General features: G+C 38.4%; 6 protein-coding genes and 1 long non-coding RNA gene across 16 annotated transcripts in view; 2 read left to right on the forward strand and 5 right to left on the reverse strand.

Annotated features, from left to right (window-relative positions):
• LOC146460945 (1-phosphatidylinositol 4,5-bisphosphate phosphodiesterase gamma-1-like) overlaps positions 1-18,159 on the reverse strand; it is a 50,331-nt gene extending 32,172 nt beyond the window's left edge. The window contains exons 1-17 of one of the 2 annotated variants that reach the window (XM_085087763.1): positions 17,814-18,159; positions 17,545-17,694; positions 17,367-17,460; positions 16,980-17,036; positions 12,646-12,714; positions 10,952-11,054; positions 9,419-9,496; positions 7,940-7,974; positions 7,356-7,407; positions 6,994-7,095; positions 6,218-6,333; positions 5,724-5,809; positions 3,377-3,497; positions 2,559-2,644; positions 1,434-1,516; positions 983-1,040; positions 259-326 (exon numbers count right to left, since the gene is read on the reverse strand). In XM_085087763.1, coding sequence (XP_084943889.1) covers positions 259-326; positions 983-1,040; positions 1,434-1,516; positions 2,559-2,644; positions 3,377-3,497; positions 5,724-5,809; positions 6,218-6,333; positions 6,994-7,095; positions 7,356-7,407; positions 7,940-7,974; positions 9,419-9,496; positions 10,952-11,054; positions 12,646-12,714; positions 16,980-17,036; positions 17,367-17,460; positions 17,545-17,694; positions 17,814-18,042 — 1,587 coding nt within the window. In that variant the 5' untranslated portion in view covers positions 18,043-18,159. The remainder of the gene's footprint in view (positions 1-258; positions 327-982; positions 1,041-1,433; positions 1,517-2,558; positions 2,645-3,376; positions 3,498-5,723; positions 5,810-6,217; positions 6,334-6,993; positions 7,096-7,355; positions 7,408-7,939; positions 7,975-9,418; positions 9,497-10,951; positions 11,055-12,645; positions 12,715-16,979; positions 17,037-17,366; positions 17,461-17,544; positions 17,695-17,813) is intronic. The other variant, XM_085087765.1, reaches the window with a different exon arrangement.
• A 2,171-nt stretch (positions 18,160-20,330) lies between these two features.
• Positions 20,331-60,219, reverse strand: LOC146460946 (puratrophin-1-like). 3 transcript variants are annotated; one of them, XR_014857530.1, is made up of 27 exons: positions 60,065-60,219; positions 57,908-58,084; positions 52,625-53,000; positions 51,646-51,771; positions 46,664-46,787; positions 42,430-42,535; positions 40,100-40,204; positions 35,142-35,258; positions 32,672-33,058; positions 31,020-31,142; positions 29,767-29,958; positions 28,651-28,938; positions 28,043-28,267; positions 27,447-27,499; positions 27,142-27,217; positions 26,953-27,056; positions 26,642-26,711; positions 26,223-26,312; positions 25,805-25,897; positions 25,678-25,728; positions 25,175-25,252; positions 24,484-24,654; positions 24,194-24,292; positions 23,935-24,013; positions 22,671-23,515; positions 21,095-21,711; positions 20,331-21,057 (listed from the first exon to the last, which is right to left on the reverse strand). XR_014857530.1 is itself a non-coding variant. In XM_085087587.1 (26 exons), the coding sequence occupies exons 1-26, from the start codon at positions 60,074-60,076 to the stop codon at positions 21,706-21,708; spliced, it is 4,173 nt and encodes a 1,390-aa protein (XP_084943713.1). In that variant the 5' UTR covers positions 60,077-60,219; the 3' UTR covers positions 20,331-21,705. The 3 variants fall into 3 exon arrangements, 2 of the variants coding, with proteins under 2 accessions (XP_084943713.1, XP_084943714.1); XM_085087587.1 differs by having other exon boundaries at positions 20,331-21,711; XM_085087588.1 differs by lacking the exons at positions 51,646-51,771; positions 52,625-53,000; positions 57,908-58,084; positions 60,065-60,219 and adding an exon at positions 48,053-48,671 and having other exon boundaries at positions 20,331-21,711.
• A 13,623-nt stretch (positions 60,220-73,842) lies between these two features.
• LOC146460947 (uncharacterized) lies at positions 73,843-81,270 on the reverse strand. 2 transcript variants are annotated; one of them, XM_085087600.1, is made up of 7 exons: positions 81,086-81,270; positions 80,899-80,925; positions 80,663-80,778; positions 78,562-78,634; positions 77,683-77,783; positions 76,747-76,851; positions 73,843-76,256 (listed from the first exon to the last, which is right to left on the reverse strand). In XM_085087600.1, the coding sequence occupies exons 1-7, from the start codon at positions 81,108-81,110 to the stop codon at positions 75,336-75,338; spliced, it is 1,368 nt and encodes a 455-aa protein (XP_084943726.1). In that variant the 5' UTR covers positions 81,111-81,270; the 3' UTR covers positions 73,843-75,335. The 2 variants fall into 2 exon arrangements, with proteins under 2 accessions (XP_084943726.1, XP_084943727.1); XM_085087601.1 differs by lacking the exons at positions 80,663-80,778; positions 80,899-80,925; positions 81,086-81,270 and adding an exon at positions 78,862-80,629.
• Positions 81,271-87,963: 6,693 nt separating this feature from the next.
• On the reverse strand, positions 87,964-95,496 carry LOC146460948 (uncharacterized). The gene is made up of 3 exons (XR_014857534.1): positions 95,391-95,496; positions 95,065-95,105; positions 87,964-88,103 (listed from the first exon to the last, which is right to left on the reverse strand). It is a non-coding gene; the product is annotated as an uncharacterized LOC146460948 (long non-coding RNA).
• Positions 95,497-97,570: 2,074 nt separating this feature from the next.
• Positions 97,571-116,425, forward strand: LOC146460949 (D-2-hydroxyglutarate dehydrogenase, mitochondrial-like). Its single transcript, XM_085087755.1, has 17 exons — positions 97,571-97,869; positions 99,147-99,253; positions 100,834-100,911; positions 101,084-101,124; positions 102,068-102,148; positions 102,472-102,571; positions 105,343-105,436; positions 106,258-106,315; positions 106,689-106,777; positions 108,285-108,378; positions 109,270-109,400; positions 109,760-109,837; positions 110,526-110,594; positions 111,346-111,454; positions 111,971-112,054; positions 112,677-112,804; positions 115,189-116,425. The coding sequence occupies exons 1-17, from the start codon at positions 97,738-97,740 to the stop codon at positions 115,222-115,224; spliced, it is 1,509 nt and encodes a 502-aa protein (XP_084943881.1). The 5' UTR covers positions 97,571-97,737; the 3' UTR covers positions 115,225-116,425.
• Positions 115,729-134,103, reverse strand: LOC146460950 (uncharacterized). Of its 6 annotated transcripts, none has more exons than XM_085087757.1 (7): positions 134,002-134,084; positions 131,831-131,917; positions 129,794-129,981; positions 128,915-129,004; positions 126,845-126,997; positions 118,784-118,846; positions 115,729-117,934 (listed from the first exon to the last, which is right to left on the reverse strand). In XM_085087757.1, the coding sequence occupies exons 2-7, from the start codon at positions 131,838-131,840 to the stop codon at positions 117,350-117,352; spliced, it is 1,089 nt and encodes a 362-aa protein (XP_084943883.1). In that variant the 5' UTR covers positions 131,841-131,917; positions 134,002-134,084; the 3' UTR covers positions 115,729-117,349. The 6 variants fall into 6 exon arrangements, with proteins under 6 accessions (XP_084943883.1, XP_084943884.1, XP_084943885.1 ...); XM_085087758.1 differs by having other exon boundaries at positions 131,715-131,917; XM_085087759.1 differs by lacking the exon at positions 134,002-134,084 and adding an exon at positions 133,398-133,420 and having other exon boundaries at positions 131,715-131,917.
• A 38-nt stretch (positions 134,104-134,141) lies between these two features.
• Positions 134,142-144,179, forward strand: part of LOC146460951 (uncharacterized) — a 16,667-nt gene continuing 6,629 nt past the window's right edge. The window contains exons 1-10 of the mRNA XM_085087753.1: positions 134,142-134,310; positions 134,492-134,588; positions 137,140-137,204; positions 137,650-137,685; positions 138,171-138,269; positions 139,514-139,657; positions 141,648-141,802; positions 141,889-141,943; positions 142,522-142,714; positions 143,136-143,303. Coding sequence (XP_084943879.1) covers positions 134,173-134,310; positions 134,492-134,588; positions 137,140-137,204; positions 137,650-137,685; positions 138,171-138,269; positions 139,514-139,657; positions 141,648-141,802; positions 141,889-141,943; positions 142,522-142,714; positions 143,136-143,303 — 1,150 coding nt within the window. The 5' untranslated portion in view covers positions 134,142-134,172. The remainder of the gene's footprint in view (positions 134,311-134,491; positions 134,589-137,139; positions 137,205-137,649; positions 137,686-138,170; positions 138,270-139,513; positions 139,658-141,647; positions 141,803-141,888; positions 141,944-142,521; positions 142,715-143,135; positions 143,304-144,179) is intronic.

Genomic DNA, 144,179 nt, shown 5'->3' on the forward strand with positions numbered 1-144,179 from the left:
TTTCCAACATATCATGTTGACATACTGTGGTTGTTCCTGTAAAATTTATGCCAAGTTAATATACTTTCCAACTAACAACATATTTGCAACCATAGTTTACCAATGATCTTAAGATCCTACATAAAGGATTTTGTCAGTCTTAGGCTCCTGGAAGCATCAAACAAATGAACAAATGTTCAATCTTTGGATAAAATGTTTCTTAAAAATGATTTCAATCTTCAACATGAATCAAATTTTCTCCTTTTTAAAAGCTCTTACATGATCAATTTCATCTTCTAGAAGCAGATATCCATTCCTGACTGACTGACTGAGGTCATCCTCCACTACTACATTGATCAAGTTAAAAAATTCAGAACACTTCAGGTTAGTTTTCATATTAAATGAAAATAAATACATCCTACTAAATATTCTAAATTTTTAAGTCTAAGGTCTCAGTTTTCAGAGGTCTTAGGTTTTGCAACAACCCTTGTATTATACCATACATAGAGTAGAAGATTTCCCCCATTTCCGCTCACATTACAAGTTTAATATTATTTATACATGGCTTTTTCTTACAAGTGTGTCTGTCTATACTGTTTGATCTTTGTTTTAGTACTATCTACGATCTAGGACACTTCTTTTGAGTAAGTGAAATATGTGTGTATTTCAATCTGTTAACTTTTGTTTACAACTAGTTGTCATTAGTTTTAGTGACTGACAGACATCTTAATCTTTTGTAAGGTTGTATTACTAATTGTTTGTGATAAGTAAAATTACTGTGAATAATAAAAAGAAAAGATTGGTTCTTTCCTCTAGAGGCAGAAATTGTCTCACAGTCTGCTTCAAAAATGTCTCAGGTCATAGCTGGTTGGTGTATTTAGAAAACTGCAGATGAAAACTGTCTTTAATTACATACATGTACCACAACATTTCACATTAACTTATTACTATGTATTATTAGATCATATATTTACTGATAATGCAATGATACAAAAGAACTTACATGGATCACCAACAGTGGTGTCTGCCACCTGAGTGGGGTCTTTGGGCAGTTTTTTATGCTACAAAGATAAAACACAATCAGACACATTTATTTATTGTTTATGTGATGGCTGTCAGTCAAAAGAGGCACAATTAAATGTTGAATAATTTACATTCATTTTTTTCCTAAATGATGAGTTTCTAAAGATTTCTTCATGGTAAAAGCCAGAATAAAAACACTGGCAATTCCTAATCACAGAATCCCTTGCAATTATTAAGGCAACAGCAACAAAAAATGGATCAAATTGTAGTTCACAAATTTGCAGTGCATGTAGAAACTGTGCCCTATCCCCCCACTCCCCTACTCCCACCCCCTCAGATATGTCATCCACCTAATTACCAAGATAGGCAAATAACAACTTACAACAATGATAATACAGTATAAAAATAATACAAAATTAAAGACTGAAGACCTTGAGGATGATCTTGTTCTTGAGAGCAGTGGGTGATGGCATTTCTTTTGCACTAAGCTCAATTGGTTGCACAAGAAGACAATCTGAAAACAATGCAACAATTTAATCAATCTATCTATCCATCAGTCAGTCTAATATTGTTTGATCAACTTATCACGGTGTTTAGATTTGCATCATTCCATAGATGATAAATTTAAGTGCATAAGCAGTGTGCTCTTGGAGACTAAATATATACCTACAAAGGCTGTGTACTCTGAAGGAGCTAAAAAATGAGCTTCCTGGTACTAAATCTAAACCAACATAATTTTATTAGATAAAATCCACTAAGGGAACTAAGACCATCCCTGTGAATGTGTGGGCACCTCTGTCAAAAGAAGGACAACCAGTGGGTAAAGGATGTAGGCAGCGAGGGCATGCAAGGACAGCTGCAGATCTAAGAGCTGCCATAGTTCCTAGTTGGATGCTCAGTGATTAGTGAGCTATGGGAGAGCTGAGTTAACCTCAAAGGGAACTTTTTCCCTCCGGGTTGCTATTTATTTACCAGTACTTAATTATTCAATGGACCATTTCACATTTACATTCATGTACATTGCTCATTTTGTGTGGGGCTGTTTACATCATTTATGCCTTGCAACATTGCTGAACATTTCCACTACAAATAGACCTACAGCTGAAGTTATAAGACCTTAACCACAAGTGTTCCAGTAGCTCAGTAACTGACAAGTTCACAGGCTTGACTCTCACTGGGAACTGAGTTTTTAAGATATACGTCCTTCACTGATAATACACATCCAAGTTACCACTTAAGTCACCATTAGTTAACATGTTTTGTAAACTGTTCTTCATTTACAATTAAGTAATAATAATTATTATTATTGTAAGGAAACCCAATTGCTCTTTCACTAATTTGTTAAAAAAAAAAATAAAAATAATTAGTTGATAAATTCACCAAATAAAAGTGATTGAAATTTTACGTCAAAGTTAATACCAGTTACATTTGATAATAATTTAGAAATCTTACCAGGGAAATCCCTGTGTTAGATATCCTAATCTCAAGACATTACGCCAACCTACATAACTTGGTACACAGAGATATTTTAAGAAGCTATTTAATGTATTACAAACCTCCAAAGACATCCCTGAATGTCTGTGCCATGACCTTCTGCTGAGGTATGCTACAGTGATTCTCCAGTGACAAAATCAAAGGGTAGCTGAAAATTGAACAGCTTTGCTTTAGGACAAGCTTTAGCTCAACTAAAAAATAGCTGACATTAATAAACTTTACAGATACCAGTATCATAATGAAAGGAGCTGGTCATGAACCAAAGAAAGTCTCCCATGCCTACTGTCTTTTAGTTATTAGTAGCAGGCAATCTTCAATTTGCATGTACAGCTGCTGTCAGTAGTTACTGGCTGTAATGACTAGCTACTGGTTACTAGTGGCAGTCCTCTTTATACAGCTGTACAAACACATATATAAGCCTTCAATGGTGCAAGGATCAGTGAAAACAATGGAAAGCAACAATGATGAAGATCATAAGTAGGTGCACTCCATTAAAAAAGATGAAAGTGGTACAGTAATAAACAATGACTATGACTGAGATTTTAGCAAATCCTTGAAAAGAAGCGGGAAGAGTATAACAAAGTCAAAGGCTTGAAATGAAATCAACTTTCACATAATGAATAATTATGTGTGAATTGGAAGCACCGAGCTGCAGCATTATAAATAGGTCAATTTTTTATACACCCAACAGACTGAAACAAAAACATATCGGCTAATATAATCAAACCACAGGCAATTCAACCCAAATAGGAAAACAGAAATACACAAAGCCTGAAGGATCACAAAAAGGTCAGTGCCAGCCTTGGGGTTGGTCATTAAGTGCATACTAACCAAACAAAATAAAATAAATGAATACAAATATCCCTGAGTCATGACTTACTCTGATGCAACAAATGCATTGTCCTTGATTGCACGTACCACTTCCACAAATTTGATTCTGGACACAAGGGTGTGGCCATGTGTAATAATAGGTTGGCCATCTGGGCCATCCCAGCAATCCACTACAAATTTAACAACAAACAAGTAAATCACGTCAAACAGCTGTCTATAAGGAGGCATGTACATTGCTGTTATTTCTTAAATGAAATTAAAACTGAAAAACTACAGTAGTTGCCCTCAGATTGCAAATCAAATTGAAATTTAGAAGTCTTTTTTATATGAATAAGATTGACTTTTGTTATTAAATTTAGCAGAAAAACTAACGCAGAGAGATTTCGACGTTTCGATGACATCCTGTCATCATTATCAAGAAAATGAAGAAAATTTACATAAGTAAGTAGACAAAACTAAACTGAAAACAATAGTCTATTGTTCTAAGCCAGTGAATCGTCAAGTGACCTCATACAAAGGAAAACCAAAGTCAAGTGAATAATTTGGCACGTATTGAGTCTGATTGGATGTTAAGACTTGGTCTGTACTTCTTAATCAGGAGCATCGTATATCAGACAGTCCATCTTTCCTTGGCATTTCCTCAGAACTGCAAAATTCTTGGCTAAGTCAAGAGATCTAGGGCTGGTATCATGATCCTGTTGAAGATGTCTGCAAATGGATGAAGAACTGCGACAGTGTTCTTCAATTCTCTGAAAAAGGTGTCGAGTTGTGAGGCCTATGTATTCTGCATCGCACAGAGGACATGAAAATTTGTAGACCACACTGTGTTGATTGATCAGAGAGGGCTTTTGTTCTTTTACGCCAAGTGCATCACCCAGTTTACGACTAGTATAGATGGGCTGTAGAGGTGTTCCGATTCTGTTGCTAAGGTTGTTGAGTTGTTTTCTTAAGACGTTAGCAGACTTTTGATCCTTGAATGGCAGCAGTATCCGCACAGGTTGTTCAACTGGCACCACAGGGGGTGGACTCGAAACATTCGATAGCTTGGATTTAATGAATTGTTATCTCCATGCCAAGAAACGGTAATTTGTTGTCACTCGCTACCTCCATCGTGAAGCTGATCGAGGGATGACATTCATTAAGCGTAGAGAGAAAAGACAAAGAATGGCTGCCAACTGAGTACCAGTGTTTACAGAAAACCGACAAATACTGGCTTACTTCTACATTTTCACAGTCACGTTGATCGTAGGTACAAAACCTTGCTTTTGAGAACAATGGTAGACCGTGCATACCGTCTGTCATCAACGAAAGAACTTTTTGAGCTTGAATGTAAAGAACTTAGATCAATTTTTTCCAAGCTGAAGTATCCGAACAAGCTAGTGGATTCTACAATCTCATCTTTCATTAAATCCAAGCTATCGAATGTTTCGATTCCACCCCCTGTGGTGCCAGTTGAACAACCTGTGCGGATACTGCTGCCATTCAAGGATCAAAAGTCTGCTAACGTCTTAAGAAAACAACTCAACAACCTTAGCAACAGAATCGGAACACCTCTACAGCCCATCTATACTAGTCGTAAACTGGGTGATGCACTTGGCGTAAAAGAACAAAAGCCCTCTCTGATCAATCAACACAGTGTGGTCTACAAATTTTCATGTCCTCTGTGCGATGCAGAATACATAGGCCTCACAACTCGACACCTTTTTCAGAGAATTGAAGAACACTGTCGCAGTTCTACATCCATTTGCAGACATCTTCAACAAGATCATGATACCAGCCCTAGATCTCTTGACTTAGCCAAGAATTTTGCAGTTCTGAGGAAATGCCAAGGAAAGATGGACTGTCTGATATACGATGCTCCTGATTAAGAAGTACAGACCAAGTCTTAACATCCAATCAGACTCAATACGTGCCAAATTATTCACTTGACTTTGGTTTTCCTTTGTGTGAGGTCACTTGACGATTCACTGGCTTAGAACAATAGACTATTGTTTTCAGTTTAGTTTTGTCTACTTACTTATGTAAATTTTCTTCATTTTCTTGATAATGATGACAGGATGTCATCGAAACGTCGAAATCTCTCCGCGTTAGTTTTTCTGCTAAATTTTTTATATGAAGGGAAGAAAATCACGATTATAGCAAGAGATTTAAAAAAAATTATACAGATCAAGAACAGGAACTAACAACAACCCCAACATCTTTAATAATGTTATGACAAAATTTATCACCAATAAGAGAAAAGACACAAAAAAAACTGTTATCAACTTGTTAAATAATTATTATTATTATATTCCAAGGTGAGTGCTCTCATCATGTCACCATCATCCCTGTTTTCCCAGACAGGTACATTCATCTATGTAAAGTAAATATCTACCAGATGTATAGCCAGTACTAACATTCTAAACAGCGACAGCCCATCCTGAGGGCACGAATGTATGCTTCCACAGAGGCTTCACCCTGGAACTGATCACCTGTCAGATACCTGTCATAGCAAATAACAATTACTTGCCACTGCAGTGAACAACACTGTTGAACTAGCTACAAGGTTATCATTAATGACACACTGTGAAGTAAACACTTCCTGAATATTTGTATCGTCAATATTTTTAGAGTTCTGTGTAACAAATATATTGCACTTACTTGATGATATGTGTAACATTAGATTAATTTTCTTAGTGATAATAAACAACAATCAAAAGCAGTAAATCTATTTTTGAGAGTACACTTTGATGAAAATTTCACAGTTTGAGAGTACAAAGTCACATAGACAATCCTTCAATGTCATTTTGTGTAAAAAAATTAATTAAAAGCCAATTCAAATGCCAGTATTAACACTTGAATAAATCACTGATTATGAAAAGATTATTAAGTTAAAATACAAGTTGCATACGTGTTGTGTGATGAAGCAATCCAGTAGCAGGTGAGAGGTTTTGTCATGTCTTGGTACACCTCACAATGTGACGAATTAAATGCACTGTTACCTTTTGACATCAGGTAATCTAAAAACTACAAAAGATAATTAAAACGACCATCAGACAACTTAAGTTACAGTTACACGTATGGTACACTTAAATTAAAATGTTAATTAGTTTGCAACCCTGGAGCCCCCAAGTATAATTTGCTGCTCTACTTCATGTTTGCACAACACAAAGTAACTATTAATGGTACTTAACGCAGGCAATTACAGGTTTCTCCAGCATTTTGTTAAAGGTCCTCTGAGTGGAGGAAGGCAACAAGTAGGAGAAAAACAGATTTTCCAAGGGCTGCACCATGGACTCAAACCAACAACGTCAAATCCAAAGAAGACCACTGTACCACCGCACCTCTGTGCCCTACGGCTGTACATGAACTGTAATGTTCCTTTGACAGCCATTTAAAAATGTCTCGTGGCAGCCAGCAATTTTGCTGCTTACAGTGTACCTGTAGTTTATCTTGGGATTCACTGAAACCCAACTAAAAGATTTAAAGAGGAACCAAGCCTTCAGATATTGCTTACTATAGTGTACTACAAATTAGTTTGAGAGGAAGTAGACTTCACACCCTACAGATACATGCATACTATTATCAGAACCCCTTCCTTGCCTGGCTGAAAATAAAAGTGCACCTTGACACAATTTAAATGTAAATCTACAATATTATAATAACAATGCCTGCAGGATTAATTACCTCTGAAACAGTGAAATAAGGCTCTGAATAACTTCTGCTGCCGTCTGACAGATATTCCAACATATAGCTTCGTACAGTTTCTAAGTCTTTAGCTCCAGGCTCCTATGAGATAATCACAGCATATGGGGGAAACGTAAACAAGCAAAAAGATTCAAGTGTATGCACATATGACAAAGCATATTTAATTATATAATTATTATGCCAGATGTTAACACGTTTGCAGTTTTGAGGATTTAAATGGCTCAGCTGTCACAAGTTTACCTATAGCTCCACACCAGGGAATCCCACAGATACGTGATGGCTCAACTGTAAAGTTAATGTAGCTCAATACTATGTATGACACAACTTTTTTCCATCCCTACCTCTTGCTCTTCTAAAAGGAACCTCTGAAAGTTGGCTAGAGGAACATAGGTACTACAGAAAACAAAAACAAATAATGAAAAAGTTAAATAAATGCTGGTCAAAATGTCCATGGTACAATACTGCTCCTTATCTATTTCATTCCTTCCAAGAAAAAAAAAACAGAAATGATGACAACACTTTCTAGTAACTAAAGGTTTCAAACAGAACAATAATGAAGACATCAGAGAAAGAGAAAAACTGTGTCAACTGAGTGGGATTAAACTGTGCTCTTGTTAGTACTTAGTGTAGATTGCCACACATTTCACAGCCACCTTGTGTTTGAGCAATAAAACTAGAAGTTTTCTATTAATCTTTTGGGTTAATCTGATTTAAAAAAGCAAGAAGCTTAAGCTTAAGGAAAAAGAGTTGTCAGATTGCTAACACAAGCCACCTGAGTTTGAATACAATATTTATTTACTAAACACTGTTTTTCTTTCATTAATTTATTAGCAACAAACTTCCAAGCTTTGGGAGTTTTGAGACAGTGTTGGTAAGACTAAAGTTCTGTAAGTTCGAGATTAAATCACAAGAGAGTGGTACTCACCCATTTTCTATGTAGTCAACAAATCTCAATGTTAACTGCAGAGGGAACGAAAGACAATCAACAAGAGTTTACTTAGTGCTCGGCTTTCAGGTTTACCCCTTTATGGTCCATCATCAACATAATAATTATATCCCCCTTGTTGTTCTGGTACACATCTTTGGTGATCATTTTATTCATTCTCATTACCTAAATGTTTGATCAAGTGGTGATATCGTATAGAGAAATTAGATGCTGGTCACATTTGGTGCTTACAGGTTTAATATTGAAATATATTTCTGTATGAGTAGCACACTTCAAATAATTTGATTGTAGCCTCTTTCATTCAACTGAGAGCAACATGTAGTGCACAGCTTTTTCTTTCCTTCTTTTTTGTAAATAGTTTTAATTTGTTTTTAGATACAAAATATAAACTTGAGTGTATACTGGCCAGATTTGGAGCCAGCCCCTCACTTACTAATGACGGTTATACATAGTAAGACACTGTATTACCCAGTTGTGATTTATTTGTTCTGTTCTCACTTATACTCTGCACAACTATAAAGAATAGTCATTAAATAAATAAAAAAAATATTTGTTACAGTAAAAAAGAATACTCAATGCAGACTGCCTTTTATTTGAGAATAACTTCCATTAATCCTGAATGGATTGCATTTAATACTCTTTTCAAGCTCCTGATGTAAAATTAACTGTTGATGATATAACCTGAGCCTTGCTGAAATATCAACTGTTGATTGTAAAGAAAATAGATCTAACGAGATGAATTCATTGGAATCCTAATCTTACTAGAACTATGCATTTTGAGACTATTTTGCAAATTCTAGAAGTGTCTAGCAATAACGCTTCACTGACTTCATTGTTCAGCGAAACAAAAGGTTTCTTTTGTTTCTCGAATGTTCAACAAAGGATCTTCAAAAGATGCCACAAGGAAAACTGACTTTTTTTGCATACATTATTTCTCGAAAACGAAGAGCAAAACAGCAAAAAAAATACAGGGCAATGTTTGTTCACTAAAACGAAGCCCACATACAAAAATTGAGACATATCCGGGAAGAATAGAAAAACGGCCCAACATTCGACATAAGGCAGTTATGCATTCACCCCTTCAATTGAAGTTTCCAGAACTAACTTAAAGTAACGTTCAAGAAAGACTACTGGTAAAACCATTTTAATTAGTAGAATCCTTGTCCAGAAAGTTCTCTGACATTTTGTACTAAGCAATTGCCTTTCTGTATGTTGGGATGAGTATTAACAAAACGTTTCAACACACATGACTTTGTATAATTATTAATCATAAAATGTGACAGACAGTTGTGAATGAGAGAAATTAATAACACAGTTTGTCTGTAAAGGGAGAAAAGTGAGAATACTTTCAGAATCCAGTAGTTTGAGAGGGTTAACACTCATTCAAAGCATTCACATCTTGCAGTTGAGCATAGCCAATAATTATGCTTCTTTTTCTGTTTCTTTTCTCTCACTCACCTCTTTAACAGTCATTATCTCATCATAAATTTTGCGGAATCCTTCAAAATCAATGTGGCCTTCTCCTCTTCCTGCAATCTGAGATGAAACCAAACAAACAAAGCTTAATGACAACTGAATTTAACTACAGCATTACTGTCAGTAATTAAAAATATGAAGTTTAACCCACAATATTCACGTAACATTCTTACTATTAAAGGACGTTAAGAAAAAGGTGATAAAATAAGGAATTGCTGATTAGACAGTACCATCAACAGAGGTCCTACAACAACTTAATGCAAGAATGCTGCTATACCTGCCAACCCTTAGGCATTAAATGTGAGTCTCTGAAGCTTGTAGATCAAAAACATCAAACTCACAGATACAACTGCTTCCTTACCCAAACAACTGGTAATTTTGATTCAATTTCAGCAAAACTAGTGCAGCTATAAAATGCTAGCTATCATGTTTCAGTCTTCTAACTGGTGTTTGAACCATAGCTAATACAGAAGCATCGTCATCACATTTTTATCCACATGTTGCATTGACCTTCAAACCTGTAACAATCTTGTGGCTTTGTGGGTAAAATTAACCTACAAACATTTTTCACCAATATCACCGATAACATCATTTTTTTCCCCAATGGTATTCAGCATGTGCCAGGTGTTAAGTGTTATGGCCCTAAATTGCAGTTCTGGGCCCAGTTATTCAAAGCCTGATTAAGCTAATCTTGGGTTAATGTGAACTTTGATTCAAGTTTAAATGACTATAATCAATTATCAAATAAGGTTTTTCCAAAAGATTTTTGTCGTTCAGTTTTGACTTTATTTACACTGTAATAGACTTTTCTTGGCCATTAGCTTTAGAACTATTAACTTTTAAAGACATTTTTAAACAGCAAGATAAAAACCTTCAATTGGTTATTTTCAACCAGGGATTAACATTAATTGACTTTCAAACAACTAGGCCCTGGTTTAAGTTTTCTTTACTAGACACTTTCATCTGTCTTTCACAATCTTCAGAAATCTCTTAACATCATCAGAATTTACTGTTCAACATCTTCAATGTTCACTGTTTGCAAACCATCAGTCAAGAACATCTTCAGAAATCTGGGTATTATGAGCATGAAAAACGCTCCGGAATAATTGGAGAGTAAAGAATGAATTTATTACATGGTGGTGATAGTGATAGCAATGGAGGCTGTGGGAGGCTGCTGCTGCTGTTAGTGGTGATGATGATAATGATGACAAACTTACTATTGCTAACAGTCTAGGGCACATAGTTATGAGATGTTAACAAGATCAATGATAATAACTAGACAAATAGTAATAATCAAAGATTAGGGAGTGCATTCGATGATCTCAATCCCAGGCTCCCTATCCTTTGCCAAGTTGGTGATGATGTCATCTGCCTATACAAAATCTGCAGAGGACGCCAGATACACGTCCCAAGATCCATTCATTCAATCAACAATCTCAACTCCAATCTGTATTAGGAGACTTCTTTCTACGTCAAACGCAATTATTCATTTATTCAATTAAAAGCACATCTGACCTGAAACAGCTCCTTTAATCTTGCATTGCTCAGCTTTACATTTGCTCGCTGAAAAAATGCTCTTAGCTCCTTCATACCGATAAAAATGGGCTGCTCAACAGTGCTGAAAACAGGTACAATACATAAATGAGATCAGTAAAGATTAAAAGTTAAAGTGTACACGTTTACAGACATGCCAGATTCTTATTTCACTGATCAACAGATTCATGACAAACATGACATTTTGAGACTAAATTGAAACTTTAGAACATCAAGGCTCCATGACACACATTCAACTATAACAGGTGTTTTGGGTTACGATCTGTAATGACAGTCTGGTACAGTCTTCATGCATGACAGTTACTGTTCAGTAGCTCTTAGTTTATGAAATCTCAATTATAAAATTGTTAAGCACAGGCTCAAGTAAACTCACTAAAATGATGTCTGTATCAACAAAACACTGTACATCATGGCAGGTTTCATTAGTTAAGAACACACTTTTGCCATACACAGGTAATTTAACCTTCCTTCTAATAAAAATACATGAATCTACAGCTACATGCAGGGCTGTCAACCTAACGCGTCTTCAAATATAGAGAACATGACTTCCCCGGCAAATCGCCGGACAGAGGCGTCGCATCAAGGCCAAATTCACAGGTTCAGTGGGGGAAGGAGGGCAAGATACATTAACCCGTACAAAAAACACTGCTTAACATTTCAGATTTTCTTGTAAGAGAGTCGAGCCTATGACAAATGGCAAACTTTGTCAATTATCCAGGAGATTACAGACATAAATCTGGAGAATTCTGGAGACCAGAAGCTACGCCTCAAAATCTGGAGATCACAGACATAAATCTGGAGACCGGGAGATACGGTTCAAAATCTGGAGACTCCCGGATTATCCGGGAGAGTTGACAGCCCTGTACATGGATTAAGTTCCCACTGGATCAGTTTTAATAACAACATTTAATTATTGGCCCAGGAGTTTCTGATAAAAACAGTTTTATCATTGGGAAAATTCTGCCACTATAAATTCATTAGTTTCCTTAGACAAACTGTTTTAACCCATATCTTGGTACATGTATATATGAAAAAAGGCTGGCATAAATTTTTATGTTGTCCACCTTAAAATTTTCTTTTAAAAACTTGTCACTCAGGGCTTTTTTCCATGCCCTCTTCATTTAATATTGTCAGTGTTAATCTATTAATTTTTACACAATCCCATAAGGTGTAAGATAGGTTCAGGGTTCTTGTTAAGATTTGTATAAAGGAGGTAATAAATTTCCAACAGCGCTAGCAGGTGGTTACCATCTTGTTAATAGCTCCCAGTGAATGATGGGAGCATGATGGCTGCAGGAAGAATGGAAACCAAACATGGTGGAACTTAAAGTCAATGTTGTTTTAGACAGAAGAAAATGCTGATGTTTCAACATTACATGTATATATGGGAAGGAAATTCCCAAAACAAGGAAGAGCTTTTCGAAATATGATGAATTTTGAAAGCAGTAAACTTCAATAATTTTGGAAACATTTTTTCATGATAGCCAGTAACATTTACATGAACATCCAGATGGTAAAAATAACCAGTTACCGGCTCCTAACAAGAACCCTGTTAACTGGGGTGAATGGTTGACTTAGGTAACAACAGTTTATTATACTGTCACTTGCTGGTAAAAAAAATTATAATAAGAAAAATGAACAAAGTAAGACATTACAGCAGACTGCATTCGCTGCAGATACTTTGAGTATCGTAACGAGAAGAAGTAGTATCTTCAGTTAGGCTCCTGTAAAGCAACAAAATCAGACAAATGGGGAACAAAAAGGACCTTACAATATCTGCACCCCAACCTCTTCACTTGCAAAAGCAAATAAATTCAAAAGTTACAAAAAAGTCCCACTTTTTAAAAATAATACTGAAGAACAAAGAGCATCAGTGGACAGCACTGCTCCATTGCTTTCCTTTGCATCAACATCCCCAATACAGTAACTGACTTAAGTTAAGGTTCTGTTTTTGGAAGACTGTTATCAATATGGACCACAGTCTAAGCTAAATGATCTTGGGCATATATATTTGACTAAGCAGGGTGGGCAAATGGCACTCACTAGCTTGCCAACACGAGTATGGATCACCATTTAAAACACTGGTAAAATATGTGACATGCTGCAGAACTATTACCACACAATGCAGCAATCATATCAGAAAGTGAAAGCAATCTCAGTTTCATACTAAATATCTTTTTTCATAATGTTTAAAATTGGCGATAAATTTCTGCTACCACCCAAGAATTCATGAATATATTTCTGGAACAACACAATAATTTATTGACGTATCATGAAGACATGTTTCCTGGAGTAAAGAAATTCATACAATCACACATGACTTTTCTCCTTAACATTGAATTTTTTTCTACAAAGTAGTTGTTGTTCAAAATGGCACAAAAAACGCTGAAAGTTTCTCCCATTGTTCAGTGCATTCTCCATAAACCACTTGCTTTGTCTTGCATACTGAGAAATACAGAGGTCCAGAAAACAAAGTTTTTCATTGCACATTGAGGGGAATAAAAATTTTCCCTTTAATTCTCAATAATTGAAAACCAATCCACTAGACTTGCATTTTGTAACTAAGTCTTATGGCAAAAACTTTCAAACTTAAGTTTCCAGCCCTGCCAAGTCAAAGGTGTTCAAAAGTGGTGAATTAATGTTCATTTGAAACAAAAAAGTGTCCACTCAGGAAGTTTATGAAAGTATGAATCTTTAATAAAGCATGTCTGCGGCTATTTACAACAGGTGGCCGTAAAAAGAGGTTGCGAATCAAGGCATTTGCTAAAGAAATGATGAAAACAACTAAGCATTATCTTAGTTAAACCTTACAAATATTTAGGTTTATCAACTGAGTTGCTAGACAAATTTGCCACCATTAAGGGATTAAAAGCTGATGTTTGACATTTCAAGTGCTGGTCCGTTCTCTAAGTGCACCTGACAAAGGAAAAGCACTCTAAACATCACTTTTTTAATCTCTTTGTGGTGACCAATTTACCTGTGTTATCAATACAGCTGATAAAACTAATTATTCATTTTTACTCCCCCACAAATGCAGCACCACAGTTTGTTTAGAAACTAAATCCCTTCATCCATTTTGTTAGTTTTCTATAAAGGTGTCTTCTTATCTGTTAGCAGACTTATGTTCATACTAAACAGATATCTACAAAATTGGTCAGACTTCTGCCAACTCTCTGCTGACTACACTAACTTCAGACTGAAACCGTTGCCATAGGTGACATGCTAAAGAACAATCTACAATTCACTGTATAAATAAGGGTGATTTCAAATCACAGAGTCAATACACAATTATTCAAGTCAAGAATACTTTCACGGAAAAGTAAAAGGATGTCACTTTTTAATATTTTATAATAAATAATAAAGAAACAAATTTGATCTGTATAACATCAAGGCAAAAGCTACAGCAGGTCCTTTCAATGAACAGATCCAATATCTGAGTACATCTATTTTTAATTAATAAGTTGGACATTGCTGTCATTTAGTTGGACAATGTTCAGCTCTGTAGATGGCATTTGGATAAAACAAATCCTTGCAAACAAAATGTGCCTAAATGCAGAAAGTGAAGTCAAATAATTTCACTTCACCAACTTATTGTGAACCATTTAATAAAGAGGAAACTAATGAATGTAACTACTAAGGGAGAGTGCAGCAGTTTGTTCTCCTTCCAGTTGTTGGATCTTTAAACATATAAGACACCAGCTCAATTGTTGACATGGGAAACCAGAATTTATCTTACGGCTGTTTTACTGATGGGAAAGTAATATTAATAATATTACAAAATCATATATTGAAAAATGGTAAAAACACTGGAGTTCTTGGAATAACATATTCATAGGTGGAACTGAACTGAGATCCAAAAACATGATTATCTGCTTTTTATTTCTAGAAGTATTCTCCATTTTCTACCCTTCCTAAGTGGCAAGTGTGAATTTACTACCAAATTCACTGCTACCCAACCTTGGAAATCAAAACTCACTTGGTTAAGGTCTTCCATCAATCGCACAGCACCAGCACGTTATATGGAATATGATTTTCGGAACTGTTTTAAGCATCAAAAGCCACTGATTGATGGTAACAAAAATGTCCATTGTCATTAGGTTACTTGGGGATTTTGAATTTGAAAATGGTAATGGATATATTTTCTGTGACAGCAAAGATTCTTCAACACTTTTACTACTGATAGTCAAAACTTCCAACTTGATATTGGTGTCAGGAGATCATTTCAACATCTGCACTTTGACCATGAGTAATATTTTTTTTATTGAGCACCAGAAAATCAGTTTCCAGGCTAACAGTCCACAATGTAATCTAAGTTAAAGTGAACATTATGTACCTAGCTCTATTTAGCTGATTATTTGAGGTGTTTTGCTTCAAGAATCCAGAAGGAGAAGGCTTCAGTGAAACTGTCATGGCTTAAACACATGCTTCAACAAAAACTGCTTTAATTTTCAGTGGAATTGGTCTCAGATTACGGCGTCACCATCACTTGACATTGGATTTTATCCTTTTTAGTAGCTAACTGTTCAAAGACTTCATTCAACTTGGGTTTACATCTCGAAAGTTTTAACCGGACCCACAGTTCTGTCCTGTGGTTTACTTCCTCTTTCTAGAAAATGAAAAGTTCCATTGACAAAGACTTCTGCCAAGCAGGTTTTGATTTCAAAGGTCATACAGCAGTGAATTACAAGGTCACAATTTTTGTGCTCACATTATTTTTATTTTGGATGCTTATTTTTCATTTTCCTAGGCAATACTTGCCTATATGTTGCAAACAAAATATCTGTACTTAAAGAAAAATGTCTTATGGGGGAGTTCTAGCCTATCTTACTACCCCTAACCTCACTTTTAGATTTCAACTCCCTAGCAAGTTTTTGAAATCACTGCAGATGTTTTTCATCAAATTGTCATTTTTGAATTTAAATTTTATTTTTTGCCTGACAGTGTTATTGGTGAACAAATAAATATCTCCCTTAAGCAGTGTAAACAGTCGGTGAAGAATGACAAGCAACAGACTTGTCGATATAAAAAAGAAACTTACACAGTGGCTTGAAGATATGAATTTTATTTTCTTGTGTTAAAAAACAATATTTTACTCACCCATTGCATTTGTTTGTAAAATATTGTTTTTACCATCTGAAAATAAAATTCATATCTTTGCGCCGCCATGTAATATCCTCTGCAGCTGTATATACATTCTGCTAAAAGGGAATAAAAGTTGAAAAAGCAAGAACTAATAAACAGTTGTTGAGATTTTATTGCTGGCATTGTTCTATCCTCTGCTGGCTTCACTATCAGTCACCAGTGAAATTACAGGAACAAAATGTCAAAAATGGAGATGGCTTGAGACAATTCTTAAATCTGTTTGACATGATAGAGATGCTGACTTTAACATTTATGACAAGCACAGGAAACAAGTCATCCAAAATGAGGAGGTAAATGTTTCTTCACCAAAATGTTCCACACCTGCCCAAGCCCCCACCCCTCTCCCCCAACAAACCCACACACCCCAAGTCTTTTCATGTTACCACCGATAGGAGAAAATTCTTATTCTGAGTGACATATTGCTAAAAGCTAATAGCATATATCTCCAGGTGATTTGACATAAGCCTCACGCGTAATTTTTGATGTGACTTTTTTTCTGACTGTGTACTACTAATTATGCAAATTTACAAATTGTGTAATGATTGTCTGCAAAATGGAAAAGTGACAATTAATTTTACTTGGGCTAAATGTAAATGAAGTTTAAATTAAAGAGAACAACACAGGTTGTCAATTCCAATCCTTTACCCCACTTCATTTAGAAATTTGAAAATATGAAAGGTTGCCCCCAAAAAAATGAAACTCATGTGAGGTAAATAGATTCCATGAAATCAGCAGATGATTAACATATTAACATATAGATGTCAAAAAGTCAGCAGCAGGACTCTAAATGTTATTTGTTCTCTTGTGGAGATTAATTAAACTTAGGATAATGCTCAAGCTTACTTACTTTTTCCTTGGTGCAGATGCAAGAGCAGCTATACCATTCCATTCTCTTAACAGCCACCTTAGATAAGGCACACAGAAAAATCATGTTACAACCATACTATACACTGAGGTGTTTTAAAATTAATTAAAATTAAAGCAGCAAAACGTCTCAAAAATGCTAGTTATCCCTTCCGACATTACACCGTCATCTATCGTTGTCATTTTGGGAGACGTTAAGCTTAAAAAAAAGTGAAAAATATAATTTTTCACCTTGTTGATTTTAAAAGGAAACGAATTTACATCATGTCAACAGATGACAGACCGAAAATAGTACTAAGATTAAAAATATATTATTCTTTCATTGCGGAAAGTTGTTAGGTGTCTACACAGACTACACTGCTGCATGTACCTGTGAATCAGTACGGCTTGTGTGGCTATTAGACTCTCGTACATCAAATACACCAATCCTTTAACCCAGAACTCGCGCTCTTGGTGGCTGTGTGCTATGCAAAGACAATAACAACAGCAAGTAGGTTTACTGCCAAAAAAAATTGTAAACGTTGCGTGTTATTAACACTTGAGCTTACCAACAAGGCTTAAAGTTTTAAGCTTGAATTCAGTGCCATAAAAAATCGCGAGGCAGCAGTTCGGATCAAGTCTTCGTGCGATTTCAGCATTTCTGTCGAAGTCTTTGGAGCCTAACCCACGCCGGACTTCCTTGATCTCTCGGATAAAAACTACAAACAAGAACAGAATCAATGGACATTTGCTTACCGCTGGTGCTCAAGATAAATTTAAGAATAGCGCAAACCAAAACAACTTTGTCGATCGCGCACAATTTTGTCAATAACAATACCTGAACCATCCTCTCTGCCTCCTTCTTTCCTACACCAGACCAGCTGAAACTCCTCCATTTTCAACTTGAAAATCCTCAGATCCGTCGTTTGCCTTTTCCTGGTAGCGTAGTATCTTGTCATAGCACTGCCCTCCTTTAATGCCGTGATGATCGGCCCCATCTCTTCCCCGATTGCAATCCCCGACGCTGTGCCGGGCGGCGGGCCGTAAACATTTTCCACCGTGCTCATTTTCACACAGAATAGATACTTCCCATAAACTGCTGGAAATGATGTGACTTTTAGTGAAGTTTAGTGCTAATAACAGTGCAAATTATGGCCATATTCCTACTTCTTGTTATCATTCCGATCACGTGATAAAAACGGTCAGCGGTTGACTCAGGGAACAAATTTCCTGGATGGTCTATGCTTCAAATATGACAAAGACAGTATAAGTGGGAGGAACTAGGAAGAGTAACCGAATATGGTAACATCGGAGAGATACATAAGATTTTTTTTATAGAGCGAAACAATACATCATTCCTGCAGTTATTATATAAAACCCTTAAATAAAACCCAGTTAAAAAACATCTTTCACGGTATCAAGAGCATCATAGGAGTCCAGTCCCGGACTCCCGGCTGGCCCCTCCACTTTCTGTCAGGTAACCGGCAAGGCGCGTTCGTCCTTGGAATCGCTTTGAATCACTCAAAGAAGTTCAGGTGGGAACATTTAATTAAAAAATTATTCGCAATTAATTAGGTAACGTCTTTCTCCCATAGTATCAAACCTTATAATTTTATTTCACAAAATTACGTGATTTTAGTCATCCCCGGAGACCACAAGTGCACTTTAATAAAATGAATAAAACTGACTCACCTCTGGTGTACTATGCGTTTGGGATCATTTCATCGTTTGAGGCATTCTTTGAAATCTTTTGAGAAGGGAATAACAGTGATTTCAAAGAATGCCCAAAACGGTTAGCCTACGTAGCAGGCGTAATTGGGGAGGGGAGGGTGAGAGAGAAAAAGTAAGAGGAAAAAAAGGGGGAGGTCTCGCTCCCCGAGTACGGCCGGTGAAATGGCCCTCAAACGCAGAAGAATACACCAGAGGTGAGTCAGTTTTATCCATTTTATTGAAGGAAAGTTAAAATTTAGCATTATTTAAAGTTTGCAATCGACAAGTTTAATTCTCCATGCAAAGTCTTATAAAGATTTCAAATTATCAGCGGCCAGCTGTAACCCAATACCGCTTGCACTCAAAGGTCATGAAGTAATTGACACGAGCTTGGGTTGCCTGTGTTCGCAAGGGAACCCCCTACACCAATGAAAGGTTCTTCTGGTAACTGTCTCATTGTGCTACTATGCCAGTTAGGATCGACTTCCTGTAGATCTCACCACAAGATGTAAAAAATATGTCTCCGAAGTAGAACATTGTACGGCATTTCCGTTTATGCATTCAACGGCGCGGATTTCAGACTGCAAAATGATTGCTGCCAGTATGATAACTAATCCTCCTTTGACTTAAGGGTGGACTTAACCTAAATTTGAATGAAATTTTGAAGAGATTTTAAGAAGGGATGGAAGAAAGAAAATGATTTTTGGAACACTAACAGACAGTTGATAACCACGCAAGAGCACCCCAGGTTGCTAGTGGACTAACTTGGTGTCCGTCTATTAATTATTAACTACAAATTCTAATTTTAAAACTTCACTAACTCTTCAATATTTCTTAATTCTTTTAAATTTACCAATCCTTCAAGAAAAACTATCTCCTCCCAAATATACCCAAAAATCACCCAAAAATTCACAAAACACCCCACAACATAGATTCACGTTATGAGCACAGAGTTTTTGGATTGCTTGAAACGTGAACGAGATATTTCGATTGAAGCCATGTCAAGTGGCGGAAAAATGGCGTTTAGGTTAAGTCCCCAATTAAACAACAGCAACAACAACAACCAGGACTGATTCGAATAATCAAATTTGTTGTTGTCGAAAGGGAAGTGCAAAAACAGCGACATTTTCTCTATCCATAACGTTTAATCAGCAGGAGAGTACTTCAAACAAAAACCCACTTATTCCTATTCTTTTCATGATCTCTCTCTGTCAATACACTGAGCTTGCATTTTCATTGGTATTTCGCTGACTTTCTAACAAACAACCGGTCTCGAAACTTTTTCTTTTCAAAGGACCTTTATTCACAAAATTCAGCGAGGCAGTAGAGAGAATTGTTAAGGATCTTTCTGGGCTCGTCTTGACTTTGCTAGTTCTGATCCCTTTGATTTTCCTTTCTACCATATAAGGTGAATAGGCGAATAGCCTTGTACGTCCCTACAATATTTAGATCTTGTCTAGCGACGTTCGTTACATGTGCAAACCTTATAGCCACATTGGTTTCCTAAGGTCTTCCGTCTGGGGTTGAGAATGGGCCACAACAATGCACTATTGCCGTCTTATGGATTTTTTCATTCCGTCACAAATATGAATACTGCTAACCGCTATTCCTTCCCAATAACTTCAAATACATAATAACCAGCGAGAATTTTTGATGTTACATGTTTTATTATTGCATTTGAGGTTGATTATTTCGGCCGATACAGCTCTAAGGGGCAATTATTATGTAGAATATATATTATATTTTTAGCCTATTAATCAAGTAATTTCCATTTGTTATAATACAGTAGCGTAACTCTGGCTCTCAGGGGATCAGACCGCTCTATGGCAAAATCTCCAGACATGACAGTAGTACATGTAGTAAACGGCTTTTATAATGAACTTATATGATAGGCTATGTTTTAAAATGTACAAAATTACTGCTAACCCGTCCCCAGTCATATCTTATTCTTGAATCTGAACACGCGGAGGTTGATGGGATGGAACAAAACGAGACACAGTCTCTCTTCTACCCTCCTTCCCATCATGCTCCCTTGTCACGCGCATTTCCCAACGAGAGCGACGATTCAACCTCAACAGCAATTACAGGTGGGGTCAATCTTTATCAACAAAGAAAAGTTTACCATCATGCAAATGTGCTGGATACTAGATTGGTTTTTGTCTTGGGGGCGCTTAACCGCAGCTCCTGAATACATAGATGTACAGTAGTAAATCAGTGTTTGAGATAGTCAAAAAACCCCTCGCCAATGTTTACGCTAGAAAATGCCCTGTAAAGAAACAACGCCCTTTACTACAGTTTGGTCGAACTTGAAAATAATTTGTAAAACTTTGAAAAAACAGATTAAGAAAACAGTATCCAGCGCCCAGAAGCCTCTCACTGAATAAAACAGGAGACGTTTGCGGCAAGTACTCTAGAAAGCAACCCGACAAACCCCAAACGCCTGTCGCGGACAAATAAAGGCCAGTCTATACTCCAATATATTTCCTCGAACAGCGAAAAATAAGTTATTATGGTATTCAGCCTCTATTTACCTCAAAATTCTGTACTGAAAGAAATATCAAATTATACAATTATTTAGTTAAAATGTTATAAACAATTTTGGTATAAAATACAGCGTGGGACAGTAAAGTCGCACTAATATGTCCATATTCACATCATACCCTATAACAGTAGAACATTAACAAATTTTTGGTCGGGACAATTTAAAATTACAATATTCTCAAATACAACTTTATCCCATTTGAATAATCTTAGTCATTTTTTTTAATACAGTGCGTCATTTTCGACTGATTGCCGCTAAAACCAAAAAGCGTTACCATGGAAATAGCAACGGAGAGTTTCATTAGTTTTCTTGATAAATCTCCCAACTTTCACGTTCTTGATCAATGCAATAAATCATTTGAGCATCAGCATTCTCCTGTTTCCGGAAAAGCTCGTTTCAAACCAGTTTAGCAAGATCAAACTCGTATGCGTGCTCGACCACAGCATGATGGGAGCGAGAGGATCAAACAATGATCTCATCATACCTGTAGAATGAACAACATCCCAGTTTAGAGCTGTGAGTTAAGCAGATATTCTTATTGGACTACAGTTGTATGCAATAAAGACGGTGTAGAATATTTTTATTCTTCTAAAGTGGTAGTGTCGCTTTCATTCCTGTTATATTACTGAAGCGCAATATCTTCGGGCAATACGTCTCTCCGGCCGCCACACAGAGGGGTAAAATGCCGTTATTCAACATTGGGCACGATCATTAGGGAACTTAAGCAACGGTGACGGCGACGGCAACGACAACGCCGCAAAACAGTAGGTTTAATGAGCAAAAATTATCGCTCCACGTGTGAGTTTTGAATTTTGGTACATTTCTTTGCCGTTCTCTGAAAAACAACAACGTGAAATGACCAAATTCATGGTTTTGTGGAGAACGTGAACACACGACCGTGAATGTTTCATTCTCTTTGATAACTCAGTTGAAAGCCGCTCCTACCAATTTGGTTCCCGGGTAATTCGCCGTTTCTGTAGAAGTCGAACGAGTTGAAATAATAGCGAAGTAGTACAAAGGAAGTAAAGTTATATTTTCAAGTGACGTTTTCGTTAGCGTTGCCGTCGTCGCTGCTAAAGTTCCCTATTAAAGGGATTGTAGAGACTTGCATCGAGTTTACCCGTCTCCAATCTTATGACATGTTTTTTCACCAGTTGTGTAGGCGTGATTTCATCCGCAGTTTTTACTTGTTGTGCATCGTCTATTTAACTGAAATATTTTAGTTCATGTTTTATGAGTAGTTCAGGAGGGCCACTACTTGTTCAGTTGATTATACTGCCTAGTGCCACCCTCTCTCAATAAAGTTGATTTATTTGATGTATTTATTTAATGAGTATCTGAGTGCGAGTGACACGTTTGCAACTTGCACTAAAAGAACACAGCGAAGTATCATGAAAACTAAGTACCCTAGATCGTTTAATGAGCCAAAAACAACCACCGTACCTCAGTAGATTGTCCACTCACTGTCGGCGGATTCTTCAAGGTACTGTCCTCAGTGTCACTGCCGTCACTATTTCTAGGAGTAGGAATTTCCACCAAAGAGTTCCGTCTTTTCGTGACACTGTCAATGTGTGACTTAATAGATATCCTCTCAATAAATGAGCGTCTTCGAGGTGCAGTGTTATTGATGTCTCTGTCCTTTCGATTTCTGCGTAGCACTGGTGATTCACTCACCGTTTCCTCAGTGCTCCACGATCTCTCTCTTTCCGAGAATTTCCCAAAAAATGGAACAGATTTGATAAAAGCGTTTCCTTTCCTCTCGTCGTCTGACGTATCACATTTAACTTTTGAACCTAGCGTTTCCTCCACACTATTTTTTCTCTTATCGCTGAGTATTTCTTTGTTTTCAAGAACAACTTTTTCCTCTAGACTTTCGATAATATTTGCATGCGCCAGTGGTGATATTTCTCGAGACAATCTCCTCTGTTTGTTTCGTTTCACGGCATTTGAAAGTTTTTCTTCGAGTGGTGTTGAAATACAGCTTCGAAGAGAAACCTCCTCGTCCGTTGTTTGAATGTTAAGATCGTACACGCCACTGCTGCTTGAAGAATCCACACTAGAGGCAGTCTCCGAGCTGGCGAGCGACAAGCGCTTTTTAGTTGAGCGAGGACTGAACCCAGAAGATGGTGCGGAAAATGTTCTCATGAGAGGCGCCTGGGTCGAGTTAAATAATGGTTGAAATGGTGGTGTTTGGTATGGTGACGTATCACCCGGCTGCGTACTGGGGATCACAAGAGGGGGCTGGCTTCCCACGCTGATCCCTGTAGACGCCTCGGTCAAGCCATACTCTGTCAATCAACAAATCAATCCACAAATTAGCATTTGTAACAAATGACTCTTCCCCAGTCGTCTCTCTTATTCTTAAATCTTTAGACGCGGGGGTTGATGGGACCGGCGGAAGACCCATTAACCCTCGCGCACGCTTATCACCCGCATCTCCTTACAGAGACCACTGGGAAAGAGTCAGATCTAACAGGTCCGTATGATGTTTAGTTTTAAAATTACTTGATGAGAAAAACTCTTAGGCCTGTTGCTGGCCGGAGATGTCGCTTTTAATCGAATTATTTTCTTCAATGATACGGAACAACACAGCAGGTTTTTGCGCCAGTGCAGTAAGGAAAGGGTCGGAAAGGGGTTTTTGTCACGCGCGTGCGCAGTGGCTGTAATTAACAAAGATAATAATAAAAAGCAACTTAACATCACGTACCTTTACTTCGCATTGCTTGTTTCCACAACAACCGCGTGATTTCCGTCACCCACGCTGTCTTAACTTCGAAAGATTCGGCCTGCAGAGTTACAGAAAAAAAAACTTAGTGCCGTGAGCGACTGTGGTTTACTTTACTATGCTCCAAGCATAGGCCGCCGCCTATCCGACGCACACACCCATTAAACATACTCACCAAAATAATCCATATATATATCTCCAACAAATCAAAAGTAAAAGATGGAAGAGTTTAACCGCTGACCTGTAGAACAAAAGTATCCTCCGGCTTCCTTCTTCTAAACCACAGTTCAAACTTGAGCCCGCTGTCACCTACGTTCTCCGTGAGACCCAAATCAGTGGTCTGGATGGAAAAAAGAAGAAGAAAAAACGGTGTCTAGGGAAAAGCTCTCAAGTCTTGTTTACTTCACAGAAACATTAAGGTACAGTACAGCCTGATTATCAGACGGTGTGACATCTGATTTAGATAAAGAAAACAAAGAATGCCCTAGTTGAGTTGAGTTCCTGGAGTTAATGACACTCTATATATTATACCTTAAGTGAGTTCTTGTAGTAATAGAGGTCCACTCCTCCAGGCTGTTTTCTGACTTTGCTGAAGATCACCAGGTCATCTAACAAGAACACTCGCCGCTGATGTTTTTTCTTTCCATTCCACACAGTGAAGTTATTCTGACGCAACAGCCTCCCCTGATCTTTTACGTTCATCTGTGAAAATCAAGTTTATCGTAATGAAAAAATCAATTTGAAACAAGTTTACAAACCTAACTGAAACTTCCTTCTAAAGCAAAGAGTATACAGGCGCGTCACAACGGAGTTCTGGCAAGAAGACACTAGCAAATCTTGTTAATATTTGAGTTTTTTTCCTATTCCGCTTGTGAACAGCGTGGCTGTAAAATAAGTCTATAAAATACGACTTGCGTAAGTCGTGTCATTTAATTTCCATCAACGTCTCCGAATCATTCAGCTAAGCTTTTTCACTTACTTTCTACCAGCAAAGCATTGGTTTATTTTTTCTTTTGCCGACTTTAATATCTCAACATTACACAGATAACATGTGTTGGATAAATAAACGAACATAACAAAAAAAGAAACTCCACCAAGCACTGTTCAGACATCTTGTTCTTTTGCGGCGGTAAATCTGGTTAAGCAATCAACTGGAGTTTCAGTAAACAAATGGTACAAAGAAGACACTGACCAAACCATGTTTATTACATGAAGTACTTACGTCACATGCTCTGAGTGAGTCCATGGCTAACAGATCATTGCCGTGCCTCAGTTGGTACTTCACCATTTCCTCTGCGGCCTGCAAGTCAAAACAACAATAACAGCTCAATGCTGTTAGCTCCTTCTAAATCGCAATCATTTCCCAAGGAAAACAAGCACGTCTAGCGGTTCACGAGTATTGAATGGAAAGTAAGTCTGTTTCGAGCCACGCGGCTCACCAGGCCAAGGCTTCTCTCCACTGAGTTTCCATGTAGGATAAGATGCAGCGCTGATGCACGTCCACTGCAGGTTTCTCAAAGGCGTTTTGCCAACTGAGGAACACAACAATTCGGTAGTGCATGACCCCACTTTGGAGAGTAAAACTGTCTGGCCCAAGAACACAACGCATATGATATATACAACTGGCTGGAAAGAGGCAGTGTGAGAGAAGAATGCCGTCAAAGAACAGAGGAAGAGGACATTGCAGCTTAAGTAAGACGCAAAAACAGTCACTTCATATGTTACCTTCAGTTCGGCGATTTTAGGATGTCCCAAGTCCAGAGCCTTGATCATGTCCTAAAATTCAATCAGAGATCAAACATTAACCAAGGTATTGCGGACATGTTTATGTTAATCTTTAACAGTCACTTACTCGCAGCAGAAGACTGTATTTTCCCATTCTCTGAACCGGTTTAATGAGGTAACTTCCCAAATCAAGCTTGTCTCCAAGCTCGTTCTGACGCCCCTGGAAAACAACACAATACATGGTTTAATATCGCTGCTTATTTCTAATAAAATAATCCTCATTTCCAACTGCAAACTGGCACGTATCAAATTCTCAATCAACAGCGAAAACTGCTTTTCAGTCGAATTAACAAGAAGTACGAATTTTCAGGCGCTAAATGTCGGTAATAGAGGAAAGAATGGGAAACTGTTCTCGACTTAGCGAGAAGGTCGACTAATTGGCACTCAATTTATTCAAGTGTTATTGTAGTTTGAAGCCAAAACATGTAGCATGAGAGGGAAACCAGAAAAAATGTTAATTGATGCAGCTGAATTCACTTCCTTACCCTGAAGTAGAGGTTTCCATGATCGGAGAGTAACTGGTCTGATCGAGGCTTGTTCTTGTTGTACAGCGCATACAAGTAGAATTGGCGCTCCTATAACGTGTAAATACACCCTTGATCAAACAAATAGCTTCACGAAAACAGTAGAAAGATGAATCTGTTTACCCACAATTTGTACGTACTGATAACGTGGTTGGAAAGCTTGCAATCAAAACTAGTCTGAAGAAAATGAACACAAAAAAACACTTTCCAACATTGGGCAGAAGTCTAACAGACCTCTGGCAATTAGATCACTTTACACAGAAATCAACCCTCGTACTTTTGACATCGATAAATCACTTAACTAAAAGCAATACTTATAATACCTTGAATTTACTTTAGAATTAAAGCTGAAGTGTAATAAGTCAGTTTTGCGCACGTACCCATTTCAGAAAGCAGCTTCCGATGTCAAGAAATCTGTCTTTACACGCCTCAAGTTCTTGCAAGAAATACCTAACAACAAAGAAGAGTTAGCAGTGACGTTAGGAAGTAATTTTGGGTGAATTGTCTCTCAAACGTTTACAAGACACAATTGGCTCATGCTTTATGTTGTGTTACTTTATTCAAGTTGCGTTACACTTACAGGTATTCGTCACGCAGAAAGGAAATAAGGACAAGTTCAAAAAACACGTAAGCGCAACATAATTTATAAAACTAATAAAGTAAAAGACTATTAACAAGCGACTCAGCTTACCGTTTGTGGAAATCATGTATTCTTTCAATATTCCCAAACAGAATGTTCTTCTTGCCTTTGAGGGATGGCAGTAATGCAGGCTTGTCCATTTCTGCAAGGTAATTCTGCAATACACAAGAAAACAAAAACAGGGAAGATTACAATGAGAAAAACAAAAACAAGCGTTAAAAACTGAAAAATGTTACTCACATCCATGATATACTGCAGTGATTTGACATAGTCTCTTTCGGTGTCAATCATCTCTTGGAATATGTACATTAATTTCCTAGGATGGAACAAGAAAAGAGATTAAAACTCTAGCTAGATACAAGTTCGGCGGGATGCTATCCAAAGAATACACTGTTCCCTTCCGTTTTGACTTCTTGCACTAAGTAGAGCAGATTGCAGGAAGAATCCAATACAGTGTTGATGCCGCCGGCTTTAAGTAACTCCTGCGTGTGCTACATAGCGGCCAAGACATTATAAGGTTCATGATAACAGATGAACTGACTCACTCTTCTACACGTGGACTAAGGGCCGGAGCTCCTTCGGGTACTGGTATCTCAGTCTGAAAAAGAAATGAGATGGAGTACAATGAGAGGACGCCCTTGGATCACGCAGACTTATCCACTTACAGAACTTATCCGTTTGTCATAGTTGAAGCAATAGACGCGACTGAAGCCTTGTTGATTCAATACTGGTCCACTACTAAACAGTTCGTCTTCTCTGACCGTCGAGTTTTACCGTTTTGCAAAGCTGTTTTTGCCGGGTAAAACGTGTCCACGTACGTGGAAGGTGTGTTCGATTTGTGCGATCAACATTTCAGCAACAGTCATTGGATACTGAAATAATTCCCCTTTGTAACAGCTTAAGATTCTGCATAACGGAGACCATAACAGTGCCAAAAAAACCTTTCTTGGTGAAACACAAAACTAGCTACAATGTGTTCAAGGCACAGTTATGAATAATCGATCTTTTCATTGGTTAGTGCCTTACACAAGTGTGCCTTTTTTTATTGTTTTGACGACAGCGCCAACTTACAAAAGGCGTTCGTTCAAGTTTGACATGATAATTACAATTTTTCTGAAGTTACCACCACATTAAACTTTACCTCCTTCCATGAATACAGGGGCGGAGGGGTGGTTGGTATCGAACTCTTCCGCCGTGGCGGCGCCTCCACGTGTGTGATTGGTTTATCGATTTCGTCCTCGCTTTCGCCCAGTAAGTCCCTGTCAATTTCATCCTCGTCCTCATCTTCCTCTTGGCCTGGGCTGGACGTGGTGGACTCGTCACTACCGCCAGTGGCAGTACTGCTAGCTTCACTTGAGGGATGGCCCTAAATGCATTAGAAGGTAAGGCAAGAAAAAGGCATTATAAAAACTTATATATCCTTGTAACGACTGCCATTCCACTTGGGCATGAATGCAGCAAGTCTCAAAAATTCTTCATTCAGAAACACGACAGACCTTACGTTGTTGAGTAAATTTCCTACAACATCGACTTACAACGCATCCCGTCTTCTCGCGGGAGACAATTTTCGCGCGCGCTCGCTTGCGTAGTTTGCTTGCGGTACTATCCCACAGAAAAATAAGGAATTGCTGGTAGTCTACCTACAACAAGCAAGCTGCATGCTTGTTGACATATGAATTACATTTCTTTTAGTCTGCTAATGTCTCAGCTATCTAACAGAATCATGTAGCACACTCATGACCAACTTACCGACAGCCTTTCTTCAGCTCTGTGGAGTGTTTCTTGTCTCTTGCGTAACATGTCCAATATCTCCTTGTAGCGTGTTAGTATATTCTCTGCTTCCTTCACGACTTTAGCGCTGCCCAGGTTGGTGGCGAGCTCTGATATTCGGTTGAGTCTGCTTTCACTCCACACTGGTGTCTCCTTCAGGTATTTCTCCAATCCGCGAGTCAGCGCAGTCACGCCCTCCAAATGAAGAATCTCCTCCATGTTCATCATGGCCATGTTCTTAAGTGTTGACATGGACCATTCGGACGCCTGTAAACAAACCACACAACCTTAGCAATAAAGCACACCTGCTAACACGGTGCGGGCTTTCTTTTACAAGTTGGCTTCTGTGAACCCATTAGGCTCCTTTGGAAGGGAAGGGAAGGGCCTTTTGTAACGAAAAGAGGCCCGAGAAAATAACGATAAATATTGACGTATAGTCAAGTCAAGATTTTGACATATGGGTAGCGGAACTTTTTTTAATGCAGAAAATTTAAAAAATATCATGATAACCATGTTCGCAAATGGTATTCAACTGTCGAATACCATTAAGAATAGCCTTCCTTAGCAAAAACAAGGGTACAATGTCATCAAGAACAATACAGTAAACAACACAACAAATTGGTAAGTAAAATTAGTACAACAAACCAGAGACTGTAACTAACATCAAGTCGCCACTGAAACACTGTAAACTGATAACACAACAAAAGAACAAGTGGAAACAGCACAACATCACCCTCAAACGCCAACTGCAATCCAGGTAAACAATAAACAAAACACTACCATCAAAACAAACGCTGTAAACAACACAAAGACTACAATCATCTCAACAAACGTCTTGGTGAATAAGCCATTAAAAAAAAGCAAATCCGGTATCCCGATTTCAAGGAATCCCTCAAACGAAAGGGCATTATTATAAAACACGAGCGATGATGACAAAATAAATATGATGAAGAACGAGACCTAGAAACGATACCTTGCACAACACTGTTCCGAAGCCTCACAATGAGTAAAGCAATAGGCTCCAAGTTAGGTTGGCGCCCTTTTGTTTTCGCAGACAATTTTGAGTATAGGTCTAACAAGAGGGATTCCGATTACCTGTTCAGCTAGCTGGTAGAACTCCAAACACGATTTGAGCTGTTGTCTTCTATGTTCAAGTTTCCTACAAAACTTCCTGTAAATCTCCTCCAAAGCTCTTTTTCTCTCTTTAATTCCAATTCCTTCGTAGTGGCCGCCCTGAAACATACTGCTTCCTTCCTCAAGAATATTTTCCACTCGGTCACAGTAGCACTGCGAACAAAACCATCAAAAGGAAATCTACTCACACATTTCATTCGTGAGCTTAAAACAGTTTCTCGGGGTTAAAAATCAACAAACATCGTAGTAGGCATTGTCATTCCATTTTATTTATTTATTTATTTATTTATTTATTTATTTATTTATTTATTTATTTATTTATTATTTTCATTTATTTAGTTATTAACCTCGCTTTGGGCGTGATGCAGCACAAAGGACACAGCCCTTTTCATCTAGATCGTTTAGAAATATATTAAAAATCCCACTAAGTAAGTAACATCCTCAATTTAAATACGATGAAAATAAAGGGGTCGTGTATAACTATTACCAAATTAACCTACTAAAAGAAACAACACTTTTTTTTTCTTGGTTTGCATATCCCGGAAAGGAACCCTGCCAATGACACTAATTACCACATCACGGTACAGCGCTGCTGACACAATTCTACAGAAAACCAACCAAAAGCTGACGTATGTTCAGCCGCCAGGCGGAAACGCGTCCGAACCACACAAGGCATCTGTCAATTTAGCGAGCGCGAAACTTCACATATTTGTCCATCCGGCCCTTCTACTCGTTAAATAAGTCCATATTAGGGTATTATCTTGATAGTATTTATATTATCTTTTTTTTAGTTTTCCGTATACCTAATTTAACACTGTCTATTTCAGTTTTATTTTTTCCATTCGATCACTGCAACAAACCCACTCAAGAATCCTTCGAGATCACCAATCATCAACACTGTTTTCGCCGTTACCATTTAAACCAACGTTAGCGTTTAATCTACAGGTGTTATTTGCCTCACCCTAAAACAGCACCACCACCTTAGGCTTATCCATTTCCACAAAAAGCTTTTTTCTTTTTCCTTTTAAAGGAATCCCATTTTGTTTCAATAACTCAGCATTATAACCACAGTTCAACTCTCGCGTCTTTAGTCACCAGCTTCCTTATGAATGTGAGCTATTGTTGCCCAGGTTCCTTGAAGCTAGACGTCTTGCGGTTTCCATATAATTAAATAATGTGCACTTCAAATTGACTACAGTTAGATGATGGATTACCTTGGCTTTGTTTTCAAAATTGTCAAAGTCCTCTTGCAGTGTTTTCACGTGTCCAATGGAGTCTCCAATCTCAGTGTGTTTCTCTAAGAACTGCTCTCCTTTCGTCGTTATCCAATTCACTACCTGCAGATGAACCAAACTTGATCTCAAGAGAAAAATATTTATACACGGAGCCAGTTGATCTGTGCGTGTACTTAATTGTGCTTAATGGTAAGGCCAAGGTGACTGAACCAGTCGGCCGCTGAATGGAAAGATACTGCTGCTAGTCAAACAGCCGTGAAACTTCCGCGGTCTGCGGCCGACGTTACGGGTGTGACGCTAAAACCCAATCTTGCATATAACAAATATTGGATAGAGAAAAAAATTCAAGAGACGCAAACATCATTTCACGTATAGCAAAAACCTGCGTATAAGAACCTTGTGAATAACGACCTTTAGGCTAAAATTTGTCTTTACGACCCCAAACATATAAGAACTTGTTGTAGAAAAAGAACTTCGGTTGTAAAAAAAAATCAGTTAAAATCCCAGCAAAAAGAGGATGATTAAACAACCAAATATGGCTGAGTGTCTGGTTATGTCAATATACAGTTACTTCTAGTGACTGCCGCATAACACTGGAGTAACTATCATAAAAACCAATACGACTTAGTTCCATTGATTGGAATTTCCAATGCTGTAGTAATTGAGAACTTTTCCATCCTTTAAAAAATAACCTGGCCTGTTTAAGAGCCTAAATGGCCTTATTTCTTGGCTAACACCAAAATATACAAGAACCTTTTTCCGCCGGTAACTTTGAAATATGTGGTTCTTATACTCGCGTTTTACGGTATGTTCAGCGCTGGCGAAACGCGTTCCCCAAGCACAAAGTTACGCGTACGTTAGATGCACCTTAGACGGAAGATAAAAAAAAAGCTATTTCAAAAGCAGCCTTGTTGTACAGCCATACCAAAGCAACACTGAGGACAGCCTAACGTGCTGCCGTCACACGATGCAATTTTTCTTGCAACCTGCAATGCAACGCCGTTCCGAGACAAAATTGCGCGCGTAACAACCCTTCTTCCCTCACAACGAAAAGTTGCGTTGCAAGTTGCATGAAAAGTCGATTAGTCTTCTACTTTTGTAACGTTGCCAGATACGATACAGTGTGTAACAGGTTTTACTGCAACGTGCAACGCAATGCTAACGTTGCAAGTTGCAGGACATTTGTTTCCTACGTGCTTGGATGGGAGTTTGACCAAGATCAGATTACGCACAAGTGATCGCAAACAAGTTAAAGAACTAGCCATACGGAATCGGAAGTTATTACAAGTCAAAAGCTTGCGATAACTCGCGACTTTTAGGAGCCAACTGCTCCGAGAATCATTCTGTTAACTTCACACGCTGAAAAAACACCCGCATATGAAACAACCACCGAAAATCGCCTTCTTGTGTTTGTTAGGATTCATCATATACTAAAGTGAATCAGATAGAGATAACGTGTCGACTTCCGGTGCGATCGCGAGTGTCGGTGCAATCATCTAATTGGCTAATAATATTCGGAGAACCTTCGAGTAAATTTTACGACGATGCTTGTCCAAAATGAACCCTATAAAAACAAACTGAAAACAAAATATCAAAACATGCCAACATAGCTTGATTTTTTTTTTTTTTACCTCGCCGATGTCATTCTCAAACTCTTTCAAAGCGAGACACTGCTCTAATTTCCTAGTTCTGTTCTCCGTAAGCATCTCCAGCTTACAAAACACCTCATTCATTTGATGGTACAGCTTTGTCACGCAATTCACAGTCTCCATGTAGTCGGGTACTGACGGTAACGTAGCCTGGTCCTCCTGTAGTCTAATCAGTATCTGTTCTCCTTCAACTTGTAACGCTGACAATCTACTGTCCTCAAACACATCCTTGATTTTCTGATGATGTTGCTCCAGCAAATTCTTACATTCTTGAATGGTATCGCCAAGTCTGCTGCTCGTAAACTGCTGCATGACGCCCATAGCGAGTTTAGCCGCGCTTCTACATCCAGTCATGAACGGCTCGAATTTCTAAACCAAAATAAAAAACAATCGCTATGTAACTATAGTTAGAGGACATCCCTTTGCGGTCAGATCTAATACGCGGCCACCTCTATACCGATCCAGGAGGCATGCCCTGATATTCCAACTTCTGTTGAACCGGCTTTGGATACCGCTGATACACGAGGTTATATTAACAAGTTCATCTGAGTAAAAGGAAATCGGCTCTTGGGCATCACCAAAACACTGCTACTGTGGTTTACGGTATAGTGCTGCTATTGTGGCATGAACAAAACAATTCGATGGCAAAAAAGGCAATACACGTTGTTAATTAAGTTGCGGTATTCTTTTAATTGAACAAAGGAATAGGAAACCAGCGCGTTTTAAAAAAATGTCCATCAAGTCAAAAATATTGTAAAGGGTTTCCAATTTTCAATCGCATCCAAATTTAGAAAAGTTATTTTGGCAGCGGTCAGTCAGTTTAGCCAAGCGTTTTTCTCACTTACGTTTCATTAAGGGATTAGTGACAGGACAGTCACAAAAAAGCACGAAATGAAATAAACAGATATCAAAGAAAGCGAAAAAGAAAATTAGCTTAACTCTGTATTTTATATTTCGGCAAAACTGTAGGAGCCACAAGAGCGAAAACCTGACAATGAATACAAGCAACTCCATCGTAACTGAAGTTGCCACGCTCAATTTGATTAAATTTACAACGGACCCGCGTTGAAATGAAAATATTGTAGTCTTCATAATTAATGTGCGAAACTCGAAGCCAATGAAGCAAAAAAAATATAGAGATATTAGGCCTTGGGACAAAGGCTATCCTGATCGGGGGGAGGGGGTGAGGGGTGCAACACTAGAGGAACAAGGTGAACATTGCCATTTTCCATTGGCTTTCCATTAATTCACAGAAAAGAATGAGAACGGCGTTGTTTCCCCGACGAACAAATCTAGATGTACAAAATCTTGTGTCCTTTAACACGCATATTCAGTTAACTTAATTTCATTGTATACGCCTAGGTCAATAAAATACCTACCTATTTAAAAAATACACACGGTGACACGCACAAATAGCTGAATACAATATGATGAAAGGACTGGGTTATTATTAAACCATATTCTGCATAAGAACCGGCATTTCTAGAAAGGCATTAGCATAACACAACTCCAGCGGCAGATATTGGATGTCGAGAAACATTCCGAACACAAGGCAGAGTTTAATATGAAAAAGGAAACTATCAATTACTTTATTACCCGATTTAGCCGCATTCATTAGAAAAGAACAGCTAATTGGAACAAAATTAACGTGCAATTATGAGGTTGTTAATTTTCACCTTTCCAGTGAGTAGTAATTTCCGTGTATCGCTATGGAAGTGGTATAACTTGGCGTGCTCAAAGCGCATTCAAACACACAAATCCTTGTTCCTTGAGAAGTTTCAATATGAACTACACTACATTAACATTAGCTGAGATAATGTTGGAACGTCTGAGGCAAGCACGTAACGCTTAAAAACCAAACCACGCACGGTCATCACCAGCTCGCCGGGCGGGTTCATACCGCTCAATTTTGACAACAGGTAGTTTGAAGAGTTTCTTGAAACCGCTTTTTTTCCGGAACCGGAGTGGAAAATAATGCCATTATTGGTCTTGGTTTTTTCGATATTGGATTGACCTAACAACATTTTGAACCCAAGTTGCCAAACTCTACATCGCAGATTTCAGTTGTAAATTTTTCCACACCATTGTTTTTAATTCAAGTCTATTGGGAATGCGACAGCGTGGATGAGCGGTCGAAATATAAAAATATATTAATACATGAATCTGTTTAAATACCCGGTGGTGATAAAGCAAATGCATCGAGTACAAAATCGCTCGCTAGAATAGTTATGCTATCACTTTTTCACTGCCACAGTCCAGAGATAGCACTCCGTTCCCGTAGCATCCTTCTAACTTGTGAGATAGTATTAGAAACTAGGAAGTGTGATCATTCAAACAAAAGCTACTAAGTAGTACCGCATAGTGGCATGTGTTATGCTTTCTAGTTTCGATCTCAGAAGATGTCAGGAGTGGAAGAAATAAGATGAAGAAGGATATTAAGAGTGTGACTCACTATTCTAAACCTGATCCATTCGTCGTGATCGTAATGGAAGACTCCACCAAACTCAGGCGTCAGTTGAGTGCGGTCGAAGTACGACTTGAGCTCGTCCACAGTGGTGATGAGTTTGAACTGAAAGGCAATACAGCATTTGTAAATACAGTTCACATGTGTGTGTACAGAGTTAATATTGGAGTGCTTGAAATTTGTACCCACTGTCCCAGCCAACAAACGATTGCTACAAGATAATCAGTTGAACAACGGACACGAGACTCAAGTGAATAACACTTGCCGGCCTTAATTTAGCGCAAAATTGCTTTGGCTATTGTGGGTCCCTGTTGAGCAGTTGATGATCTTTGCACAGACAAGAGAACAAGGTAGACCTCGCTGCAGCGACAAAGTTCACAATTCTTAAGTTTCCTTTTGTAAGTAGCAGCCCCTTGTTCGTTCTGTTTTTTAGACATGAAGGAATTTCCTACCCACCAAAGTGAGCTGATAAAGTTGCTGCGGCCTAAAACAACAATTCACTTAACATGAAAGGCAATAACTTCAAACCAAATGTTTCGTTTATTTGTCATGGTTGATGTGCACTTGACAAAAAAACGCAGTTTAAATAAACTAATAGCAATAATGGATAATAAGTTTTGTTCTTGTAGTGTGCAGCTTAGCTGGCCAAGAGTACATACTTCACAAGCCATTCTGCTACATTAAGCACAAGGAATGGAGTGATATTACAATACTCCAAACCATTAAGAGGCTAGGTTTATGAAGCATGCTAATATGCACACAATAAACAATAGAATAGCATGCTCCTTCCGTAAAGTGTTCGTTAATTGAGAAATATTGTTTAAGATTGTCCTCGTGTGTTTCACATTGAATAAAGTACTTAGCTTAAGAGCAGGCTAGCTCGCATTGATATGAAAATCAATTCGACATTTATAACTCTCATTTACGGCCAAAATTTGATTAACTTTATATTTGGTGAGAAAGGGGTACTTATTTCTGTATGTCAAACACGCTAGGTCACGCTAATTACATACACACGTTATAAAATGGAAAAATTAAACGAAAGAGAATAAAAGTGATCCGGCAAGAATTCTTCGACAGCAAAACCGCCGGCTGAAATCACAACAACAGAACGCATCTTTCAGTCAATTCCTATCGAATTCAAGCCTAAACTACATGTACTCCAAAATTCTCAAATGAATATGCTAATGTCTGTTCGTCCTATGTACAAGCTTTCCCGGTGTGGCTCTGGTCAGAACAACAACTTCTGATTTGATAAAGTAAGGGACATGGTAAATATTAAGCTCTGGGTTACGAAAAAGAACGATGTAGTCTTTGTTATGTCACGGGCATGAGACTCTCGGTGGAGACTAATGTTCTGTTTGTCCGATGCTCATGACAAACTGAACGCTACACCCTTCATCCCCTCTAAATTGCCTCCTTCAAACAACAGCTACAGATGGAAACGGCCTCGACTAATGGAAATATGAAATTGAAACAACAACAATAATAATAATAATAATAATAATAATAATAATAATAATAACAATAATAATAATAATTTAGAGTTGATTTTTAATAGTTAACCTTTGAAGTTTTTATTTGAAGGCATATATTTTAGTCAACGTTGACTCTTAGTTTTGCCAATATGACATTTTTTGATGTATATTCTGTATAAACAAGTCGTTTTGTTCATCAGCTCATAGGTTACGCTAGTCCCCCTATGAGGTTGTTTCGCACGGATGCATTTGTGAACTTGTACAAAAGTGTGGAAAACGTTTTCGTTGGATTACTAAATTGATCCACTGGATAATGTTGTCCGCTGTTTCAACCGAGACCGAAAAAAAATAACTTTTGCCTTGATTCTCATAGCCGTGTCCACATCAGGGTGTACTTTGAATTGAAATGCAACCGAAATATAGCTGAAAAATTCATGTTAGCCAATTTTGTTCTCTGGTTAAATCGCACAATGAAACGTTTCTAAGGTGTATCTCCACTACATCATATTAAAATAAACGCGCCTGTAGCCTGTTTCGCGTGAGCTTTGTTTATGTTGGTGAAGAGTGAATTTAACAAATTGAATTAAGTCAATATTTGGTCATCAGCATGGAATATCTGCTACCGACAGCGACTGAAAGGACTGATAAAGGGCTCTTCACAAATTGTGAACTATCCCGGGAGTTATTAGCAGACAAACTGGATTTATCTTTCCTAAGATATACCGTTACGCATCGGTCAATGCATTTACAGAAAGTGGCCAATACTTACCAATACGGACCGGACAAGTTAGTTCAATGAAATCTACATATATAGGTAGCCAGTCTGAGTACAGACTTAAATTTCCTGTATCGAAAAAGTATCTGTTTCCGGACCAACACATAAGGAAGGAGATGAATGTCTAAATACAGACACCCACTAAGAAAGTTATCCTGATATTATCTTCTCTCTTCAAGTTCCATCAATCTATCTACCTTCTCACAGCTCACGGTAATGTAAATCAACTTTCAGCTCCCGTAGTTGGCAAACATTCTGTCGGATTACTTAGTCCACATGAGGAAAATAATTTTTCATTCCCACAAGAACATTGAAACACTATAAAACACTTTATAAAACTTAGAGGTCTAAGTGCTTTCAACAACATTGCTATGTAACAATTAATGTTCATTGTTTGCCCCTAAATCCATTGTATTTGGTCCAGGGTTACCGTTTGGCCTAAACAAATTTTACTTTTTCATTTATTTTTGTTTCATTTATCTGGGAAAAAAAACCTACCCATCCCCTTCGTTGTTGTGTTCTAGTGGACACAGAAACACTTCAGATTTCATTGCAAATATTATTTATTGGAATTTTAAGGATGTTGTTATATTGTTCATGGGTTTACAGCTGGAGTTACCATGAGCACAATGTGCCCTCTGATTGGCTGATTCTCGGTCACGTGGTGAATTGTAAGCCGACTTTATTTTGGTCGACCTCGATATGTATTATAAGAGACTATCTTTTAACAACATCTGATCTGTGTGTTCAGTTTAAAATCTTTAAGCAGTTACAAACCTTCTGTTTTTGTCATGTTCAAGTTTTTTATCTTTTTTTTTTTCTCCTCGCATTTCAATTCCCCGGCGGAAAATAAAAATTCTCATGCATTAAAACCAGACTGCTTTCCCCGGGACAAGTCATAATAATCCTAGAAAATGCTCGTTGATTGCCGCACACCAACAGCCACAAACGAATTGCTGTAAAGAGGGGTATACTTTATGTATCACTTACTGGTGTGTCTCTGCACGTGCCAAAAGTAAACGCGTGCACCCCACCGCATATCATGTGAGTAACCAATCCCGGGATCCCTGCCGCACCCACAAAAAAATAGACTTCCTATCCAAACAAGACCTTTTCCTTGTTATCGGCGATTGCTGTGATTAAAAATGGAATGGAGAATAGTCGGGAGATTGTTATCAATCTTGTTTCGATGAACAAAAGGTTCACACGGTCCTTTACTGAACTGCGCTCCAAAGTAGTGAAATCATAACAAAGCGACTGTTCTTGTGGCCACCGTCATGGGATCCTGTTTGAATAAGTTCTCACCAAAGCACTGTGTTTGAGCTTCAAAAAGTCGCCCTCAATATGTGTTTATTGCGATCAGACATTGTAAACAAGTCTTAAATCTACAAATTCAGTGATCAACACGAAATATCGACAGCAGTCAGATGGCAAAAGAGACCAAGAGATTCCAATCTTCATTTGATCAGTAACTGATGAACCAAGCGCTGACACAAGAAAAAGGAATGGACCCGACTCATACAGAATCAAAGTAGATGGGACGAAAAGGTTTCAGGAAATTGAAATTTTGAGCTTATCCCTGATAACTTTTGTCAAATAATCCGGCCTCCGATGGCAAACACCCTACTTCGTGATGCAAATGATCGGTATTAAAGGTATCAAAAGAGGATTACATTGTAATTTACAAATTACATTGTAAATGGCAAACATCCTACTTCGTGATGCAAGTGATTGGTATTAAAAGCAACAAAAGAGGATTACATTGTAAATTGTCGATAAATCCGTGGCAAGATCACTGAAATCCTGAGAAATCGTAATATTTGTCATGTTTTCGGCCGTGTGTTATTCTGTGTTTTCAGTAGCTTTTTGTACCATTAGATGCATGAACTACACAAGTACATTTTATTAAGTTGCAATATCTAATACAATCGGTAACAATTTCAGTTAATTTTACCGCAATACTCGGAAGCCGTATCCTTATTTCAAGAATCTTATTTTTCATAATCCAGCAAAGTAAATCAATAATTGTAAGCTGCTAAGGTTAACTTTCTTTCTGTCACGGTGTTTCCTTCTCTTCAGTATAACATCCCAAGCGAATTATACTGTAGGTGGAGTTAGCTGACTTTGTTTTACATGTATAACAATTGTATAACACCGCAAGCGGTCTCCTTCTTTTCCTCACAGAACTGAACCTACCTTGTTACACTTATATTCTCTAGCAATAAGCATTTGAGGACAACAGAGGTACTTGGACTGAAATGAAAGTCTCGTGCGGCCATTGTCAGACAGGAATGCAATTCCCAGTGTTTAGAGCAACACGCGTGAGACATGACCAGCGTAAAATGGAAAGAGCGCCGAGATTTTACTTGACGTTATAAGATATACCAACCTCAATAATTTTTAACAGCTTTTGTCCAACACCACCCCTCCCCCGCCAACAAGAACCTTTTTTACGGATTAGAGTGCACAGGTTTTTTGTTTGTTTGTTTGTTGTCTTTCGCCAAATAGCACACATCATGCACTTGAACAAGAATATTTAAATTTTCTTTCAAGAAAGATGTATTTGAAAAGCCTGATTTGTTAGTGTGACTGCAAGCTGAAGGACCTCGGACCTTGCATGAAGTTGGAAAAAAAAGGAAATGGAGTGTAGAATAGAATACATAGTATTCTAGACCTTTGACATTAAGCCTCACCTCAAAGTTGAGTTGTTCTTTAATCTTTGATCCACTGAATAACACCAGAGGAGAGTCCTTCTTTGTTAAGATGTACACCATATGCATGGCTCCAGGAATGCTCTCCTAAACAAAATAAAACAAAAAATACTATTAACCTTGCAGATATGGCCCAGTCCAACCACTACTCGACAGTCAACCTCGGACTGAATTTTCTCTTCATTTGGGAGAGGGAAGTATTTCGATGAGATAATCAGCCATGGGCGACAAGAAAACTCGGAAACTCATCAGCGGAGGTTCGACTGAAGTCGAATTACAAAATAACTTTAAAATGACCTGCAGAAGGGTGAGCAAGAAGTTTCTCGGACAGGGTCATAAAAAAGAAAATCAAACCCCTTTCCTCTCTCACTGGGATGCTGGGAAAGAAGGTTTCAAAGGGGACAGTCAGCAGAATGGAACGCTCCTTGGAATCTGTACCGAAGAGACCAGCACACCTCTGACTGGGCTGTAACTCAGTTGAGAGATTTCAGGTGTTGTTAAACGAGGCAAGTTTCCTGCCACTTGCAACACAACGGACGAAATTGAGCGAAATTGTGAGCAGCACCTCCTCCTCTTCCTCCTCCTCCATGACTTTATCCTGACTTTCAGTACTTATAATACCTCCTCACATCTTTTGTAAATAGTTCAAAACAGTGTCGGTGAAATAAACTTGGCTGGACTTGATAAGACGAAAACTTGCCCCGTGCGTGCGGGATAGTAGCCTGGCCTTCTGTTTTTCCCATTAAATGTTGTCTGCAACTTACAAGCGATGCTCTCATCAGCATTACGTTGCAAGTTGCAGAGAAAATTGCCTCCTGTAACAGGTTAAGGTTTTGAGTGGAAGTCTTATACCGGAACAAAACAATCCATCGGAAAAGATCATAACTTCAGTTCACTGCACATTCGTAGCTCTTTTGTCAATCAACCAGTTATTTTTATCTAGCCACTGAATCTGCTCAATAGTGAGTCGGAGTACACGGCACCTCCCATCAGTACCCAAGCCACGGACAACTCGCTCTACTGGCCGAACTTTCTTGGGACAAATCCCCACTAAAAAGAACCTGTTCAAAGGCTACTCTCATCGGAGACGAACTAAGTTTGTGAAGGTATTGATATTAAAGAGGATTAATTTATCAACTGAGAGAAGAAACCAAGCAATAGTTTTTTTTTCTTCAAGATAAACGAAGTCGAACTCTCACTGCCAACACCGTTAAAGCCATGAATAACTTTGATTTGAGAGTTAATCTAAAATGACCCAGTAAACTTAAATTAGCAGAATAGCAAGGCAAACAAACAGCCAACTCTCACAAGAAAAACACAATTAGTAGCTGACAAAAAAATGAAACTGAGGGGGTCTTGAAATACTCAGGGTTAATTTATGTTGAATTAAATCACAAGAGGGCGGTCACGCATCAACAACAAATGGGTGATTCAGCATGTTCAGCCAAATGTTATGGACACGAGCTTCAATCACTTCTCTACACGCTGGTACTGTATTTCAAAGCCAGAAGCTTTTTGAGCACAAACTTTGCGGCATGGCTTTAATTGATAGGAAACCAAAGTGCCGTCCCTACTGATTAAAATAGCGCGGGTTGGTGATCTATTTTTTATTTACCTAATTTAAGCACAAGTCACGCTATTTATTTAGTAGCCTGCGTGGCAGGCGCTAGAAAGGGGAAGGGAGAGGGAAAAATTGGGCGCGCGAGAAACGCCTGCCACGCAGGCTATTTATTTAGGTGTTCGGAGCTAAACGATCAGCCACTTGGCTAACAGAAAACCTATATGATACAGGTTAAGTAATCACGAAGCTTACGGAATCAACTGAACCCTTACAATGCACTTACAACATCAGATGCTGAACAAGGTCGGACTACACTCAGTCGGGAATGTATGTCAATACTACAATACTGTGTTTTGTCTTATCTTAAAAAGCCCTATTTCCGGCCAACAACAATAGGAACAAACTCCAACAGATCAAAGTGGAACGGATTCTGTGCGTTGAAGCATAAGTGAAGCATTCAGTTTTATTGATAGACACGATATCTTTCATTAATTTGCTAAAATTCTACCAAGACAGAAAAAAAGGTAGATACAAGGAAAGCTGATTTTGTACTGTTACAATGGATCAATTTGCACGCTGATAACATGAATAGCTAACTGAATAAGATCAATGTAACGAATATTTCTGTTGTAAATAAAGGCGCGGTATTCTTTATTTCAAAACGAGTTGAAATAAAACTGACCAAACGTTCATTTCTATTTGATGGAACAATAAATTGTATCAGCCCAAAACTAACATTATTTTTACAAACCTGAAAGCAAACCATTGCCTCCACGATTTCTTCCAAGTGTTTTCGTTTGGTGTTCGATTTTCTTGCGTCGACGATGACAGAAAATCCCAGACTTGCGATCCCTTTCCTGCACAAAAGAAGAACAAAATGTACATCCTATTAGCAGCCGTTAAAAATCTGTGTACGACATTTGATACCTCATTGACAAATTTTCTCACATCTCTTTGTCATGTCAAATTTCCGGTGAAACGAGGCAAATTCACGATGCTTTGTCAATAAACACCATCACACAAACATTCCACAGACAAAATCTGACATCGTGGGAAAAACTAGATGTTTTTCCCGCAAAAACAAACATCAAAAGTTACGGGATTTTTTGTTAATGCAAGCTTATTAGAAAGGTTAGCTGAAGCTTAATGACAGTGTTCAAAATACGAGTGTTTATTGCAAGATATCGATCCATTTAGCAGTGAAACGTAATACGAGTCATACGAGGCCATAAAGTATATTGTGATCGTTCGCGCACATGACGTTGCTAACGCAAATAAGCTGACCACGATAAATCTGCTTTGTCGTTAGCCAGTTTGTGGTCCAAAACATCATGGGTGGCGAAATAACTGCGTTTTAGACACGAAGATTACATTTTATAACATCACTTTTCCTCTATTTGACCATGATGAAGTTTCAAAGCTTTGGAAGCTTTAAATCGAGAAGAATATATTTAACTACCGTGAATAATAGAAGGTTGCGTAAGTTTTAATCTTGGTTACTTAAATAAGACAACTTGTAATGCCATGTAATGTTCGTTTCCAACCTTATGAATATTTATCGCAAAGCACATCAAACCAGGTTATATTTTTTGTTGTAACAGATACCTCTTACGTCAAGAAAACCAAGAAAAAATTCAATCTTACGCGGTCCTTGTGTTTAGCATCGTTGAAGCCGCCATCTACAGGTGTAGTAGTTTCTCGTTATCAGTAAAGTCTTAGCACAGAGTGTTATCAAACGTGATCAGTCAAATAGACGTAGCTTCACCTTGGCAATGCGGTCTGTTTACGACTGAAAGCTCCCCAGAACACAAAGAAGGAAATGCGAGACTTTTTATTGGTCTTAGCTGCATGGTGCAGGCAATACAGCACACCACAGCAGGGCTTAGATAATTATTGATTTTTTTATGTTGACATAAAATGAACAGCAACAAATCTCGAAGCCAATTTGTTTTAATCTAGGACAAACAAATTCCACAGTAGCATTGTAATTTTGACCAAAGTGACCGCTGTTTCATGACAAAAATTGAATAGTTGAAATAAAAGATAAAATTCAAGTCTAACAGCCCTGGTGTTTATTGACAGAACGCAATTGTTCTCAATGTGCGAATGAGGCGTCAAACAGAGGCAATATGGCTTCCGGGTGGTGACATTTTACAGTAGCAATTCCGCGGGCTAGTCTGACTAGGAAAGAATGAGGAGCACATAAAAGACAAACAAGGAACTATTTACACTTTATCGAAGAGAAGTTTTCCCATGCTAAAATGACTACACAGGATACCTGTGTGGTCATACGACACTTCTTTGTCGAACTGTGCCAGTAAGCCGGTTGGGTGGCCAAACCACAACCTCTGGCACACACGATTGAGAACTAGAATGCACATCACAGCATGTCAGTATACGGTATAACAGCTCATGACAAAATTTGGTGAGTATCGACTGTTTTTAGATTATACACCATGTGTTGCAACAACTTAGTGGGATCAATCCTCGGTGTAATTTACTAAAGGAGGTGTTGCCTCACTCTACCCTGAACATCTGGCTTCACGTGACTCGCGGATGGTCACTTCGAACACAACCCATCAGTGGACGGCTTGGTGGCTACTGAGACTAAGAATTCCTGTCCAAACTGAGCCTTCACAGCGAGAAAGACCAAAACTTCGCTTAAAGGCCAGGCATAAATTGGATGTGATCGAGTGCAGGAAATCAATCCCAAATAAAACTATTGCGACACCAGGTTATAAGATAACTTGCAAAACAAAATATGATAAACAATGACAATTAACGTAACGAACACCGCCGCACACCCTAAGCGGGGTGCACAGAAGGCAAAGATGTTGCGACCGCCTGTATTCCAATAATTGCAAAAAAAAAATACCACAATGTTAAGTTTAGTTTGCTTATGAAAACTACAAGAAGCAAGAATACAGACAATAATTGGCATACAAACAAAGCTTCTCATCGATAAATATTTCAAGATCGGATATTTAAGCCTGGTACATTATTATCGACTATTCACGAAAAGGAAAGGTCAACTAAATCAGCTGATTAATAATGTTGATCGCATGCAACACATACCTCAGACGACGGCACTGCTACAGTGCGCCTATCCTACTCAAAGCGAAATTATTTGTTCACTCTTTGGGCTTGGCGCTTGCGAACGGCGATCAACAACTTCTGACAACTACCAAGCATTGATGCCATCAGTTCCGCTTGAGATACGGCAATAAACACAGCCAAGCCCACCAACACAAGTGACATGTGATACAAGGATTACCTCTTATGGCGTGCAACAACGACAAAGGCAGACAATGAACCCAAGCAGGAATTGCAAGCTCTAAGTCCAGATGCTATATTTAAAAAACTTAAGGATCAGGAAAAATTCTATTAACGTTACTACTTCATAATATGCGACATCGCGTATTTAGCCCTTGTGTCAACAGCAGTGCGTGTACAGACCGTCTTCAGACCTGTAGACGGTAGACTGCAAGCAGTCCCTTTCTGGATAGTCGAGAGGTCGCGCGAAATAGCCGAGCGCGAAAGAAAAACTAAGGCGAACGAGCGGAAGGGGCTTGTAGCGCATCAGTGCCGAAGTCAAGAATTGGTAAAATTCATCCGAAGATCCAGCTCGAATGATATATTTTGGATACTTCTCTTTCTCCACTATTCATTTGAATTTGAAAAAACAAATATGTTTATAAGGTCTCGTGGTTCCCTTGAAAACCATACCCGATTTAAGATCATAAATGCATAATCAAATGGTCAAAATCTATACCCGTTTTCAGACCAAAACGGGTCGAAAACCATACCCTTTAGCGCGGCACAAACCTTATACAGCTTATATAGGGGAGTACCCCCCCCGGGATTCCAAGCCAGAATACTAAATTGTTGCATGTACTTTTTAAGAGGGCTGTTTGCCCTTTCCTCAAAAGGGCAAACGGTACATTAGATTGATTAAACATGTGACATAAAAAAGCGATTTGTTTCTTTCTTTGATTATTAAGAACAGTTTCATCGCATTTGTCCGCTGATGTAAATAGCTTTATTTAACTCACGTGTTGTTCTTAGCTTTTGAGAGAGAGCGAGGCTGTGTTGAATTCGTTTAAACACGAACGTAGAGACAGGAAACTCCATTGATTTGACCTCTATGTGTTATTTTGGGTCGATTTACATTTAAAAGAAGCCAGGTGTATCTATTTGTCAAAATTTCTCCTGGGTTACAGGACCGATATTTTATCTCAGCAAAAACTTATGTGACCTTTCGAGCTAAAGTCCTGTAAGTAAGAGACATTTGACGTGAATTGTACAAGCCGATGGCTTTATGGACACGCACTTGGAAAAAGTAAGGAATAGATTGGAGTGTGTCAAAAGAAACCTTCAACGTTTATTATTGTCTAATGCCAATATCGCAGACTGATCCCTGATCACACCCCACTGATCCCATAACTTGTTACATAAATCCTGTTTGTAAAAACAGCTCTCAGTCAAACAGTGTACATTTAGAATCTGTTACTTCTTCCCAATGATTGTCGCGTACGAGAGATTCAACAGCTAACAGTTGAGGCTCCGTTTACACTTTTCCAATAGTCTCCATTTTCATTTGGCCGAAAACTTTGGATAATACTTTAGTGAACACCAGCATTTCCGCATCGCTTTCATCTGTCCTCGCTATGCGCGTTCGTTTGAAAACGAATAAAGTTTATGTATTTTTCGCGCTCTAAAATGACCGCAAAACGGCGCCACAAAGAAAAACAATGTACGTCTTCAAAACTCTCTGCTTTCCGGCTCGTCCACAGAAAAGAGGGCATGCCCTTACAGGGCAAAGCACTATTGATCAAAGAGTACTGTTTATTTTCGCGTGATCAACAACGCCATGCATACTGTACGCTGATATCACGACACTGTAATCTTCTGCATCGTTCCTCATTTAATGTGTTTTCAAAGGTCCAATCAAATCAATAGAATTTAATAGAACGGGTAGTACTTACTTGGGGATGGTGTGGAAGTACATGAACAGTCTTGTTAATTCCATACTGGTGTAAGCAACATTCCCCCAGTCTGGTCGTGACGTGTCGATCATAAGAACAGGCCCACCTCTCAAATCTCTATTCCCTAAAACAAACAAACAAGTGCAATGAATAACTTTGTTATAATACAGACATAACTATTACTGCCTTGGATGCATCTCTGCTTCTGAAGGACGCAAGTTTTATACAATTCCCGCCTCAGCACCGGCATCGTTTATTCCAGCTCTCCAGTTTCTTATAAGAAAATCCTTAACTAACTATAGACTCTTATTGAAACATTTCGCATCTTTACACATAATATTTATGTCAGTTTTGTAGAATACTGCACTACATATTCTGTACCAGTGTCTTCTACCGTAACTGTAATGTGAAACCTAACATCATCGCCTTAATTTTTAGCAGGCCCAAATTTTATATATCACTTCGTAGTTTTCTTTAGGCCTCCTCGCCACTGTTTATTGTTACCATCATTATTACAATTATCATCATCATCACTATCATCGTTATTATTATTTGTGTTTTTGTCTTGTTTTTACTTTTTGTTTTCTTTTCCTTTTTTAAGTTTGTTTGTTTTTTACAGGAATGTAACGCGGTGTTTGTCTAATGTGTGGCACAAAGAATAAATAAAAATAAAGACTTTACTAACAAGGTACTCGAGTGACGTTTTTCAGAAAGTTATTTTCCTCTACAATACATGCTGTATGATCTCGATCTTCACCATTCCCTCCGCTTGTCACACAAACGGATAAACTGACAGGAGCTCCCCTTGAGAAGATCAAAATGGAGGAAATGTTTTACTTTGTAGTTTAGAATTAGCATGTCCCCAGCTTCCATTTTCACTTCCCCACCCCAACCCAACACGGCCTCGCCCTCCTACGGGGCGAGGTGCAGCGTCAACTTTCCCGTCTGTATTCTGTTGAAATGCCTAGGAAGCAAGTCTGGGTGTAATACAAACTACTATGAATACGGCTAGCCCTTGAGGAATAAGAATTACTGTACATTCCCAAGAGAAGATCGTTCATTCCAAAACAATCCAATAATATAAGTTTTCAGGCTCAACCATCCAATTAAACGGTCTTGCCTAATTCTTGGATTTCACGTCAACGAGGCACGGCATCGCTTTAAAGCAGGAATGTTTCAAATTCATTTTTCTTTCATTGTTAGTTATCATTGTAATATGTAGAATAGATTATTTTGATTACTGAGATCTTTTCATTTTACCCTCCCCCCCCCCGGGCACTCCTCCACCGTGCCCTCCCCCGCCTTGATCAGGTCTTTCTATTTGCGTGTGGAAGCCATCTTATATTAAAAGTAAATGTCATCGTTGTTCACCCCGTAGTTTTAGCTAACCTGCCACAAGCTGCTGTGGTACACATTTTAAATAAGCCCCATCAGCAACAAGAGACCAAACATTCAGCTCGACAATGAACCACAAGTTGAAGAAGCAATCTGGCTTGCCAGCTATTCTCGTTCCTTCCCAATACGTTGCTCTCACGGCTAGTTGTATTTTCAACCGCTTTGCCTTCATCCTGTGTAACAGTTTGGCTGTTATGCCGCATTAGTTTTGTTTACTTGGCTTCCAATGGTTTAGTTCCGCGAGTGTAAAACCCTGAAAGTTGTTCCTAATCAACTAACAAGTAACTCCGTCGAATTCTCTTACGCCTTTTTCAGTAACCAGAATGTTAACTTGTCTTTCGTCCCGTGAGTTTGATCGCGTGCCGATATAATCCGGGCATTGATCGTTTGTTCCTCACGTGAGTTTCTTTGTGTTAACGTGTTCTTTTATGTTTATGTAAGTGTGTTCGATCCGACGTGTTCAACACAAATTTGGTGTTCTACCAGAGCTTTTGGCCTTAAAAGGAACTCAGCCAGTATATCAAGGTATTAAGATTTATAAGCAAAGGATTTTGTTCTCCTCGCGTGCGGTTGTTTAAGGGTTCTCGGATTAAAGGTCGGTCGGCAAGAGATTTTGATCATGTGTTCTTTAAACATGCGTTGGATTAGGTGTTATGTTGTCTCGCTGCTAGTTTGGTCTCGTGGTTATTGAAACGTGAGTTTGTGTGTGACCTCAGAGATGTGAATTGACTGTGTCAATTTTTATTTTGTTGTTTTATAGGTATTGCTCGTTTTCTGTTTTAACTCCTTTCTTTGTTAAGTGTAAGCTTGTTGACCCTGTTCGGTTGGCAGATATGGACCTTCCAAGTCCATATTACTCAAATGTTTGTTTCGCTTAATCGCCGTCCGTTTCCTGTCCTGATCTTCTTCGCTTTTGTTTCATTCATTTTGGAAAATTAAGAAACCAAATAAGTTAACAGAGTGCTCCAGGATTCAGGTGCTGCAATCTGGGCAAAGCCGTGGTTTTCCTCTCTCACAGCTCTCCCGGACCAGCTTGTGCCTTCTCGCGTGTTTTACAACTTTTCAGTGCTTTTTGAAAGGAATTCAACGCGAGTCCCCGAGAAATGCTTGCGTACTCCTAGCACCTCAGTGCAGATGGGCCATGCCTTCAAGTACGCTCTCGTAGGTGTGGCTTCCTACCAATAACTGCTAGGTCCCCAGGCGTCCCCACTCTTGCCAAGATACTCCTCCCACCCATTACCCACCCCACCCCCCACCTCCTTTGAACTGATACCTCGCGAGGCCATAACGTGAATATCATAGGGTGTTAGTGCAATAGAAACAAAATAGGATATTAAATAAAAAGAGCAGCAGTGTTACTCTAATAAATATGTTCAAAACTAAATAAAGAATGTATTTCTGTTTCATTTGTTACCCTCATCACTCAATACAGTGAGATGCAGGACATGTCGTGTGTACATACATGAACTCCACATGACCGGTACTACTGCCACTGTGGGATGAACATTGGAGGCCAAGTGATATCTGACCCTAATCCAGTGTATACTGAATGTTATTTACCACTAAATAAGTTTGATAAGGGGGCCAGCTGTATTATCACTGCAGACTTACCACAGAGTGACGTGAAATCAAGATCATTATTCACCTGTTATGCTATGCTTAGTTGTTTTTAGTGAATCAGCAAATTGGACCAAATTAATTGCTCTATTAGTATTTTGGGCTCTAATTGAGAAAAGAAGATGGTGCAATGGCTCAGTGAGCCAAAAAAAACAACAACCTCACAATTTACATTTTGCTTTCATAAATTAACCAACTGTAAAAAAAAACACTCAAGAAAGCATCAATATTCAATTTCATCCATGCTTCTATACTCCGACCTTTGAACCATGATAAATTCTCTGACAAAATTTTTTGTCTCTAAATTTTCTGACGAGATCTTTGTGTGTTTACTGATTATTTTTGGCCTGTGTGAATCCCACCTTTACCCCAAAATAAAACACTCATCTATGCCATCAGGGATGAAGTTGTTCTTTTCCTTAACATAGCATCCAATATATAAATAACCTTATATTGGCTGAATGTGTTTTTATCACGGCACTTAAATCTGCAGTGATCATGATATATTTAGACTTCTGAATGAATGAGATTCTTTTTCTTAAAATACTCCGTGTGGCACTAGAGTGCATGATTTGGCCCAAGCAATGAAAACGGCAGCTTAACTCTTCATATCAAATAGAATCCAAAGCCAGACTGCTCCATAATGAATTTAAATTACCTCTATGTAATGTTATATCTCTGATAAGGGTGATATGGGTGTCAGCTGTAACATGTCTGCCAGCTTATTATACGGAAACTGGATGCATTAAAAGAAAAATCATTTGTCTAATATATGACTCAATTGTTCACATAAATTGAACAAAGTCACCACTTTTTAAAACACAACAGTGAATCAGCAATTGAACAATCAAAGTTTCATGTCCTCAAGCTAGATTTCAGGGTTAATTTATTCAAATTCAAAATTTGCAACAATATCATTAATATTATTAATCATTTGTTTTGCGATGAAACCATGGAAATAACCACACAACAAAAAAGGACAATAAAACCACAGCATTTCCTGTACTTGATCCCATAAGAAATCATAAGTCAATAAATGAGCAGAGGTGATGGCTTATTAGTGACTAAAAGTCAATATACAGTAAATATAAAAAACTTACATATATTGAAATTGTTTTTTCAGCCATTGTTTTGACACTTAAACCAGCAGAGATATATTTTTCAAGTTGTCATTCTGTGAGATTCTTTTTATTAACAAACCTATTGAAATTGACAGTCAATAAATTTGTCTATAAGAAAATGGCTGGAAAGGCCCCAATTGTGGCTTTAATATTTAGGACCAATTTAAAGTAACATACCAAAGGCATAAATACAGGTTATTGATATTTTTAAAAAATGAAGGCAAAAATATCATCAAAAATCATCAAATGCATTACTCGCATCTTTTATGATCAAGAGTGTTTACTGAGTTTGTGTAGAGTTCTTTTCCTGTTTGTCTCCTTTCCCATCAGCACAGTTTAAAAACACTGGCTCCAGCAAAAATCATTTCCCTGATGTACTTTTTGGTACTTTTTGGCAAAAAAAAATCCCTTCTATAATCATTAAAGAAATTAAAAAATGCACCAAGCACATTGTTGAGTTATGGTACAGGGTAATTTGTACACAAGAGAAGTTCTTAGCCCTGCAAGGAAGCATAAGCCATTGGCAAGTACTTCTTGCACATCTCAAGTGTTAATAAAGATTCTCAAGTACTGATATAACACAACAATGCTCAATCAACAAGGTTGTTATATTTCTTTAATAAAATGTCCTGGGATAAGTGTTTCTAAGGCTGCTGATACTCAAATTTCCCTTCCATTTATAATTTAATTCTAACAACAGATTTACTCATTTTATTTTCACTGTTTAGACTATTTCATTTATAAAATTTTGGAAGATTTACAAGTGCACGAAATAGGCTTGTGCATAAAATATAATGGACTCAATTAAACCAATCATATTTTAATTGAACAATAAAATAATTGACTTACCAGGCAGAGAAGCCACACCGCTGTGAAGCAACTCAAAGTTGACGTCAAATGCATTCAATGGCTTCTCCATAAACAGAGACTGGCGGCTAACCTTGAAAGTTTTCTCTAAGTTGTCTTTCTCAATTGCTGTATATTGAAAATAAAAGTGAAAAGAGAATTGCAATTGTTTTGTTTGACCCATTTTGGGTGGGTATTACTAAATACAGCTTTATTTGCCTTCCCATAACTTTTTTTTTTAAATTCTTCCCATTCCTGGGTACCCACTGTGCTATCAAAGTTGCAGGTTGAATTGCTTTAGAATGAGGAAACACTTAATATTATTTAAATAAGAAGATTCTTCAGAAAATCTGAAAAACAAAAAAACTTACACAGATGCTGGCCCAAAGGGCTGAACCCATACAAAAATGTTTATTGCAGTGCAACAAAAAAAGGTTGTTATAAATTTAAACCGTTTTTCAAATGCTCTTTGTAACTGAAGAAGATGTGAGTCACATCGAAACATATAAAACAAATTTAAAAAAAATTAAAAAAAGGAATCTGAGCCTTCGGCTGTCAAACTACAGCCTTTGATAGACGAAATGGAATAAACAACATATCTAAAAAATATACAGAAAAGGTGAGACTAAAATAATAAAAGGAACAATGCAAAATTTAAAATAAAAGGTGTTAATTAAGTAGAACATTTTTTAAAAGGAATTAAGTATTGATCAGTAGGGGGTTGGAATTATTGTCAGCATACTTGATAGAAAATGTGTGCCAAGATTCCATTGTTTTTCGCATATGGAAAGAGCGTACAGAAAGAGCCTTTGTCAATCGTTATCATGATCTTTTTAAAAAGAAAAGTCAAATGCAAGAAAATGAACAGAAAAGAACAGCCCAGTTACTGAAATCACTAGTTTGAATACACTTCAGGCTTCTGTACACAAACACAAAAGTTGGAGGAACACAACTAGGTTAGATAAAAGAGAGCAGCACTCACCCTTAAACTGCTTTATACTGACATTTCCAGATTCAGACATCAAGTATCTCCAAGGTCGTCTCTCCAATCCTCTCTTGGTGTTCACAATGCAGTTCAGAAATAAAAACCGTCCTTGCATCTCAATTCTCATCTTATCAGACCAGTCTTTCTTCCACATCACTGGAAAATCTTCTGCCTCTAAAGGCAGGGACCGAATGTTGCCAGCATCATGATATTTCACAATAAGGTGGCCAGGAACTGCACAACTTGTATTAATATAGAAATCTCCTTTGTGAAGCCTGCTGTCAAGCTTTGTAAAGTGAACAATACTATTGACAAATTTCTTGTAATAAGGAACCCAGGCATCATCAGGTTTGTCAGTACCAGAGAAGAAATTCTGAAAAGCAAAAATAATAATAATAATAATAATAACAATAATAATAATAATAATAATAATAACAATAAGGTTTTTATGGCCCATTTAAAAAATCTCAATGCACTAACAATACTGATCGTAAAATCGTGGTAAAACTGCAAAAATAAATTAAGTGGATTAAAACTAAATTAAACAATGAAATAAGTAATATAAGTAGGTAGATAAATAGATAAGTAGCTAACTAGTAGGTAGATAGATAGGTAACTAAGGCAAAAATATAACTCATGCATGATATGCATATAATATGTATTATTTTAAAAAGAACCATTTCAAGGCTAGACTTGAGAACTGAGAGAGTCTCAGAATATTACGTGAGTTCCAAATTTTTTAGAGGCATAAAAGGAGAAAGCATGTTCCCTGTAAGTTACTGTCTTGATTGCTGGAACTTGAAGTAGACAAAGACTAGATGAGCACAGCATACAGCTTGGTTGATATGTAGTAATTTAAAGAAAGGCCAGATAGCTAGGAGCTTGTTCATTAAGAATTTTATAAGTTAAGAGCAGTACTTTAAAAACAATGGCTGCTTCGACTGGAAGCCAGTGAAGATCTCACAAGACTGGAGTTATATGGTCAGATTGTCTTGTCCCCGAGACCAGGCGTGCTGCAGAATTCTGAATGCCTTGAAGCTTGTCAGTCACACACCTAGGTAAGCCACAGTATTGACTATCACAGTAATCCAAACATGCAACAACAGATGCATTAATCAGCATTTTCAGGTCGTCTCTAGACAGGTACTTCCTCACATGAGGAATTGATCACAGCAACAATGTAACTCTCTTGCATGTTGAAGTGATGTGGTGGCTAAGATTGAATTCCTTATCCATTATAACACCAAGGTTACATACTCAGTTCACTAGATGTATAGTGCTATCACCAAGCAAAAATTACCAAAGATCGGATTCCTAGCAAAGCAATCACTAAATAAATCTAAATTCCAGTTAATTCAGGCCAACTTAAGTTTCAAATTAGTCTTACTTCTCATTATTGTTGCAGTTTTCATTCGTTCTGTGGATCCACCAAATCATTTTTGTTCTCTTTAAATGTAGTAAATTTAGCATCTTTGCTGATGTACTTGTCATTAAAGGAAGTGACACTGTTATGAGGTATCTGGTGGGATTGTTTGGGTGAAGCAATGGACCCACCAAAATGAGCAGAGGATAGACTCCTATGCTGACTGTTAATATTGACACATAAGTGTGAAGTCATAGTATCAAACACAAGGAAGAGTACTTCATCCAACTTCTAAACACCAACAAGAGGGTTGAAAAAATAAGGTGCACCGAAGTTTTTATATTAACCAGGTTTGAGTTGTTTGGAAACTGAAACACTTTTACGAGCGAGTGATATAACTTCTCAAAACACCAATAAAAGAGCAAAAGTTCACCAAATTTTAGGACAATTAAGATCAGATTTCCAAACCTCCTTCACAGTAGTAATTTCCCTTTTTCTCATGAATTATTAATAAGTTTATCCTGAAGGAAAACAGGAAAGCCGTGAAACCACTGATCAGTTCCTTTGCAGGCTTGGGTTGTTAGCTGTGATTCAGGGGGATGACTGAATTGAAAACCAAGTGACAAACGAGTGTTATTAAAGCCACATGCATAAAACATATTTGGAAAAGGAGGAAGAAGTGATGCCAGATGATTTATTAAGGACTGTCAGGTCACAAGAAGCTGATGATCACCAGGTGAAGGTGATGAAGAGAAATGCTGATCAATGTTTATTTATTCATCACAGTTCTGAAAGCAGCCATTTTGAATCAACTGCAAGTGCAAAATTGTTGAAGTTGTTTCCCCAATGTTTGCTAGATTTAGTGTACCATTTTCCCATAGAGTAGATAATGGTACATGTACCCAGTTTGCTTCAGAAATCTCCAAATGTTTCTGTGAACATAATTGTGGCCTCAAGCTAACAGTGAGGTTGAGTCTCACAATAAGTTACCATTTAAGTGTCTCCAGGTTGCTCATATTTTAAAGAAGATGAACTGCTGTACTACAGTCAAACCTCTTTATTACGGACACCAAGGGGACAGGGATAAGTGTCCGCATTATAGAGGTGTCCGTTTTAGAGAGGTAGGCTTTATATGGATTTCGGTCTCTCAGGGACCAAGTGAACTGTCCGTAATAGAGAGGTATCCATATTAAAGAGGTGTCCGTAAGGAGAGGTTCCACTGTAATTGGTTGTGTGGTTGACAGTGATCTACCTCACAGGTCACCAAAGGTGCCACACCCTTTTTGGCTGGGAAATGAGATCCAAGTCACTGGAACTGAGAATGTAGACTATCAATGTTTGAGAGGAAAATGCAGGATAAAGACATAGGATGAAAGGAACTCGAGGCATATGCAGGTGCCATGCCCAAGTCCATCAAAGTCAGCAGTGCAGCACTGCTAGGAGCTGGAACGTCAAACAAGTTGTCAAGATATTTTTGTCCACACCCATTCAGAAGACAAGAAGTGAAGTTGCAGCCAGGAACGATGGGGAGTAGAACTAAAGTGTAATACAATGTTTGTCAAGAAGTTCAATGAGGAGGAAGTTGCACACTGTACATGACTGTTAATGGCAGTTGTACAACTGATCTTGAGGAAGACAAGTAGGAATCAGCAACAACCAGAACACAAAAGGACAAGATAAATTCAGGAGCAGGACCTTTCAAAAGAATAGCTGTTTACTTAAACAAAAGGCTGATTTACATGACAGAAACATTTTTGGCACAGCTTGGACAAACATGGTATGTGTACCAAAAAAATGGTTCGGTACGGATATAATTTGTTGTGTAAACAACTTTGCCCCATCCAAGCCGAGCCAAAATTTCACCCGTGCTCGGATCGGCTGGATAGGTAGTCCAATTGGGGGTGAAATTGGTATGTGTTCCCAAAAGCTTGGCCCGGCTCAGACGAAATGTGTAGTGTAAACTACTGATTGTGCCAAACTAATTTTTTCCTGACCAGCCTTCATCACTTTGGTCAGCACCATCTGTTGGAGAATGTGCAGTAATTCAATTCAACATGGCGGACTCAGCGGGCCCTTCAACAAGCAAGTCACCAAGAAAATCTGGCGGTCACTATTGGAAAGAAAATGAAGTAAAGGAATTGATTGAAATAATGCGTGAAGAGACCATCATTTATTGTCTGGATAGTGAATACTGTTTCTACCATCTCAAACCAGTGAGCACTGTGTGTAAACATCCAAATCATTGCTTGAAAGGACAGTGACAAGCCAGCATTGCTGCTATTACAATGAACATTTTGTATCTTCACCTTTTTCTATTAAACTGGAAAGAAGAACAGGAAAAGACTGATTTTCAACCTCCCTGCAACAAAATGTGTGGCCTTTTTACACGTAGAAACTCCAAATACTTTTTGTCCGCCATGCTTGAATGAAATAAGCCATTGGCCGTATGCATCCTAAGGAATAACTGTGTACGATACCCAAGATGTTGAGCCTTTTACCCATAGCTAAAACATTATCTCACACCACTAAGCATGGCACAAAAAAAGACGTGTAAACAGGACATCAGCGCTATATTTTTTTGATACGTGTGTTGTGTAAATCAGCCTAAAGTTGGTAGAAATCTATGGTGCTTTCCATTGCTAATAGAATGCTGGTACCATTTTGAAAAAATCATAACACAAATAAAATTATTCTTCAAAATGGCACACTCTCAAAATGGTAGAAATAGAAGTGTGATCCATTTTGAAGGAATATGAAGGACTGTCATGTAACAGTCCTTCAAATTGGTGCATCCTGTATTGCAAACTAACCAGTTTTGACAAAGATGAAGTGCCCTTAGCAAGGTTTATTCTAGAACGCAGCTATGCAGGATTTCCGCAATTTAAAAGATGCTGCATATAATTTATGGTTGGCACATCAAATGGGGTGCACAAAATTGTGCCCAAGTACATAAGTACTTATTTTCTAAAATAAAGTACTTGAAAACATCACTGACGATAACGTTGATATGAAATTTGTAGCCTCTTACTGTCTCAATATTATTGTCAATTTGTAGCCTCTTCAGGCTGTCTCAATTCTTCTCTCTTCTTTGTTTCTGTGTTGGTATTCTGCACTTTCTTGAGTTTCTTATGAGCTATTCTTTTTTCTTTTGTTCATATATAATGATAGTAATGAGAAGAAAAAACAGTGAAAGTCACCATTGGCAAGCGACAAGAGGCATTATTTTAAGAGGCAAACATCTGGCATTCTGCAGTTACTCATGTCTAGACAAGTATATATTTGATTCTCTTTTTTTTTTCTTTTTTTTTAATTGTACATTATATTTTTCACTGCATTTATTTCTTGGAGATACTAGCGCTTATACGCTACTCTTCAATCAGAGTTGAAATAAAGTTTTAATACTAATACATGTATTACTACAGGCCCTCTAAGTCAGTCAGAATGTTCCAAAATGGCTGCAAAATGTCCAGCCCACGTGGAAGGTCAAAAAGCACTCAGTTTTTTCAGATTTGGCTGAATAGACTCTACAAAGAAGTTCAAATATGGTTTTCAGAGCTCCCTTTCTTGGGCCCCCTTAAATTACCAATTTCTAACATAAACCATCCCTGCATCTCTGATTAAAAACAAAAAAGAATCAACTTGAACAAATTCATAAAATGAACCAGTATGTAAAACTCTGCAAATTGTGACCACTTAAGACTGACTTTCATCCAAACTGTTTCCTTGTGCTCTTCTTCCATCAAGTCCTTCGCTTACATGTAGAGGACTGAACAAAATTATGAATTAAGATAAAACAGGACAACACTGTTGAAATGAAATGGGAAAAAATCCCATTTTGACATTCCACTCAGTTATACACATAAAGTACTTTAAATAACTAAAATGAAATAAAATAATTTCTGAATAAAGTTAACTACCTCTGCTGATAATCTGATGTCCTTTAGCAGTGCTAAAACAGGCTCCAGGTATTCTTGAATAAAATTCTTTACATCCCCTGCATAATGGGTTTCCAAAAGATTCTCCAGATGTGGAATTTGTGATTCAAATGAGAAGTCCTGACATAAGGATCGCCAGTCCCAATCATTATCTTCTTCCTGCGATTGACAGTTAATGATTATCAATTTTGCATGTCATCTAAAAAAACATTCTCCACACAATTCTCTGTAAATTTGCCCACACTCAACGCTTTTCCCACTACTTTACTAATTTTCTAACTTCCTGCAATACAAATTGATTTCCTAATGGAAACCACAAAACTCTGACAGCTACACAACATGTATGCAATGAGACGTGGCCATTGCTACCTACTTAATTCCTGTTGTGGTGATAAAGAAAAAAAAGTATCAATGGTAAATTATTATCCTCAGTTGTGAAATAAGAAAGATGTTGAATTTACATCTTTTTAACGATCTATTAGCCATTAACCACTTTGAAAGGGCTGGTCAACATGCTGCGACAGCTCACTCAAAATGTTCTAATATTCTTCTTTTCTTCTTTTCTTAGCAGTCCATATTCAAACTCCTTGAATTTCATTGGCCAGGTTCCTGTGATCCAAGGGTCTACATTTTCCCAGACCTTAAGTATGGAATCCTCTTAAGCATGCAAAATCAGTTTTACCCAAGCTCCAACAAAATAGTGGGGTTTTTTTTTTCTCTTAAAATGGAACTTATCATTCTTTAACTGTTGTAAAGTAAGAAAAAATTAGCATTGAAATAAGACACTTGGCAACTGTCAAAAAGGGCATGTAGTCATGTGATTGTAATGAAAAAACTGAATTTGTCCTACACCTTTTACCACTACAAATTACTTCAGCATAGAAAGATTGACAATGTGATGTCATTTTGCATATTATACCCCCCCTCCCTCAAATCCAGTATATTAAAGAAAAATAGCAAGGAAGTCAAAAGTCCATGGAAAACAGGTCCATTCGCCACCCACCCCAAGGAGGAGGGTAATCTACTAATTAATATCAAGCACAAAGGTATGTGCCACACCAAAAGGAAAACATGGATGCAAAGTATTACCATTAAATGGACTGATATTGAAAATGACTTTTTTTGTCTGATAGTCTGAAATGATGTATACATTTTTAGCATTTTGGGTGGAAATATATGGTGACTCAGATCTAAAATTTGGTACAGAAAACCACATATTTCTATCTGACAAAGTGTAAGGGTTTGAAGAAGTGCACCAAAAAAACCCTGGTAAAAACATTTGGAGGGATACCCCCCTCCAAGAGTCCCCCTTGTTTTTTCAATCCATCTCAACCCTCCAGGTGCTGGTTATTTAACCCACTTTTGGAACTAAAATGTTGATACCAATGACCAGGTTTAAAAAAAAATGAAATATGTGATTCAAAATACCACACTAAGATCTCAGATGTTATAACCAATTTTCTACACACCAACTCCTCAGCAGCACTAAAATACAACAACCAGACTGCGAATGAATGAAAATATTATGGAAATCATGTTTGGATGGCCATTGGCACATGGAAACAGACTCACTATTATATTTCAGATTCTTAATTCCATGATAAAAATGCTTCACTGCTGCAGTGAGGTACAAAAAAAGTGACAGACTTTGAACCCCAGTTCAAATGAAAGGTTGGCATAAATAAGCTGATAATAAATGACGCGCCTAATCCCGTATTTGAGCTTTTGGTGGGAAGATAACACAACGCTACCATACATAAATCCTAAAAGAAAGCGAAATAAGGGTGTTTGTACGAGCAGACATTTAAAGTGATTTTATATAATGCCATTTGACTTCCAACCGTGAGAAAAAAAAAGAGCAATCGATAACGAATACCAAGTCACGAAAAAATGTCTGCTTACAATGGCACGGTAATTTGTTCTTGTGTTCGAATTCTCTTTATTTGTCACGCGCATAAAATAATAATAATAATAATAATCATGGAATTCAAATATTTGTTTTGAACCGCTCTATGCCGTGCATAATATTACCTAAAAATTAGCAAATTTAAGCTTATAACACGAAGAACAAGGTTACGTTCTGAGACCTTCGAGACATGAAGCCACAACGCCGCAATTAAACCTTGTTTATGATCCTACCTTTGACGACATTGGCTGAATTTGTCTCTTGTGAATCAAAGCCTCGAAAGATGCATTGGGTTGGTGAATATTTCAGGTCATTTCTGGTTCATTTGTAGCATCAAACCGCTCCTTATTGGTCTAGGGAGTTCACAACACACTTCCGCCATATTGGATTATGCGCATGACTTTTGTTCCGCTCAAATTCACCCTCTCCTCCCCAAGGAAACCCAACACCGCTCGAGGGTAACTGGCTTATTTCCAACTCAATCATCCTGTCATCGCCGCCGTACTAAAGGTTGCTAGGACCTTGCAGGTTTCCATTATGGACTATCATCTCGATTGAGATGTTTTTTTTTTCTGTTTACTCCAGAACCTGTTATTCTGCCTCGAGGGAAAAAAGCTTGAAAATAGTCCACTTCTGTCAAAATTTAACGCTCAGTTTCGAACACTTATTTTCTCTGAAGTCTCCAAAGTAAGCGTCTCGAAATAATAAAAATAATAGCATTTACTTGTCCACCATAAAAAATAACAGCAGCGTACAGTGATGTGGTTGGGTCATTACAATAAACGAACACAAATGAATAGCATACAAAAAAACGCGTTTCCCGCCGCTGCTGTCTGCAGGCGTTTTCATCAGGATGTGACATCTCAGTCATTTGGTATTTATGCCCTATTTCACACTTGAAAAATCTATGTTTGATTCTCGTTGTTGTTTTATTTTGCCAGTGATTGTCTTGTTTTTTGTCGAAGGGGCCGTCAGAGTCACCTATTTTTAGTGTCACTTTCAACAGCCAAAAAACATACAGGAATGGATGCAAACGTCAAAATAACGGTTCAATTTTTGTTTTTTGTTTTGTACACAGAAATTACATGTAATATCATTCATCTTTGGTTGCGGATGGCTACGATGGCAATGGATTGCAACTTGAAAAAAACTTTCTCGTCATTCATCCTCCTGCCCAGTAGATCAGGTTACTGTCTCCGCCAAAGTGTTCTCATTGTTACGTATTTTGTTTTTGTTTTCCACGTTGTAGCGTTAGCTATTTTGCTCCTGATCATTGACCAGCTGTATTTTCAAATTTCAAATTGTGACGTTTTTGTTTATGTAACAACTTTATCTATGTTTTTCAGGTATCTGTTGTAACTGTTTTAAATTGTAATGTCTCTTGCCACAGGGTCAGTCTCAAACATACCCTGAAGAAGACAGGCCGTGTCTTTCGAAATATTGGGAAAATATACTTCCCTGACCATGAACTGATCAGCCTTGCTCTTTTTGAGATTATTTGTTCTACAATTTTTTTGCTGATTAGATCCTTAACTACAGGATCCGGTACTATTATTTTGTTACGGTGGTCCTTGCAAACACATTTAATCACTGGTTTTTGTTGAAAAAAATTGGAAAACTTTTTCAAGTTCAGTATGTATCTTGGAGAATTGGCTAAACATTGGTTACAGTTTACTCTTGCTCGGGGGGATCATTTCATATTTTCTTCCAGGTGATCTAAGAGCAATCTCGTGTTAGAGAAGAGGTTCTTTATCAAATATTTGATCAGTTTTGACTAGCATACCCAGTGCCCCAGTGCCGCGCCGGAAAGAATAAACGGCCCAGGAAATGGTTGATCAGCGTCATGTCTGTGCGCAAGCCGACCACACCAATTGGCCATACCATATTATCAAACGCGTTAAAACCGTATTTTAAAGCTAACACGCTTGCGCGCATGTTACAAAATTAAAGTAGCTTCATAGCCGAACGCAGTTTACTTCTGCAACGTTGCCGAGCACAACGATAAGGAGTGAATGCCACGAGCCGTGTCAATTGATCGGTATGTCCTTATCCCGGAAAACATGATTGCCGCACCATTTGTTAAGGTTTCCGCAAGGCACGATTATTTCCGACAACTTTTACCCTACATGGTAATCCGGATCACCAATTCAGCTTACAACAAATTAGCTTGAACCACAAGGATTTTATGCCGACTCGTCTCCCGTTTTCTTCCGAAAAACGTGAAGCCAACTTTTTCAAAGGTATCAGCGAGCATTTCAGTTTTTCCCGAAAAACAATAGGAAAAACATATGGATTACACTGTTGGCCTAGTATCTAAAATATATGGATTACACTGTTGGCCTAGTATCTAAAACATATGGATTACACTGTCGGCCTAGTATCTAAAACATATGGATTACACTGTCGGCCTAGTATCTAAAACATATGGATTACACTGTCGGCCTAGTATCTAAAACATATGGATGACACTGTCGGCCTAGTATCTAAAAGTCGGGCAATTGGTAATTCTGAGGGGGCAAGAGAGCTCCAACCTGCCCACCCTTGTATCCGGCAACTGATCACAGCGCAGTATTTGCTTTATCTTGTTAGCTCGCAGAGCCGGCAACCAAAAGTTGGGTTCAAAATTGTCAGCTAATTAGCACAAAGTGTGTTTGTGTGGATAGATCACTTAACTGTTTTTCTAGCCTTTACGAAACAAGACTTGGACAAACGTAGTGTACATCTTTATAAAAATGTTTTACCAGAAATGATAAACCTTGTCCCCAGGGTCTCATCGGTATCCAAAATGGCGAAAAAGAGCCCAAACCGCCCTCTTGACTACAGAAATACCCCTTCCATGAAAAAAGAACCCAAACCGCCATCTTGACTGCAGAGATACCCCTACCCTAGCACCATGAAAACGAGTGGAATTTAATACACACAGGGTAAGTAGCTGGCAAAGTAGCTGCAAAACTCACTTACGCCTGTTCAGTTTCGCGATGTTTTTATTGAACTTACGATAATACATGTTTATAAGCCTGGAAAAGCCCAATACAGGACTTGATCTTCACCTCTGGATAAATTCATTGGGAGACGTTGACAGTTACATTAATGAACTGGCAAAAAAAGTTTAATTCAGTAACAATCATACTCTCAAAACGCCTTCCCTAGCTTCACTCTGAAATCCCTTGGTCTAGATAAAAGCAGTGAGGAAATTAATTTTATGAAAAACACGACACTCCTGAGTTTTATAACAGACATGTTTTGGCAGTTGCCTCTGCCATCTTCAGTGTGAAATGAACTTGTAACAAAAAAATTACAATAATAATATGGTCTTAATTATTTCTATTATTATTGTAATTTTTTTAGCTGTATATTTCACTGTAATTTGTTACAAGTTCATTTCACGCTGAAGATGGCAGAGGCAACTGCCGAAACATGTCTGTTATAAAACTCAGGAGTGTCGTGTTTTTCATAAAATTAAATCCCCTGGTGTTGTTAAATGTTAAGGTATTTCTATAAAAGCATTCTGATTTTCAAGTCTGCATTACTCCGACATGGAGTTTACATACAAACTGTCATAAAGATACTTTGAGAAATTCCTACACGTTAATGCTTACTTAATAGGGATAACAAGTTACACTTGAGATGAAATTCTGATAGCAAAATACTGTTCACTTTTCATCCCTTCCTGTGAACCCTCCCCCCCCCCCCCACCCCACTTCTCATCTTCATCTATTCTCATTTCTGTTATCTACGCGTTATGCAAAAATTGTTTGTACGTTATAGGTCAATGTTTTGTACATATTTTTATGTGAAAGGTGTAAGGAATAAATTTGGATCCTTATATAGCCTTAAATTCTCTGGTCATTCATGATGATCCAGTTGTCAGAGCGAGGCTTTTTCAACTGAGCAAACAACCTGTACGCTCAAAACATTTTTAACAATACATTTGGTTCCAAAGTCTCAAAAAACGTTCAGAATATAACTTGAGTGAGAAACTGAATCAGATCTACTCAGTAAACTAATGATGTTGCTACATATCTGAAATATTTAAGAGATTTAAGAACCATAAGACATGAAATTTTGAGGCGGCTTAGTTTACTTTGTGTTTCAAAGAGACGGAAGTATTATTGTTCACCGGCAAATTAATAGCTAATTACAGGGAAATTGTCCTCAGTAATTATGTTCTTGAGGCGGCGGCTAACTTCAGTAAGGTTGTATCCAAATGGCCCCACTCCTCCCTGATACAAAATTCTGCCATCCATGATAATGTAGAGTCTTTCCGGTGTGGCACCGTAAGCCACATTTGCTGTGTTCCACATTGTATCAACTACCACTGGAATCTTGACTGGACAGTGAGGCTGTAGAAGCTTAGCAGCAGCGCATCGTTGCTGAATAGTACAGTGCTGGCGTATTTTGTAGTTGTTCTAAAACAAAACAAATGTCCCTTGCATCAGAAGTCTGTAGAAAAATACTTACTAAGTACGTGAACGATCTAGAGAGGTCCTTGGGAACATTCTTTTTTCTTTGTATACTAATAAGGATTGTGTTTGGTTATCCGCTCCCATGAGATAAATTTAGTGCACCTTTGTTTTCGCTAACTATCTCATTGAAGCATTTCTGCTTGATCTGTTTAAACGAAATCAACTTTAGGAGGTAAATTGTTTCACGCTTCATGTTTAGTGAAGGTTTTATGCATGGAAGGTTTGATCATCGTGATGAGACAACTTTCGTGAGCATAATTAATGCAAACGATTTACAGCGTATTCACTGCAATAGTGTTGAATAAGAGAAACACAAAGGTCGACATATTGATAATTAACTTATAAAAGCACATATCTGAACGTTGTCGTTGTCGTTTTCATGATCTCCCATGGATAAAATATAAAGGTCTTAGGACTACGTTACGTAAGCATCAATGTATGGTCTCCAAAGAACAAGGAGACATTGACTTGAAAATATACCGCTCTCACATGATCCCACATAAACAAACAGTGAACATGAATAGACTTCATAATTAATGTATAGGGCTGTGCGGAAATCTTGCGTTTTTGACGCATCAGTACCAAGTTTAGGCTCCTAAGAGACTGAATACCCTTGGTGACTGTGGAAGCCGGTATAGATGTTATTACATCAGTATATGAAGACTGCAGATGGGAAATAAAATAGAGAAGTGATGATCGCAGTTATATAAACGCATTTTCTGTAAACAGCCCCAAAATTTTCATGGCTTAAACAGGATTGAAACCATCCACTTTTGAACAAATGATCTTTGCAACGGTATTGCGATGACAGCTGCAAAGTATATTCAATAAAATGTACGATGTACGTTGTTAGACTGTTTTGCAAGCTTGATTTCTTTAATGAACTGTATGTTTTCTACCTATTTTCATGCAAGTTTATTATACTTAATAACTATTGTTTCAAAAAGATAGAGGAATTTGTTTTACCTTAAACGCCCATCCATCAACAGGGTGAACCTCTTCAATGTACACAACAACAAAGTCAACTTGTTGCTGAAAATGGCGGGCTATTTTGCCAAATTCTTGCAGATCCGCCATAAATTCTGGTCAGGAGCAGGAACCGAAGTTCACCACCAAAGGCCTTCCAGGAGTTTGAAAGTCCAGCAATCTTTGCCTTGGGTTTTTATTATCAAGGCACAATACAGGGACATTGATAGCGGGACCTCCAAGGTAAGCTTTCTTTGCGATATCTCTCCATAGAACGTGCAAAAGGGTTTTTTCCATTTCAGAGCTAAACATGGTGTGCCAAAAATCATCTGGATTCATTCGACACTTTGTCCATCTCAGAAACAACTTTTGGATCACTTTTGCGCAAAGTGGAATCACATTTAAGAATTTGCCGATAGCGAAAGCAAGGCGGACAACGCTTGCAAAGAAATAAAATTTACAAGAAAGAATGTTTACGCTCGATAACATGACTCCAACGTGAAGTAATTAAGACTGAAGGTCTTTGACGGCCCATTTTTATTTATTTCAAAGCCAGAAAGAGTGCTTTGAATTTTCAATACATACATGGAGTCATTATATGGATGGAGGCGTGGAATTTTGAACAAAGGTAAATGGAGAATGGTGAATGGTGAGTGGTCAATGGTCCTTCGGGTACAGCAGAAAAAAGGAGCGAAATTAGCGGCTCCAATAACTAGTTTAGGACGTATTGTTAAATGTGAAAGTCTATGTGGGAAAAAGCGATCCATGCAACCCACGTATGTTTGGAAAACACAACACACTCAAATTAATTGTACATGTAACGCCAATACTACAGGACTGCAAAGTGTTGTTATCAAAAGCTATTTTCAGAGCTAGCGGGGGCGTGTTGCCTTGGTGACGGCCGAGTCCCCTGTCACTAGTCTTGTAAAAACTGAAACCAAACCACTCGCTAGAGAGGCGAGCAAACAGAATGTCAATAAAAGGAAAACCACTTTACAAAGAATGTAGAAATGATTACTTGAGAAGTTCTAAAATTCGTAACACGGCACGACTACAATGATTAACGGAAGTCAATTAATAAAGGCATTTTGTTCTGCTCGCCCACTCACAGATACCCTGACACTTCAAAACAAGCTGAAAACACAAGGAAGCGGACACTGTTCAACAGCCATCGGCTACGTCATGCTTGTCACGTTTCCGTCCCCTCCTAGGATGTCCGAAACATCATGTGGAAAAACACAAGTGATTTATCTAGGTCTTGTATGGCAACCGCGGTCTCAAGTTTCTCACTCATGTATAATTCGCCTTTGACATTTTAAGCAGTTTTGTTCCTTAAATTTAGTAAAAATTCCAGATGAATTGGGTCCATTCCATTTAATTAAGATTGCCAATGGACATTTTAAATAGTCGTTTCGACTACAAAAAGCTTATCAAAGCCTACGTTCAATTTAGTCTTTCGGCTTTGAGTCTGTGCTACACTTCGTTTTTGGAAAATGTTTTCAGTATTTTTACAAAATAATTTTTGTTTTTTTGTTTTTTTGTCCCTGTTTCCTTGATCTTCCTAAATCATCCTCTATTGAATCCCAACTCTAGTTATCGTTTGTCTAACACGGACGCCGAACACTCTCCATTCTTTACATTATTATCCGAGCAGTGCAATACTTAGAAAACCACTCCTTGTCTTTACCATATGATTTTGGCTATTATCCTCTTTATGTTGAAATTCTTTTAGAAAATATTTACGACGGAAAAATGAATCATCGCCAGAAAAACGAGCTTGCCCACCACTCGCGGAAACAGGATACTAAAATAAAACACGCACGCAAGAAACGTTTTGTGTCAATACTGCTTCATATTGTGCTTCCCTGCCAAGAGATTTATTTTTATTTGTTGCCAGTAGACCTCATACATTGTGTTTCTATTCTGCCTTATCTATGTCTTCTCTGTTCCCACCAGACAATGGCAAGAACTGATTAAATAGACTCATATATTGAAAGTAATTAACTTGACCCATCTTTTTTATTCCACTGAGTATGCTAGCGCTAGTATACAATTACAGAAAATTTGAGAGATTTTTACGACAACATTTAGATCACAGATGACGTCAAAAGGTGATAAAAAAAAGGTAAATTAATGGCACAAGAGCCGTAGGCGAGTGTGCCATTGTCATGTTCTTAGCACATTTCGACGCCTTCCCACTCCTGGAAGGCGTCAGGACTTCCTTGATGTATAACTGAATACAGATCCAAGGCAGAATAGAATCCATTTGTTTTACAATAATTGAGACATTTCCCGAGCGCTAATACTGTAAAAGCCTTGCCGAACATTTTCATAAACTGTCAAAAACTTTCAAACAAATTTAATAGATTTATATTGCTGAAAATTGTAAACTTCAAGATTAGAAAACAGCTCAAAATTAATTTTACAAACTAACGGCGTTTTTGAACCTAAACTTACTCCAGTTAGAAAGCAGTTGTTTCACAGTTATCCACGGATTTCTCTCGACGAGAAACTTTTTGCCCCACAACTCAACCTCCAAAAAAATCGAGCTCTGTTAGGTCTGTTAACCTAGATGAACTGAACACTTTTAACTGTCATTGACCGTTGTTGTCGGAGTTTTTATCGAACATTTGTAGTTAGGGGCAAATGATATATTTTTTTTTAACTTTATTGATCAATGCTTACACTTTGGATCCCGATCGCGCGCGCACGGGCCAAACCAAGCAGTGACGTCTTCGCGTGTGTCTGTCCTTGAATACAGAAATAATCACGCTCGTTAAGTCTTACCGTATAAATTTCTAGGGTGTATGTAGTCACATGCTTCAGATGAACTACTAGCGGTAGGGCTATACACTGTGAGTAATCTTGCTCTTTCTCTAATTCAGCCGAATTTTTCTATGGTGCGAGAAAAAGCGAAGTAACGTGTCCAGCGACGGACAGAGAAGCGTGAGCGTTCCTGTGGTATTAGGAACCGTTCATTTTTTTATGAGGAAGGGGAGGCTGGTGGGATTTGGGGGGGGGGGGGGGGGGTCACACTTTAACTAAAGTTTTGACTACTGCTTTAAAACACTGCATTACAATTAGACAAGTTCAGCTTTTCCTTGCTCATCTTCTTCTTTGTCATTGTCTTTGAGGTCTTCCTCATCACTTGCGTTGCTGTGGGAGTCGCTTTTGTGATTTGCACCCCACGGCAAAAGACAAACAAGCTAACTGGTCAGCAAGTTCGCGCGATAAGGAACTGGAACTGTCCGAAAAAAACTGTCCGAAATATGACAACCAAAGACAACCTAGGAACTCTCCCTATTAATCTGTATGCAGTGGGCCCACCAGACGTCCAACAGACGTTGATTTGACCAAATTAGGAGACCATCATTCAGTACAACACATGCCACAGAAAGAAGTAACAGATCTTTTGTACACGTCAAATCAGATAGTCTGTGTTCAGGATGACAAAGGTGGCTCTGAAAACCCCTTGGTACTAGCCTGCCGACAGGAGAATGCTAAATTTGGCATAAAAAAAGTGATGGCCAAAATTTTTGTTCAAGATCCTTTTAACCCAATACGTTTTTCGGAAGATTCTGAGAAATACATTGAGGTAGAGAGCATTATTTGTATCTTGACGTCCTACAAGCATAATCAAGATGTTTTGGAACTTAAGGAGGAAGAGCTGATTTTACTTCAGGGTGGAATTCAACAGACAAGTGATGTCCTTACTCTTACAGAAGAAACAGAACTTTCTGCTGAAGAACCCGAGGTAATGCGACATTCATCAAGGAGACGAAAGAGGCGTTTTGTTGAGGATTATCTCTACTATGACTAACGAGGTAAAACTTACGAAAATAACTGACCATCAAAAACTGAAATATGATAGGAATAATTTGTGGAGAACATTAAAGAATATTTCTAGGGATCAAGGGAACATGCAACAGAATTTCTGGGAACAGGGGAACTTGACGAGAGTGAATTTCAGGGAACATCATTGATGCCGGGGGTGGATATGACTTGAATGATGTCATTTGAATGATTTCATCGCTGATGAGGAAGAAGTTGCGAGGCCAGCCATGACGCGCTTGGGAAGAGCCTTAAGAAGAAGATCAGAAATTGATTTTTTCTTTCTTTTGGTTCTTTATATTTTGTTTGAAGAACAAAGAGTTAAAGAAAACCAGTTTTCCAACATTTCTTTTTGTTATAATCATTTACACGTTTATGCTCTTTTTTTTTTTTTACTTTCATTTCATAGCAAACGGACACAAATTCTTGTATATTTAATTTTACAGTTAAAAGTGCCAGTTGTACCACAGAATAAATTGTAATAGTTTAATAATGTCAAAATGATAGACATTACATAAATATAGACTTAGAGGTTGTTGTTATTGTTGTTGTTGTTGTTGTTGTTGTTTTTTTTTTTGGGGGGGGGGTGGGGGGTGTCACCCCCAAAATTGATCTAATGTGACGGGGGGGGGGGGTATGGAAAAAATGAAAGGCTTGGGGGTGCCATGTAATTCTTAAATATGACAGTAAAAAGAAAAACAGCCCCCCCCCTCCCCTTGATCTGGTTATCAATAGAGACCTTTAGATTCTAGTACGAGTACGAGTTTCTCCAATAAACAAAGATTGCGCGCACGTGAACCAGTGTCATTTTGGCGGAAAAACGTGATAGCTGTCGTCATTTTACTACGAGTTTTTGTGAGAACATCGTAGTGGCGAAAACGAGTCCTCGAAACGTAGGTGATCTCGTCTTTTTTGGAAACACGAAAGGACTTCACTATCATCATTCAAACCAACTGCGTCAAGTTCGTCGTTCGTAAAGAGTGAAATGAAACTTGCTGTGATATATCTGTTCTTAGTACTTCGCTAAAAACTCGAAGTCAAACCTCGTAGTCGTACTCGTACTCGTTCTAGAATCTAAAGGTCTCTAATATATGTTCAGTAAAAGCCAGTGATAAACTGTGCTTGCAAGGACCACCGCAACAAAATAAAAGTACCGGATCCTGTAGTGAAGGATCTAATCAGCAAAAAAAATTGTAAAGAAAATAATCTAAAAATAGAGCAAGGCTGATTTCACGGTCAGGGAAGTATATTTTCCAATATTTCGAAAGGTACGGCCTTTCTTCTTCAGGGTATGTTTGAGACTCAATAGAGTGTTTTCATTCACGTGACTACCGGCCATATTGGTTTACTGAAACAAAAGAAAGTATTTGCATAAAAATAGAGTTCAATTCCCAGAGGTTTAGTTTGGGACACCAACATGGCCGCCATTTCTTTGTTTTGGAACACCAACATGGCCGCCATTTCTTTGTTTTGGAACACCAACATGGCCGCCGTGACGTCATGTAAAAACACTCTATATATGACACGTGTTTGAGTAGGAGTTTGAGTAGGATCTGCCGTTAGTAAATGATTGCATCTGCTATGCGCTCCGTTATGTGTTCAGTGACGCTATTTGAGTGCAGCTGAATGAGTAAAGAACGTTTAAAGGTTATCTGAAAACTGCTGACGTCAGGCCACATCTCTGGGCCGGGTTGTAATGCGTATTGTTTACCTCCCCCCCCCCCCCCCCCACACACACACACACAGACTCCTCCCTCCAAAATTGTTTTCATCGTGCAATCGTGCAAGTTTATCAAGCATAACCCCTTCAAGGCCATACGGTATGGACTGAGTAGGTAAACGTCAGTGGTATGCTGCTCGCTAAAGGTTGATATTTCCTTATTTTCTGATGCTACACAGAAGTCTGTCGCTAAAACGAAGCGGTATTTGCTTTGTACTGCTGCCGATTTGTAGTGGCTCTTGTTTGATCAGTAAAAGAGATTTTTTGCGCTTAAGGTAATTGATTGATTGTATTGATTCTCAGTCCTCAGGCTTGTTATTAGTTTCTGTTTACGTTTGATATTTTTTTGAACAAGTAAGATGGTTCTGATGAGAAATTTTTCGGCGTGCTCACAAGCTTGTATTGGTTATTTGACTTGGCGCTTTTCCTCGATCGATTGATTAGCTATTTTATCAGCTGGCAGATAAGCTTTTAAGCTGCTTTACAGCAAACCTTGCTAAGCTCCGGCTTTATCTGCCGGCATCCATTCTACTGTACTTATTTTGCTAAGCAAATTTAATTTAAACCAGTTAAGCTTAGCAGCGCAGATGTTAAGCCGGCTTTCTTGATATTTCTAATACCCATATACAAACAAGACGCAAGACTTCCCGTTAAAATCAGAAAAAAAATTGTAGTTCCATTGAAAAACAGTTGCTATCTTTGGGCAAAACATTCATTCCAAAAACGTTCTTTCTTCCATTCTCCAGCATTCCTACAACCTATCATCTCTGCATGGAGAGTTTTCGCCCAATTCATCAGTCGTTGTTTGCTAAACAAGGCCTTCGCGAGAAAAAATACCACGTCCCTTTCTGTTTGTCACACCCGCTTATTGTCGCCTCATGGAAATTGCGGTTATGCTGAGCACCAATTCGGTAGGCCTTTTTGATTATAGCCTGTTTGTTTGTTTTTCTTCTTTTCAACAAGAACCAAAAAGCCTAACCACGTCTATTGCCAGTCAGTGTAGATAGAGGCAATTTTTGTAGGCTGTGATGCGAGTGGGATACAAAACATATAAAATTGATTTTTATTCAGCGTTCAAGTTGAAGTGATCTCTTGAAGGAGGAATGTTATACTTTCTGACACACCCTGCACTGGCTCGTAACGTTCATCATACATCTTTATCAAAACAGAATATTGATCGGAATGCAATATACCTACCCGCAGTTTTCTCCGTTGTATCGAAATGAGCCACAAAGTCAGCGTGAGGTGCAGTTATAATATGATGAAAAATTTTCTGTAAAATTGGATTTCTAAAATATTCGCAGCTTGTAAAAAAAAAAATTGAAGCTCATTACACCGGCTCGGAAAATGGTTTTAAAGATTTGAAAGTCTGATGTCTGAGGAATGTAAACTTCTGTGCTAACAACTGCACAATTATGTTTCAATTTTCCATCACAGTTCATTACTTCTAACTTGTGTCCTGCACCAGACGTCAAAGGTTGTCTAGTTCGTAGAAAGTTTACAGACAGTAAAACTGGATAATAAGTTGAACATGCACGAGATTGCGGTTGTATCTAAAATCTGCCCGGTATTTTCCCTATTTTGAGTGAGTTAACGCTTATACAGGCCGCCGAGTATTTTACAAATCCAATTTAATACACGGAAATTGTTTGACCGGCAGCTTTGTACTCCAATACGCTGTTTCGCACAGTTTGTTCTTAAAAAATATGACTAATACTCCTTACTGCAAAACTTGAGTGACTTCAAAAGCTGACGTAGACAGGACACAAAAATGCCGTCAGATTGAGCAGAACAAACTAACAGCGTCAATACGGCCACCCCTTATCTCACTGATCTACTATGTTTGCACACAATATTCACGGTTCAATTAAAAAAAATGCAGTGCAACATTACGTGTCTCAATAAGCCAGGGGCAAAGAAATTTCACAGAAATCCCGAAGATCAGATATTTCAGGCTGAAAAAATGGGGAGCTGTGGGGATGGAATGTGGAGTACTCGCCTCTCAAGTGTCCTTACCCTCGTGTCTTATGTGGGTGTTGAGTTTGTTGTCGGTTCCTGTCCTTGCTCCGAGAGGTTTTTATCTTGGTACTCCGGTCTTACCTCTCCTCAAAAACCAACATTTCCAAATTCCGATGTTCCCACTTAGTGCTCTGCGCTAAATGCATCAACACTCAAGTACAAAGATTTTTTCGATTGGGTCTAGAGTTCTTTAGAGCAAACAAGCCACACAATGTCTTCCTAAAAGCTACAAAGATTTGGAAACTTTCAAATCAGTAATTGAATCTGTGTAGGCAATTAAAATTCTGCTCATAACACAGCAGCCTTAAGAAAAAAAATAGTACGTTAGTCTGAGTATACACTTAATTTCCTGTATCGAAAAAGTATCTGTTTCCGGACCAACACATAGGAAGGAGATGAATGTCTACTCACAGACACCCACTAAGAAAGTTATCCTTACAAAATCCTTTCTCGAAAATTTTCAACTATCTCCGTAAAGTTAAAATTTGTTCCCAGCAGACCCAGTGTTTGTGTTGGTCAGAAGATCTCGAGTTCGATCGAATACCTAGCTCAATGTGCATTTCTGTAAATTGCTTTTGTCTTTCACTTTGAATTGTTTTGCATGCTACGTGATGACATTAATTAACGGTAATTTCGGAACATCATGAAAACAACACACGCAAAAAGTTTTATTTCTCTTGATTGCTTTCATTCGGATATTACGTTTTCTAACTTACGACGGCTGGAGCTGGAGTGTCGAAGCCTGGGTGTGTCCTTCGAATAGTAAAAAACTTTGCACAACTCTTTGTTTATTCGTGAAAACAAAGTAATAACGAAACTATTGAAGTAAAATGCCGCCCTTTTCGCAAAACGTTTATTTTGGCATGTTACTTTATGGAGACATTAAAAAAAAAACATTATTTCCACAATAAAAACTTCGTCATGAGCAACTCTCTGGTCTCAAATTGTTATCACTACACTACCTTTCTGGTTAACACTGTGTCCACTCTCATAATAAATTCACGCATAATCAGTCTTACAGAGAATATGCAGTCTTTTAATAAGTTTTATTCTATATTCTTGCTGCCAAAGGCATTCCTTTGTAAATATAACTGACACCATGGCAAAACAAAGCTTAAAACAAAACTAATTGGTATCATCAAATGTAAGGTTGGTATGTTTTCAAGCCAATACGCAGGGTTTGTTTGGTCATTTTAGAGTGGTTAGTGTCCAAGATTTGCACACAATGGTTGCATGGAAAACCATCGAGAATTCATTTCCCTTAACGCTAAATTTGGTAAGATATCTGTTATACCATTTGGTGACAGGATGTCAGACAAAAAAAAACACAAAACAAAAACAACAACAACAGACGAACTGGCCAACTACCAAAAACTGTGGGTAGGAAACTGATATTTTCATGGTTACAGCAAGATAGCAATATTAAAATAGATACATTTTCCATATACATATAAGAATGGATTATTATCGAAATATTACTGATAAATACTGAAATATCAATTTTATACAATATGAGTATTCTCCTGGTGCAGTAAAATTGATGATTGTGATTAAACTGACTACGATCAGCTTACACAAGTAGAGAATTATACAGAGCAGCCAGGGCATCAGGACCATAATCTACTAATAACGTGTTGGAACTCTGGGTTTATGTTATATATCACATAAAAAATAATGTGTACTTCTGTATACACGATAGAGGAAAACAATATAGAATCAACAGTTGGTCTTTTGTAAAATGCCACTCTAATCTTCATACATGTTTATATACAGTATATAATTCTCTTCATCAGTTTTTCATCATGCTACAAACACATTTTGTGCAAAGTGGTATACAATAACTGGTAAATACAACTGCTCTAAGTCTAGTCTAACATCTTGACTATTTTTTTGTTTATATTGTATGTTTGATATAAAACTCCAGGGTGGCCAATGAAAATGTGTGTATGATGGTGCATTTGATTTATATGAACATTAGCTAAATAATGTCTTTCAACTGATGAAACCTGTATTACTACAAATTACTTTCTTACTACCCCCAACAGTCAATGTTGTTCACCAATGAATGAGCAAAATCCTAGAGCATGCACTTACAAATATGCTAGCTCTTAAATGGAATTCTAATTATATAAATTATTGTGTAAAAACCTTTAATTATCAGTAAATTTACCAAGTGCATCTACAGTCAAGCCAGTAGTGACAAGATTTGACAAAGAAAGGGTATGAATAACTTATCGAGCCTATCATGGCATGGTTTAAACAAAGAAAATTAAAAGCACACTGGCTTGATTAGAAGGCAAGCTACTGGTGGTGCTGCTCAAGTAGCTGCCAAACTTGTTTGAGTTTTACTCAAATGATTACAAAAAAGTTTCAGCTCTGACATCTACTTTAAGAGTAATTAATACTGTTGCAATTAGTAAAGGAATTAGCACATTATAAGCATGTACAGCTTACCAATAGATCAATTAGAGTTAAATGAGTATGTTTTTGTTTTAAATCACTTTAACTAACATAGTGATGATAATGATGATGACTGTGATGATGATGGTGTTCATGCCGATGGACAACTGGCTGCTGCCCATCATGATGACACACATCATTGTCTCTGCTACAGTTCCGCTTACAGTGATGATGCTCATTGTGTCTGTGATGATGATGTGGCCTCGGCGATGCATTGGCAAAACCAAATGACTGACTCTCTGTGTGATATGGGTATGTCAGGTGGTCAGTGGCAAGATCCAGGTACTGAGGGCAACGCCGTAAACCACAACGTACTCCACAACTGTCAGGCTGACTGCAGACACGCTGTCGATGATGCACCTTGTGTTTGTGCCTATGTTGCTCATCAGTGACCTCATCTTCACCCTTATCATACAAATGGCACCACTGGTTGATCCATTCCTTCACACGTGCCATTTCATTGCTGTTAGGTGTTGGTGGGGTACACTCACCAGGGCCAGTTTGCATTCTCTTAGGATAGTGATACAACCCCTTTGAGTCCATAGGATTTAACGTCTTCCTAGTTTCATTCTTCTGCAGGTCCTTTTCGCTGGGTTGTTTCTGCTCACATCTCCTGCAGGATGATGACCTGCGGTGATGGCTGCCATCCTGAGGTGGCTCACACAAGCTGCTTTCTGGTCTGATCTGGGTGAGGTGGTCTGTTGATGGAGGGTTTACAATCATTGAGCCCTCTCTATCTGCAGACAAGCATCTTCTAGCTTTGGGTCTTCTTGGATGCACTTGAAGTCCACTAGCAGTAACAAGACGTTCCCGCTTTGCCATATCTGGTACATCTCTACTCCTCTCTTTCGAGACTGATAGTCGAACACAGAGCTTTTTGACAGGGTCTTTTTGAGTGCTCTTGGGCTTAGACATGTTTTTCCCCAGAACTTCATAAATTGATTTAACAAGATTTTTGAGGTCCTGCAAACCAATAGAAGAGTTGAGTAAAATTATTAGCTCAAAAACAGGTTTAATAGCTCAATAAATAATTGAAAGTAATCCCTTAAATTAATTTATTTCATTCATTTTGGAGTAAGTTGTATGTGACATGGCAGATTAAGGGAGCTGATAAAGGTGTAGGAGTAATTATTATACTTGCTTTTATTGCATTTTCACCACATACCCCAGTGTGTTATCTTTCTATTTTTTTTTAATTGGTTAGCCTATTTTCCAAGAGCCGGAAATAATCAAGTTATTACAAATGCGTTGACCCCAAGATAGTCAAGGTTGAGCATACTGTGCAATGAATGAATTTTAGCTCACAGTTGACTCACGTCTTTAAAAAGATAATCTGGGAAAACTGATCGTGTCCAAAGTCACAAAAATTTCCTTCGATCAGACATTCATTTTCAATTGCAATTTGATGCATACATGTCCATCAGCTTATATAATCACCTCACAAAGAACTTACCTCTCGAGTGACATGTCCTTGACCTTCAAAGTCGTAAAGAGTGTATGACCATTCCTGACGGTCTGATCCAGTGGACTTGACTGACTGACCACATTCACTCAATGCCTTCACCAAAGAAATAAAATATCGAAAAGTACTTAGATGTTATTGAAACAACCATTTTTATATTCCAGTTGTCATTAGGTTTTTATTCTTGGTATACACAAGTGAAATACCAACATTCATGTATTAATTTATCAGTTGTTAATGATGTGGTAGGGAGCAATCACTAAAACTAAAAGACAAATTTCATTAAAGCTGTATTATTATTACCACGGCAAAAATTCTATAGAGTGGCAGATATTATGCTACATGCATGAGAATTTCTAATTCAGCCAAGGAAAACATCTTCTCCCTTCTCTACTCACAAGATCAAGAAGACAACAGAAAAGACCAGGAAGATTATTAAAAGATGTATCAGACAGTATGTTACTTGGCCAAGCATAAGTAAATCAAAAACCAAAAAAAATCATATACAGGCATGTTTTAAGGCTGTAGACTCGCAAAAGAAAAGAACAGCCCTTCGTGCACTTCTATCTGGGGGCCATCTCTGAATGTAACATGGGATTCCTGCAATGGGGTGGTCTGGCTAAAACACTGCAGGTTGTCAGAGTCATCACCAACTAGACAAATTAAAAGGCTAGAATAAATTAAAGAACAAATCATGACCATGAAACAAGATAACCATAACCAGTATCATCAAGGCACTGAGGAATGGAATTGGCAAACATAGTGAGATAGCCCTAGGGATAAGCTGTTCCATGTAAAGGGGGTTATCTTCTGCCCCTCCTGGGTGCATTACACTTCTTGGTTGTGTAATAATCAACTCACGTGTAGTACGAATATACTAATAAAGGAAACCATTTACATATAAGGGTGCAATAACAATATTATTACCGTAACAGGTCGTGTGGTTTGGGTAGAGGCTTCCACTTGTCCCTCACGTTCAAAAAATACCTCAAATTTCTTGCCATCTGGCTCATCTGGTAATTCAACAACTGTAAAGGGGAAGGATACAATCAATAATTATTAACCTTTAATATCTTCTATCAAAGAACAGGAAAAATCAAAATATCACCACCTCCATCATCTCCTCTATATTCTAGATAGATACGCAAGAATACCAGGCATTATGCAAACATTATACAACTCAAACTCTATTCATGCTCATTGTTTTTGGAAGAGGGTTAGTATGACAGTGGTGTATGTATATGTTAATGTATGGGCTGTGCTGAAATCTTTCTGAATACTTTACTATCATTTACTGCCCAAGTATTGAGATCTATCAATAAATTTTAATGTATCACACTGGGCTCTGCTCGACTCAGTACAGAGTTCTGCTACACTAAGGCATGGTAAAAAAATTGGGAAAAGAAATCTGATTACAATCCTGCATACATGTGAAAACGGTGCTTACAGAATAAATAACAGAGTAAGATGGAAGCAATGATCATAGCACATACACACTGAAGAAATAACTCCACAAACATACACTAAATTAAATTTTAGAACCTGTTTGATGGAGTTATTCCAGAACAAAAAATAGAGAATGCTGAAGGCAAATGGGTATGTTCATAAGGGATACCAGATATTGCAACATTTATATATCAGAAATAAAAGATCTAAGACACCACTACACGTATATATTCCTACAACAGAAATTTATTATGTCGCTAATGTAAAGCACTACAGGTGTAAAATAATCCTGTGTGATTGGCAATTTCTTCCTTTCTTTTTTTTTTGGAGGCTGATAGAAGTGAACAGAGCAAATCATACCTTCAATGGGATAATCATAGTATGATGTTTTTTTGAAAAATTCTTTCTCTGATCCACATGGAGCATCTTGCAGCTTTGGGGGAAAAGATACAATAATGATTATTATTAATTTGTAACCTGTATGTTCATGTTAAATACATACAAGTGAAACTGACGAAGAAATAAATCGAAGGACAGTTTCAAAAACAACAGATACGTTTTTCATCCAAAGGAATTTTCAAGTGTTAAGTTTATGAACTATGCTATCATGTTAGCAAACAGCACTTTCTTGGGACGGGGATTTGTCCAAAGAAGACTAACCTTTTTGGGCTTAGAGACGTGTAACAACATGCTTGAATGCCGTGATGTGGGGGTATAAAGCAGCGAAGAAAGATCATCAAACCCAGGAATTCAACAGGCTAAGAGCTTAACAGATTCCGGGAAATATGATCTTCTGCTTCAAGTACTCAAAACAAATCTTCATGATCAAAAACCATTCAATCTGGGATGGACATGCCGCAGAGAAAAATTATCACAAAACCGTAGATTTTTGGCCTTTAAAACAACCATTTACCCTCTGCATGTAAATTATCTCGTTACTTGATATTCGTGAATTATGATAATTGCGTTGCTATTGTGTTCGCTTTCTGAAAGTACTTATGATAAAAAAAGATTCCAATCCTATTATAAATGCTTAGGCTCGGCTGAAACTAACAAGATGAAGCTCGAAATAGACTCGAAATTTGGAAAAGGTGAAAGTTGAAACCTGCAATTTGTTACTTTTCAACGCGTGGCTAGACTATTGCGCGAATTCGAGAATATTGCTCATTAAAAAGTGACTTCAGTCGATTTCCACCTTGTAAACATGCTACTTTAAGAAAAGAATACAGCTTTATAATGTCAAATTCTCACGTTAATTTAGGCAACCGTAAAAGGCGAGCTAAACGAAAAGAACGTATGTTAATGGCATTTAATGAATGATTTGCGCTTGCTAAGCCTGGTAAAATGATAGATAATGATACGCTCCTGGTAAGCACACCCAATCCAATCCAATGATCCTGAATGATCATGGCCGAAATTCTCAAACATTCCATTTTCTACATGAAGAAACGAGACGTGACATCCTAATGTAAACATCTCATGTTTATGAAGCAAGTATACACTTACTTAAGCATGTTATACACACAGAAATTATTTATTTTCTTTCACATTCAAATCCTCTATATCAGATTCAACGGAAAAGAGAAGATGTCGTGTACTCCGCAGATCGGGGAAACGTATTTTGAACATGCTCGAGGCATTCAAGTGTTACGCAGGTAGCCTCTTAGATTTCAGGAAACATTTACCGAAACTGCTTTACACCGCCGCTCTTCCGTTGACAGAGTCGAACACACAAGGACAAGTTCCATCGGGAAACTTAAAGAGTGCGCTTAGCAAAATAACATCACGAAATGGTTATTATGAGGGCGACACACGAATATCGCCCACTTGGTGATTTTCTTTTACAAGTAAAACGTGATCAATCGAATTGAAGGAAGTCGATTAGGCCCGTTGGAATTTTAATACCCAGACCACGTTCACCGAATTAGGCGGCTGCTTACGCTCACTTATTGTATCAGGAGAGCCTCAAAATACCATAAGCAGCCGATCGAGTTAGAAATGACCGCAATAGATACCGACTTATTTTGTCTGGATACAGGGCGTCATGCAACATCGCGAATCCTTCTCGTGCAAACACCAACCACAAAGACAATCAGCACCGAGGCAGTCGATCGTGAAACTTTATGTTTTTTATAATGAATTGGTGCGTTTAAGTGATGCAAGTGATTTGCTAAAATGACAAATCGTGAATGCTGGCGGACCGCTCGATGATGTGGTGTTGACCTTTGGTTGTGCGGCTGTTGTTCTATCACTTCAGTCGAAACCGACAGCTATCAATGCCACGAGTACCGTATATTAACAACCAGCTTGCTTTCAAGCACTAAAAGTGGACATTTAGTTATGGGAAGTCGAACCTTGTAAAAACGTTTGATTTTACCAATGATTTAATTAGCGTATGCAGATCGAGACCGAAGTATAAATCATATCCGTGTTAAAGGCGAAGAGATTATATTATACTCACTACGTTGACAGGGTAGCCCTTGTACGTGAAGTCGGCCGTACATGAACTTTTCTCTTTCGGTTCTTCCGTCAAGTTCAGTGTAGTGTTTGCAGCATCATTCTCCACCACGCAGTCCCCTGTTGCACAGAGCGTAAAGCAAAAGGTAAAATCATCGATCGGCGCGAACACAAAGGGGACGAAAAATAAACAAGATGACTTTCAAAGATTTCGATCGGTAGCAAAAAGATTGTTCTTACCTTCAGGTCCCTCTCTCGAAATCCAAGCTAAAAAAGAACAGAAGTGGAATAAGAATTGCTGTAGAATCAAGCCACACGCCGTGACTACGCACGGGGGTATTATTAAACATGTAATTACAGCATCTTGTCTTGAAGAGTTAAGCCATCGAGCGACCGTCCTCGGTGACTTTCGCGGGTTCAATCTTACCTTGCTTGCTATATTTCTTTCCCATATCTAAAGTGCTTCAGCTCATTTCTACCACGCAACTCTTCTTAACGTCTGGCAAGAATTTTCTCAGGAAAGCACGTAGCGAAGAATTCGCACAAGATCTCGGTTGTTCGCTCCGTTTGACGCAGCGAGCAAAGGCGGCCTAATGCTTTGTGCTAGTGACAGAAATTGATTCGATTGTTCTAATCAAAAGTTAATGAGGGAAAGTTGCGATTTGATTGGCTGGTGGTAAAAGTAGCCAATTACAGTAGAGTACTAATTTTATAGCAGTGGACCTGCTTTCCTCAAAAAGTAAATGTGGATCTAGTATCCCGCCTTGTGGGTTTTGATAAAGAAGAGAGGGAAAATGCAAAAAAAAAAAAACAAAAAAAAAAAAAACAAATTCCGAGTTATTCGTCCTCCCTTACGCTTATCCAAAACAGTTGGTAAGACATAATGAGACAAATTTTTAATGCCATTCTAGTTTCCAAGCAGTTCAACAGTACTGAACACAAACTATTTTTTCTGGCTATAGAAAAAAAAATAGTCATCGTTGTGATAGAAATAAGAAAACAGAAAATTGTAAATCTTCCAGTCTATTTTTGTCTTTTCAGCAATATTGATGTCAAACTCGTGAAGAGTTTGTTGGCATTTTCAAGGCGCAAGTGGCCAGAATATAAATGTGAATCGGCAATAAAATTAGGAGCCGTAGAATATTTGCTTTATTCAATGCACCGCTCCTTGTGATTTTGCTTAAATAGCGGCTTCAACACCGTACCGACAAACACTGTGGCATCTCATATAGTCTAAGGCGGCAGTAGCCATCTTGCGCGGCACCTGAGACTATTAAAGAACAAATTATCGGAAAGCGAAAAATGATCGGCACCGAGTAATCCTTGATTTCTTATACAAACTGAATTTTGAAGAGTTGAACAGACTGGAGATTAAAAAGTCTGACAAAACATTCGGCAAGTTATGTTTACATAAAATCGCTTCATTTGAGCCAGATAGAATTTCATGAATATCTAGAGCAGCCGGTGACTCAGAACAGGCATTGTGTTTACCGCACAAGAGCGGAAAACAGAGAAACTTCAGTTTACATACCTTGGTTTCGGCGAGATCTACTCCTAGACTTTTTTCCAAGTCGTCTGTGAAATCGTTTCATTCTTAAGGCTACTTCGAGCTTACATCTCCTCGTTTACTTTTAATACATATATAATGTTTTTTTTTTCAGTTCACCTTGAAACACGATTTGTTGGTAATGGGACAATTTCCCACAAACTGCTTGTAGCAGAATGCTCGTTGAGATTAATACGGGGGAGTCTTGAGAGAGTGATAGCTAGTTCTGCCTGTTGAAAGCTCACAGAGATTTCGAGTGAATCCAAAAGTAATACAACAGGGCATGATTAAATAGGTGTTAACGATAACCAAATAACGAGGCCCATTGTTCAAGGTATTGTGAAAAAGCTTTTAGCGACCTCACGTGAGAAACAGTGGTTCCGGGCAGTGATCAGACTAAAAAGAAAGAAACATTGAATGAAAAATATAACCGTTTCTTGATTGCTATCTGAGCAGTACGTGATCGTTTCGCTGGCAACGCATGCAAACAATATACAGTCTATACAGGTCTACCATTTTCCTTGTTACAGTTCTTTGAGTAGTATTGAGAGTTTTTCCTCAACTTTATTGACTCTACTGTTCGTTGCCGCACAGTTTTGAGCGAAGTGCATCACCTAAAGATGAGAATTATAGATGGTTTACAGTTGTTTGTTCTTACAATCACAAACGAAGATAACTGGACCTTAATGCTTACACAACCGGTGGAGGGTAATGCAAGAGGGAGGGAGGGGAGGGGTATATACTGTGGCTGTTCGAGTAAGACGTTCAAGTAATAAATGGCATTGCGCAGCTGACATGTAATGCCTTATATTGGTACTCAGTCGGCGAGTGGCAATTTTATCCGGTCATCACTGATATTGGTAATACTGATGAAAAAATGTGAGAATGATGCAGCATATTGCACTTCCTGTTGCTCTATGACTGGGTGTCCACTAAAGATGCTATGTGTCAGCCAGGACACAGGTGCGTGACCTAACCGGCCATTCACCGGGGCATCAGTGACGCACTTTCCCTAGTTTTTCATCATTTTCATTTACCAACTGAAACCTCGGTTAGCCTGTCTAAATAAATATAAGAAACATTTTTATCAAGGGGAGATAACTGTTGCATGTTACTCACAAGAGACATGGCTCATTAAAATGAAACGAACCTTTGAATACAAGGGACAACACGCGACGCACAAATAAAATGTTCCGAACACTTTTCGTTGCCGGACCTCTTGTTGCAGAGATGCACGTGTAGTATAGCCGTCGTTACACGTTGAAACGTTTAGCTGAAACTTGTTTGCAACGGCCCTGCGAAACAAGTTTCAGCAGGCGTTGCACCGCGTAACACGGTCAGTTTCGTGAACTTGACTTTTTCGCACTTTCGTTGCGAGACTAGTTTCACGGAAAGTAGAACCGCTTTCTACTTCTGCAACGGCTTGGAACGGTCGCAGTGGTGAAAAAAAGAGTTTCACCGTGTAACACCACTTCGTGAAACTGGTTTTGTTCGCCGTTGCACACAAGTTTCAGCGAAAAGTTTCAACGTGTAACGGCGGCTAAAGTAAGGTCGACACCACGGCAAAGGGCAGTTTTAAACAGGCCAATATTTCAACTAGTATAACTAGTCTAGTTTTCTTCAGGGCCAGAGATACAATGAGAGTCTAAAAATTTGAACTTAAGTATATAAGCATACCCGAGAAAAGCTTGAAAACATGACCTAATATGGAAATGACATGGACGGACAGACGTCAGTAGGGATGGATGGTGTCATGTTGCTGTCGTGTTAAGTTTTCTACTCACATTCAGCCTTGTAGTTATTTTAATTACTTCTACCTAAGAACCGTGCATTGCATTTTAAACACTACTACTAATTGGTTTAAATTGATCAGGTGACGTGACCCGTCCACGTCCGCGAAAAAGAAACTCGCATTCATTCCTCCAATTTATTAACAAACAGGTTGTTTTTTCTTTATACCTTGGAAGTAAACTATGTAGTGGGTGGTCTCTATGTTTAAATTCACTAAAAAGAGGGCGGGCATTTTTTTCTAAAAGCTCAAAAATATTAAAAGTAACTGATGTGTAGCGCCTCTTATGACCGGCATCTTTTTTTTGAAAACCTTTGCACAATGGTAAGATCAGAAACACTAGCTGCATCAAATGGAAATGATAAGAGAAGCAGAGAGCGATACAACGTAGAAGTACGTTTTAAAGTACGTTTTAAACTATATTTCGGGCTGGCCAAACCAGCCTTCTTCAGGTACAATGAGAATTTGCATTGGGACAAGTGTTTTAGGCTCGATTTCCGCCGTCTCCCGGGTCCGGTCTGTGATGCGGGCTCATTTTACAAGTATTTGCGCAATAGCGGTGATCACAAAGTGATTGACAGTATAAAATATAAAGCAAATGAAATAATAGAAAATAAAACAAAAATGTATAAAAAATAAAAACTAAAAAAGCTAGTAAAATTTCTTTCTTTCTACAGGAGACTCCTGGGAACTAGGCCGTTAAAAATGCTATGGTTCATGTGACAAACATCCTTCCATGGCGGAGCTCTGCGCGCCGAAGGCGCACACGCAGAGCACCATGAGTAAGAAAATATGGTAACCCATCGATGCGAGAAATTTTTGTTTTGGTTATGGCGTCGCTGTCCGTCCGACCGTACGTCCCCCGTACACAGCATCACAGGTAAACCAATGCTTCTGGCACAGAGCGGGAGAAACGAAACGACAGAGCAAGAGAAAATTACTCTTTAAATTAATAGACGGCAGATCATAAACAGCTTCATAGCGAATACCAGCCGTAAAGACAGAGTATTGTGCTGTTTCAATCTATTAATTAAACCAAATGTTAGACGCCAATTAATTGATTAACCTGCGCTGTGAAGCTTTCTACTGCTCGAAAACCACACGAACACAGATCGATAAATATAACAAACGGTGGATCCAAAGAAGAAATGTGCAGGGAAATTTCTTTCACTGAATTTGATCATAGTTGTTCTACTAACTATGGTTTGACCTGCTCCTTCCTTCCACCAAAAGGACACTATTGTGCTCGGTTACCATTCGTTGCAAGAAGAAGTAGCGAGGTACAAGCAATTGGTCGCCATGACTGATTTTAGTTATTCAACCAAACAAATCTGATCCAAGTTTTTAGCTTTTGACACAAATAATGTTTTGCTGTCTCTTGTAAGACACGAAAATTCACCTTTAGGAATTTCTTCTATAGCTGCAGCACTTGATTTCCATGTACTTTAGGGACAGACAACCCGGCTTAAAAAGTCGAACTTTAAAGAGCCTGGAAGAATTCGTTGTTGCTAGACACAAAATGACTGAAGAGGCCAGCCAAATGATAGAAATGGCGTGCTTAGCCAATGAGAGAGTGTTTCACAGCTCTACCAATCAGGAGTGAGTAATTTCCGGCCCTCGGTGAAATTAACTGAGAAAAAATGTCTTCTGTTACAACTAATCAGCATTCAGTAATTTTACCCTCTAAGTTATAAACATTGTAATTTTTATCGTTGGTTTGCAGTTTGCTGCATATGCACTAAAAATATATATAACTCCTAATAGCATAAGGAATTTGTAAGGTTATTACGTTCATACGATAAGCAGACTAATATAAATGCTATTAAAAAAGGAATTTTGGAGCTCCGCTTTTAGGCGATATATTACTGCTACATTCAAATCTTAGCAGTATGTAGGATGTTTGTCACATGAACTGAGTTTAACGGCCTAGTTCCCATGAGTCTCCTGTAGCTCAGTGGTAGAGCATCCGAACTAGTAATTGGAAGGGCATAGAGTTGACACCTATTTGGAGAACTCATATTTTCTTTTTCCAAATATGCCTGTGTCACTCGCTGAAAAATTCAGCTATCATTTTATTCACCAGGCTTAAAACATAACATCACATTTCTTTCACATATACCACTCATCGACATTCAAATCTTAGCAGTATACATGTTTGACCCCACGAGGCGCTCTATAATAACTTCAGTTCTTTTACTAACAGATCGTGGTTAACGGTATCAAATGACTGCTTAAAGTTCCACTAATACAACACCGCTAACAGTGCCTCTTTCAGTGTTAAGGACCACTGGTAGGTCATGTCGAGGAGTGCAGTCACAGTTGAGTGAAGCGATCTAAATCCAGACAGTGGAGTGGTTCAATAAGGTTATTTTCTGCAAAATAGGGATACACTTGCTCGAAAACTACTCTTTCAAAAACTCGAGCAAAGGCTGCTAAAACTGGAATGCTCTGAAGTTATCGGATTATTCCTTTCTCCAGATTGAGTGTAAAACCGGCGGACTGACCTTTGCAATTTTCAATCAATTGTAAAAGTATTTGAAACAGATAGATTTTAAAGGTCGGCCACGGAATTACAAACAGCTGGAGCCGCTATTTTTAATTATAGTATTATGCCGATTGGGTTCACAACGTAGCTAAGATATTTACTCCTTTACGGTTTTTCTAGTGCTTCTTGATGCTAAATTCCTTTTAATTCAAAAGAGGAATTCACCCTTCTTCTGATCATGCGTAAAAGGTTGGCACACGCTCACACTGAACAGCCGTTATTTAGTACTTGAAATTTGAAAAATTTCGTGAAGGAACTTTTTTTTTTATCTGGTTCTTAATGTTCATCGACGACTCAACGGCGACGTCATAGAGCGGTTAAGTGGTACCCAGGGGGAGAGGGTGGGGTGGTTTGGTTTCGTTCTGTTCAATACTCAGAAGATGTTTTCCTCGAGACTTTTTCGTTGGACGGCTGACTATAGAACAAAGGAAGGTGTACAACGTCGTCACCACTCTCTCAAGGTCGAATTCCCGTACGATTTGTATATGTTTAACATAAATGTGGACAGAAATTCGAAACAAGAACGATCGGAAAAACTACTCCCATAAAAAGTACACCCAATCTCACAAAACTACGTAACGAGTTATCCGATGAACGCATCCCTTGCGTGCTTTGCACTTCACTGAACAAGAGGTGCTGATTCCAGTACAACGAGAAAAAAAAAAATCCGTTCAGCACTCAACTAGCCACGACACTGTATATATGCCCTCAGATCAGATGAAATGCAGCTCTGTGTATGTACTGTCTCGGAAAACCGTGACAAACTATTTTATGGAAGCGTAGGATACGGCTTCACTGCAGACTATGGTTCGACGAATATAATGTAGGTAAATGACATTAAAATTTATTGTTGCCGCGTTCTACTTAGACTTTCCAAAAAAAGTTTCTTGTTGCTTAGAATGACCATGTATAATCATACTTTTACAGTGTAAGATGTATGTAGGTATGCATTTATACTTGTATATTCAATAAAGATCCATGAAGATTCAGGAAGTAGTGCAGATTCCGTGATTGTAGCGACCAGAAGAAAACAAGAAAGCTGGCAGTGATATACAGTTTCAACACAAGTTCAATACAGTTTGAATCATGCTATCAGTCCTAACCTCTCATATCTCTGAGAGGTGTGCTCATGCCGTCGGTTTTGAACACTTTCCTAGGCCCGATTCTCGTTAACCACCGTAAGAAAAATAATGGCTTGATATGCAGTTCGATTGTATCACGTATTGCATTTCGGAAAAGAAAAAGTCTGAAGGTAGTTTTCACTAAAAGAAACTAAAAACTATAGCAAGGACAACGATACCTGTTTACGTATATTTTCTCGTGAAAGCTGCAGGATATTCTTTTTTAGATCATGCTTCCCCGACAAAACCAAATCCTTGGTCTTTGACTGCAAAAATGATGATTGCAATGGCCATCTGGACGTCACACATTTTGGACCAAACGAACCTATTGTTTAATTAGCTCACTTCTTTGAGTTACTCGGATGTGTGCATGCCGGTTGTACTAAGGAACTTACCTGGTGGCAATGTGCGGTCCTGTTTAGAGCATTTTGATCCCATTATTATCTGCAAAACAAAAAATATTCAGTCTATGAAACGTGGTAAAAAAAACTGTCGTAATTCGAATGGATGTGAATGATGATGGAATGATATTTTCTAAGCGGTTCTTTCAGGAACGGTCTTTCAGCCGTGTTGAAAGTTCCATGGCTTTTACTGAAAATTGCACAAACCTGTGATGGGAAGTTGAATTGACAGCCCAGTCTTCGGAAAGTTTTGTGACTACGGTGAACATATTTTGTAACAAAATAAAATTTAGAAGACTACCTGGTTAAGTGATTAAAAGTTAGTCCATTTCTTTGAACAATGTTTGTTGACTCGTTTTCCGAGTTATTTATCATGAAAGTATAAAAATGTGACTTATTTGTGAAAGATATTTGACATGAGCGGCTTCGTATTAATTCGCAAATTTATGACTTAAGCTTGTAATAAGCTTAACGCATTTTCGGAGTCACAGAATCTACAGTTGACTGTATAACCGCTGAAAATATATTTGAATATACGGTCAGTACCAAGAGAGGATGAGCTAGTTCATCCTCTCTTGACGGTACCAGTGATAAATTTGAGAAAGCATTGTTGGCGGCTTGCCCGCCGGTTTTGAAAGCAGGTACCAAAAAACATTCATGTTCAGTTTCTCTGCCGGGTTGTTGCCAACACTGAAAATATATAACCAAGAAAAATGAAATGTGCTTCTCAAATACCTTAAGAACTGTAGCCAGCACGATTTTAAATCGTTAAGTCGCGCCGGTAGGCAGACTTAAACAAAAGTGTAGACATATCGTGAAAGATAATGGGAAAGGAAAAACTGACAATAATAAGATTGGGTGCAAGGTGCCGGACCGACGGACTCTTTCGGGGTGCAAGGTTTGTGCTTTTATACCATTCCCGAGCGAAACAGATTCCATGGAATACCTGGCGCTCAAAGCCGTATAACCAAATATAGAATACGCGTGAGAAAAGGTGTGGGAAGTGTCCTCTCAATCATATCTGAACGTTAACAGGGAGGCAAACCGTGATGCAAACATCTCTCTATACTTTGTCACATTGCCAATGGATAACTCCGTTCCTTTATATGAATGAATTACAGGCTATTAACAGGTGATTTGATGTTTTTTCTCTTTGCTTATCTCTCCTTGTAAACCCTTTTGCAAGCTCTCTGCAGCTTCATGGTCACTTCAAGAACTGAAAAGTTGGAGATCTAAACTGAGGCACTCAACGAACCATTTTGCAAACAAATGCACTATTCTACTTAAATTAATAAGAATAAAAGTCGTCTACAGGATCAGACCAAACGTCCGTGCATTGAGTCTAAACACCACCAAAGACCATCAATAGACAAAGTTTCGGGGAGTTTTTCAGGTCCCTTACTTTAGCAAAGCTGAGTTTTCCTGTCCTTTCCTTTCCTGAATTTTGTTGTCACTCCTCGGCCATCCCAGCCACAGAGATCATCGTCTGCAGTAAGCTCCAAGACCCACCTGGCCTAGCATGCATCGTTTTGTGGTTGAATAATTGGGGCGAACTCACTTTGTGCTATATCACCGGCTCTCTCTGGTGAGCAATTTCTTCAGCATCTCAAAAGAATTTTTCTGGGATAATTCTAGATGAGCCGGTCTATTCTCAGGGTTGATCTTCGAGGAATGCCAAACTTAGAGCAGTATTCGTGACGAAGCCTAGAAAACTGTGGACCTCTGCAGGATTCAGTATATTACAATTCGACAAGTTTCTCGGATGAGGTCAACATTCTAGCATTCTTTCAGACAGCTGCAGAAAGTGCGTAACCGAAAAAGGTAAGGCAAGGGGCACTAACTATATGTTATTGAACTAGTGTGAGGTCCGTATTAGGAAAATATTGGGAAAATATTGTTGTAATAATAATGCACTTTATTTAGAGAGGGTGGCACGGGATTGTTGAGGTAAATAATGAACTTGTGGCCCTCTATCTAAAAAATTCTCACAAAACTAATACAATGTAATAGGAAGTGTACATAGAAATGTGAGAGCTAAAAAAACAATGTATGTCAAACTCTAACATGACTCAATAAAACTAAAATTATCCATCTGATAAGAAGACGAATTATGAATAAAAATAAAACATAACTTGAGAGCAAATAATGAAACAAATGTTAAACTATAAAACGATGTAGTTTCTGTTGTACATCAAAATGGTTGTTTCTATAATTGTTCTTAAAAGATTCTAATGACACAGAATTCCTGAGTTCTAGACTTAGGCTGTTCCAAAGTTAACAAGTAGTAACTGCGAATGACCTACCGCCTTCAGTCATACGATTCAGTAAATCTTGGACAAATAAAATTAGTGTTGCTATATCTTGTAGCACGATTGTGTTGCTGCCTTCAGTATATAAGGGTACTTCACCCTTGATACGTTTGTACGCAACGCAGCATTTAGCTATTTTCAATTCCTCATAAAAAGGTAGCCACTGAAGTCTATTGAACAGCTTGACACTACACGCCTGATTGTCAGCATCGGGAATTACCCTGGCTGCTCGTTTCTGCAACTTTAACCCTTTAAGCCCCGAGGGAAATCCCAAATTTTTTTAAATCGGTAACTATGAACCAGGAGACCACATGTGATATACCATTTGAAAGGTATTTTCTGGGATATGCTATAAATCATACCAAAAGAAATGGAGGAGGTCACACATTGAATTCACAAGTGGCCCAAAATGACAAAGTAAAAACGTTTAAAATTTTCCTGTACCTTGTACAGAGTGGGTATGTCCCTAAACTATAGCTTAATTTGCAGCTCTCAGTTCATTGGTTGTTGTCAGATATTAACTTGGCCTAAAACGTACAAAGATAAAAGTTTCCAAAAGTTGCAGGGGTGGTAAATCAAGTCTTGTATAGGAGGGGGGCATGATATTACGCCCTCCATGTGCAGATCTTTCCAAGATCTTTTAGTTGCGCAAATTTCACGCAAATTGACTGAATATTGAGCATGTAATTGCATCTTGTGCCATATGGCACTATCGGGACTTAAAGGGTTAAAACACGACCTAGATTCTCCTTTTTAGTCTGGATAATAAAATCCGTCCCTCTCGTAGTAAACTCCGACATGACGGTTTGAAAAAGTTCCTACTTCATAAGTTAATTTGAGACATTTTTGCTTTGTTTTTGTCAAAATTGAAACCCTTAGCTCCTTTCAAACATACGTTGTAACGCAAAGCGGTCCATGTTAGCCGGGTCAGTATAGGAAAATTAGGACCGCTCAGGTAATAAACAAATAAACATCAATTCTATAATGGTTGGGGACTCCATCATTGAACCTGTAAAGAGTACTGGAAATCTGGGATCTTGGTTTGATGAGCACATGGCGATGGACATTCACATTGGACACATTTGTAACAAAGCCTTTAAGGGTCTTTACAACATTAGACAAATAAGAAAATTTCATTCCACTGAGGTCACCAAAATATTAATTCATGCTTTTGTGACATCTCACTTGGATTATTGCAACTCTCTCCTTTCTGGACTTCCAAAATATCAACTGGATCGGCTTCAAAAAGTCCCCAATGCTGCAGCTAGAGTCGTCTGTCTAGTACCCAAATTTAGTCACATTTCACCTTATCTAACAGATCTTTACTGGTTACCCGTAGAGTTTCGGATCGAATTCAAAATATTACTACTTGTTTTCAAAGCGTTAAATGGTATCGCTCCACGTTATATCTGTGATCTCATCAGGGAAAAGGCATCAATCAGAAGCTCTTTGAGATCTAATGACCTCACTTTGTTAGAGGTGCCTCGAACCAAATGTAAGACTTTTGGTGATCGAGCATTCGCTTTTGCTGGTCCATCCAAGTGGAATAAGCTTCCTCTGGCAATTAGGACTGCCAAGAACTTAAACACTTTCAAGAAACACTTGAAGACATTTTTGTTTAAAAAAGCATATGACATCTGATTATTCTTTACTTTGTTTATTTTATTTCTTACTTTTTGTTTGATTGATTATTCTTAAATTTTATATTTTATTGATTTTGACTAAATTTTTCGTTTTTATATTGTAAGCGCTTTTGAATGTTATATAAAAAGCGCTATATAAATTGATTATTATTATTATATGCATCATCTTTACATAAATAAGCACTGTATTATATATCAGAGATTTGTAAAACCAAAGGGTGACAGTAATAAAGATAAAACGTGTAATTGCGAACTCAACGAATAACTTATTCTTTAAAGAAAACAGGCAGTAGGTGTGTTGTCTACTAACTCCTTCCATTTACCAGACGCAAGCATAAAAACCTTTAGGAGGCCCGGGTTACCATAAACATCTCAGGAGATTACGTGACTGAAAGAATAAGAAATTCCATAGTGCGGTAAATCTCCCTTCTGTTTCAAATGTTATCGATAAGACCAGGAAGTAAACACTGAATTGAATTTACAATATAGCCGAACACAACACGGTGTGGCCGGAATCTCAGGGGTTGTAAGCTTGAAAACTGTGATTTCTGATACGCTAAATCCATGGTAGACCCACTGCACACTAAAACACGACGAGTGTCCATTGTCGAACGGGTCGGCCCATGAGCTTTACAAAAAAACCTTTACGGCCGAACTCTTACGAGTGAATCCTTTATAGAGAAACCTAGATTTAGTGACCTATCTATAGAGTTTTAAAATTTAAAACTACCGTAACTATCACGAGATATATTTATTCATGTCAACAAAGTTTATTTCCGTAACAGAAGCCCGAGTGCATGCAGCTATGCGTCTAGTTAGATTTACTTTCCATTTTCGAATTTCGTCGCCCTCCCCCCCCCCCCCCCCTCCAAAAAAAAAAAGAAGGAACACATTTCAAGAAATCCTGATTTGGATTAATGTACAAAACCCTTTCTTGAGACCGATTTATTGGATTTGAATTCTATTTTCGGATCTTCCCATAAAATATTAAATCCGAATCCGAATTAGATTTTTGCCAAACGAATCTACCCAACAACTACTTAGGCGTAATAAAAGCTCGCCTGTTGTCTATAGTTTACACCCCCCCACCCCCCACCCCCACCCCAATGAATATGTCTAATTTATATCGCAAGTGTATTACCTTTCTTAACGCTGTAATGGTGAAACTATGTTGCAAAAATGCTTAATCAAACTTGCCTGGAGAACTCAAGTGTTGGAAAGTAAAAAACCTTAACGAACAATGGCTTTCGCAAACTTGGCTGTTTCCAAAGAGTTATGGCGGAAAGTATAAACTTGGTTTAACGAGTAACGTCGGTCCCTCGCTAACCATTATATCCAAATTGCCAATAGTCAGCCAGTCAGGCCAATCATGTATATCCTGTAATTGTTACCGTCATTAAAAAGTGATATATGAGCACGAAACTAAGCGATCGCCGTTGAATTATCGTTTGAAGTACAAAAAAGGAATAAATTTTCAGACAAAACTGACTTTTATTCAAACTTTCACAGAAAATAACAGCGAATACGTCTTTGAAAAATAATCAGTGAGTCTGTTTTTTTTTTTTTTTATTAAAGGCGGCTTTTCTGACTCATCCACGATAGGATATGCCTTAAACATTCATTTCAAAAGCTGGTGTGGGCTATTAAACGGAATAACAAGAGTGTACCGCTCGCGTCATACTATCACCTTTTGGGCGCCAAAAGCCGACATTAGATATAATCTATGGGTAATTTTCTGCGCTTTTTTACCGACTCTTTCAGCCGATGTCTTTGAACTAAGAACTCTTTAAATAAACATTTCCTACTTTTTATTTTCTGTAAAACTTTTTCATCATATGAACCCTTCATCATTTAACATGTAAGCAGAAAAAAAAAAAGCAGAAGTAACGCCGTATCAATGGCGGTAAGTCAAAGCAATGGGTGTTTTTGAGAAGGAGTTGGCTGAAAACACCTTGGTAAAGTCAATCTTTTGTTTTGACAAAAAAGGAAAAGATGCCGACCATTTTAAATTTTCATGATGATTGAGCATCTTGTGGCGGCTTTGTTTGCGGAACCCTTTTAAGGGGTTTGAATTTCCACAAAGAAATTTTCACTGCATAATTTCTCATTCAAACGTTTTCAATTTGATATGTAACTGCTTCACCCGAGGTGCAGTTTTTGCTTCGTTGCAAATTCATAGAAGAATAATAATAATAATATTTTTTTCATAAAAAATTAAAACATTGCTAGATAACAAAGATAGCGGTGTTATGTTCCCTGAAAATTTAAGTATCTTAGAATATATTTTCTTGCATTGCGACAAAGTGCTTCGTTCCTTTTATGTCCTGGCAAAGAAGGAAAAGATTTTTCTACTGCTGCACCTTGAGAAATGTGACACATTAGAGTCATAATCTTAAAACTTGCTTTACATAAGTCGAGAACAGGTCGATTTATCTCTCCTTTCCGAGCAATTTTTTTTATGTTTTAAGGATTGAAACTCTTTGTAGAAATTATAGCTCAAAGCGTTTTGGAAAGGTTACTGCGCATGTGCGCAAGATCAAGCTATCAAATGACACGATCTATGGCTATTTCTAAATTTGCACAAACAAACAACCGGAAAATAATCAACAGGAAAATGATTTTAAAAGCAAAACTTTAGTGTGGTTCTATTTCCATGAGTATTTCAGTTAATATTTTGCCATTTGTTTTTACAAACATCAGTTGAACTGTTTTCAGAGCATTTCATATTCGTCGGTGAAGTTTGACAACTGCAATAGACGCAAACGTTTTTGGAATGCTGTTTATTTGAATCACAATGATAAAACATTTGAATAGCCTGCACACACTCTCTTGATATTTAAAGGAAGAGATATTTTTGAGACCCAACTTTGATGTTCCTCTAATCCGGTCTGCCCGGCTTACCTTGGCCGACATTATTCCGCTGATATTACCCGCAATTTACGCCGCCAACCCGCGAATTCTGCTATCTTTCATCTTAATTGCCAAGTTTGTGTTAAACCAAACTCCTCAAAGAAACCGCTCCTGTCCAAATTTAAATAATATTTTATTTTACTTTATGGCTGTACGTTTGTGGTTATCTCGTCAGTGCTATCCCTGCCATGTATATTTTTTATAAATACATAGAAGGGCAAAGAAACGGCTCAAAAATTTCTGAAATGATAACATTTTTTTCATAGCAGGCCGTTTTCTCTCATTTTATATGGATTTAAAGTATAGTAAGTGAAATTATTGAAGAGATATTGGTTGTAAACAAACGTTTTTTTTTTGTACAAGTGTTGAAAATTTCTCAAAAAATAATTTAAAAAATAACAACAAAACAATACAACACAAATGTGGCAAGGTAACTAAAGTATGATATTGCGTGGAAATCGGTTTTACCTTCGTGTTTTTAACTTGTCGTCGTAAAATAATCCAGTTGTTATTCACAGCGCGATGAGTCCGAACTGTGTACCTTAGCAGATCCCAGCGTCAATTTAAGTTTTACAGCTTGTCAGGTTTTAGAGTCTCGCAGAGGTAATTGGATGTTGGTGATAAATGTTCTGATATTTGTGGCTTTACAGCGTCCGACTTTGAACGGATCTTTTCAGTTGAAAGCGGCAGTTGGCGGGAAACTTGTCGGCACTTTTGTTCCTCAGACAACTGCTTGCAATATTATTATTATAATCACAAAGCCGTTTGCAGAATATTGCTTCACGATGTTCTCTTCCGTGATAAAAAGGTCTTTTGTTTGAGACACAAAAAAGATTGGAATTCAGTTTTTCAGATATCTCCAATAAAAGGGTTATGCGCCTTTAACAGCCATGCCGTTTGAGCAAAAATTAGAAATATGAGATACGTAGCTTTTATCATCCAGTTAAAAGGATGGCAAATAAAATTTGAATCCCTTGTACTCTCAGTCTTTCAGATTCCCATATCATTGTATTTTACGCCTGCCAAGGGCGCTTCGTCGCTGAGAATAATGCATTCAAGAGTCAATATTGATCTGGAATCCCGCTGATTTTAAACTTATATTAACCTTTTTTTCCATTCATTTGAATATTTCAATATTTCACGTGCTCAGATGCAGAATTTTCTTTTTTCCTGTAATATTTCTCTATAGAGGATTTTATTTTTCTGCTGGTTCCAACAGTTTTCAATTTTGGTGATTTTCCTGATGGCTGAGTCGCTTCACGTAGCAACAGGTTGAGCACACTGTTATTTACCAACCAATAAATATTAGGTACATGGGTTGTTTGTTGTCACTTTTTTGAACAGGTGTACACTTTACTTAGAGGTTTTTTTACATCTCATTTCTGCTTAACTAGATTCATGATTTCTGAATGTCTTCCGTTTCTCTAATGCCTACCATCTGCGGTTCTTGAGAGCAGTTTGAATGAAACCGTCAGCTGGTCTGTTTTATGTTTGGTAAAACTGTGCCAGCTAAAGCTCATCTCTGATCTTCTATACATGATACAGCCGGTTACTATTTATCAGCTGTTTTGTACGAACTATCTTATTCTTTGTGGGAAAAATGTCCTTCATCGTTAATTACCGACATTAACGATCAGCTAACTACCCATTTTTGAAATTATCAGTCTCCGAGTTTTAGTGTCGTAAGTTCGCTACATGCGGGTTAGCTGAAGTCGTGCCTTGCCGACTGGTACGAAACAGTGCTCTGTTTACAAACGTTGCACCTAATTAGTACAGTGTAAAATAATCAAAACGGAGTAAAGTAAAATTATCTTGGCTTCCCTTGTCCGATTCAGTTTCCAGGCTAGCCTGCAAGCAAGCTTTCGCATCGTTCTCTCAATTTTCGGCATGCATACTAGTAGAGCTACTAGTGGAAAGCTACGTTGACACTGGTACAACCAGGCACCCATTTAACGACGGTGCCTACTAATACTGATACCGAAGTATTTTTGAGCGGTTTAAGATTATGCGAGAAAAGCCGATCTTAGCAAGGGCTATTGGAATCCAAAAAGAAAATTGAGGGTAACGACGCATTTTTTGGAGATAATCAAGCAACAATTATTCCAAAAAGCCGTAAACACAAAGCAATGTATGGCGTTTTTTTCTAAATTGAAGCTTCATTATCGCTGAAAAATGCATGGTTGGCCCCAGTGTTCATTTTGGATACCAAGAGCGCTTGCACTTTCGTACACCTTCCAAAGAAAATGGTACCCATTTCACATACCTACGGTAGAAACGCTGCATCTTCTTTCGTTGGGTCTGTTCGCAATTTTGGAAGGCGTTTTAAATACCTAAATGACAATTTTTCTAATTTCTCTACCCTTTTCAATACTTTAGATTGATTAATCCCTACCCTTTTATATACCTCCAGCGTGAAGCCCAAATCACGATAAACAGAAAAATCTAGAAATCAGTAAACCATTAAATTAACTTGCGCGATCCACATTGCATCTAGAATAGTCAATATTAACGTATATGCGAAATAAATTATACAAGAATAAAAATATTCTGTATGTTTCAGAAGAGGGTTCGGTAACGTGAACCCTCCCCATTCCGTCCACTCCCCCCCCCCCCCCCCCCTCTAATCCCTCACCTACTGGCAGAAGTCTGGGACCGAAAGAAACAGACAAAATGGTGGACGAAGTGGCCCCACTTCGCGTAAATACTAGCTCAAATACCTGGAAAAGGATGCAGGGCATTGTTTTATGAAATAAGATAGTTCTTAAGAATTTCAACTACATTAAGTGAGGTATATCTCATTGGTTCAGAGTTGGGTATGTGGCGTCGTCTCCCTCCGTTGCAGTTGATAACGCGCGCACGGTTTATTTCGTCTTCATGTGTGTCAGCCAGTCAGGTTGAACTAACAAGAACTCGCTACCCTTATGTCAGGAGAGGACAGTATTCACAGGTACGAGGTTATGGATGGAATTCGTATGCCCCTAGATTAGCTCTGGGTCAAACTTGTCAATAAGTCACTTATTTCTTACGTTTGGTTTAACTCGAGCAAAAATTATACTTTCTTGCAACTCCATCTTTTCGGCATATAAACTCCATTTCTGAAGTGAGCCATGTGTGATCTAGATTCTCTCCAAAAAACAATATCTGGAGAAAGGGCAAAGTCAGGGCAAATATTAATGTTTGGGTTAATTTGGGGGTTGGTGGGAGAGGGGGAGAGGGGAGGGGTTTGTTTTCCTGTGAATTATATTGAAGCCACCATTCCCCCCTTGTTTATTGAAGAGATTGTTCAATGCAAAAACCACTAATGAGATCATGGCCTTGTGATTCAAGCAAGACATGAATTCATGATTTTTTCTCTTCAAGGTAATTTCAGCTTGCTATCTCATTTCCTTAGTTTGATTTGCTTGGCAAAGTATAATGAGTGTAACCATGAACTGGGGGCAGGGAGGGTGGGGTGAAGCTCGGGGGATACTAACCTATACAGGCCTATACTGGGATGTGCCGCTGGTTAGGGTATGGTGTTTGGTCCTGCTGCCCTGAACAGGGTATATAATTTCAAGCGAGTCTGTCCTAATCACGGTCTGGACCCATCCACGGGTATGGCTGCAAGACTGTCGTCGAGTATTTAGCAAATCTGAAATCGGTAACATTCATCAGTATTTATTTAGCAGGTCATCAGTCAACATTAGATCATTTTCAAGACAAGATGTTAACATTGTCAGGGTTTCAAATCCCTAGTGGTACCCCTATACCCAAACATGAGTTAAGTACCCCCTCCGGCCCCCCAACCCGCTACCCAGGCCATGAACATTCATGTGAACACAAGTTATTGCCACTCATCACATATTGGACATTTGACATTTGTTTATATTTATCTGGTGCAAACAAGCAAGGAGCTTGGAAAAACAAGAAGATATACTGGAAGCTATTCTGGCCACATGGACTAACAGTCAATAAACACTTTTGAATTCCAAACACTTGTCATGTTTGCATCAGGTAATGTCAGAAGATGTCATCGGATATTTCAATTGTTAGTTAATTTTCATGTTTAAATTTTATTTTATATTTTCTACTGGATTAAGTTCATCCTGTCTAATAAAGAGAAAAGTACAATAAATTATATCCAAGGCTACTAGTCATATGCATGTTGTATAGTGAATGTTGATCACCACATTAGCGAGTTCGGTGGAGAGTGGTTGTCGTGAAATTTTGCTTTTTTGTTTGTAGGTCACTGATGAAGACATTAAAGTTTTTGAGAGTTTGATACCTTCAAGAGTAGTAACAGATCCACATGAAATAGGTCCATATAATGTTGACTGGCTCAATATGGTGAGGTAAGTAAGTAAGCTCTGGTTTTTATGACTTGATGCTACCATCTTGTAAATTTTATAAAGGTTTTTTTGTCTACGCAATTTTGCAACTTCTTAAGTTGTGTAAATAACTGTGAGGGTCTTTCTTCTATTTAATCTTTCAACCACAGTTTAAGGTGGCCGAATACAGTTTTTTAGTGTACAGGTGTTAGAAGACGTTATTTGGAAACTATGTACTTCTGGGCGCCCAAAATTGGCATGGTGTAAGACTAACTAAGAAAGAATGGATTTTTGTACGTCTTGTCGAGCTAAGTACCGTTTCCCTTGCAACGCAGCGAACTATTAAACGTCCATATATTGTAGGTTTCCTTTATTTTTAGAAAATGTACTCATTTATCTCCTGTAAATATTGATTTTGCATTTTAATGTTTTGTGAAGATACCCTCTGTTAGATTTAGGTTTCTCTTTGTAGGCGAGTTACGCTTTTAGGGAACTATTTTCATGCCAAATTTTACGAAATTATAATGAGCAGTTCCTTAGAAAACAGTTCATTTCCACGAAAACAACCAGTCGCAATTTTTTGGTCAAATGCGCATGCGTGGCTTTAATTGGGTTTCATGGCAAAGTTGAAAAGCATGCAAAAGGTCTCGGTGAATGACTTTTTTGCTCGGATAGAAAAGAGAAAGAGTCCAGAAACAAGAAACTTAGTTATTTAGGATCAAAACTTACCTTTATTATCCATTTCATGTGAAATTGAGGGATCACTTTATCGACCGCTGTATTTACGTACCACAACCCTAGCGCGCGCCTAATAGCATCACTAACAGAATCTGTAAAGCGCGCGCAAACTGTGTTCGGCCACCTTAAATAATATATCATCCTCCATGAGTATACTATGAACTCACAATATGACCAACTCTCAGTTGGCCTGATAGCTCAGTTGATAGAGCACTGCACCGGCATTGCAGAGGTCATGAGATCGAATCCTGTTCAAGCCTGAATTCTTTCCAGGCTTTCTTTTTGCAATTCAGCTGAAGTTGTGTAAATAACTGCGAGGGTCTTTCTTCTATTTGATCTTTCAGCCACAGTTCACATATATGTTTCATACATTCATATACAGAAAAAAAATATAGAAGTTTGTGAGAACCCCAGGGGGTTAGTGATAGACATGTAGCCTATAAGTTACTGTCAGATTAGTCCTATATTTTTGTAACTTTAGTGGGTTTGGTCCTATATTTTCAGGTCGTTGTATATTCTTATATTTTTGGACCCCTAAAGCGCTTGACATCCTGTAATAAAATTTATAAACATAAACATTCAGTTTGTATTGTTGATCTTCATTATCACTGAATCCTTTTGTATATTCAGCATGGGATTTGTTTGGGTTCTTTTTTCTCTCTCACTTCTCATAAAGACATGAAAAATGTCTTGTGATTTCTTGAATAATGGAGGGTATAATTAGCTGCATGGTGATTTATCTCTGTCCAATCCAGTGGACTGAACAAAACTTTTTGCTCATATTTTGGAGATGTTTCTGATAAATTGTTAGTTAAATAGGTGTTTTACAGACCTTGATTCATATATTATTATATTTTAAAACACAGGGGAACCAGTACAGTTCTACTTAAACCAAAGACCACCAAAGAAGTTTCAGAAATTCTAGCTTACTGTAACTCCCGAAGGTTAGTGTTATTGTTTCTTGACCTGAGCTGTTTATTGAAATGCACAATTGTTGTACGTGTCTTTATGATGTCACTCTTAAAAGTGTGTTAACTTCAATGTGATACATTCCATTTTATAACTGGATGCTCTGCATTCCACATTATGCATAATGTCTGTTCTTTGTGGTTTTAGATTAGCTGTGGTCCCTCAAGGTGGAAATACTGGCTTAGTCGGTAACGTGAATCTAAGATATGTCAGAAATAATTGATATTTTAAAAATTATTAATAAGCATGCTTCATGCATATATAAGGTAATCTTTAATGTACATCTTGTTCTACCGGTATGTGTCGTATGGAAGTCAGCTAAGTTTGTGTCCTTTGTAAAATTAAATGTTTGTTACAGATCAAAGCTGGTTTTAGGTCAAACATGTTCTTAGCCTAGATTAAACTGCTGATTTGCATTTAACCTAAGGTAAAATATATACTCAATGTAGTAGCCTTGGTTAGTGTTACTTTGTAGTACTGTAAGGTACTAGCTAGCTGTAGTAGCACTTGAGGATTAAACTTGACAAACAAAATGATTCAAACTGGCTATCCCACGAGGATGGCTGAGGAGCTAAACTCAGAGCTCAGGTCACTTTCAGGTTTATTTTATTTCCATGTTTCAGAAACATAATAATACAAAAATAAACAAGAAACAAATGTGGAGGCTTGTGAACAAAAACCCAGTGGGTTGTAAGACGTTCGCACACTTAATCTGGGAACAGAATGTTTACTTATAATCTACTTGGTGAACATTACTTGATGGAGAGTAGGCTTCAAACAAAATAAGAAAAAAAGATGAAAGAGGACAAAAAAAAAAGGGAAAAAAAGGAGTTGATCTAACCAGGAAGTCATTTTTTGGCTTCAGATGTAAGGAAATGGGCTTTTAGTTTCTTTCGAAAGCACAGAGGAGATGAAGCATTCTTGATGCTTAGAGGTATGGTGTTCCATCTAGCAAGATGCTAAGTTATGTTCATGAAAACCAATCTAAATACCAAAAATGGTGACATTCTTTGCAACAATCAACAATAAAATTGCAAGCAAAGTTACCACTCAAAATTACCATTCTTTTTGCCTGAGATAATAATAATAAATTATTAGATATTTATATATGATACTTGCTCTTGTTTGTAGGTGGAAGTGTGCCAGTGTTTGATGAAATTATCCTATCCATGTCATTAATGAATCAAGTTTTAAGTTTTGATGATGTTTCAGGTAAATAAATTTTAGTACATTGTTCTGTATTTATACCAGTTAATTAAGGTAAAATTTGTGGAAGATACAGTATGACACTATTGTGGTTTTTAAAAATTATTGCAAAAAATTCCCTTTTTGTGAGAGAACCACTATTGTTGTCTTTTATAGCATTCCTCATTTTATTAGATTTTGGATGTCCTTGCAAGGAACTTAATATTAAAAAGACACCATTTGTGATTGAGTTACGCTATGTGAATGCTAACCTTGTAAAATTATTGCAAGAAAAAGGTTAATGTGTGATAATTAAATTATATGATTGTTAACATCATATCACATTTCAGGTATTCTTGTCTGCCAGGCTGGTTGCATTTTAGAATCTCTGGACAAAATGGTGGAGGAAAAAGGGTTTATAATGCCACTAGATTTAGGAGCAAAAGGAAGGTACTGGCTGTAGTTCAATGCTAATAATTTGATTACAGTCAGCAAGCTTGCTAGTGCAGAGGCTTGTGTTTTATTTGTTTTGTTATAACGGCAACTGGCTCAGAGAAATTACTGAATTACTGTATGCTGATTTGTAGCTCTGGACAGATGGCATTTTTTTTCTTAATTTTGCTTTCACCTAGAGCAAACTTACTCACTCCTGATTAGTGAAGCGTCGAAAATACTCGCTCTTGAGTATACTATATACTAGGAGCGAACAAGGAACAGTAAGCTTGCATTGCAGGTTATATCTTAAATGGTTTAGTATAACCTCCAGTCTTTAACTGCAAATATGATTCAGTCATTGGATATTTTTTTGATAATTAATTACATCTTTTGGCATAAGTTACCCAGAGCTAGTAGAGATTTCTTTCAGTTAAGTCTTTTAGCATGTATGAAGTGTGAACACATCTCTAGTATTTCGTGTAGTGGGCTTGTTTTCTTCTCCGAGGGAGGTAAACAAGCTGACTATGCAAAATACTAGAGACGCGAACAACTTTATACTGTACATGCTAAAAGACTTACCAGAAAGAGACCAGTCTGCTAGCAGGATAGGCATAAGTAAATGCTGGCCAGCACCGTACAGATAGGTATATCTGGTGTAATTTTTGGAGCACTGAGATCCATTTGGAACTCATCCAATGTGAACATTTAGCCTAAGAAGTAGCATACCGGTATCAAACACAATGAAGGGTGTTTCATCTGATCTCAGAACACTGAGAAATGGGTGGAGAAAATGAGGCACAACTTTGAAGCTTTTGGAAATTGGATGAAACACCCTTTCAAGTGTTTGATATAGTTTCTCAAATCATTAATAACTCCTGGAGAAATTTGAAGCAAAAGTTCACCAAATTTTATGATAATTAAGTTCACATTTTTAAACCTCCTTCATGATAATAATTTACTTTGTTTTCACCTCATGAATTATGAATTCCTTATTAACTTAATTTACTTGATTTATCTTTATGTTAAAATTTCAAGTATTAGCCAAAAAAATTTCAGTTAAAATAATAAATGTGTACAGTCGAACCTGTATATAACGGCCCTGTATTAAGCGGCCACCCTCTATTAAGCGGCCAGTTTTTAAAGTCCCGATTTTTCGCGCATACAAACGCTGTATTTGGTACCTGTATTAGGCGGCCACCTCTATTAAGCGGCCACGGCCACCCTGTAGCAGTCCTATGTTTGTCTTTCTTTGTTATTTTTACTTATATTAAGCGGCCACACTTGAATGGAAAAGCCATATACACAGTACCATGGATAACAGGAATTTTCGCTGGAAGTGTCGAGGTGCCAAACACACGTGTCCCACTTGTTTAAGTCGCTGCAATTTTTACCGTATTCCTATTTTAACTTGAAGAATTGTGTTATATATTGTGTTACTTTTAATTAGCAACAACATTAGACAACGCCCAGTGAGTATTTTTAGTGATCCTGTATTAAGCGGCCACCTGTATTAAGCGGCCAGTTCCTCAAGTCCCGAGGGTGGCCGCTATATATAGGTTCGACTGTATTATTGTTTGTCCGTGTAACCAGTCGACCTCATTGCCTGATAAGACTAGCAGTAAGCAGTCTAAACGCCATGATTTACAACTCAAAGTGACTACATTGTGAGGCAAACAATAATACACATTACTATAATTGTATCTAACGCAACGAACAACAACAACCTCTTTCTCTACATTTCAGTTGCTTTCATTAACTGAATATTTTCGTTATTAAATTAGTGAGAAAAACAAACTACTATTTTGATTTTTAAAGTTTAAGCCTCAAAATAAAAAAATAGATGTATGGAGCTTATTTTAATATAGAATGAGTCTGTTATTAAATTAGTTAACAAATAGATTCCATTTTGCCGTGCGTCTGTACCCTGATAACGCACAGATGACGTCAAAACATGGTGAGAACAAAGAAGTACGCTACAAGCCGCAGGCAAGTAGTGTGACTGATGTTCTCACCACGTTTTGAAGTCCTCTGTGCTTTATCAGAGTACAGACCCATGGCAAAATGGAATCTATTTGTTTTATACAATAACCAAGATATTTCAACACATTTCATGAGCGAGCATCGCGTTGCCTGAGCTGTGTCAAAAACTTTCCAGCAAACTCTGTTTTAGACTACTACACGCATGCAATTGTGATCTTCCAAATTAGAGTATAATCCGAAAGAATTTCACTAACAATATTTTAAAAACTAACCTTTATTCCAGAAGGAAATCCTGACCCCAAAATATTACAGCATGCGATTTGTAATCGATTACTCGTCATTACCGGATTTCTATCGGCGACATATTTCGACAAATATTTTGCTTCCTTTTCACAACAAAGTTCCAGCTTTCCTATCCTGGTTGAGGTCACTCTCAGAACGATCTTTGTCCAATTTTTTATTGGGCAGTTTTCCTTTTCTGCGAAAATTTGCCTGTGTTTGTCTGCTACTCGCAAAAACAGTTTGCAAAACTTTGTTGACCAGTCGCTCTGGCTGGACTCTAGACTCTGATCACGTGCGCCGGTCACACCACTCCATGACGTCAATCGTGTGTCTATACTCTAATCACACACTCCTCTAGACCAATCAAAATGCAAGTTTTACACAGTTCATTGTATAAAGCTATATAATAGGTTGGAACAAATTTCAAAGTTAAATTCCCACTTAGCATTGTGTTCTACCAAGTCATATTTCAATTTTTAAAAATACTGAAATACTTTGGTTGTGTTTCTTTATTGTCCATGTAGTTGCCATATTGGTGGTAATATTGCTACCAATGCGGCTGGTTTGAGGTTGCTGAGGTATGGCTCCTTACATGGCAATGTCCTGGGCCTAGAAGCGGTAATTAATATTATAAATCATTAATTATGTATTTTGCAGATAAACTGAAGATAGTTCTAATTGCCTGTTATCATTTTTATCAGTTTCGCCCAACAATCTGCTGGTATCTGCTTTCCAATACAATATTAATGCTGGCTAATAGTTTTACTATTTCCGTCTCTTTTGCACCACATCCTTGAACCAAATACCCATGTTCTACTGGCTCCCCTTGTTGACTGCATATAGCCAGAAGGATAATTTTTACTGTAGTTTGAATTTCTTCATCGATTTTGGGAAGGGGGAAGAGGCCAAATAACTTGCTAGAAAACCATTTTATTTGATCACGAGTGAAAAGAAAATTTTTGACATGGTGGTGTAGGTAACTTTCCACTGACTGTTCCCCAAGGGCATTTGTTCAGCACAGTGCATACTTTCATTTGTTGGGCCCTGACTATTTTAAGAGGATAAATTTACCCAGTGAAATAACCACTAACTTATTCACTGGCACTGGTAATTAAAACCAGTTCTGTTTGTCCAGTTGTTGATAAAAAGTTTTTCTGAGGAATAATGTACCGCACAAGGGTAGAAATCAAACCACAAGCTAATAGTTACCAGACCAATGTGGGCTATCAATTTGAGTGGAATGTTTTACATCCATGTGTATTCTAGTGTTGCTGTTCCAAATTACATGTAGTTGAACATTTGCTCTAATTAAAATTCCTGACGTTTTATGGCAAAACAATCAACTGAAACTGAAACTGAATATAGTATCCTTATTTGTTATAATTGATAATCGTATGGTAATTCTGAAAGGAGGAATTATAATCTCATTATGGTTGCAGGTTCTTGCAGATGGTACAGTACTTGACTCTCTTTCCACAATGCGAAAAGACAACACAGGTTTGGTTTGGTCTCAGTTTTCTTTTGAAATTGAAATGTTGAAAGTTTTTATTGAACTCACAGTGATCCTTAAAACTTCAAATGATTTTTCAATATACCGGTATATCTTATAAATTAATAGCAGTTTCATGGAAATAATATTTTCTACAATCTTACAGAATTAGCTTTCCACAATTAAGAGTTTGAGTTCTGCTGAGTTCTAGTGTAGTTCAAGTTTGAGAAAAAGTATTTTGGGCTATAATTTATCATTGAAATTTATTATTCAACAATAAAACGGACTTGAACATTTGTAAACTCAGTGATATATTGTCTGTGGACATGCCTTTAATTACAGTTTAATTATATGCCCCATATGTGGTCTTTTTTCTTCCAGGATATGATGTTAAGCAGCTGTTTATTGGCTCAGAAGGCTCTTTAGGTGTAGTGACAGCTGCATCAATCCTTGTCCCTAGAAGACCAAAGGTCAGTTTTAAATGTGAGCCATAATTATTGACTTCAGCTATTTCCTTGTGATATTTTGACATAATGCTATTTAGTCTGTACATTTCAAATACATATATCATATTATCCACTCCCTCTTGGGGATTTTCAGGGATAATTTACAACACTGTGTGGGGGACTTTGCCAGACTGCTTGTGGCACAGTTAACAATAATGAAGTGATGAGTTGTGAATGCCCCCAAGGCGAATGTGAATTTTTGAGATAGACATTAGGGGTGGTGGTCACTGCCAGATATTTGTTATGTCCCTAGTAGTTCTTTTACGTCCCACAGATTATGTGAAAGTTCTGTGAGACAGGCCTACGGTTTATCATCCTTATCCGAGAAGACTAGAAAGTTTAACCATTTGCAAATGTCAGAGCAAAGGCAGCACTTTCTTCTCAATTATTTAAAGACCCTGACCCAAAAACAGATTGGATAGGGCTTCCATATCATTCACATACAAAATGCCGATTTCAGATCAATTTTTGTGCTAGAGCAATGCTGCCCTGCTTCAGTCTTAAAAGTGAATCATGACTTACTGGATAGGTTTTCGTAACACTTTCTTGAGTAGTGTGAACAGAGAAATGAACCGAAATGGAAGTCTACAACGAGGAGCGAGGATTGGATAAATTTCAAGTAGAAATATGGCAGTGGTTTTGGGCCACTTCTGTTTATCCTCTAGGGTGCTCCAATATGCTGGCAGGAATAAATACAAATCTTTGTAAGACCGTCAAGAATCATTCAAGATTCTTGACAATCTTGGCTGGAATATAATTTAAGGATCTTTTTTGGATCCCCAGTATCCTTAAAGAACTTTGAGGATCTTGGCAAGAATATTGAGGATGTTTAAAAATCTTTGAGGAGCTTAACAAGAAAGTATAAGGATCCTAGGATCCTCTAGGGTCCTGTTAGATCCTAGTAGGAATAAATAAAGATCTTTGTTAGACCCTCAAGGATCCTTCAAGATTCTTGAAGATCTTGACAGGAAAAAATAAAGATCTTTTTAGGATCCCAAGGATCCTTAAAGATCGTTGAGGATCTTGGCAAAAGGTTTGAAGATCTTTAAAGATCTTTGAATATTTTAGTAAATAAACGATCCTCACGGATCTTGCCTAAGATCTACGGTAAGATCTTAAAAGATCCTCATGGGGATCTTCAAGGATCTTTGAAGATCTTACAAAGATATCCACCAGGATGTACAATGGCATAAAGTGTTATTCAGCACAGTGTAGAGATACACCCTTAAGGTATTATTCCCTTAAGCCAGTCTTAGATGAAATAAGAAACATTCACAAATTTGTTCTATTCTACAAGCCATTATCCATTTTCCACAAGCTGCAGCTAAATCATTATAGGTTTATAGATGTAATCCAGTCATCAACTGAGAGGAGAAAAAAGGTTTTACACATTGTAGCATGAGATGCATGCATGCTGCTTAAGAATTTAAATGAATACTTTCTAACATATGCTCAACTCTTTTCTATTTAGTCAGTCAATGTTGCTTTCCTCGGTTGTAAGAACTTCTCAGATGTTCTCAATACATTCAAACTGGCAAGGAGTACATTGGAAGAAATTCTCTCAGGTATGTTTAAAATATATTTGGTGGACTTTTCTAGTATACAGGTGTTAGTAAGTGTTATTTGGAAACTATCAACTTCTGAGTGCACAAAATTAGCATGGTGCAAGATCAACTATTCTAAAAAGGGATGACTTTTATGCTTGTTGTTGAACTACACTGTAGGTCCCATTTCCACGGCAACAGAGCAAGCTATTGACCATCTACAAACAATAGTTTTCCTTAATTTTTAGGAAATGCACTCGTTAGATTTTTTCCATTTTTTGTCTCCAGAAAAACTCACAAAATACTGACATAATAACACTGCTCTCATGTAACTTTTACAGAGGGATCTTCTGTTAACATCTATTTTGTACTTTAATGTTTTGTGAAGATACCCTCTGTCAGATTTGGATTTTTGTTTGCAGGGAAGTTAATTACGCTTTTAGAGAACTACGGTATTGCTAAATTTCACGAAATTTTAACAAGCAGTTCCTTAGAAAACAGTTCATTTCCACTTAAACAACCAGTCACAATTTTTTTGTCAAATGTGCATGCGTGGCTTTTAATTGAGTTTATAGTAAAAGCGTGCAAAAGGCTTAGCTCTTCATGAAATTGCTAATTCTTAGTTCAGTGATGAAAGAAAAAGCGTTTTCCAAACGAGTCACTGGATTATTTTAAGAGCAAAACTCAGCTTTGTAATCCATTTGATATAAAATTAAGGGATCACTTTATCGACGCCATATTTTGCTTAGCACAACCCTAGCACACTTACTATCATCATTAAAAGAATGAACCTGTCAAGCGGGTGCAAACTGTGTTCGGCCACCTTAATATCTAGTGCTTTTCTGCATACTTTTTAAAAATGTATCAAATAATGTCAATACAGTTTTAAGTTTTCCATGTTGTTTCTTGCAGCATTTGAATTTCTAGATGACACTTGCATGCATCTTGTTGAAACACATCTAGGACTGCAAAATCCAATCAGTAAATGGCCATTTTATGTTCTTGTTGAGACATCTGGCTCCAGTGGAAATCATGATGAAGAGGTTGGTTGACTGAGTTCATCAAAATTTGTACATGCATGGAATTCTTTTGTTAGCATAAATGCAGACTGTGTTGGAAGGGGTCAAATACAGGGTCACAAATCTCTTGATCATATCCAAGGCAATAGTTTTCTCTGCTTTTGGTTTATTTTAAAGTCTCCCTGCATGAATCAACCTTATCATCAGTGGTTATAGAAAAGGTACACGTTGTCATTGAGTTTTTTCATTCCACAGTGAAAAATGTGAGGCAAAGGCCTTACACTAAGATTTATTATGTAAAGTGTTACATAGGCCACAGCACAAATATATCCAGTTTTTGATAAGTTTCTTTGTGAATTAAATTTTTATTTTTCATTTTGTAGAAAATAAATTTTTTCCTTGAAAAAGTTATGTCTGAGAACACTGCACAAGATGGAACTTTGGCCACAGATTTATCCAAGGTTAGTACATAAGTATACTTTTTTTGTTTGGTATTTGTTCTTTTGGTTTAGTTTGTATATATGTCAGTTAATAATAATTATAGTATACCTGCCAACTTTATCTGACTCAAAGGCGTGAGATTTTTATCCTGGGAGTGTCAGGAGTTTCGAAGACAATCCCAAGATTCCCAAAGATTTCCGAAGACATTCTGAATAATTCTGAAGCTCTCAAGAAAATGATTTTACTCCTTACAGATCTCCAAATATCAGAGATTTCAGGGAATATATAATTGTCATTTACTCATTTTACATTCCTTTGTCTTTTCGTTTCTTGCATTGGTTTAAGTCTACGTATTTTTGGAAAGTATGTCAGTTAAGGCTATAATAATTCTCATTTTTCAACCAGGTGCGAGAAATCGGTCCGTAAGCATGAGCTGGCGTGAGATCAAAGTTTTCAACCACAAGTGGAGACTCATGCCTTAGAATTGGCAGTTATATATTAGTCTTTAATAAAAAAAAAAAACAACTTCTAACAGATGCAAGAGTTTTACAATATTGCATATCAAAAAATAATAATTGTATACAAAAATAATAATTATAATAATAAAATTAAAAAAGATACAGTGCAAAAAATGTGACAACTGAAGATAAAAGGTATACAACATACTAGACTTACATACTACACACACCTTTTCTTTTTGATATGAAGATAAGAGCAGTGTGGGATCTACGGGAAAGAATAGCAGAGTCTTTGATGTTTTGTGGGACAGTCTACAAGGTAGCTAAAGAACTGGAACATTATTCATAATTATATCATTAGCTTTAATTTACTCATCAGTAACCATCACAAAATCAGTGGAATCATTTGCCAAACACCATACTAGGTAGAATGTCTAGTGACCAGTCTGTGTAGTAACTGGACTCACCTTTTTAGGGTTAAACTTCTAAAAAATAAGCCCTCATGTGAATTAACCAAATGAATATGAAATCATTGCAACTTAATTCAATGTGAATTGAAGCGAAAATAGTTCAAAATAAAGGAAATTAATGCAGAGGAAGAGTGGATATTTCTAAAAAAGCAAAAGAAAGAAAGAAAATTACAATGATGTAATAAAAATGTAGAGGTCTGTTATTCTTGTAAGGATTTTTTTTAATCAAAGTTGATGAGTTCAGAGATTTTTGTTTTATAGCTAGATCTATAACACAAGCAGACTAACTCTTTCCTTGTCAATTGTTTCCTATGATTATCTCTGTCACTTTCTCTTTTCTTTTTCAGTCAGATAGACATGTGCCAATTATTTAGGTGACCAGATAACATTCTGCCCACAAAATATTCAAATTATACGAGGTTAAGTTTTTTTCATTTAAGTGGTTTCTAGATTAAAGGGATTTTTTTGGACAATGACTTTTAAAGCATTTGCATTTGAGTTACAGTAGAGAATGACAAGAATAAACCTTACAATTTGGTCCTATTTACAAGCATGCACCATTCTCTGACTGATAAGATTGTCCTTTTTCCTTGCTGGTAGTATGACTTGTCACTGCCTTTGCCAAAGATGTATGAGCTTGTTTTACATATGAGGGAGAGACTTGGTGACTTGGTAACTAATGTTGTTGGATATGGACACCTTGGGGATGGTGAGTGTTATATTAATATTGTCATTAGAGAAAGACGAATTACAAATTAAGATCCTGGGTTATGAAAATGTTAACCCACTTGTCCGTGAAACATTTCTGTCAAAAGAAGCATTTTCAGTCAAACCACTCTCTTGGTTGGGATGACACTTGACTGTGGTGGGGTGGGGTGTCTTGTCATGGGCAGTACCCACAGATGGGTGGTGTTCGCTTATGAGAGGTGTCCACTTGTGAGAGGTGTCCCCTTACGGGCGAGGTCCACTTATGAGAGGTGTCCCCTTATGGGAGGTGTCCACTTATTAGAGGTATCCCCTTATGGGAGGTGTCCACTTATGTGAGGTATCCCTTATGGGAGGTGTCCCTTATGGGAGGGGTCCATTTATGAGAGGTATCCCCTTATGGGAAGTGTCAACTTTAACATGAGAGGTATCCCCTGATTGGAGGGGTCCACTTCAATATCACTAAGTATGAGAGGTGTACCATTATAAGCCCTTTAACCACTTTGTTCATCATTTCTAGGTAACTTACATTTGAATTTTACAACACCAGACCACAGTGAAGAAGTGTTGAAAGCCATTGAGCCATATGTGTTTGAATGGACAGGTTTGTGTCAAATTTCCTAACAATCTTGTGCAGATGCCATTTGAAGAATTAAGTACAGGTTTCATCAGTGTCAGTGGACTAAACTTATTTAATGAACTTGCAAGGCATGGATGTGACAATCAAACTGAAGTAAACAGATTTTTCTAAGTGTGCTGGCAGAATCCCCTGCCTCCCCGTGCCTGGTCTTGATAGTGTTAAGCTAAGAAATAAAGCTTTGAGGGCTTATGTGCTAGTTTTAAAGACATCAAATTTCAAGGGGCAACTAACAGTCTGAGAGTTATAGTTCCAACACAGATTTTGAAGCACTCTTGGCTATTAATTTTAATGTCTACCACTAAATTTTCTTCTGCACAAAAGTCACCGAGATTGAAATGAAAAGGACTGAACAGCATACAGATAGACATTCAAAGAAAGCAACCTTTTTTTAAAGAAATATAAGAAAAGAAGGGAGCTTGTTTGCTAATAATAAGGCATTTGTTTGATACCATTATAATTATTGTATCAACTGATAAAGGCTGGTAGTATTTGATCCGTCAACGAATAATTGATGGATGTGATGGAAACGAGTGTCAACCACTTTAAACCAACCAGACTGACTATAAATTGTCTTATTCTTCTTTAGCAAAGCACCATGGAAGTATAAGTGCAGAGCATGGTCTAGGTTTCAAGAAAGCAAACTACATCCATTACTCCAAGTCGTCAGCAGCAGTTGCACTTATGAAGGACCTCAAAGGACTTCTTGATCCCAAGGTAACAAGAATGGAATTAAGAAACCAGCCACTTTGATACACAGTTACTATGACAATGTCTTTACTGGGAGTTGGAATTTGGTGTCTCACCCATATGGTTTTACAAATTTTGTTGGGGTTTCTGTGATTTTTGATAGTAAATCATTAAACTGGCCATATCTGGCTCTGCTAGACCTTGTTTCCACATAAGCTGTCAGTTGCTTTTAGCAATGATGTTGTTTTCGACAACAGCAACAAGGACAAAGAAAAAATTCTGTCATGAAACCTTGACTTTCCTGTGAGATTGCATCCTAAAGCAGTACCACAAATAATGACCCAAAGCAAAGAAAAGAAACTGCTTATCTGAATTGAACTGTATATAGCTTTCATTATCAAACACAGCTGTCAAAAAATGACAAATGTGTGAACTGACCTAAATCAATAAATTAAGTAACATTAATCAGAAAGAAACTTGGAGTAATAAGTAATTATATATAAAACATTTAAATATTTAAGAAAAACTACGACATTGTTTGAGTTTTGAAAACGATTCAGATGCACCGTATCCATTGTTAAACATGTTTTCAAAAACAAGACTAAAAAATGTCGTAGTTTTTCTTGAATGTCTTATTTTTGTTCTGCTATTAAGAAATGAAAGAGAATAATTACATGGAAAAATCATACATTTAAAATGCAGAAGAATGAATAAGTGAATGATCACCACAGTTACAGGGCTGTCAACCTCACACGTCTTCAAAATATATGGAGAATATGACTTCCCCAGCCAACAATAACAAAACGCCTTACAGAGGCGTCCCATCAAGGACAAATTCACGGGTTCAGTGGGGGGTGGGAGGGGAGGAACTACATTAAACAGTACCAGAAACAACACTAAACATTTCAGATTTTCTTGTCAGAAAACCGAGTCTACGGCAAATAGCAAACTTCGCCAATTATCCGGGAGATATACAGACATAAATCTGGAGACCAGAACATACGGCTCAAAATCTGGAGATTACAGACATAAATCTGGGGACCAGGAGATACGGTTCAAAATCTGGAGACTCCCGGATTATCCGGGAGAGTTGACAGCCCTGCAATTATATAATTACACAACTTAATTAGCAGTTGCGAAAAGAAAACCTGAATTTTATTTGGGCTTGCTTTCACAACTGCTCAAGTTGGGTATCATTTCTTTTTCATTCTTTCTTCCACAATTCAAATGTATTAATTTTCATATATTCACGTTCATCTCATCACCTTTACGGGTATATTACAAACTCACAATATGCCAGCTTCCAGTTGGCTTGACAGCTCAATGGGCAATTCCAGAAAATATCCGTACCCAACAACGGACGGCTTCCATGTTTTAACCCCCCCCCCCCCTTGCCTTCGGAAATTCCAAAATGCGTTACCCCCCCATGCCCTCAGAATTCCATAATCGTGAAACCCCCTCCCCTTCAGAATATCCGGTTTTTCTGGGAAATACATTTTCGACTTAGCAACGCCTATACGAACAAACGAACATGAATTTATGCCTCCTCAGGGCTGTGATCTAGCGACAAGAAAAACCTACCGCTAGTGGCCAGGCTGCGAAAACCTCTTTTTAAGTCCGAATTTGCCTATAATAATAAACCTCATTTACGGCAGTTTTACTCCTCTTTGTTTTCTTGTGTTGTTTTGACGTTTACAAAGCAGAATAGCTCAAATTCAGACAGTTAAAATCCTTCAGCGGTCAAATATACTGTCCAGGACCGTCGAGTCTTCTTGCGTCCTTTTATACGTTATGTAGTGTGCACGAAAAGTGTTCTCTACCCATATGACTCATGTAGTGTGCATGAAATGTATCATGATCTATCGATGCTTGTCTTCTGCTTCTGCGGTCATACATTTGTAGATAATTTTATTTACGAACTACAAAAGTCCACTACAATAGCGTTTTCAAGGAACTCACTCTACACTTTCTACTCCAGAAATCCCACCTGTGGAATTCACCAGTGCCTTCGGATATCTAATCGTAAATACCCCCCCCCCCCCATGCCCTCAGAATTCCATAATCGTGAACCCCCCCTCCCCTTCGGAAATCCTAAAAGCCGTCCGTGGTATGGTATGGATATTTTCTGGAATCGCCCAATCGGTAAAGCACTGCACCAGTTTCACAGAGGTCATGGGTTCAAATCCCATCCTAGCCTGAATTTTTTTCAGGCTTTCTTTTTGCATCTGTTTAAGTTGAGTATATAACTGCAGTGATCATTTGTTTATTCATATTTTTAAGAAATTTCGGCAAATAGATATTTACGTTTGGTGAGGTCTATAACTGAAGTGAATAGCTGATAGTTAGTGCTGCAGTATATGCATGATTTTAGCTTTTCAAGTAACTAAAGGTAAAATATTTTGTCTCCACAGGGAATTATGAATCCTTATAAAGTCCTTCCCCACTGATGTCATTGAAGCATACGTCAATCAGATATTGGCATCAAATTAAAATAATGCAGGGGTTAATTCTGTGATGGACTAGCAACTCATACAGTGCAGCAAGAGGAGGAGGAATGAAGAGCAAGTAATACTGCTCCACTGAAAACTTGGCGTTAAGCATGTGTGAACTGCCTCATGGCCTGTGTGACAAATTTCGTTGCTTAATAATCCATAATTATAGTAGAATTCTGTAACTTAGGTTTAAGTAACAAATAACACGCATTCATCGTTGCCCTGTTCACAATCGTCTAATATAAGGTCAATCATTCAAATACAGAACTATTGAATTTGTAAGTAATACTGTCTTCAGTTTATTATGAGCATGGAAAGTCAATCAAAAAGTCTGAATCTTGGATAGGATACAAACGATTAATTACTTTCCTTCTATCACAATAGAACTGTTTATAAATAAAAAAAAATGTTATTTATTTTCTTTATGGTTCAATGATGACACCATTGTCAAAACTATAATGACATTGATCTCACTGGTGAGATGAATAAAACCATTTTACTGGCACAAATGTATCAGAAATAGGGGTGTGGGAGTATGCTCCCCCAGTAAATCTGGAAAACGAGAAGCTCTGAAATGCTATTTTTTACATCAGTTTATATTTGACAATCACTTCTCATAAAAATAACTTAACACAGATTAAAATTATTTGACAAAAATGCTACTAATGAAAAATATAATTCAAAATACAACCAAACCCCGCCTTATGACCATCTCGTTAATACGACCACTTTTTTGTGCTCCGAACAAATTGAAAGTCCAGTCATTTTGAATTCCTTACTTTTACAACCTCATTAGTCCAACCACCCCATTATTATGGCCATGTTTTTACGGCCCAAAGGTGGTGATATTAACGTGGTTCTGCTGTTGTAGCAATGACTATACTCTCTACTGTTGTCGGGTTCTGTCACATCAAATTCTAGTGTAAGAGATAATAGTAACCTGCTGAAATATTTGAGTAGGAGATAACTGATAATTAACATGATAATTAGAGAGGGAAACCATGAATCGACTTAATTGATAAATGGCTATCATACCTCATCTATTTCTCATGTTTGGATACAAGAAAATTTATAGATGTTCTTCTTTTTCTAGTTTATATGGAGACACTGCAACTATGCCTTTCAGAAACATAAATAAAGAGATCTACTAGTTTCAGAGTCGAATAACATTTATTTAGTTATGGTTGCACTAGCGCTCTTGCGGACGGCAAAGTCAGATTTTGTCTGCAGTCAGACTTTGCCCATGAAGTAACTGTGTTTTATGTGTGACCAATTAACCCTTACTGAAACTAGCCATGGGAAATCACTATGGAGACATTTCCTGAACCAGGGTTTATCTATGGTTTATCTAACCACAAAGTTAGTTTCATGAATCGCAAAACAGCAAATTCCTAATACAGAAAACTACAAATCAACAAAAATCCTGGAGCACAATCTGTGTGAACTTTGGCACTGAAATCACGCCACCTGTACAAGACACAGAAGAAAGTATGACCAGCTTTCGAGCTTCCCTGTATGTCTCATTCTACCTTTGTTTTTGGACACCCTCTTTGATTTTGATTGGCTGAACATACTTTTCAGACAGCTCATTCTTCTTTTTTTTTCTTTAATTAGTGCACAGCAGGCTCTATAGAACAAATAGTGAAAACTATGAAGAAATTGAAGTCAAGACGCCTTCTACACAGTTTTCTTTAAATAAACTGTTGTACTGAATCTACCAAAGGCCACTGTATGTTAAGCACAGTGACTGTAATCAAGGGAGATATTTGGGATCTCCATGATAAACAAATTTTCTTGCCAAATGCTGTTTGGTCAAAGGTTCACCTCAGGTAATTCTTTTCAGTGTAACTGGAAAATCTCACCTGCCCGTTTACCCAAGCTGAACCCTAACCAAGGAATAACCCACAGGAAAACTTCTGAGGCAGGGAATGTGTGACCCCAACGATAAACAAAGCTAAAAACAAAATTGTACATGTAGGGACAAAGGGTAACTATACTTCACAAAACAATATTTATACAGAAATAACCACAACGCCCCTTGCAACGCCTCACTTCCCTACAGTGGTTGAGGTTAAAGTGGTCATATCATGGCACATCTGGAATAAGACCCAAGTACTGGTACCCCCAAAACAACTGTGTTCTCTTGAAGTGAGTTCATCTTTTTAGACTGTTGAGCTGTTCGGTTGGTATAATCTCTGTCTTCATCTGCATTGTTCAAGGAATCTTTTCCTTCTGAAGATAAATCCTTCTCTTTCATACAGATTGAAGTGGTATCAACCCCTTCAAGAATCTTGTAATTTTCCTCAAGTCTGTTTCTCTTGCATCTGTTGTGTTGAGTGATAGTATTCTCGGGTTTTGACTCATTTCCAACCTCGTTAATTTCAGTGCTTGTCTCCTCAATAGTGTTTTGAGATGATTGGACATCTAGTGCTTGCTGTCTCCATTGTTTACAATTTGGTTCAAAGTCTTTAACACACCTGCTTAGAGTATATGCAGGACGTTTATTTGATTGTTTAATTGACTTGGTATTTGCCCTTGTCTGGATGTGATGTGTTGCCTGTTTAGTTTCCACTGCAGATGTGCATAATGTTTGTAATGATCTGGTTGTGGTTGAAGGTGAAACAGTTGAAATGTCTGACCTTTCAACATCACTGGAGCCTTTTGACTGTAAATACACCAAAATAATAAAAAAAGCAAAACTGTGTGAAGAGATTTCTACTTTTAATTGATGACATTAGCTCAACATACGTAAATCCTTAAAAATTACTGTCCCTCTCAACCAACTCTAGCCAACTAATAATATAATAAAAGCTCTCCCCCCCCCCCCCCCCCACCACCACCAACCTTCTCAAGACAAGTAAGCCACCTGTTTGGAGTGCAGATTTTTCAAAAATCCCCTGCCTATTCCCATGCTTGAAATAATTTATTGCAAATGCTGGTCAAAACAGTAGCCAGTAGTTAAATAACAAATATTTTGGAACACTTGGTCGTCAACATGCAGAAGTGTTATGATTGTGGTAAGGTGGTGCTGCATTTTATTTGTGTTGTAAAATTCTGGAATCCCCTACCCCCCCCCCCCTCCAAACCCTGGACATTTGAAGCTACTCAGCTCAAGTTTGGAAATGAAGCAATGGCCAACAAGAGTAAGTCAACACAAGTTTGTTTAAGTTATAAAAAAACATTAAATTGCAGGTGCAGTGGAACACTTGGTCGTCAACGTGCAGAAGTGTTATGATTGTGGTAAGGTGGTGCTGCATTTTATTTGTGTTGTAAAATTCTGGAATCCCCTACCCCCCCCCCCCCCCTCCAAACCCTGGACATTTGAAGCTACTCAGCTCAAGTTTGGAAATGAAGCAATGGCCAACAAGAGTAAGTCAACACAAGTTTGTTTAAGTTTTAAAAAAAACATTAAATTGCAGGTGCAGTTAGCAAGGTTCCAGCCAGTTCTTTCACGCTGCAAGCTTTCAACAACTTGCACATTCACAGTTTGATAAGGGGTTAAAACCTTCATTACCTTGTTTGCAGCAACTGTTTCAATGTGCTGGTTTACCACATCAATAAACTCCTTGACTCTCCTCTTAAAATCAAAATAACAACCATTCAGAAGGTACAACATTTGAAATGTTATTTACGTTTTCTCACACAACAAAATCAATGACCACTGTCTGCAACAGAGCACAGCCAATGTACACTAACCAACAGCAGCAAAATCAGTACCCACCCCCTCAGTATCCAGTCATATCCACCCTCAGTACCCAGTTAATCATCCTCAGTATCCAGTCATATCCCCCTCAGTATCCAGTGATATCCCCCTCAGAACCCAGTTAATCCCTGTCAGTACCCAGTCATATCCCCCCTCAGTATCCAGTAATATCCCCCCAGTATCCATTCATATCCCCTGTCAGTACCCAGTCATATCCCCCTCAGTATCCAGTCATATCCCCCCTCACTACCCAGTCATATCCCCCTCAGAACCCAGTTAATCCCCCTCAGTACCCAGTCATATCCCCCCTCAGTATCCAGTCATATCCCCCCTCAGTATCCAGTCATATCCCCCCTCAGTATCCAGTCATATCCCCCTCACTACCCAGTCATATCCCCCCACTATCCATTCATATCCCCCTCAGTATCCAGTCATATCCCCCTCACTACCCAGTCATATCCCCATCAGTATCCAGTCATACCCCCCTCCGTATCCAGTCATATCCCCCTCAGTATCCAGTCATGTCCCCCCTCAGTATCCAGTCATATCCCCCTCAGTGTCCAGTCATATCCCCCTCAGTACCCAGTTATATCCCCCTCACTATCCAGTTATATCCCCCTCAGAACCCAGTTAATCCCCCTCAGTATCCAGTCATATCCCCATCAGTATCCAGTCATATCCCCCTCACTATCCAGTCATATCCCCCTCACTATCCAGTCACATCCCCCTCAGCATCCAGTCATATCCACCCTCAGTACCCAGTTAATCCCCCCTCAGTATCCAGTCATAACCCCCCAGTATCCATTCATATCCCCCTCAGTATCCAGTCATATCCCCCTCACTACCCAGTCATATCCCCATCAGTAACCAGTCATATCCCCCTCAGTATCCAGTCATATCCCCCTCAGTACCCAGTTATATCCCCCTCACTATCCAGTTATATCCCCCTCAGAACCCAGTTAATCCCTCTCAGTATCCAGTCATATCCCCATCAGTATCCAGTCATATCCCCCTCACTATCCAGCCATATCCCCCTCAGCATCTAGTCATATCCACCCTCAGTACCCAGTTAATCCCCCCTCAGTATCCAGTCATATCCCCCTCAGTATCCAGTCATATGCCCCTCAGTACCCAGTTAATCCCCCCTCAGTATCCAGTCATATCCTCCTCAGCATCCAGTCATATCCACCCTCAGTACCCAGTTAATCCCCCCTCAGTATCCAGTCATATCCTCCTCAGCATCCAGTCATATCCACCCTCAGTACCCAGTTAATCCCCCCTCAGTATCGAGTCATATCCCCATCAGTATCCATTCATATCCCCCTCAGTATCCATTCATATCCCCATCAGTATCCAGTCATATCCCCCTCAGTATCCAGTCATATCCCCCTCAGTATCCAGTCATGTCCCCCCTCAGTATCCAGTCATATCCCCCTCAGTGTCCAGTCATATCCCCCTCAGTACCCAGTTATATCCCCCTCACTATCCAGTTATATCCCCCTCAGAACCCAGTTAATCCCCCTCAGTATCCAGTCATATCCCCATCAGTATCCAGTCATATCCCCCTCACTATCCAGTCATATCCCCCTCACTATCCAGTCACATCCCCCTCAGCATCCAGTCATATCCACCCTCAGTACCCAGTTAATCCCCCCTCAGTATCCAGTCATAACCCCCCAGTATCCATTCATATCCCCCTCAGTATCCAGTCATATCCCCCTCACTACCCAGTCATATCCCCATCAGTAACCAGTCATATCCCCCTCAGTATCCAGTCATATCCCCCTCAGTACCCAGTTATATCCCCCTCACTATCCAGTTATATCCCCCTCAGAACCCAGTTAATCCCTCTCAGTATCCAGTCATATCCCCATCAGTATCCAGTCATATCCCCCTCACTATCCAGCCATATCCCCCTCAGCATCTAGTCATATCCACCCTCAGTACCCAGTTAATCCCCCCTCAGTATCCAGTCATATCCCCCTCAGTATCCATTCATATCCCCCTCAGTATCCAGTCATATCCCCCTCACTATCCAGTCATATCCCCCTCACTATCCAGTCACATCCCCCTCAGCATCCAGTCATATCCACCCTCAGTACCCAGTTAATCCCCCCTCAGTATCCAGTCATAACCCCCCAGTATCCATTCATATCCCCCTCAGTATCCAGTCATATCCCCCTCACTACCCAGTCATATCCCCATCAGTAACCAGTCATATCCCCCTCAGTATCCAGTCATATCCCCCTCAGTACCCAGTTATATCCCCCTCACTATCCAGTTATATCCCCCTCAGAACCCAGTTAATCCCCCTCAGTATCCAGTCATATCCCCCTCAGTATCCAGTCATGTCCCCCCTCAGTATCCAGTCATATCCCCCTCAGTGTCCAGTCATATCCCCCTCAGTACCCAGTTATATCCCCCTCACTATCCAGTTATATCCCCCTCAGAACCCAGTTAATCCCCCTCAGTATCCAGTCATATCCCCATCAGTATCCAGTCATATCCCCCTCACTATCCAGTCATATCCCCCTCACTATCCAGTCACATCCCCCTCAGCATCCAGTCATATCCACCCTCAGTACCCAGTTAATCCCCCCTCAGTATCCAGTCATAACCCCCCAGTATCCATTCATATCCCCCTCAGTATCCAGTCATATCCCCCTCACTACCCAGTCATATCCCCATCAGTAACCAGTCATATCCCCCTCAGTATCCAGTCATATCCCCCTCAGTACCCAGTTATATCCCCCTCACTATCCAGTTATATCCCCCTCAGAACCCAGTTAATCCCTCTCAGTATCCAGTCATATCCCCATCAGTATCCAGTCATATCCCCCTCACTATCCAGCCATATCCCCCTCAGCATCTAGTCATATCCACCCTCAGTACCCAGTTAATCCCCCCTCAGTATCCAGTCATATCCCCCTCAGTATCCAGTCATATGCCCCTCAGTACCCAGTTAATCCCCCCTCAGTATCCAGTCATATCCTCCTCAGCATCCAGTCATATCCACCCTCAGTACCCAGTTAATCCCCCCTCAGTATCCAGTCATATCCTCCTCAGCATCCAGTCATATCCACCCTCAGTACCCAGTTAATCCCCCCTCAGTATCGAGTCATATCCCCATCAGTATCCATTCATATCCCCCTCAGTATCCATTCATATCCCCATCAGTATCCAGTCATATCCCCCTCAGTATCCAGTCATATCCTCCTCAGTATCCAGTCATGTCCCCCATCAGTATCCAGTCATATCCCCCTCAGTATCCAGTCATATCCCCCTCAGTATCCAGTCATATCCTCCTCAGTATCCAGTCATGTCCCCCATCAGTACCCAGTCATATCCCCCTCAGTATCCAGTCATATGCCCCTCAGTATCCATTCATATCCCCATCAGTACCCAGTCATATCCCCCTCACTATCCAGTCATATCCCCCTCAGCATCCAGTCATATCCACCCTCAGTACCCAGTTAATCCTCCATCAGTATCCAGTCATATCCCCCTCAGTATCCAGTCATATCCCCCTCAGTACCCAGTTAATCCCCCCTCAGTATCGAGTCATATCCCCCTCAGTATCCAGTCATATCAACCTCAGAACCCAGTTAAGCCCCCCCTCAGTATCCAGTCATATTCCGATCACTATCCAGTCATATCCACCCTCAGTACCCAGTTAATCCCCCCTCAGTATCCAGTCATATCCCCCTCAGTATCCAGTCATATCCACCCTCAGTATCCAGTCATATGCCCCTCAGTATCCAGTCATATCCCCCTCAGTATCCAGTCATATCCCCCTCAGTATCCAGTCATATCCCCCTCAGTATCCAGTCACATCCCCATCAGTATCCAGTCATATCCACCCTCAGAACCCAGTTAATCCCCCCTCAGCATCCAGTCATATCCCCCTCAGTATCCAGTCATATCCCCATCAGCATCCAGTCATATCCACCCTCACTACCCAGTTAATCCCCCCTCAGTATCCAGTCATATCCCCCTCAGTATCCAGTCATATCCACCCTCAGTACCCAGTTAATCCCCCCTCAGCATCCAGTCGTATTCCCCTCAGTATCCAGTCATATGCCCCTCAGTACCCAGTTAATCCCCCCTCAGTATCCAGTCATATTCCGATCACTATCCAGTCATATCCCCACTCAGTACCCAGTTAATCCCCCCTCAGTATCAAGTCATATGCCCCTCAGTATCCAGTCATATCCCCCTCACTACCCAGTCATATCCCCATCAGTAACCAGTCATATCCCCCTCAGTATCCAGTCATATCCCCCTCAGTATCGAGTCATGTCCCCCCTCAGTATCCAGTCATATCCCCCTCAGTATCCAGTCATATCCCCCTCAGTACCCAGTTATATCCCCCTCACTATCCAGTTATATCCCCCTCAGAACCCAGTTAATCCCCCTCAGTATCCAGTCATATCCCCATCAGTATCCAGTCATATCCCCCTCACTATCCAGCCATATCCCCCTCAGCATCTAGTCATATCCACCCTCAGTACCCAGTTAATCCCCCCTCAGTATCCAGTCATATCCCCCTCAGTATCCAGTCATATGCCCCTCAGTACCCAGTTAATCCCCCCTCAGTATCCAGTCATATCCTCCTCAGCATCCAGTCATATCCACCCTCAGTACCCAGTTAATCCCCCCTCAGCATCCAGTCATATCCCCCCTCAGTACCCAGTTAATCCCCCTCAGCATCCAGTCATATGCCCCTCAGTATCGAGTCATATCCCCATCAGTATCCATTCATATCCCCCTCAGTATCCATTCATATCCCCATCAGTATCCAGTCATATCCCCCTCAGTATCCAGTCATATCCTCCTCAGTATCCAGTCATGTCCCCCATCAGTATCCAGTCATATCCCCCTCAGTATCCAGTCATATCCCTCTCAGTATCCAGTCATGTCCCCGATCAGTATCCAGTCATATCCCCCTCACTATCCAGTTAATCCCCCTCAGTATCCAGTCATATCCCCATCAGTATCCAGTCATATCCCCCTCACTATCCAGTCATATCCCCCTCACTATCCAGTTATATCCCCCTCAGCATCCAGTCATATCCACCCTCAGTACCCAGTTAATCCCCCATCAGTATCCAGTCATATCCCCCTCAGTATCCAGTCATATCCCCATCAGTATCCAGTCATATCCACCCTCAGTACCCAGTTAATCCCCCCTCAGTATCGAGTCATATCCCCCTCAGTATCCAGTCATATCCACCTCAGAACCCAGTTAATCCCCCCTCAGTATCCAGTCATATTCCGATCACTATCCAGTCATATCCACCCTCAGTACCCAGTTAATCCCCCCTCAGTATCCAGTCATATCCCCCTCAGTATCCAGTCATATCCACCCTCAGTATCCAGTCATATGCCCCTCAGTATCCAGTCATATCCCCCTCAGTATCCAGTCATATCCCCCTCAGTATCCAGTCACATCCCCATCAGTATCCAGTCATATCCACCCTCAGAACCCAGTTAATCCCCCCTCAGCATCCAGTTATATCCCCCTCAGTACCCAGTTAATCCCCCCTCAGTATCCAGTCATATCCCCATCAGCATCCAGTCATATCAACCCTCACTACCCAGTTAATCCCACCTCAGTATCCAGTCATATCCCCCTCAGCATCCAGTCATATCCACCCTCAGTACCCAGTTAATCCCCCCTCAGCATCCAGTCGTATCCCCCTCAGTATCCAGTCATATGCCCCTCAGTACCCAGTTAATCCCCCCTCAGTATCCAGTCATATTCTGATCACTATCCAGTCATATCCACCCTCAGTACCCAGTTAATCCCCCCTCAGTATCAAGTCATATGCCCCTCAGTATCCAGTCATATCCCCCTCAGTATCCAGTCATATCCCCCTCAGTATCCAGTCATATCCCCATCAGTATCTAGTCATATCCACCCTCAGTACCCAGTTAATCTCCCCTCAGTATCCAGTCATATCCCCCTCAGTATCCAGTCATATCCCCATCAGTATCCAGTCATATCCACCCTCAGTACCCAGTTAATCTCCCCTCAGTACCCAGGAGGCGCGGTGTGGAGGCGCGGTGGTGTAGTGGTTAGCGCGTCGGACTTTCGATCGGACGGTCGGAGGATCTGAGGGTCGTTGGTTCGAGGCCAGGTTGGTCTCTTCATTGCTGTGTTGTTTCCTTAGACAAGAAACTTTGCTCCACATTGTCTCTCTTCACCCAGGTGTATAAATGGGTGCCGGCGACATACTGCTGGGGGTAACCCTGCGATGGACTAGCATCCCATCCAGGGGGGAGTAGCAATACTCCTAGTTGCTTCATGCTACAGAAACCGGGCTAAGCTCCGGCCGTATGGGCCACTTAGGCTCTTGTGCGACTTTACCAGTACCCAGTTAATCCCCCCTCAGTATCCAGTCATATCCCCCTCAGTATCCAGTCATATCCCCCTCAGTATCCAGTCATATCCCCATCAGTATCTAGTCATATCCACCCTCAGTACCCAGTTAATCTCCTCTCAGTATCCAGTCATATCCCCCTCAGTATCCAGTCATATCCCCATCAGTATCCAGTCATATCCACCCTCAGTACCCAGTTAATCTCCCCTCAGTACCCAGTTAATCCCCCTCAGTACCCAGTTAATCCCCCCTCAGTATCCAGTCATATCCACCCTCAGTACCCAGTTAATCCCCCCTCAGTATCCAGTCATATCCACCCTCAGTACCCAGTTAATCCCCCCTCAGTATCCAGTCATATCCCCATCAGTATCCAGTCATATCCACCCTCAGTACCCAGTTAATCCCCCCTTAGTACCTAATTAATCCCCCCTCAGTACCCAGTTAATCTCCCCTTAGTACCCAGTTAATCCCCCCTCAGTACCCAGTTAATCCCCCCTCAGTACCCAGTTAATCCCCCCTCAGTACCCAGTTAATCTCCCCTTAGTACCCAGTTAATCCCCCCTCAGTATCCAGTCATATCCCCATCAGTATCTAGTCATATCCACCCTCAGTACCCAGTTAATCTCCTCTCAGTATCCAGTCATATCCCCCTCAGTATCCAGTCATATCCCCATCAGTATCCAGTCATATCCACCCTCAGTACCCAGTTAATCCCCCCTCAGTACCCAGTTAATCTCCCCTCAGTACCCAGTTCATCTCCCCTCAGTACCCAGGTTATCCCCCCTCAGTATCCAGTCATATCCCCATCAGTATCCAGTCATATCCACCTTCAGTACCCAGTTAATCCCCCTATTAGTATCCAGTCATATCCCCATCAGTATCCAGTCATATCCCCCTCAGTACCCAGTTAATCCCCCCTCAGTATCCAGTCATATCCCCATCAGTATCCAGTCATATCCCCCTCAGTACCCAGTTAATCCCCCCTCAGTATCCAGTCATATCCCCATCAGTATCCAGTCATATCCACCCTCAGTACCCAGTTAATCCCCCCTCAGTATCCAGTCATATTCCGATCACTATCCAGTCATATCCACCCTCAGTACCCAGTTAATCCCCCCTCAGTATCCAGTCATATCCCCCTCAGTGTATGAGACCTTGTTACTTGCATGTTTTGCTAGTCAGCCACCAAGAACACCATTTTTATATCCATTGCAGCTGTACTATGTGATACAAGTATTGAAAAAGAAAAACCAAAGTTCCCCTGGTGTTTGGGGATTGGGTTGGAGTAGGGGACAATCCTCAAAAGAAAAGGGGGCAGGAAACAAGAGAGGTGGCAGCGCAAATTGGAATGAAAATGTGGTATTTATATTTATGTGGAAACAAGAACAGAAGAAAAAGGAACAAGTTCACAAAAGTTCAAAGGAAGCAGGAGGAAAGTAATGGGAAGAACAAGGTTCCCCCCCCCCCCCATCCCACATGACAATTATACCTGTATGACCCTTGTAAGACATCCACATGAACCATACTTCAAGTAATCCCTGACATAAACCAATCGGCTCTCATCCTCTTTCAACAGTTGTAAAAGTATTGCCCTCACTTTCCAATGGCGTGTCCAATACTTGCTTGACTTAATCTCCATGTCCTTTAAAAATAAATATGATAAAGCATGATATTTTACAGCATTTGACTTGTGAATATCAAAATGTGCAGCACTACAAACATGAGATCTCAGGGGGGGGGGGGGTACTCCGGATTTCAAGTGACAGGAGGTGATTGAATGGGGGCAAAAATCAAAACCCAAAAAAATTTCTGGACCAAAATTAACCCCCAAAAAATCCCATGCAGAATTTCCGAGCCTTAAAAATTTCCAGAAAGCATTGAATGATTTAACACGAAAAATAAAAACATAAGAAATCCAATGTTTGCATTTGTTTTTCAAACCGACTTCACTACAGCTAAAGGGAATTCTAGTGACGATATCAAAAGCTGGGCGATAAACGCGATGAATGAATTGAAGCGTTGTTTACACCCCGGGACACTTTACAGACTATTGTTTAACCGTTTTTTATGAAACAGATGCAATGTAACGCATTAAATATTAAAACAGCCTCAAAACAAGTTTGGTTGTACTTTATTCGCAGAACTACTCCGCCAGAATACGCAGGCACTACCACAAATCTTCAGATTGTTTTGAATACTCAAAAAAAACTCTACTTGAATCAAGCCACCCCCAAAAAAATACTTGCCAACTTTTCCTACCCAAAAAAAATCCCGGAATCGAAAATTTCAAACCCAAAAAAATCCTTCGCTCATCTCCGTCACTTGAAATCCGGAGTACCCCCTCCTGGGCATCAGATTGTGAAGATTGTGACTTGAGAGTTGCTGTATGATGTAGTTGAAGGATATGCAAGATTATGAGATTATTTAAAAGTTTTGTGTTTAATGCAGGACTACACTGCCTGTTTCAAACACAAACTTGTGGTTAAAAAAAACCCACAACCTAACAGACAGCTTCACGCAAGAAATTTAATAAATTTTCATTTTTAACATGATGAGGCATTTAATGCAAACAGTGATCCCAGTATTCAAGGAACTAAAAACTATTTTTACCTTTTTCACTTAGGAAAATTAAATGTACTTGAACAAAAAATAGAATAATTCCTCAACGTTTTCTCAACTTATTTCACATTACAAATAGGTTTCTTTTCTGTGAAACTAAAATATTTACCAAATATTAATGTAGGGTCCTTCATTTTTTAATACACTTAGCTTTGAAATATTTTGTTGTCAACAATTTACAATTAACTTCATCATCATCAACATTCATTTTTCAATACTCTGTAATATTTATAAAATGGGGTGAACTTAACCTGAAAATGCCATTTATCAGCTAGCATCTTGTAGCACCTTTTGCACCACTGGGGTTAACTAACTGTTTTTAATATATACTTATGCTGGTAATAATCAAAGATTAGGCAGTGCGTCTGATGATCTTGATCCCAGACTCTCTCCTTTGCCAAGTTGGTGATGATGTCATCCGCCCCTGCAAAAACTGCAGGGGGTGCCAGATATGCATCCCAAGATTCATTCATTAATTCATGCATCAAAATTGTTCCATACTATCTTGACTCTAATCCGTATTAAGAGGAGTGCACTTTTTCTATGTTAACGCTTTTTTAAAAAACTACTTCCCTGTAAAAGTTATATATTCATATTCATTAATATTTTATAATTTAAATTTCTATGTCTAAAATTATAACTATCATAAATCATAATTTATTTCACCTTGGGTAGTGTCATCTGGAATTATCACATAGTGCAAGTGTATTTAGAGCAAGGTGAATACATAGTAACAATTTCCGCATAGACACAGAATGGCACTTTACTGTACACAGTTATCACTTAGTCTGAGTGTTGTCCCTAAATATCTAGAAAGTAAGGTTTCACAGGCAAACCTTACCATCGAGTGTACACTCAAATCATGTGAACCTGTGCTGTCTGTAAACAGAACTTGATGATCTTTAGCTCACACTAGAGTGTGCAGTATAGAAAAGGTTACCTCATCTGTAACTGGGAAAAGAGAATTCAGAAGGCTGAATGCTTTGGCGTAGTTGAACCTCTTTTCTTCAGACATAATGGGAATCAAGGCCTTGTAAGAACAAGAATGGACATCAGCTAATTATGAATTACCAAAGAACATTTGTATGTATAGTATGTTTCTCCATTTCAATCAGTACTACTATTCAACCAATAAACATTCAACCTTAATTTCTGGATCTGAGGCAAATTAACAATCAATAGTAAAAAGAAACTGTCCGAACATTTTTTTTTAATGCTTGTTTTTGTGGAATTAAAGTTCAACAGAAACTTATGGGAGACAATGTTTGTTCCAAGTGACTAAATAGTAATTTACACATTTCACTGCGCAGTGAAACTATCAGTGATGAACTAAGGGTTTGCTTGACATGTGATATTTTCAAGAAACTTTCCACATATCTGGCCCAATGATATCTTTCTAAGACAACAGACTTTAAAATCTTACCAAGGTTTAACTTTACATACCCATTATCCAAAGTCCTAATCTTTCCTGAATAGTCAAAAGTTTTGAATAAATTCTGTAGAATTTTGTTGATTGAACTTTTATTGTATATAATTATGCATAAAATAGCAAGCCACACAGAATTCCTGCAGAAACTGGCCTCATTTACATGTAATGATCAACACCACTCTTACTAACTTGAACCCAGCTATTTTAAACAGTTTTCTATTTCCCTTGAGAGTAAATAAAATAGCAGCAGCCCAGTGCAGACTATTTTATATCAAGTGTCCAAGATTCATGATTGATTCACTGAAAAATTTGTCTTAACAAGAAACAACACAGTATTGAAAAGGAAAAGAATAATGTTAAGGCCTAAATAACACTCCCAGATGTACATACCTTGATTTTTAAATCTAGGATCATATCACAGAAGGCATTGGGAGAAATAAGGTTGGGTAATGTTTTGAATAACTTGATGGCAATCTGTACTGCACGAGGAAAGTCATGTACTTCATCCTCCTTCACTATGGACCACAATGCTGCAGACAGGGCAGATGGTTCTGATGTCAACTCACTGACTGACATTCCTGACAGAGAAGGAATTTATTATGCTTTATGTCAAATATAAGGTAAGTGATCTCTTCAAAAAAATTACTTGATCTGAGTCCACTTGGAGAGAGAATATGAGAAATAAAAGGTTAATACTTAGGGTTTGAACCCTTATTATTGGACTCTTTTACCTGAAAGGCTCTGAAAGACCTGAAATAAAATCCAGTTGCATTCATACTAAAGGTTCAAAATGAATTAAAGGTAATACTAATAAATGACAGCAGCAAATTAATTAGGATGATAACAACAACAAAAATGATAGATGTATTTTTTCAGTCAGTGACAGATCTGAGTTCTCCCAACAGGAGGGGAACCTAAGACCTTCTGGCCCTGGTTGTTCGAAAGCCGATTAACGCTAATCCCTGATTAAAAAATAACTGACGTTTTCATCTCGCTTATTTTTTGGAAGCCTCTTTATTGATTACAATCGAACCTCGATTATCTGGACTCGTTGGGACCTCGGTAAATAGTACGGATAATCGAGAGTCCGGATAATCGAAAATATGAATATTAATGAGATAGAAATGTAAACAAAAGGTTACAGCAAAGAAAACATCATTTTAATTGGGCTGTGTAACAAATGAGCCAATTTGATATCAGCTGAACGCATCAGGATATTTCTTTGTCTCGTCGCACTTGCGAATTTTGGAAAGCGCAACGGATAATATGCTGTTTCAACAGTCTTTTGAAAGGATTATTGGGCTTTTTGCGACTTTAAGTTTTCAAGATCACAACTAATTAATATTCATGTAAAAATTGGGACCAGAGAAAAAAGTCCGGATAACCGAATAGTCCAGATAATCGAGGTTCGACTGTAGTCATTAAAATTGAATCAAAGTTTATGCTAACCCAGGATTGCTAGTTTTTGAATGCAAATGAGTGGTGCATAATTTTTATGTGAAAGAAATGTAATGTTATTTTTTAAACCTGGTGATTAAAATGATAGATGTATTTTTTCAGGTAGTGACACAGGCATTAAAATTTGGAAATAGGAAATCCAGGTTCTTGCAACAGGAGTTGAACCTATGACCACCTATCATTTATTCACCAGGCTTACAACATAACATCACATCTTTAACATATGCCACTCGTCAACAATAAATGTCTAGACTGCTGTTGGCGTAGACATGGGATCAAACACAATATTAGCTTATTCAGCTTTTGGTAGCTTGCACACACTCTGTTACTACCATCTTTCTTCTTTCTTCAGAGATTCTGTAATGTTATACATGACAGGATACAGATTAGGCTAACAGACTCATGTGACATTAGGTGGATTTGATGCTTCACAGTCTGCACAAGGTTCATGGTTTCAGGTGCCTCAGAAAACAGACTGAAGAATTCTTGTGCCAAGTCTAGAAATTCTGCACATTGATTATCATTGAGACCTGTGCTTGTTTTAACATCAGCAAACGATAGATTCCTTTGCCACATGTCTTTCAGTTTAAGGGAAGTCATCCTCATCTAGAGAGACATCACATCACCAGTCCCTCATCAATATCAAGCACACGGCTTCTTAGCCTCCTCTTCTTGCCCGATGTTCTTCTTAGGCTTATCTTTCACATTCAGCTGGAAATCATTGACTCACGTCATGGCACTGACCTCATAAGGTCCCTTCCACATACTGCATCAATAATTTGTTATCAAATGATCAGTTAGTCACTTAGAACTAACACAAGAACCTCATCTCCCAGCTGAAAAACTTCCTTACTTTATATATACTCTTGCAGTTATAGTTCTGTAGTGCTTTCTCCTCTGTTGTGCTTTTTACAACTGAAGGTCACGCCAGGGGTATCCTCAAGCTTCTCACAAAATTGAAAGACATACTGGTAACCATTCTTCACTTCTTGAGTGCTAACATCTTTTGTCCACCACCCTTTGTACAGGCTTTCTTACAACTCTGTCACAGAGCACCTTGAATGGAGAGAAAGAAGTACAGTAGTCTATCCTCGGGTGACAAAATTGTGTGCCAAAATCACTGGGGATCTCCTCCAGTGTTCACGCATGGCTGCTGATATCCACTGACACTTCTACTTGCATTTGAGAGTCAAGTACTTTTTTTCTGGGAAACTGGCTCCAGATAATGTATAGTGAAAGCCACCTGAGATAGTCAGTTGTGATCATTGTATAATGCAATTCCAGGGATTTGATCGGCTGAAGGGCCAAGGCTATTGGTATATGAGCCATTATTTAATAATACCATGTCCGAAAAGCAACCATTAAATAATTTAACAATTATTGTCTTCTGGCTATTCTTTAGCCTGAGTATCAGACTTTTTGGGGGGGGGGGAGGGGGGGAGAGGGGGAAGAGAGGAAGGGGAAAAGGTAAGAAAAGCCTGACACAGAAGCATTGAGACGAGTATTCCGCCCCCTTGATGAGCATGACGCTTCGCTGTAAACAGTAGCCAATCAAAATAACTTCCAGTCATGAAACTGTCATGTCAGTGATGACCGCTGTGAGAGATATGAATTGAAGTTACACAGAAAGCTCCATTGCAAAAGACTCTCCAAACAACATATTTTCTGTTGAGCACCACTGAGCAGAATTCGTGACTAGATACAGCTTCATTACAGGAGGAAAATACAAATCTCACGGTTCAGAACGGCAAGAAGTGATGACAAAAACGCAGCTGTAACTAATCAAAAGACAAATAGACATGATAAGACACACAAGAATCAAGATCTCAGCTACGAAAACAAATAGGCGGCCGGATAAAGATTATTAAACAGTTCAAATCCTAACTAGAGAGGCTGTACTGTCACCGGATGCACTGAAACGAGCCAACCAAACCCAAATAAAATGCAACAGGTGTAAGAACGACGGTTGCAGAACAGGCCGCAGCACTCGTAACCCAGAAATGACAGAAATGATATCAAAAATGATATCAAAATACAAAATGTGCGACAGTTGCATTGTTTAGTCTATCGTGATAATTTTTGTTTGCGGCGGTGTGACGTAACCTTTTGTGTTTCGTCCAATCAGCGCCAACATCCAAACTTCGGACGTTCGACACAAGCTTCAGAAGGATTTGTGTCAGGCCTCCCCCTCCCCTTCCCCCTCCCCTTAGGAAGGCCTGATACTCAGGCTAGCTATTCTTGCAAAGCGAAATCAGCAAGATCTAGCAATAATTCCATGCGCTCTTGTTGGATATGATACATTGTTGGCTTGCATACTGACACAGTAGGTAGTTTGCTATATAAGGATCTCACACAAGCAAATTATTTTCCCGAACATATCTCTACAAAATTGCTTAGATTAGTATGTCATTTGAAGCTAAGAAAATATACATTCAACTCTATGTGATGATTTGGAAGTGAAAAGAAGTTAAGTAGGCCAAAATTATGCCGTGTTTCACTGGTATCGTTTCGCTACAAAGTCGTTTCACTCACTCACCGTTAAGTTCAATCTCGGGGTAGCAAATCGATAAAAACCCTTCAATCAATCGATAAATTGAGATTAAGATCATAATTTCGATAAAAATCGATACTCATTCGCTGGTGAAGTTTCAACTTTATCAATTTTATCGATTGCTATAGAATCAATTGAAATTTGGTATTTGTTCGTTGGCTTGCGCTTTTAAAAGCTATGTTCGTTGAAGCAGCGCTAGCGAAGACCCCATAACATAGGGCACCTTCGATTTTTCAGAACTTAACCTGGATGCATGTATGGCATTCTCACATGAAGTATATACCGATAAACTAGCATCAGTAAATTCGAAATCTATCGATAAAATCGATAATGCTAATTGAAAAATCGATAATTACCGGTTACTAACAACGAGCCCTTTTGACGATTTTTATCGATTTCCGATATGATTTACTAATTTCTTGCGATTTTATCGATTATTATTGATTAACAATTTTATCGATTTGCCACCCCGGGGGTTCAATGCGACCGTGACCGACTACTCTCAGCTCACTGCCAGCATTTTCGCATTAAAAATTTTTCTCAGCAGATTGCTAATCTCATAGTTGACCAAAGTTAGTAGAGTACTTACTATGCCCGACTTAGCACATTCCATCGACCGCTTCATACCCCGGGATTCATACCTGCAGATTTTTCATACTTCGCGTTGCGATCCGGTAAATGCGCTGCAAATGTTCTTGTTAGGTAGAGCTTACATGACGTACATATCGCCGCTGCAGTTGTTGCCGCTGAGTATCTTGTCATGGTTCGGAGTAGCGCTGTAGCAGCTGTAGCAGTCGCTGTAGCATGCTTGAACGTTTCGTTTTCTGTCATTTTGTTCGATATGCTGGCAGAACTGGAGGAACTGGACGAGTCAAGAGCATGGCCGCGGCTTTTTCAAGTAGGATATATTATTCCAGCTGAATGTGCATTTGATATTTTTTCACCGCGTGCACTGATATTAGCTTAAAACTTTGGCACAATGCGTTAACTTAATTGCTGAGCCTGAAGCTCACGTATTTTGAATTCTAGACATTTCGCTGTTTTTTCGTTTATTTTTATGATTTAATTTTCCTTGTTAGAGACTCAATTGGGAAGCTAGCCAGAAAGCTGGGACACTAACAGCAGCAAGACTACCAGAAAACCGCCAACTCAATCGCTACAGAGATGTATTGCCATGTAAGATCACTCAAGATAGCTCAATAAGCTCATATCTCTCTGAATTTCACTATCTCTAGCTTTATGCGTATGTCAATATCAAAAACCGTAACACTAGTAATACAACGAACAGAAAAGAGGGAAAAACCTCGCTACTCCAATTGGCATTTGCCACAATATTGCATGGCATGTTAAGTTTTCACAGATATTTATCAGACAGCTGTAAACTGTAAACTAGATCTTATCTGCTAATCACTAATGGTGCACTTTGTAGATACTGTTTCAAAGGGTTGCCTGTTGCCATTTGTGTACGGAAAGGCAAACACATTTAGTCACAATCTGCCCCAATGTACAGATTTTTTTTCGATCTGTTTTACTTTAATTTTGTATGTATCAGTCAATTCCACCAGCAGTGCCCACCCCTCCCCCCAGCATTAGTGGGGCATTTTCCACATTGTTTAGCCCTGGGGGCCAGGCATTAGCCTACTCCAAATCATTTGACAGTCTTGTGATTTTTGCGTCACAGTGCTCTTAGAGAAAAAAGACTTATTTGAGACTTAACATTTCTGGATACCGTTTTAACCAAATGACCAAAACTTGGATAGAATTTTGTAAGATTCTGTGAAAAATAAAAACTAATGCCTGTTTAAGTAGGCACCACCCATAGGAAACCTGAGTATCTCGTGATGCGCAGAACGTACATGTATGCGCAGTAACAATAGTAGGCACCGTCCAAAAGATCCAGTACTAAGTGCATATCTCAAGTTCTCTCCTAAGTAACTTGTTACAGGTGTTTTACCTGTATGCAAATGGGACCAGTTCACTACATTTGAATGTGGTTTTTCTTTCAGAAGACTGGTCAAGACTTCCCGTTCTATAAGCAATTTTTATTTTAAGGAAAAAATACTCCATTCTTTAATTAAATTTCCTAAATATCAAAGCCATGTTTAAAGGAAAGTTATTTCTTTGTTTGTTCCACTATTATATCCAAAATACTATAGTGCAGTAAATTGTGCTTCCCTTAGAGTTATCTATGAATAATAGCAGCATCTTAACCAGTTTCATATTACAGTTTCAATTTGGTGCAGCAAATACTGTTTAGTTTGACAGGGTTTAAGGATCATTTCAGCAAGGTCCCCTTGGTTGAAAGATTACCAACTGGGAACTGCATTTTGTCCTACATGTGGGATGTAACATTCACAGTGTCAGTGTCAGTTGCTCGCTCGATTAGCTGTACTAAACTTTATATCAATTTAATCGGAATTTAATCGAAAACATGAATTATTCATGAGTCAACCTATACTACAAGTCATGTATTCACCAAAATGGCCTGCACCAACTGCCCTGTTAAGAAAACTGAACTCAACCACATCTGCTGCTGTCATTAATCATCTCAAGTTGGTATTTGCAGAGCATGGAATACCAGAAACCCAGGTATCCAATAATGGGCCCCAGTACAACAGTCAAGAATTTGCAGCTTTTTGCAAACAGTGGGGATTTAACCACGTGACAAGTTCACTACTATATCCTCAATGGCTTTCATAGAGTGGTCAATCCAGACAGTGAAGAATCTTCTATGAAAATCGGAAGCCTCTGGCCAAAATCCATATATAGCACTGCTGACATATTGTACCACACCTGTAGACAGCAACCTACCTTCGCCTGCCAAACTGTTGAACGACCTTGAACCACAGAGATTACAACACACAGTTACCATGCAGTGGACGGCTCCAACATTCACAAGCCTCTGATAGAGAACAACTGCAGAACCGACAGGATATCCAAAGAAAACAGTATGATAGCAAGTTGACATGCGAACTTCGAAAACTAAATCAAGGCGAGCAGGTAGCCATGTTCCATGCCAGTGAACCCGCAGTCCTATATAGTCAAGACAGCTGATGGGTCTGAGCTAAGGGACAATTGGGTACAGCTGAAGCCCCTAGAAACAGTACACAGAGACATATCAAAGCCTTCATCTTGTCTTCAGTTGTCATCACCAGGGCTACCCAAAGTACCTGCCCAATCACCGCCACCTTCTGAGCAAAGCAATGCTAACCTACCCTTGAAAACCAGGAGTGGTCGTGTTATATAGAAACGGTCTAGACTAGACTTATGAACCTTTACCTTATGAACTGTTCTGGCATATTAACCACAGGAAAGAAAAGAAAATCAGGGACACTTTTAAATGAACAATCTCGTTCACTATTATATATTATAGACATGTATATCTATATCCATGTTTTTGCTGTTAGTTCTTGCTAGACAGTTTTGTTTTCTGGTAAGTTCATTTCAGGGTGGAGATGTTACATAATCTCTGTGATGGGCTTAAAGTATTCTGAAGAGATCTTATCTTACTTTATGAAGCCCATTTTCAAGTAAAATCAAAATATAAAAACAGATTATACCCATTCATGTCCTGAAAAAAAGTAACTAAAGGTCATGATGCCAGTAACTTCAGAACACATCTTGGAAGCAAAGTTGATTAAGGAACACTAATCATCTTAAGAAGTTAATGCACTGCCAAACAAGGGGGTATTTTTCTTAACACAATTGTGTGTGTGTTTGGTTGCAGATGACCATAGTCGGATTATTTTAAAGGAAGGAACTCCAAACTATATAAATGCCAATCTTGTGGAGGTATGTCAATTTCCACGCAGATCTCAGTTGTACTTTCAGTAAGCCTTGTAGCAATTTATCTTGAAGTGATCAAGCTTGTTGTATGCATTTGCTGCACAGTGCATTGTTAATACTGTACTCAAGCAATTATTGCTTTTAATTATCAAACTTTCTAAAGCTAAAATTGCATCGTGGCCATTTGTGGAATAGTGCCACTCCTCGGCTGTTTCAAACTCCACATAGTCTGTGTACAATCTAAAAGTAAATAAACAAATTAAAGTTAATCCAATTTGAATTTCTGAAACTTCTCTCAAGGCATACCTTTTTTTTAGAAAAGATTATATGAAAATGTTTTCATTAATTTTAAGTCTATTCACAATATTAATTTTTACAACATTGTTAGCAAAGAGAAAATTAATTTAATGAATACTGTAAACATTTGTTTTAATATTTAATTTGTTTCCAGGTTCCAAGATTAAACAGAAATTACATTCTTACTCAGGTTTGTGAAAGTGATGTTAAATAATAAATTATAAAAAAAATGTAACCTGCATGGGAGGAGTATGGAGTATGCAAGTGGGTAGAGGATCATGAATGAGGGCATAACGGCCCTGTTGTTCAAGAGCAGCAGAGAATCAAAGGGGGAAAAGAGGTGGAACTAAGAAATGGACTGATAGCGGCAGCCATCGGCGCCTATATAAACTGACGCCCGGTCCTATTTCCCAGCTAGAATAATGTAAAATGGACGCGTCTTTTGCCTGTTCATCCAGAAAATCATATCATATTAAAATCAAACACGAGTCACTGAGATTATTAAAGGAGCAGTTAAGAGTTCCAATGAGCATCCTCAACACATCATTCAGGTGATAAAGAAAGAAAGGTGGTAAATGTTAAGCTCAGGCATGAAATAAGTAAGATACAGTATTCAACTTATCACATGCATGGGATAAGTAACAACTCACTGAATGTTGTTTTGAGTGTTTTCAGGGACCCTTGCCTCATACTGCAAAGCATTTCTGGCAGATGATATGGGAACAAAACTCTGCAGCAATTGTAATGTTAAACAGAGTGGTGGAGAAAAATCAGGTCAGTTTATTCTACATGTCATTTACCACATAGCACTTTTTAGTCATGAAAAAATGGATTGCTTTGGGCTGAACCTGAGTTATTAAACGTCCGTCACAAATGCAACGACACTTCTACATGCAGTAAAACCCATTTTTCTTTTTGCGTCAGTTACCTAGCCCAGACCTCCAGGTTTCAATAAGTCAAAACTATGCCTCAGACAACTTCTGGTATGATGTACCAGAAGTAACACACTGACAGGTCAGCAAAAATGTTAGCATGACATATTTATTGCACTTGGAGAAGCTGCTGCAAACATTGTGGTAGTGACAATATTGACATCTTTGACCTACCATGCATGCATGACTTAGTTAAACAAATAATTTGACTAAATACCAGGTAATACTAATACTAATGCTACCACATCATGGATTTTCTATTCATATATAAAATTTGATGGTTTTACATACAATACACACGGATATTTTGTAAGTTGCGAGGAAAAATACGAGCAATAATCAAAATGTTTGCGCGTATTGTGTAAAACTGTGGAATAAGAGATTTATTATTCCACTATGAAAATATTTTGTTATTTTGGCTTCTCTTTTCTGGTAAGAATATTGAGATACACCCGGCATTATCTGTCCATCAGTATATGGCATGTGCATATGACGTAAACAACACAGAAAGCCATTGAAATGTCTTTGTCCGTATTCGCTCTGTCATAAACCGGTCAAATCGGGACACTACAGTGTATTTCAGTCTTGTATTTTGTGCGTTCTCTTGACCTTATTTGGCGAAATGACATGTAGTGGAATAATAAAACATATTATTAAATTTCAAATATAAGTCCCTCTGAAAATATGACTATTGAGCACATGTACAAATGAGTAAAGCGAAGGATTCTACTGAATGCCCTGGCAGGTAATCCATTAGGCTAGTCATTAATAACTTAGACATACTGCTGACAGCCAATTGAGTTAAGCAAATAATTCTACTAGATACCAGGGAAAGCAACGCACTTTATGCAGTTTATATCGACCATATAATTAGGTTAATTTCAAATAGAAGCCTCTCTGAAAATTGATGCATTCAACGCACGCGCAACTTATTGAAACAAAGGATTCTACTGAAATAGCACATGCAGTGAAGTTTGTATTCAAATACTGGCAAATTCAGAATACAAGCCCCTCCAAAAATTATTTTCCAGCCCCCCACCCCCACCATCTTTCTTTCAAAACCAATGTGGATGTCTTGTTTTACAGATAAAGTGCTATCAGTACTGGCCATGTGGAGTAGCATCGGGTCATGTTGATCAACTGGAATTTGGTGACTTCAAAATCTACTATCTTCAAGAATTACGGAATGAGTATTTCACTATCCGATCACTGGAACTTGAAAATATGCAGGTAAGTACAAGTGAACATCGTGATTCTTCAAGTTGTTAAACGAAAGGAGGAAAAACTAAATAATCTACATGTGGATGGGATATTCTAAAGTAACCACAAAGGACTATAGGCCTCTACAACTGTAGTACTGCCCAAATATAAAATTTGCATAGAGATACCGTGAAGTAACTAATATGTACCTCACCTTGTGTTTGAGTGGCCTCTTTAGGGTGTCTCGTTAGGATTTTAAGCTCATGTGTGCACCAAGTTGATGATATGAGCTGTAGTATTATGTATGTGCAAGCTTATGCAAAGTCAAGGAAAACAGCAAACAAGTCAACAATACAGCTAAATTACAGCCCTGGCGTAGAAACAGATAAGTACTTCAAGGAAAACATTCTCTGTAATAGTTTTATAAACCAAGATATTACTGTTCGTGTCTTCAAAGGTAGTAAATTTTATTCAAGTAGTTTACATCAAACTTTTAGTAAACAAGCCCCCTGCTCTAAAGTGTACACATGCCAAATAAAAATCTTGGCGGATTCCTATTCTCACATAATTGTCTGTGAAAATGTAAACTAAATAAATAAAACTTTAATCTGGAATGTCTTGTGTTTCCTTCAGTGAAAATTCTTAAAACCTGGCACAGAAATTTCAAATAATTAAGGCTAAATTTTAACAAAGATTTAAACACAATTTTTACGCAGTGACAAAAACCACAAAATTTGTGAAATGCAAACCCCTACCTTTTTCATTGTTAGAAGATTTCCCTGGTGAGGTTCTATCCGCTGTTAAATTTTCAGAAGATTTCACCAAAGCAAACTGAAAAGCAGGCTAATAGACACTGTCAAGCACCTATGTTTGAACTCGTACATTTTCAAGACTCAAAAGGCTTTATTTTACCAGTGTGGGTTTGAGATGCAGTTTGTTCTTGATTATTATATTTCGGGGACCATTTTAATTAATTGGTAGAAAGGCAACAAGAAAACCAAGAAAACTGGGTTTTGATGAATAATACAGCTCACACCAGTGATAACCACATGGAGCCACCTTACATTTACCAACATCACAGCCAGTAAATGCTTCATGAAACTGATTACATCAACAGAAAAAAACTTGTGAACAACAGACCAAACTAACTGACAGTTTGGTTAACAAAAGACTGATTTATAGAGTTGTTATGGGTTAGTTATCAGTGGTCAGATAAATAACAAGACATGTAAAGAAAACACATCATCTACTCAACTCTGTTGGTAACTTTGGCTCAGGTTGTTGGAGTACATCAGTAAATGTCACAGAAAACAGTCTTTATTTTTGTATTACTTTATTCCAGAATGTTACATGTAGTTTAAACAGACAACTGAGACTCCTCCTTTCAAACCATGTACCCTGATTTATTATACTGTATCTTTCTGTAATTTGTCTTTGACAAGGTACTGTGTTTGGTAAATAACATTAATTTCAAAAAAAAAAAATACTGTATCATTCTGATATATTACTAGACATGTTACTCTCAGACTGTCTATAAAGTTGAAGGCACCTCCAATTCTTTCAAGCAATGTGGAACATCATTTGTGTCTTGAAACAAACTTGTTGTTACTCCTTGAAAATACAGACCATGAGATTTCACACCTGAACAATTAGCATGGCTACATGTAATTGAGTGAGAAAGTGAAAATTTTGAAGAAGCTACAAATTTGCTCATAATGTACCAGTGATACAAATAAGTTAAAAGAGTTTTCCTAGAGTACAGCATGGTAGGACTACCACAAAAATATATATGTATTGGTGCAAACAGTGCATCACACTTGTGGTGTGCAAATTTCATTAATGAAGGCTATGTTGCTATTACAAAAAGAACATGAACATGGTTACATTTGAAATTGCTCAGTATTACACACCTGAAAACACTGTTACAAATTTAATCTGATATCAAAGCAACTTGTAGTTTAATTTCCTTAAATCAGGCAAGTTACTTCCTTGGCTGACATTGCCCTTATTACTTCCACAGACAGGAGAAAGACGCTCCATAGATCACTTTCATTATTTGACATGGCCGGACTTTGGAGTACCCACATCACCTGCCACTTTTTTGGCATTTTTGTTTGAAGTTCGCAAAGCAGAAGTGCTGTCTCCTGATGTAGGACCATGTGTAGTTCACTGCAGGTACACTATACATTATAATCACTTCCTTGCTGGCTGAGATACTAACATTACTGATAAACAGCTTACAAAATGTGTTTTGTTATTAGTGCTGGAATAGGGAGATCAGGAACGTTTGTCATGGTGGATTCAGTCTTGAAAGAGGTATGTAGCCCACTGGCTCATGCAATCACAGCTGTACATGTAAAAAAATTATTGTGGCTAAAAAAAAATTGTATTTTAAGTTGTGTTCCATCTGATTTTAGAGGAGGATAATCTACCAAGCTGCAATGTAGCACCTTTACTTTCAATAATAAATTATTGATAATCTAGTTTATGATAGTGAAAATAAAATTGATGTTTGCTAGTAAATCCCCAATATGACAATCTCAAATTTAATTTTCAAATCCTTTCTTGTAACCTACCCTGACAAAATGCCAACTGGCCAATGTTTTGACCATTAGCACACCTGAAGTTTGAAGTATTTCTTTTATGTAGAGATAAATGGGCATCATTGAAAATCTGTCTGACCCTCAAACAGGGGGCCTATTAGGGGGGCAGAGGCTTCACAGAGCTTTTACGGAAGTGGAGGTTTTGATTGCTTATGCCTGTTGTGAAATTTGGAAGCATCTTTGGTTGTCTTTTTATTATTATTATTATTATTATTATTATTATTATTATTATTATTATTATTATTATAATTATTATAATTATTATTATTATTATTATTATTTGGTGGTTAGATTGAATGCTCAGGGGATATGGACCACATCAGCATAACTGACATGCTGTTAGAAATTCGCCAGTACAGAGTGGGTCTCATCCAGACACCAGATCAGCTGCGCTTCACATACCTGGCAATTCTGGAAGGTGCGCGGGTACTAATGCCAGAAATATATCAGAGAGCTAAGCACTATCACTCACAGCCTAATGCTGGTATGTAAACCATTTCCAGTTATTTCAAGTTTATTCTAAACTTGTTTACAACAGGGAACAGAGCCCTTTTTGTTTGCTTGCGTTATGTCATGGCTCAACTTTCAGTCATTTTTTCATAGCAAGGGAACAAAGAGATAATACATTAGAGTGAATAAATCAGTAGTTAGAACATAAAAACATGCACGTTTGGGTAAAACAATGATTTCGGGAAGACAGCTGTTTGTAGAGATTGAACTGTACGTACATGTTTGATGATTCAGCTACTGAGTGGTTTATGCTTTCAATAGACACAAATCAAGATGTGTTATTTTTAAAGAATCAAGACAATAGAAAATAATCACAGACCTCTTCAATACTATTTACTGTTGTTAAGTGATTATGTGCCACCCTCTTTAAACAAATTTGATTTATTCATTTACAGAAAGAGAAGATGACCAAGAGAATGCGAAGCAAAACAGTACAGCTGCTACAACAAATGATCAAGGTTCTGGTGAAGAGTCACCTCCTCCTTTGCCTCCACGACGAAGGCTTGAAGCTGCTGCTGCTTCAGATGAACCTGAGACAAAGAAAAGCCGTCCAAACGAACATGGTATGTCACAAACAACAGCTTCCACTCCAAAAAGTTCTAAGAACTAAGAACAAGTCAATGATGAGACATTTTCCCTGTTTTGTACCAAGGAAAAGGAAGCCAAGGCAGATAGTTATAATGCAGGTAGACAGGCCAGCAGAGGAGGAGTTTTGATGGACTGTATCATCAGCTACAAACAGCTTAATAATATTAAGCTGTTTGTAGCTGATGATACATATTATGTTTGAAGCTTGGATAGTATTTTTTGCTCACTGAGAACTCAACATTAATCTTCAGACCTTATCCCATTTTCCCTTCTCTCATATTCTGGATATTACATTTTGTTTAAAATGTCAGTATTGTAGAACTTTTGATAGATTGAAGAAACTTCTTCACTGGATTTTTGAAGAGTGTAATTTCAGATAAAAGGAACTTTGGCACATAAATTTACTCTGTGAAATGAGTTCATCAAGCCTTGACTACTTTCAAATACTACTTTAGTGGACTGACACTCTTTCCAATAGTAAACATATGAACAATGTGCCAGATCGTTCCATGAAACCTCTGTCAGTATTGACCTCAGTGACATTACAAAATAATTATTATCTAACTGCACTGGACAGTTTTCATCCGAGTGTGTCTGTCTATGTGTAATGTGAACAGGATTCAAAGACATGACTGTGCCAGAATTTTTTCTTTGCAACTTCTCAAGTTTATAACTTTGAGAGTCTTTGCTACTGACAATATCTCATCAGACATCTGCAGTTCAGACATAGTGCATGACCAGTCTTATTTGTTTACCACCCACAAGTTTGTTGCAGAGTCACAAAATGACCAGTTCCAGTTGACTTTCTTTGCAATTGCTCAAGAAGCCACGTCACTGTAGGCATCTTTGGC

The sequence above is a fragment of the Pavona decussata genome, unplaced genomic scaffold (assembly GCF_977016875.1).
Source record: "Pavona decussata unplaced genomic scaffold, jaPavDecu1.1 SCAFFOLD_207, whole genome shotgun sequence".
NCBI lineage: Eukaryota > Metazoa > Cnidaria > Anthozoa > Scleractinia > Agariciidae > Pavona > Pavona decussata.

Coding starts and splice junctions, on each gene's coding strand:
- LOC146460946 (XM_085087587.1), bottom strand. Junction 25,898..26,222: donor ATGGAAACCTCTACTTCAGG/GTAAGGAAGTGA, acceptor GTTGTTTTCCAG/GGGCGTCAGAACGAGCTTGG. Junction 24,655..25,174: donor ACTCACTCAGAGCATGTGAC/GTAAGTACTTCA, acceptor TGATTTTCACAG/ATGAACGTAAAAGATCAGGG.
- LOC146460947 (XM_085087600.1), bottom strand. CDS start 81,110: ATGGGAAAGAAATATAGCAAGCAAG. Junction 80,779..80,898: donor TTCGAGAGAGGGACCTGAAG/GTAAGAACAATC, acceptor TCTGTGCAACAG/GGGACTGCGTGGTGGAGAAT. Junction 76,852..77,682: donor AAACCACACGACCTGTTACG/GTAATAATATTG, acceptor TCTTTGGTGAAG/GCATTGAGTGAATGTGGTCA.
- LOC146460949 (XM_085087755.1), top strand. CDS start 97,738: ATGTGGCGTCGTCTCCCTCCGTTGCAGTTGATAACGCGCGCACGGTTT. Junction 97,870..99,146: donor GGAGAGGACAGTATTCACAG/GTACGAGGTTAT, acceptor TTTTGTTTGTAG/GTCACTGATGAAGACATTAA. Junction 105,437..106,257: donor ATGTCCTGGGCCTAGAAGCG/GTAATTAATATT, acceptor TTATGGTTGCAG/GTTCTTGCAGATGGTACAGT.
- LOC146460950 (XM_085087756.1), bottom strand. CDS start 133,470: ATGATCTTAATCTCAATTTATCGATTGATTGAAGGGTTTTTATCGATT. Junction 129,982..133,397: donor CCCCGAGATTGAACTTAACG/GTGAGTGAGTGA, acceptor CTTCTCTGTCAG/GAATGTCAGTCAGTGAGTTG. Junction 129,005..129,793: donor TCCTAGATTTAAAAATCAAG/GTATGTACATCT, acceptor TGTTCTTACAAG/GCCTTGATTCCCATTATGTC.